This window comes from Camellia sinensis, chromosome 1 (assembly GCF_055761805.1).
Source record: "Camellia sinensis isolate YWXY chromosome 1, ASM5576180v1, whole genome shotgun sequence".
In the NCBI taxonomy this organism is placed as follows: domain Eukaryota; kingdom Viridiplantae; phylum Streptophyta; class Magnoliopsida; order Ericales; family Theaceae; genus Camellia; species Camellia sinensis.
Window position 1 is genome coordinate 85,183,366 of NC_138961.1, and position 144,179 is coordinate 85,327,544.

At 44.1% G+C, this 144,179-nt stretch overlaps 1 protein-coding gene across 1 annotated transcript; it reads right to left on the reverse strand.

Moving 5' to 3' along the window:
* Positions 1–14,642: 14,642 nt before the first annotated feature.
* On the reverse strand, positions 14,643–103,034 carry LOC145805599 (protein MAINTENANCE OF MERISTEMS-like). Its single transcript, XM_082900773.1, has 6 exons — positions 102,801–103,034; positions 35,524–35,889; positions 35,233–35,343; positions 34,944–35,105; positions 34,292–34,850; positions 14,643–14,791 (listed from the first exon to the last, which is right to left on the reverse strand). The coding sequence occupies exons 1-6, from the start codon at positions 103,026–103,028 to the stop codon at positions 14,643–14,645; spliced, it is 1,575 nt and encodes a 524-aa protein (XP_082756899.1). The 5' UTR covers positions 103,029–103,034.
* Between the last annotated feature and the right edge of the window lie 41,145 nt (positions 103,035–144,179).

The following is a 144,179-nucleotide window of genomic DNA, read 5'->3' on the forward strand; positions in this document are numbered from 1 at the left end:
TCAGACCCTCCGTCGAGAGGGCGGATTTTGTAATAAGTGTGCGTGAGTGTGTGAATGTCTTCCAACCCCACATCTTTCTCCTTTTTACTTAACCGCTTACGATGGTTAGTTTTAGGTCATGTTTTGATTAACATACGTATGATAGCATGTTTGCATTCATTCATCTGTATTGCATGCACCGGGCTCGGCGCATCATACAAACTGCATTGTATTTCAATTTCTACTTGAATACATGGTTATCCAGTTGCATTTCATATGCCATCTTAGAATAGCCGAGCCTATTTCTAGTCGCATTTTGCATGTGTTGCATTAGCCATCTTAACACATAACTAGGATCATGCATTGATTACTAACTAGCTATTGTTTTGGCTCGGAGTACTAGGTAAGCTTTTACGCTTTAGCATCTTGCATAAGTGTGAGTGTTGCCATGATAGCATGCTTGCCATGAGGCTAACTGCTTATTTGATATAATTGGCTGAATGCCTGTGGTGAAGGTTGGATTGCTTGAATTGGAACAATTCATTGAAATGCGAGTTTTAAGCCCACTTTGAGGGTGGCAAAATCATGTTTTCTAAGCCACTTGAGGGTGGCAAATCCATGTGTTAGCCTACTTGGGAGTAGCACCTTCAAACCATTTTCAAACAAACATGAGATGTTTTATTCCAATTTAGGCGATCTAGTCTATACTTGTAAGCTGTGCGCATCACATAGTAATTCTAGCTAATAAATCAGAATAAGAGCACATGTGTTTTCAAAAACAAAAAATTGGGGAGGCCATCAAGGCCCAACCGTGCATCAGTGATGGCCGGCCGTGGCTATGAATGGCCAGCCGGTCTTGAATGGCAATAAACACCATTCTAGGCGAAAGGCCACCAGTTGTCCTTTTTTTGAAGATATTTATCACCTTTTGAGCTCGAATTCTATAAAACCAAAGCCCTAGGATTGTTTTGAGGGTTGAACAAAATTCTAGAAGAGAGATATACACCTTGAGAGCCCAACACTCCTACTACTTCCATTGCAAGTTATCTTTCATCTAACCTATCTTGCTTACACCACCTATATACATCATATACAACCTTGTACATTGCATGACCTTCCTCCCTCATACCCAAATTTTCGAGCCAAGGCAACTTTGGTGATGACAGACACGTGGCCTTAGGCACGAGTCAGGGTTTCCTAAATCCCCCAAAACAAAATATTGAGGTGGCGATTCTGTATCTGGCAAAGCAGTCCATGTTTGGCACTTCTTTAAAAATCAATTTTCCAAAATGATTTGCCGGATTTGGACTCTTTGGTGATTTATCGATTTTTCATTGCACTTTGCGAGATCAGATTCAGAACCGTGACATTGAGTCCGAACTGTAGTAGCTAAAGAACAAAACGAATTTCGCGCCATTCACGCACGGAGCTCGGAGAGTTCTCGGGCACATCTACAGTGTGTAGTAGATTTACAACTAACATCGGTTGACGATGCCCTTGGCCAGTTTGGATGTGATCAGACCTCTGCAGATGAGGGAGTGGAATACCCTGCTCTATTTTCAATTCATGCTTTGCACTTGGCTTGATACCTCGCTGCTTGGAGGATGAGAGAGCTTTTGGCCCTTTGCTTGTTAGCTCCAGTTGTGCCCTTTCTGGCAAGTATGGTGCCTTTTCTGGCAAGTATGAGTGCCCTTTCTAGCAAGTATGTTGACAACGGGGAAAGGACAGAAAACCTGACTCAACTGTGCGCCTAGTTCATCATTTTGACCATTTTTTGTTTTTGGCTTCTGCTAAAACAATTTTGACCAACATAAGAGTTAGATTAACATACTTGTTCGATTTTTTGATTTGCAATTGTGGAAGTTAGGTTATGGGCACTGAAAATTTTCCTTTTTTGGGTCCAAGAAATGGTCCAGTTTTGGAAAAATGGAATAATTTTCAAGAGAATTAGTTAACTTCGTTAAAAATCCTCAAAACTACTTTTGCAAATGGCTATTGGTCGACCAACATAGAATTTACTCTTGAGATGAACAACCTCAGATCCAAAATAATGGAAAATTGTCCCTTGTCTAAATGGCACTACACGGCAATGGAAAGTTGCCCCTTGTCTGAATTGCACCACAGCGCACTGTAACCAGTCCTTAAAGTGACGATCACAACCGAACTCTTAAGAGCGATTCCACACGGCAATGGAAAGTTGTCCCTTGCTTTCCTTTTCATTTCTTTTTTTTTCTTTTTCTTTTCATTTTTGTTCTTTTCTTTTTGTTCTCTTCATTTTTTCATTTCTTTTATTCTTTTCTCATTTGCCCTAACTTTTTCCTGAGTCGCCCTTCAGGGTTTTCGGCCCAGCGAGCCTCTCAAGAATAGAAAAGTTCAACTTGTCCATGTTGATTGGTTTTGAGATCTCGAAGCCATCTAAATCCAGGAGAATGGATGTTGTTCGTTGATGATGTAGGAGTCCACCCAACCGGGTTTGAATTGCCCCTAGTGTTGTGGATAGGAACTCGATTGTCCTTCAGCGAAAATTTTCTTCTTTCAGATTCTGGAATTTGATTTTCTTGCTAGTCTTCATTGGCTTGCGGAATGATCCGTCTTTTGAGTTTTTGAGCACATCTAACATTTTTGCCCCTAGTTCAAGGGCTACTTTTGATCTAGCTTTGCAAGCTTCTTTCGATCACATCTAACCTTCTTGATTTGATCTTCTTGCCCCTAGTTCAAGGGTTGCTTCCAAATCTGGCCTGGCAGGCCTCCTTTGATGTCATACAACCAAATTGTCCCTAGTTCAAGGGCTGCTTCAAATTTGGCCATACAAGCTTCATATTGTGGTTGATCGGTGAACATTCTGAATCCAAGTTCAAGGTTTGAAAGCAAAGGGGTCGAGTCTCGAGGCCAAGAGTGATCCTATGCTGCACAATCTTAAGAGCGATTCCACACAGGTCTTCGCAGGACTACGCAAAACATTTTTTTGAAATCTTTTAAGGAAGTGACTAGTCGCTCGCGCTGAAGACAATGTAGAACTAATCTGGATCAAGCTAGGATCCTTCTCAGTACTCACATTAACAAACATGATTTCATTCATTAAGGGTTTAGCATGCCTCTCTTTCTCTCAGTTGATCAAATTTTTGCAAATCTCGAGGAATTTTTTCTTCTTTGTTTTCATCACAGCGTTCAAAAAGTTTTGAAAAACTTTGGTCAATGCGATGATTTCAGGGCACAGAAAAGTAGGTGAAAAGCACTGCCATTTCATTCAAATCTTCTGGCACAACTGGCTTCAGGGTAGAAACAAACACAAAAGCGTGAAAATCATTGCTGTTTCATTCGGATCTTCTGGCGCAATTGGCTCGATGGAAGAAACAGACGCAAAAGAAAAAGAGTAAAAGACAAACACAAAATAAGCAAGTGATGTCCGAGGTAACACCCCTGAAATCACCCGACTCTGACACAACAAAACTGACTCGATACAACAAGACAGACTCAACTGACTCAGTATAAAAGATTGACTCAATACAACACAACAAGACTGACTCAATACCCTAGTAAGAAAATAAAGTAAACAGCATTCGCAAATGCTCAAAACAATGCGTGCCATCCCCTATATCTGGAGTAAATTGAGTGCCATCCGCATGTGGTTTATCCCCTGATCACATAATCACTTTATCCCCCAAGTTCTCTGATCCAATGCCGATAGACTTTGCAGGACCTAGTGTGATGATAACCTCGTTGTCAACCAGATCTTGAATTTCATGGCGAAGACGAAAACAACTATCAGAGTCGTGGCCGGTTTGTTGATGAAAGGCACAGTACTTGGCTGGATCATGGAGGGAAGAAGTTTATTCGATAATGGCCGCGGCTCTAGGGGCTTCAAATGCCCCATTCTGATTAGGATCTTCAGGGCTACTGACAGAGACATGTGCAGTGGGGTGAACACCCATTGGCCCCGAGTTGGGTATTTGGCGGGTTGCGAGCTGGTTGTGTTAGATGTACCGGCGAAAGGGTCGGCAGGTGTTGACTGGGTTTGCCGATCTCTTTCGAGTGTGGGATTGGATCTAAAAGGGGTGTTTCTGGCACGACATCCCTTGTCCCGGCTTGCCCCTTGATTCACACTGCCCCCAACTTGAGTGACAAAAGTGTCATCCACAGTCTTTGCAACAACTGCGAGAACTTGCTGTTTGTTCAGCCCTTTCACTTTCAAAGCCTCAACAACCTACTGAAGATGTTCATGGGGACCAATGCCTGCCCCTACCTTGTTCTTGCCACTTGCCTCTACTTTGTCAAAGGATCGGGTCGCTATATCAGAGCGGAGCCCAGTTGTTGTCGACATGCCACCACCTAGACTTGGGATGACTTCAGGTTGGCCCTTTTCAATTGCCGCTTGCCCCAAGATCGAGGAGCCTTTTGGATTGAAACTTCTGGCCTATGATGTGGTCGATGATGGAGCCAAAATCCCAGAGGCTAAATCTGCCACAGTTTTTTGCAAATCTTCAATCATGTTCACTAGCTCAGAAGTAGTGGGCTCTTGGGTTTGAGATGATTGAGGTTCAGGTGCACCCATCATGCATAAGTCCATGCTGACTGGAATGAACACCTCAGGGTTGTGTAAATGGGCTGGGGTGATATATATACTGGGGTCAAACGGGTTGGCCGTTGTTTGGATGAAGTTTACTTGCCTAGGTGGAGGGTTTTCATTGACATTTGGTTTTTCTGGAGGTGCTATTACCTTGTTGTCAATGAGATTTTGAATCTCATGACGTAGTCTGAAGCAAAAGTCGGTATCATGACCGTGCTGTTGATGGAAAGCACAATATTTAGCCAGGTCATGCGTTTGAGGGAGAGGATCAGGTAGAGGCCGCTATTCTAATAGTTTCAGATGTCCTTTCCTGAGTAGGACCCCTAGAGCTTTAGACAAAGGCATATAAAGTGGGGTGAAAACCCTCTTGCCTCGGGGTAGATAGTTCGAAGTTTAGGGGTTTGGATTGGACGTACCAACAAAGGGGGTGGCTGTTTTCAGAGTGGTGGTGACCATTCCAATTTCAGAAGATCTTGCAGCTGCATCACCACTGGTGGTCGCATTCGAACTGCGTGTATAACCCTTCTTGGGTGACTCCCTTTCGTGGTCAATCAGACCTTGTTTCATAGCATCTTCTATTTGTACTCCAATCTCATGGAGGTCAGCAAAGGTGGGGAGGGGTAAGACAATCATCCTCTGCATCAACTTCGGTTGCAGATTTCGTACGACCATCCTTATTTGGTCTTTCTCAGCTGGCCTAGTGGTCATCTTAAAGGCATTGGCTCTCCAACGGGTTACAAAGTCAGAGAGGCCCTCCTTCAGCTCTTGTCTAGTTGCCTCGAGATCACAAGTTGTGACCTCGATTTGCGTGTTGTATGAATATTGGGCGACGAAAGCCTCGGCCATCTCTTCCCAACTCCTCTTTACTGAATCTTCCAACTTAGTGTACCAGATGGCCGCAACATCTGACAGGGTCTGACCAAAGAGAGATTGCTTTCACAATTTGGAGAGGCCTATTGGCCGTAAGATATCCGAGAACAACTGCAGATGTACCATAGGATCTCCAGAACCGTCAAAACGGTCTATATGTGGCATCTTGAACTGGTTCGGCAATGTCACTGTCGAATCCGTGTAACCATCATCTATGTCTGGAATGGAGTTAACGCCTTGAGCCCTCTTGAACAGCTTTTCTAGTTTGCTTACTTTTATTGCAGTTGGATCAACTTCGAACTCGAAAGGGGCCTCGGTTGGGAAGGCCTATGCTTTGGAAGTCTAAGGTGGTGTGGGATCCATTGGGACATCTGTATTCTCCTAGGCATTGGTTATAGGAGCAGGAGCCCTTGGTGCATGAATTTCTACTGGAGGTGGGTGGGACGCAGAAGCTGTTGCTGTTGAAGCCCGGCAATGAGTTCGGCCTGCTGGGCCACGACCTCGGTTTGGCAGGCAGCATCTCGCTGCATGGCCTCAAGGGTTAGTTGAAATTGACACATCATGTCCTCCATACTCATACTGACTAAGGGGTGCTGATCTATCGGTTCCGGTATATTCTCTCTTTCTAAGATGGGAGCGGGAATCTGAGCCCAACTATGCACAGGTGAGGTAGATAATGACCGCTGGACTGGAAACTGTTGAACTGGTGATCTGTGCCTGACTGACCTTTTTGCCTTGCCTAGGTGAAGGAAACACTGATTGCCCTTGAACTGAATCTCTGACCTGACGAAGTCTATCAACACAAGTCCAATGTACCCGGGGGATAATGCAGCCTTCTGAAGCTATGGTTCCAAGACTACCCTGCAAAAGAGAAAAAAAGACAACATCTAAGCCTGATTTTGCCAGAACAGATATGAGCATAGCTGAATAACTGTGCTCTCTATTGAATTCTGCCCAAAAATTCTGCCTCAAACTGATACCCTCAAACACTGATGTCCTCAGACCGATACCCAGACTTGCACCAGATACGTACATTCCTATAGTTATACACTCTGATAGCACATATCAAGCAAGTAAGAGCCAAAACGCCCCTATGGTGGGATAAGGTTTCCCTATCCTATTTTGTCAGGAGCCAAGGTTTCACTACGCACGCAGCGATTTCAAACAACCAATATTCGGGTAAGCAACCTGTCATAGTTTGGAATAGTCTCTAAGGTTTCCGATATGTAACTAGGTCGAATGGTCGAAAATGGTGCCTCGGTAAAAACTGAGGTTTGTGTTTCCATCGTGGCAGAGCCCGTAACTGGTCAGCCTTATGGCACATTTTTCCAAGCAAGCCTCCGGCAAATCGTTCAGGAATAGCAGATGACAAACACGGTGTCCTAGGTGCACCAATGCAAATGCAATGCAAAGAAACACATAAGTGTAAACAAAACAACATATCATGATGTTCGAGTCAAGTTCTCTAAGTCCCCAGCAGAGTCGCCAGAAACTGTAGACCGCCCGAACTCCGTCTGCGCGCCCCCTTTCGGAGAGGGCGCGAACTTGTTTCTAGCTACTACAATTTGGACTCCTGTCACGGTTCTGAATCTAATCTCACAGAGTGCAATGTAAGACTGATAAATCACCAAAGAGTCCAAATCCGGCAAATCGTTTTGGAAAATCGATTTTAATAAAAAAGCACCAAACACGGACTGCTCTGCCAGATTTCAGAGTCGCCACCTAAATATTTTGTTTTGGAAAATTTAGGAAACCCTGACTCGTGCCTAAGGCCACGTGTCCGTCATCACCAAAGTTGTCTTGGCTCGGGAACTTGGGTACGAGAGGGGAAGGTCCTAAAATGAGCACCCCTGCTCGTTCGATCAATGACCGGCCTCTACTAAACCTGATATGTTATTTTTGAAAACACATGTGTTCTTGTTTGATTATTAGCTAACTTACTATGTGATGCACACGACACACAAGTATAGACTAAATCGCTCGATTTGGAACAAAACATCTCATGTTTGTTTTTCGAAAATGGTTTGAAGATGCTACTCGCAAGTAGGATAAAACGCGGATTTGCCACCAAACAAGGGGGGCTTGAAACAACATGATTTCCCACCCTCAAGTGGGCTTAAAACTCAAATTTTGATGAATTGTTTCAATTCAAGTAATGAAGCCTTCATCTACGGGCATTCATGCAGTTAATCATTTAAGCACATAGCCTCATGCATGCTAAACATGGCAACCACTTACACTCATGCAAGGATGCTAAAGTGTAAACACTTACAGTGTACTCCGAGCCAAAATAAAAAAATAGTTAGAAATCATGCATGATCTTAACTATACAAGATGCCTAATGCAACACATGCAAAAATGCAACTAAAATAGGCTTGGCTTGCTAAGATGGCATATGAATGCAACTTGATAACATGCTTTGAAACACGTATTCAAGTAAGTGTATTGAAATACGATGCAATTTGAATGACGTGCCGAGCTCGGTGCATGCAATACAAATGAATGAATGCAAACATGCAAAGCATAAGGTATGCTAATTGAAATATGCCCTAAAACTAACCATCAAAAGCTAATAAGTAAAAGGGAGAAAGAAATGGGGGTTGGAAGACATGCAGACACACATGCACCCTTATTACAACATTTGCCCTCTCGACGGAGGGTTTTAATGAATAAGCTAAGCTAATCTAAGCTAAGCTAATCAACTAATCTAATTAAGCTAATTAGACTAATTATTACAAACCAATAAAGAAATAACTAAACTAAGCTACTTAATTATTACAACATTTAACTAATTAACAAATTAATCAAATTACAAATTGAAGCTAATTAACAAATAAAGCTTTAAACTAAGCTGCTCCAGCTCTGTTTGAAGATGCATGCATGCATTCGGTTTCTCGCCCTAAAAAGCTCTCCGGTTTACTCTTTAGAGGCTCTGTTTGCAGGGTGTCTTCAAGATCTCTCTGCTGAAACTTATCAAAACAAAGCTGGAGAGTGCACCAGTGGCCTGCCGGCCATAAGGAGCTGCTGCCGGCAATCTGCCGGCCAACAATGAAATGGTGCCGGCCATCAGTAAAGAATTGCCAGCCATTGGTGTGCTGTGACACCAAACTGCAACAGAGCACAAAACAGAGAAAATGGAGGGTCTCCCTAGGGCATGTGTGTACTATGCCACTCTATATCATTTCAAAACACCAAGGGAGAGGCACCATTGGATCCAAAACCATCAATCAAACATCTCAATGCATGATGGCCAAGGGTGCAATTCACATAAATTCAATAAATGCAATGCAAACAAGACTCTAAATCCACTACCTCATCATGGATGATCAAAGGCAACGGAGACAAAGGGGATTGGCTCACTTTCATCACTTCGAGTATGAAGTGGACCAATCCACCTTATGTTCAACATAACGTCCGGTTGAACAACATGCAATGCACACATGCAGTACACTTATCTTTCAATGCTAAGGTGGCATGCACAAGACTCTATCATGTATGCAATGCATGCAAGACATGTTAAGGGGCCAGGAGCACTAAACCAAGTGGAAAACATTACACATGAGGCATGCACTACCTATCTCAAATGGTCAAACTAGCTATGGACAGACCTAAGATACTCCAAAACAGTGGCCAAAACACACTAAATTTAGGCACAAAAAGCAAGAAATGCATGCTCATATGATGGCTTGCAAGCAAGGCACAAAGCTTAACTTTCAAACACATTCAAAGAGTGATATATATGAGAGCATGACAGAGGTACAAGCACTGAAATCATGTGCCGAATGATGACATATCATGCAAATAACACAAATAAGGCATGCTAGAAGGCCTGAAGCACAAGACTAGTAAAGAGCACTACACAAGAAGCATGCAATGCATAGCCTAAACAACCAAACTAGCTTTGGACAGAGCTCAATTATGCCAAATCAAAGGCTAAAACATGCTGAAATGATAGCCCAAAAGCTTGGACAAGGATGCATACGTATTGGCTCACAAACAAGGCATAAGGCACATCTCTGAAAAGCATTGAAAGAGTGGAACATGTGAGAGTGTGACCATGCTATATACACTGAAATCATGTGAGAAATGAGGTTAAGGCATGCAATCATCACATTCAAAGCATGTTAGGGACCTCAAACACAAAGCTAGTGAAGCCCAACTACACTATAGCTATACAAAGCTAAGGATTTATGACCAAGACCACTTGAAATAGACCTCAAGCATGTTAAACCAGTGGCAAAAATGTGCTGGAGCAAAGCTAACACATGCTAGAACAATGAACTAAAGCATGAAGCATGTTAGGCCAACAAACATGATTGCACTACAAGTACCAAAAGCAAGCAAGAGGTGACCCAAACACCCAAAAATAGAGTTAAAGCATGTCAAAACAACACCAAAAAAATTCTCGAACTAAGTCACAAAAGAGTAGAAGTACATACTCGTTTGATAGGCCAACAACACAAGCAAGCAAGACAAGAGGAGAGGGGACAACCCCCTCCCATTTTGGACCTCAAAACCACCTTTCCACCACTGAAATTCCTCTGAGTTTCAGTGGTAGAAAGGCCATGCAAAGGCTATTACAAAAGCTTCAAAGGATGGCTTAAAAGCTTAACAAATAAGTAAAGAAAGAGGGTAGACCACCCCTAACTCCAACAAGGACTCAAACCAACATTTTTAACACTTAAAATTAGAGCTTTTTGTAGTTAACAACCAAGCCTAAAATAGCATGCAAAGGTGGCTAACATGGTATACAAAAATAAGCTTAAAAGGGGAACATGCTCACCCTTGAAGCACAACAACAAGGCAGGTCTTCCTCTGAGCCAAAACTAGCCTTTTGAGTTCAAAACAAACCTTCAAAAACCTCAGCTCCAAGGTAGTGGTGTTTGACTAGGTGTTCCTTTGCAAAATTGTGAAGAAAACACACTTTAAGGCACTATTGAGCACAATATATAGAGATAGAGTGAGAATTCTAGAGAGAGAGAGAGATTTTGTCTCTAAATTTTCTGAACCTCTAGATAAGGAGAGGGGCCTCCCCTTATATAAGAAATGCAAGAAAAAGTTTCCTTGACAAGCTTAAACTTGCCTCCATCCCTTTATACACGTGTATGGAGGATGGCTTAGTGAGCCACAACTGGCTCAAAAGATCTAAAATAATATCTGTTGAAACATAGTGGCTGGCAATGCCAAAAAAAGGCCGGCAGTGCACCACAAGAATCATACTGAAAGGACTAACACATGGTCCAAAAATGGAGCAGAAAGGACATAGGGTTTGGAAAGCTCAAACCTGTGACGTTTCGCTACGAAATTCGAGTACTCGACGAGCAATCAAACTTGTCATTGGATGTACCTGTAAGCATATCCAAGTCTTGAGGACGGTAAAAAATGGGGTGTCTACACCTGCTCAACCCCATCGAAGAGAGGGACTGCAGACTTGTGTTTGCCCTTGGCATCGAGCAGATACATTTTCTTTTTATGGTAGTTCATGCTGCACTTTAGCTTATTCTCAGCCATTACTATTTACTGTTCAATTACATCTATTTGCTTTTCTCACTTTCTGTTGTTTTGCAGATCCCCTGATCATACGGTGACGAGCTCCTTCGAACGATCAGCAGACTACTTATCATGGTATAAAGGAGGCAGACTGCCTTAGTCACCCACGGGATTAAGGTACATTATGTGTGTAGCTTAGTATCATTGCCATACTGTACACTCCTGATCACTTTATTTGATATCTGATATCCTTTTTAACTTGAGCCGGCGCTAGCAATGCCTGCAGGACCTTCCACAGCCAGTAGGCAGAGACGGGGTCCAGTGAGAGGCCGAGGAGGTGCTAATCGAGGAAGAGGTCGATTGAGGCAGCGTTTACTTTCCGAGGAGTCTTTTGATGGGTCTACGACCCCAGAGGATGAAGGAGAGGAGATGGACCTGCAGTCGAGCAGCCCTAATGATGACATCGATGCACCTCCTCCACAGCCGAGGAGGAAGAAAGTGAGGATGGGCTACTGATGGCGATGATGATTTTGCTTTACTTTTCTTTTGTTTTAATTTTGTTATGTAGTTATAAAACTAGCGTCAGATTGTCCTTTTGTTTTTCAAAAACTTTCTTTTATTTTGGTTGTATAAAACAATGATCGAAGTTGGGCCCACCAGTAATAAAAAACAAGTTTTGTTGAATGATTTCTTTGCACAATATGATAAGCTGCATTACCTTTGCTTTTGCAATCTTCGGAACAATAAATGCCGTGCTCTTGGATTGATTCATGAATCGAATAATTACTTACAACCGATCAAAACACAAAATACAACTCGATAACGGAAAAACAAAATGAAAACAACTTGAAAAAACTAATAAACACTTGGTCTAAACAAAACAAAACTAGAAAGTACAATTGAAGTTCATTCAAACAAAGGCCAGGTTTCACTGCAACAGACCTGCACTAGGCTAGCACCAAGACCTGGCCGGGCTTCACTGTTGCATGGCTGACCATCAGTGTGATGTCAGTCAGTGCTATCTAGGTGTCATGCTCAGCTTCTTCCCAAACTCTATAAATAATGCTTCCATGCTGCTTTTCTGGCAAACTTAGAAGTTCTTGATATTTTGCTCTCAAAATGGAGATGTTACTTGTCAACAGGCTTCAAGACTGGATAGCTGCTTTGGATGGCTCAGAAAAGGCAAATTTCTGGGGTACCATTTTTCCTTTGAGCCGTACTTCTCTTTGTTTTCCGTTCCTTCATGCTACGGCTAGATGTTGGAATCCGATCACACATGTATTTAGCTTCAAGAGGCAAGAGATATGCCCAATAATCGAAGAATTTCAAGCGCTATTGGAAACCTGGCGTGATGAGGAAATCATACCTCAGCCTCGTTTTGGCCATGTCCAAGCTTTGGGACGGATGTGTGGGCTCAGTCTACATGAGGCTCAATCCTTGGTTCATAATGGAGAATTGGATATCCCTAGTTTGATTCATCGATTTTCTGAAACCGGGGACCGAGGCAATCTTCTTTGGTGGGGTTTTGGTAACACGCCCCTTGTTTGTGTATGCTAGCACATTTCCTTCTTGCTCATAATTTTGGCGGATCTAGCATTCGGCTAATTGAAGTGGCACAAGGCATGAAAGAGGGCAAGAGTTGCGTTGGCTTGACATTGGCCGAGACTTTGATGGGCTTAGACGCCTTCCATCGGCGAGAGACTACCAAATTCACAGGAAGTACACTACTTCTTCAGGTAATGTTTCCCACCCTTTCTTATATGTGTTTCTCACACCACTCGGCATTTAGGCTCTGTTTTTCTTTCCAAGCCCTTTTCTTACTTTTCTCTCAACATACATATCTCTATTTTCTAATCTCTTTTTTCTTTTATCCCTTCCTAGATATAGCTAATGGACAAGCTGAAGGTAGTGGACTCTTGCCTGCATACTCAGCCTAAGCATACTTTTTCTGCCAACAGTTAGTGGATTTCCCGAATGAGGGGTGGTGGTGCCACTGGATGTGTAATAGGTCTGCCGTTGACATTGCTTGGCGTTGCCCCAGGGTTAATCTGACTGAAATGAGCTACAGCATGACTCGGCAACCTGCTATTTAGCTGATTGGTCTAATACACTGTGTATTCAACTTTCCGTTCTGATTCAAACGTCAGTTTGGAGATGATCATACTTGCCTAGAGGAGGGGGTAGAGTACCCGATTTCTTTCCCCGTCCGAAGTTCACATTTGCATAGATACCTCACTACTGGGAGAACGAGAGAACTTCTGGCTCCTGCCCCTAGTTTCAGCTGCGCACTTTCTGGCGAGTGCCTGACTTGGCTCGAAGATGAGCTACAAACTGGGCCCATTTTCGCATCAGAAGCTTCCGCAAGCATAAGCGGGGGACACAGGAGCACCTGACTCATCTATGCCCCTAATTTATTGCTTTGATCTTACTTTCCAAGTTTTATGAATGTAATAAAAGCAACTTTGATTTGTATCGAGAGTGGGAGAACTTTGTATTGAAATCAATGAAATTGAAGTTGTGAGCACTGAAAATTTTCCTTTTGGTCCAAAAATGGTCTAAGTTGTAAAAGGGAAAATTTGAGCAAAATCAACTTTTATCAAGACTTTTCAAAACCATTTTCGATAAGGATCACAGCTCGACACACATGGAATCAATCCTCGAGATGTACAATCCCGAATCTGAAGAACACAAATTGTCCCTTGTTTTAATAACACTGCGCAACACTGCAACCAGCTCTCGAATAACGATCACAACCATACTTTTAGATAAAGAAGAGACAAGGATAACCTGATCAACACATGGACAGGACAATTGAATTGGAGGTGTTTACGACCAAACTTCAGAATGAAGTTGCCTACGTATCCCGAAAATGGGAATCAGGCCTTACATAGTTCGGTTCGGGTTCACTCGAGTATTGACACTCTTCTTTTGCGCTCTAACTTTTGCTAAGGCCGCCCTTTAGGGTTTTCAACCTTGCGAGCTCAGTTTTTCTTTATTTCCAATTTTTGTGCTCTAAGTTTTGCCTAGGTTGCCCTTCTGCGTTTTCGGCCTAGCGAGCCTCTCAGGGATATTATTTCTTCAAATTGTCCACGTTGATCGGTTGGAAAAATTCGAGGCCATCCTGGTCCATGAGAATAACAGCTCTACTCGACCAGATAGTTTTGATGGTGTAAGGACCAGTCCAATTGGGTCCGAACTTGCCCCTAGGGTCATGGATGAGAGCTCGATTGTCTTTCAGCACCAGATCCCTTTCTTTGAGATTCCGGGACTTAACTTTTTTGTTAAAAGCCTTGGCAATCTTGCGTTGATAACCCTGAACATGGTACAGTGCTTTCAGCCTTCTCTCATCGAATAACATCAGTTCTTCAAACTTGCTCTACTACTAGTCCGCCTTTGCTACTTGACACTCAGCCATAACCCGCAGTGACAACACTTCTATTTCGATTGGCAAAATAGCTTCCATACCATAGACAAGAGAATAAGGAGTTGACCCTGTAGACGTCCGGATTGAAGTCCTATACCCAGAGTGCAAATGGCAATTTGTCTGGCCAATCCCTGTAGGTCTTAACCATTTTTTGCAAGATATGATTGATGTTCTTGTTGGTGGCCTCAACAGCTCCGTTGGTTTGCAGCCGATAAGTAGATGTTCCAACAAGTCGATTACTTCTTTCTTGAAATGGGAACCATTGTCTGAAATGATCTCGTTTGGGACTCCATATCAGCAAATGATGTTATTTCAGATGAACGTAGCCACGTGCGCTGCTTTCAACACTGCATAAGACTGAGCTTCCATCCACATTGTGAAGTAATCACTTGCCACCAGAATGTATTCATGCCCATTTGACCCTTTTAGTGTGACTGCTCCGATGATGTTGATTTCCCGGACTGAGAAAGGCCATGGTGAAGTCATGTTGTACAATTTTGATGGCGGGATGTTCATGTGATTGGCATGAATTTGACATTTGTGGCATCGCCGAACAAAACCTATACAATCCTCCTCCATAGTAGACCAATAGTAACCTTGCTTGAGAATCTTCTGGGCTAACATTGCTCTGTTCATGTGCGCTCCGCACTCCCTTCTACGGATGGCCTCCATTTGGCGCTTTGATTCCTCTGCATCAACACACAACTTGTGTATTCCCAGATGACCCCTCTTGTACAGTTTACCTCCGTAGATGATAAATTGAACGGCCATCTGTCGTATTGCCCTTTTATCTTTGGCATTTTTCCTTGGTGGATAAACCTTCTTTTCCAAGAAGTTCCAGATATCATAGAACCAAGGGTTTCGATCTTGCCCTTTATTGATTGCGGTGATAGTTTCGTAGGCCGACGTGTACCTCTGCTTAATGATGATCGGACGCATTCGGACTCCAAGCGAGATGTCAATCATAGATGATAGAGTTGATAAGGCATCAGCAAACCTGTTGTTCTCTCATAGTATATATGTGAAGGTCAACTTCTCAAACCTAGGAATCAGGACGTCCAGGGTTTGGTGATAGATCTTCATCTTTTCTTCTTTAACCTTCCAGTTTCCTTTGGCTTGAGACACAACTAGGTTCGAGTCCCCAATGACGTCCAACCTTTTTGCCCCTAGTTCCAGTGCGGCTTCCAAACCAGCAATACACGCCTCGTATTCTGCTTCATTATTAGATACTTTGAACCGGAGTTTGAAAGCTAAGGGTATATGGGAATTGTCGGGTGCTATCAACAACACCCCTATCCCATAACCGTATTGGTTAGACGCTCCGTCAAAGTACATTGTCTAAATCTCTTCCTTGACTTCCAGAATGGCTTCATCTGGGAACAGGTATTCTACCGCTTCATCCACTTCTACTGGGTGATCTGCCAGGAACTCTGATATTGCTCTCCCCTTGACCGACTTACAAGTAACATACTTTAGATCAAATTTAGAAAGAAGAAGCAACCAACGAGCTAGCTTACTTGTAAGCATAGGTTTCTCAAAGAGATATTTGATGGGATCTAATCTCAAAACCAGAATTATGAAGTGAGCTAACAAGTAGTGTCTTAACTTCCTGGTGGCCCATACCAAGGCTAGGCAAGCTTTCTCCAGCGGGGTGTAACGGGTCTCATAATCCAGCATTTTCTTGCTTGGCTTTCTCTACCCTATCCGCAGTTTCCTGAGCAAGCAGGCATCCCATTTTTGTGTCTGTTACTGATAGATACAAAATCAAAGCCTTCCCCGGCTCTAGTGGAGACAACATGGGCAAGTTCTAAATGTACTACTTGATTTGCTCAAAAGCAAATTGACATCGATCATCCCATCAGAATTTCTTTCCTTTCTTCAGAAGGCCAAATAGTGGTTCACAAGTCAAGGTTAATTTGGAGATAAACTATCTTATGAATTACACTTTACCCAGAAAGCCTCGCACCTTCTTTTCAGTCCTTGGTGGTGGCATTTCTAGGATGGCCTTGATTTTGGAAGGATCTACCTCGATGCCCCTCTATGATCAAGAGACCCAGCATTTTCCTTGCTGTTACACCGAAAGTACACTTCTGTGGATTTAACCTTAGCCTGTATTCCCTGATCCATTAAAAGAATTTTTTCAAGGTAGTGTAGTGGCCCTCTCTTTCTTCGGACTTGACAATCATGTCGTCCACGTACACCTCGACCTCTTCATGGATCATATCAGGTAGAATTGTGGTTGTAGCCCTTTGTTAGGTAGCCCCAGCATGCTTCAGCCTAAATGACATCACTCTGTAGCAGTAGGTTCCCTACGGCGTAGTGAAAGCAATTTTCTCTCTGTTCTCGGGCACCATTAGAATCTGGTTATACCCGGAAAATCCATCCATAAAGGAGAGCAATGCATGACCTGCGGTGAAGTCCACCAATTCATCAATGTGTGGTAGAGGAAAGTCGTCCTTCAGACTGGCCTTATTCAGGTCTCTGAAAGCCACACACACCTAAATTCTGCCATCTTTCTTTGGCACTAGAACGATGTTCGCTAGCCAAGTCGGATACTTAGATACTAGCAAGAACCCTACGTCTATCTTCTTGGTGACCTCTTCCTTAATCTTCAAAGCCCAATCTGTGTGTATTCTCTGCAACTTTTGTTTGATAGGTCGGGCCTCGGGGTCAAGAGGGATCTGATGCTGTACAATCTCAAGATCGATTCTAGGCATGTCTTTGTAGGTGTAGACACCCCATTTTTGACCGACCTTAAGACTCAGACATCACCGATTGAGCGCTTGGTGATGTTGCATAATGTGCTCGTTCAGAAGTTTCAGAGTCGCGGCCGTAAGCCCTACCTCCGGACTTCCGAACCCTTTTCTGTGCCTTGTCTCGGTTTGCGAACCAGACTCGGTTTTCTCTGTTTCTTTTCCTGAAGGGAGGGAGAGGTCTCGTAGACCATTTCTCAATGTCCGTAGGCTACATTTGGTGGCCGTAGGCCATTTTGCCCATTTCGGAGTCCGGTTCCCGGTTTTCGGAGCCGTCAGGCCGTGTGCCTCGGTTCGGGACCGCTTAACCATCTCCTATTGCTCTGATTTTTGGCATACATCTTATTTTCTCCCTTTTGAGGGACACTGGGGGCTGAGAAACCCACTTCGAGGTCGAATACCATTTTCGGTGCTTAACAGCCCATTTTCGGGACCCCGAACTGCGTGTTTTGGCCCCGGAACGTTCGTTTTGCAACGGTTTTCGTTCATTTTTGGCAGGTACCTCTGTTTTATCACAAGGAAGGTCACTGAAGGGTGAGAGGCCAGCAATTGTTGCAGCAACCAGTTATCTCTCCTCCGGGGCCTCCCGGCGCCCGTTTTTGCAACTTCCGGGCTAATGTTGAATACCTTAGGGGTAGTGTTGCCAACTTTCAACCACATATCTGTGATCTACACATCTGGGAGGCCACTAAAAGTTGGTGGCCGGCCATTAAGGTCACCTGACCCTTTTGACCCCTTTCTTCCGGGCTAATGTTGAACCCCTTGGACCTTTTTTCTTGAACTTTGAACCACATATCTGTGATGTACACACCTGAGAGGCCCCTAAAAGTTCATGGCCGGCCAGTAAGTCAACTTGACCCTTTTGACCCCCTCTTTCCGAGCCATTGTTGAACCCCTTGGGCCCACTTTCTTGGAATTTCAATTACATGGTTGTGTTGTACACACATAGGGCTACCTCCCCAATATCTGGCCGGCCAGAAAAGCTCGTTGACCCTTTTGACCCCTAGCCGGCCGGCTAGGGTGTGTGGCCGGCCGGCCACCTCCAGCAAAAGTATGAGGCCGGCCGTATTCTCCTCGCTGTACCCTTTCCAGCTGTTGGGCAATATCCCCCAGATATTTTCTATATCCGGGGGATATTTTGGGAGAGAGTTATGCTCTCCAATTCACCCCCCTTTTACACCCCTTTCTTGACCATATAGCCAGCTGAGGGTCTTCTTCTTGAGGGTTAGAAAAATTCCTCTCCAAGCACAAACCCTAAACTCCATTGTCATCCTTCTCAATTCTCCAAAAAACCCTAACTTCTTAACCTTCATTCCTTCTACACCACCAAGCTCTACCACCACCATCTCATTTCCAGCAGCAAGGGAAGATTCTTGAAGGCTAAAGAAGCTGCAAATCAACCCAAGAAGCAACAAAATCTCGAATCTTCAAGGGTAAGTTACACTTTTACCCTTTTGACCCTTTATCTTGTTCCATTTCTAAGCCCCTCTTGCTTTTTGTTTCAAGCTCCGGCCCTAACTGAAAAGGGCCATATTTTGAGCTCATCTTCACTTCTCATTAAGGGCTCAACCCTGTTTGAGCCCTCCATAATACACTTGCTTCATTGACCATCTTGTATGTCATAGATTTGCATGCTATTTTTGACCCATGAGCAATTTATTTTCGAGCATGCTGTAAACTGATATAGGGCTTATTTTGAGCCTCTCTTCAACATTGGAGAAGGGCTCAACATTGTTTGGTGTCTCCATGTATCACTTGTAGTTCAATCCCTTATTTGGCCCCATTTTTGCATAAGTTGATAGCCCTCTTGGCTTCTGTTTTTGGACCTTGGTCCGAACTGAAAGTGGCCTTGTTTTGGCCTATACTTCATGTTTCATTCACACTTTTTTCCTGTTTGGTGATTATTTTATATACTTCATGTTATAGCACCTTTTGGGCCTTGTTTTGTATCCCATTTTTAGCATATTTGTATACTGATTTTGAGGCTGCCATATACTGTAAATGTTCATATTTTTGGTCCATCTTCAGTGTTGTAGAAGGAAATTTTTCAGTTTTGGTTTAGCTTATACCACTTGCTTCATTACCCCTATCTTGGCCCCTATTCTTGTATGCTATTTTTTCCATACCTATATTTGCTGTTTGGCCATGTCTATAACTGGAAAAGTGGTTATCTTGGGGCTGTCTAGCTTCTGTCTTTGCATTGCATGTCCATGTTGTGCATATTTAGCATGGCTATAGGCCATTTCGGGTGCCTAATGTTGCATTTCGGGACATTTCCTTACATTTCATATCATTTCGCTTCATTTCGGGACTGTTTTCCCCATATTTTGTTGCTGAAATTCCATTAGCATGCTTGCATATCATTTTTGCCATGTTTCATCGCATTCCATCATCGCCTCGGTTTGCGTGCCCGTGTGCACGCATTTCGAGGCACTCCATTTTTATCCGACGGCATCCGATGTGAGTGTGGCTGAGGCTCACTCATGTTGGTATAAGCCCATTTGTCATTTTCATGTCATTTTAGCATCGCCTCGGTTTGCGTGCCCGTGTGCACGCATTTTGAGGCACTCCATTTTTTATCCGACGGCATCCGATGTGAGTGTGGCTGAGGCTCACTCATGTTGGTATAAGCCCATTTGTCATGTCATTTTAGCATCACCTCAGTTTGCGTGCCCGTGTGCACGCATTTCGAGGCACTCCATTTTTATCCGACGGCATCCGATGTGAGTGTGGCTGAGGCTCACTCATGTTGGTATAAGCCCATTTGTCATTTTCATGTCATTTTAGCATCGTCTCAGTTTGCGTGCCCGTGTGCACGCATTTCGAGGCACTCCATTTTTATCCGACGGCATCCGATGTGAGTGTGGCTGAGGCTCACTCATGTTGGTATAAGCCCATTTGTCATTTCCATGTCATTGTCATTGTATCTGTCATCGCCTCGGTTTGCGTGCCCGTGTGCACGTACTTCGAGGCATCTCATTTTCATTGTATCTGTCATCGCCTCGGTTTACGTGCCCGTGTGCACGTACTTCGAGGCATCTCATTTTCATTGTATCTGTCATCGCCTCGATTTGCGTGCCCGTGTGCACGTACTTCGAGGCATCTCATTTTCATCATTCTGTCATCGCCTCAGTTTGCGTGCCCGTGTGCACGTACTTCGAGGCATCTCATTTTCATTGCATTCCGTCATTTTCTCGGTTTGCGTGCCCGAGTGCACGTATTTCGAGGCCTATCATTCCATAGCATTATGTATGTTAGGATTGTATATTAGTTGCATTTCATGCATATCATGCATATTGCATCATGTCCGGAATAGGAATTAGCCCGGGCACGGGAAACGAGGTACATTTCGTACTCCGAGTGACGGAATGTGTCTCAATTCCCCAGTCACCGACACTCCGGATTACCCATGATGGAGTTAGGTTTTAGCTGTAGTTTCATGTGCATTCATCCTATATTGAGTTGTGCATTTCGATTCCTCGGCCATCATGCCTCGGTATGCGTGATTGGTGGCACGAGGATCGAGACATGCATATATCTGTGCAGATACATTGCTATGCCCCTTTCCTGCTCTCTGTTGCAGCAAAACGAAGGATCAGCAATTTTTCTGGGCTCAGCACGCATTTCAAGAACAGGTGTAAACAGAGGCTAATTGGGGCATTCCGGTGGATTTCCGCGCAAGACAACACGGACATGCATCATCCATCAGAAGCAAGACAGTCCCTGGCTCGCACGCCAGTTTTATCTGCTTTCTTAGTTAATTCATTAATTAATTAGAAATCTGTAATATTCTTTTATTCGGGACTGTAATATTTAGACTGTATTATTTATTCGGACCCTCCGAGTGAGGGCGCAACTGTAATAAGTGTGCGTGAGTGTGATGTATGTCTTCCAACCCGATGTCTTTCTCCCTTTTATTTATCCGCTTATGATGGTTAGATTAGGGCATGTTTAAATTAGCATACAGTATGATAGCATGTTTGCATTCATCCATCTGTTTTGCATGCATCGGGCTCGGCGCATCATACTAACTGCATTGTATTTTCAATTCCAAGTTGAATACATGATAGTTGTAGCATTCCATACGCCATGTTTAGAATAGCCGAGCCTGCTATAGTTGCATTTTGCATGTGTTGCATTAGGCATTTCTGTATACTTAGGATTCATGCATGATTTCTAATAAGTATCTATTTTGGCTTGGAGTACCCGGTGAGTTTTATGCTTTAGCATCCTTGCATGTGTGTGAGTGAATGCCATGATAGCATACTTACCATGAGGCTATGTGCTTATCTGATATAACTGCCTGAATGCCTGTGGGTGAAGGTTGGGTTACTTAAATTGGAATAAGTCACCAAATGTTTTCAAGCCTACCTGCGGGTAGCAAACCATTTTCAAAAACAAACAAGAAGTGTTTTGTTCCAATCCAGGCGACCTGGTCTATACTTATGTACTGTGTACATCACATAGTAACCTAGGCTAATAAACCGGTTTAAGAACTCACAATGTTTTCAAAAATCGATATCATGGTTAGTAGAGGCCGGTCTTTGACCGGGCGAGCGGGGGTGCTCACGAAGTGACCTTCCCCAATCGTACCCAAGTTCCCGAGCCGAAGCAGCTTTGGTGATGACGGACACGTGGCCTTTTGGCACCGAGTCAGGGTTTCCTAAATTTCCCAAAATAAAATATTTAGGTGGCGACTCTGTATCTGGCAAAGCAGTCCATGTTTGGCACTACTTTTTCAAAAATCAGTTTTCTCAAAACGACTTGCCAGATTTGGACTCTTTGGTTCAGATTAAGAACCGTGACAAACATTGAGAGTCCGAGCTGTAGCGAGGCCCCCCCGCGGGCTTGTTACAGTTTCTGGCGACTCCGCTGGGGATTTAGAGAACTTGACTCGAACTCATGATATCTATTTTTGACTACACTTGTGTGTTTCTTTGCATTGCATTTGCATTGGTGCGCCTAGGACACCGTGTTTGCCATCTGCTATTCCTGAACGGTTTGCCGGAGGCTTGTCTTGTCAAGGCATGACCATAAGGCTGACCGGTTGTGGGCTCTGCCAGTATGGGAACACAAACCCCGGTTTTACCGGGGCACCCTTTTTGACCATTCGACCTAGTGCATATTCGGATCCATAGTGACCATTCTAAATTAGGACAGGTTGCTTACCCGTTTATAGGTTGTTTGAAACCGCTGTGTGCATAGTGAAACCCTAGCTCCTGACAAAATAGGACAGGGAAACCCTACCCCAACATAGGGGTGTTTTGGCTCTCACTTATCTGTTATGTGCTTTAGAGTGCGTCTCTACAGGAATGCATGTATCAGTATATGAGTTTGGGCATCAGGCCTGCGGGCATCAGTTTAGAATTGTCAGCATCAGGCCTACGGGCATCAGATCAGTATACGAATTTGAGTATCAAGCCTGCGGGCATCAGTTCAGAATTGTCAGTATCAAGCCTGTGGGCATCAGTTCAGTACATAAGTTTGGGTATCAGGCCTGCGGGCATCAGCCAGTATTTGAGGATTAGTTATCTGCGGATATCAGATTCTGTTTCAGGGAACAGTGATACAGGGATAATAATCAGTGTTCGAGGACAGTGTTTATTCAGCTTCTTGACTGTGTGTTGATTATGCCCGACTGTGTGTCTTGCATTTTATTTTAAAGCTGTTATGCTGTCCGTTTATCTGTTTATTTATTTCCTTTTCGCTTTATTTATCTTTTGCTAGGTCAGTTTTAGCACGATTGCTTCCAACCCAACAGGCATTCCCCAAGCACCTTGGACACGAGGTCGTCGACTCCATCGATCTGAGGATCTAATCGACGGACAGCCAGTGTTCCATTCTCTACCCCCTACTACAAGAAGGAAGCAGAGAAAACGCAGTACATCTGAACAGAGAGCACCTGAACAGTGGTATCCTTCATCAGTGGACAATTGGATTGAGGTCCCCATTGAGACAGATCTACCGGTAGTTCAGACAAATCGAAACAATATGACGGCACCGACAGGGGTTGAGGATATGATACGGCAGATGCAGGAAACCATGCGGGCTATGCAACAAGATGCCGTCCGCCGAGATGAACTCGCTAAGCAGCAAGCTGAAATTATGACTCAGCAGGCTGAACTGATTACTAGACTGCAACAACAGAGTACAACATCTGCTTCACACCAGATTCCTCCTCCAGCAGGAGCCCCATTACCAGAGAAGGCTCCTGTTATTCAGGACGTCCCTCCTAACACCCAGAATACTGTACCGGCTGTCCAAATTCTGCAAGAGGACACGAGTCTTCCAACGGGGCCTGTCCCGCCCCCGATTCCACCACAACTGTCCAAGGTCCACACATCCAATCACCCGGACTCTCCATCCGAGGTCGAGGTTGATCAAACAGCTCTGAAATTGAGCAAACTGGAGAAGCTTTTCAAAAAATCCCAAGGGGCTAAGGCTATGCCGGATATCGGAGATGGATATACCGAGGAGGCCGTAACACTCCCCGATAGGTTCAAAATGCCACAAATCGACCGTTTTGACGGAACCGGCGACCCCATGGTCCATATCCGACTGTTTGCGGATGTCTTGCGGCCAATGGGCCTTACGCGACCACAGAAGCTCTCATTATTCGGCCGAACCCTGTCGGGTGTGGCCTCCCATTGGTACGCAAGATTGCAAGATGAGGTGAAGAAGAATTGGGATGAGATGGCTGAAGCCTTTGTCACGCAATATTCATACAACACTCAAATCGAGATCACAACCCGTGATCTTGAAACGACAAGGCAAGAGCCTAAGGAATCTTTCTCGGACTTTGTGATCCGATGGAGGGCAAAGGCGTCAACGATGACTCTAAGGCCCACTGACAAAGATCAGATTCGGATGATTGTACGCAATCTCCACCCCAAGTTGATGCAAAGAATGATCGTAGTCCCCTTCCCCACTTTTGCGGACTTACATGATATGGGGGTCCAAATAGAAGATGCTATGAAACAAGGGCTGTTTGACCAGGACAGAGAACAATCGAGGAGGACCTTCAACCGCAACAACAACGCGGGCCCGAGTGGCGCTGCAAACACGAGAGCCTCGGAAGTTGGTATGGTCACCACCACTCCCCCTCCCCCTCCAAGGCCCATGACTGCCACACCATTCTCCGGCGCGTCCGGAAGTAACTCACAAAACAACCGATTCCAACCTCGGGGCCAAAGAACTTTCACCCAACTATACATGCCCCTGTCCAAGGTTCTGGGGATATTGATCAGGAAAAATCATTTGAAACCCCTGGAACCAAAGCCATTACCAAATCCACTCCCCCCCTCTTATGACCCGTCAAAGTACTGCGCATACCACCAACAACACGGTCATGATACCGACCGTTGTTACAGATTACGTCATGAGGTCCAAGATCTTATTGACAAACAGGTGATCGCGCCTCCTGATAAACCTAATGTCACAACCAACCCTCTCCCACCACATAACCAACCTCCCCCTCCTAACAGAATTAACTTCATCCAGACTGGGGTCGTGTCTTACGATCCTAGCATCTATATTACGCCCACCCACCTACCCAAGCCGGAGGTGCTCCTCCCCGATTGCACTGACCTTTTGTGCATGGTGGACATCTCCAAAACCCAACCGGAACCGGTGGTGGTGACTGTCGAAGACAGGGCAGGGCAGATTTTAGGAGAGAATGAGTCTGTTGAATCTGGGACTGGACAGAATTTTGCTGAGGGAGCTTATGATCCAAGCAAGTACATCCTATCAACGAGCCGAATTGGGCTAAGTGTGGAATTTCCCAAGACAGAAGAACTATGCATGATCCGAGGGGATGGATCTGGGCTATGGGCAGATGAGCCGACAACCGTAGAGGAGGACTTTGCTAACTTGCAATTTCTCGATGATCAGGAGCTGGAGGATGCGTCCATTAACTGGAATGATTATGAGGGATCAGAGGAGGCCACTGGATGGCTTGAAGATCAACCAAATGCAGTGGGGGAAGCCCAACCAGAACAGAGCCCGGCAGGGGCAGAAATATCAGTTGTGGCCGGAACGGCCGAAAATCAAGTTGTATCGCCGGAGAGCGCCGGTGTTAAGAATTCCGCTCAGGACATGGGCATTACGGATGTGGGAACTATTGAACAAACAGCTGTACTGACGCAGTTGGAACAAGGAAAGTTCGAGGAAACTGAGAGAGCCAGAAAGGCGAAGGGCCCTGAGGGGACCGAAAGTGCTATGTGCACAAAGACAGACAATGCTGCGAGCATTTGGACAGAGAGCACTGAGAGTGCGAATAGACTGGAGCCGGACAGATGTTTGTTGGCTACCAGCGGAATGTGGTGGGAAGATGACGACTTGTGTCTTGCCCACACCGATGAAGACTGGGGAAATGGCCAGCCGGATGATACTTGGTATCTAGATGAAGTGGACCACATGACAAGAAGTGGGCGGTACTTCAAACCCCCACACCTGGACCAACCCGAGGCATCCAGGAAAGACAGAGAAGCGGAGAGACAGAAGGAGAAGCAGATCGAAGACGAGGCTGTGTTGAAACAGTTAAAGAAGATACAAGCAGACATCTCCATCTGGGGGCTGCTAATGGCATCACGAGTGCACAGAGAAGCTGTCCTATCTGCCATGGACAAGTCGAAACTTTCCATAGACACCACGCCTGAACAGCTGGTTGGGCTGGTTTTTCCGGGAGGAGGTTCCCCGGCATTAACCTTTTCGGACAAGGAGCTACCGCCTGAGGGCACAAACCATAACAAACCGCTCTATATTTCTGTGGAATGTAGGGATAAGTGGATACCGGTGGTGCTTGTTGATACCGGGTCTGCGATTAATGTCTGCCCGACCAGAACGGCATATGCAATCGGGTTAAAACCCGCGGACTTCATCCCAACCACCCAAGTGATCAGGGCATATGACAATACCAGCAGAGAAGTGATGGGGACTGTTAAAATTCAAACTAAGGTTGGTCCAGGACAACACAACATCGAATTTCATATCCTGGACGTTCCTGGAACCTTTAACTTACTATTGGGGCGACCGTGGTTGCACCAGGTCAAAGCAGTCTCTTCCACCCTACATCAAATGCTGAAATACCCTCACGGGAAAGGGGTAGCGATCGTTTTTGGGAATTCATCAATCCATCCGCCGCCGGAAGTGTCTACACCTGTCTTGGAGATCGAGCACGGCACGGAGGATGTGTTTTTGTCGGGGTTCACTTTGGCCGAGGCTCAAGTGGTGCAGAATGTCATGGCTGCGAATGAGGGCATGTATGTCAGCGCACAATCTATCTTCCTCATGAACAAGCTAAAACATACCCCTGGAATGGGATTAGGGAGAAGTGGCCGGAAAGGCGTCTAAATGTTGGCCGAAGTGCCACACAACCCTCACACCTTTGGACTGGGTTATCTGCCCACCAAAGAGGACTGGTTGAGGAAAGGAAAAGAAATGGCCGGAAGAGCCAAGGCAAAGAGGGTTGGGAAGCCATTTGACTTAATACACAGGCCCATCTGGGGTACCCTAAACGGACGTTTCGTCCGGGAGGGGGAAGATTTTCCATTCTGTGGCTTCCCGGAGCCATGGCAAAACGCGGAGGGGAAGCGCGTGCCTGGTTTTGAAATCTTCTTCGACATACAATTATCTGGGGATGATGTTGCCGAAGCGCAGACAGACCCACCAACTGAGGTTGAGCAATGTGAAACAGTGGATCCTGAGAGTACAGAGCTGGAAATGGGGGTAGCACTGGCAAGTCTACTATCAGATCCTCCGATCGACCAAGAGTGCTTGGGGGATAACTCTTCGGTTTCTGTGATTGGAGATGAAATAGCTGCGGGCTTTCCAGCGCCGATCTTAGATGCATCTATCGCACCTTCTCTCATCTGGCAGTATGAAGAAGGCTTTTTATCTAGTAGTTCCGGGTCAGGTAGCGAGCCGGAATCTGATTCTACCGAATCTTCTGCGTCGGAATCAGATTCCAGCTCGGCTGAGTCTGAGTCCGGTATTCTTGGGGTTGATAACCCAGATGCCACAGTCCTGTCTAGGTCGTCTTTTTCATTTTCGTTTGAGTCTGTTGTAACAGAGGAATCTGACGGCTTGGAAGTATTTAATGAGAATGATACGGATGTGGTTTCTGAGTTTTTTTCTGTGCCTTTGATTTATTGCTTAAATCAGGATTTTCAAAATTTTGATGAAAATAGCGAGGAAGAAATTCCCCCAGTTTTGCAACGATTAATCAATCAAGAGCAGGAAAGATTTGTTAAACCTTTAATGGATGAAATCACTACTGTGAATGTTGGTACTGAGAAGGACCCGCGGCTGGTCCAGATCGGGTCCACGTTGTCTTCAGAGGAGCGCGAGCGCTTAGTCGCTTTATTAAAAGATTTCAAAGATGTTTTCGCGTGGTCCTATGAAGACATGCCTGGAATCGATCCTGAGATTGTACAGCACCGGATCCCTCTTGATCCAGAGGCCCGTCCTGTCAAACAGAAGCTCAGAAGGATTCGCCCGGACTGGGCCCTCAAGATTAAGGAAGAGGTCACCAAGCAAATTGACGCAGGATTCCTGCTAGTATCTGAATATCCAACTTGGTTGGCCAACATAGTTCCGGTGCCAAAGAAGGACGGCAGGATTCGGGTCTGTGTAGACTTCAGAGATTTGAACAGGGCCAGTCCGAAGGACGACTTCCCCTTGCCGCACATCGACGAATTGGTGGATTTCACGGCAGGACACGCCTTGCTTTCGTTTATGGATGGTTTCTCAGGCTATAATCAGATAGTGATGGCACCCGAAGACCGGGAGAAGACTGCGTTCACTACCCCGTGGGGGACATATTGTTATAGAGTGATGCCATTCGGGTTGAAAAATGCTGGAGCTACGTATCAACGGGCAGCGACTACAATATTGCATGATATGATCCATAAGGAGGTCGAGGTGTATGTGGACGACATGATTGTCAAGTCCAAAGATAGAGAGGGCCACTACACCGCCTTACAAAAATTCTTTCAACGGATCAAAGAGTTTCGGCTGCGACTGAATCCCCAGAAATGCACGTTTGGTGTTACAGCAGGGAAGATGCTAGGGTTTCTGATCACACAAAGGGGCATTGAGGTCGACCCTTCCAAAATCAAGGCCATCTTAGAAATGCCACCACCAAGGACTGAAAAGGAGGTGCGAGGCTTTCTGGGTAAAGTGCAATTCATAAGACGGTTTATTTCTAAATTAACCTTGACTTGTGAACCACTTTTTGGTCTCCTGAAGAAAGGAAAGAAATTCCAGTGGGACGACCGATGTCAAGTAGCTTTTGAGTAGATCAAGGAGTATCTACAGAACCCACCCGTGTTGTCACCGCCAGAGCCGGGGAGACCGTTGATACTGTACCTTTCGGTAACTGAGACTACCATGGGCTGCATGCTCGCGCAGGAGTCAGAAGACAAAGTGGAAAGAGCCATCTACTATCTGAGCAAAAAGATGCTAGATTACGAGACCCGCTATACGCCGCTGGAGAAGGCTTGTTTGGCCTTGGTATGGGCAACCAGGAAGCTGCGGCACTACCTGTTAGCCCACTCAGTAATGTTGGTTTCGCGTTTGGATCCTATCAAATATCTCTTCGAGAAACCAGCACTTACGGGTAGGCTGGCTCGCTGGCTGCTGTTGCTCTCCGAATTTGATTTGAAGTATGTAACGCGCAAGTCAGTAAAAGGCAGAGCGGTAGCGGAGTTCCTTGCCGACCACCCGGTTGAGGGGGATGAAGCGTTTGAGTATCTATTCCCAGATGAAGCCATTCTGCACGTCGAAGATGAAACTTGGACAATGTACTTTGACGGAGCGTCAAACCAGTATGGGTATGGGATAGGGGTGTTGCTGATAGCGCCTGATGATTCCCGTATCCCTTTAGCATTCAAGCTCCGGTTCAAAGTTTCCAACAATGAAGCAGAGTATGAGGCATGTATTGCTGGCCTGGAAGCAGCCCTGGAACTAGGGGCAAGACGAGTGGACGTCATTGGGGACTCGAACCTTGTTGTGTCTCAAGCAAAAGGAGATTGGAAGGTCAAGGAGGAAAGGATGATAACCTACCACCAAACCTTGGATCTGTTAATTCCTCGGTTTGAGAAGCTAAATTTCACCCACCTCGTAAGAGAGAACAACAGGTTTGCAGATTCATTAGCAACTCTATCTTCTATGATAGACATCCCGTCCGGAGTCCGGATGCGTCCAGTCATTATTGATCAGAAGTTTGCGCCAGCATACGAGTCGATTTCCGCCATAGATGAGGTTCAAGACGGCAACCCCTGGTACTACGACATCTGGAACTTCTTGGAAAAGGAGACATATCCACTAGGGGCAAATGCTAAGGATAAGAGGGCTGTCAGAAGAATGGCTGCTCAATTCGTTATCTGCGGGGGAAATTTGTACAAAAGGGGTCATCTGGGAATGCATAAGCTCTGTGTAGAAGCTGAAGAGTCAAAATGCCTGATGGAAGCCATCCATGGGGGGGAGTGCGGTGCACACATGAATGGAGTAATGCTGGCCAGAAAGATCCTCAGACAGGGCTACTACTGGTCAACCATGGAGGAGGATTGCATTGGTTTTGTTCGGCGATGCCACAAATGTCAAATCCATGCAAATCGCATGAACATCCCGCCGTCAAAGCTGTACAACATGACTTCGCCATGGCCTTTTTCAGTCTGGGGAATTGATGTGATCGGAGCTGTTACCCCGAAGGGGTCAAACGGGCATGAGTTTATCCTAGTAGCGATAGATTATTTTACAAAGTGGGTCGAGGCCCAATCATACGCAGTGTTGAAGGCGTCGCATGTCGCAAAGTTCATCAGGAACAACATCATCTGTCGCTACGGGGTGCCAAACGAAATAATTTCAGATAATGGTTCCCACTTCAAGAAAGAAGTGATAGACTTGTTGGAGAAATACAATGTGGCTTTTCATAAGTCATCTACATACAGGCCACAGACCAACGGAGCGGTTGAGGCCGCCAACAAGAATATCAAGCATATACTACAGAAGATGGTGGAAACCTATCGAGATTGGCCAGACAAGCTGCCATTTGCTTTGTGGGGCTACAGGACTTCAATCAGAACTTTTACTGGAGCAACTCCATATTCATTGGTCTATGGAATGGAGGCTGTTCTACCCATTGAGATTGAGGTCCCATCATTACGAGTATTGGCTGAATGCCAGATAGCCGAAACAGATTGGCAGCAAAGCAGATTCGAAGAACTCATGCTCTTTGATGAAAGAAGACTGAAAGCACTGTACCACATCCAAGGCTATCAACGCAGAATTGCCCGGGCTTTCAACAAGAAGGTTAAGTCTAGGAATCTGAAAGAAGGAGATTTGGTGCTCAAAGACAACCGAGCTCCCATCCACGACCCAAGGGGCAAGTTCAGACCCAATTGGACTGGTCCTTACATCATCAAAGCTATCTGGTCAGGTGGAGCTGTGGTTCTGATGGACCTAGATGGCTTGGAGTTCTCACAACCGATCAATATGGACAAGTTGAAGAAATACTATCCTTGAGAGGCTCGCTAGGCCGAAAACCCGAAAGGGCGACCTAGGCAAAATTCAGAGCACAAAAAAATTAGAAAATATAAAAACTGAGCTCGCAAGGTTGAAAACCCGCAAAGGGCGGCCTTGGCAAAAGTTAGAGCGCAAAAGGAGAGTGAAAATACTCGAGTGAACCCGAGCCTGAACTACGTAAGGCTTGATTCCCATCTTCGGGATACGTAGGCAACTTCGCCTCGAAGTTCAGCCATAAACTCTTCCCCGATCAACTCTGTCCATGGTAATCATCTCAGTCATCTTTATCCATCAGCATTTATCATGATCTCCGGTACAGTGCTGTTCAAACTAGGGGCAACTTTCCGTTGCCGCGACGGTGCAAAGTTACTCAGACAAGGAGCAACTTTCCGTTGCTTTGAAGTGCCGCTTTGTTCTTCAGACTAGGGGCAACTTTCCAGTTGCAGGGATCTGGGGTTGTGCATCTCAGTGACAGATTTTCGGCATGTCCAGTTCTGATCCACATCGAAAATAGTTTTGAAAAGTTTTAATAAAAGTTGACTTTGTTCAAATCAATCTTTTTACGACTTAGGCCATTTTTGGACCAAAAGCAGAAAATTTTCAGTACCATAACTTTCAATTTCATTGATTTCAAAATAGAGTTCTCCTGCTCTTGCATTACAATCGAGGTTGCTTATTTTAGTACATTCATAAAGAAAACTTGAAAATGCTAAATAAGCAATAAATTTGGGGCATAGTTGAATCAAGTATCTCTGTGTCCCCTCCCAGAGCTGGACGGAGCATCTGATGCCAAGCTGGGCCCAACCTGCGCCTCCTCATTAAGCCAATCCAAGCACTCATCGGACAAAGTGCAACTGAAAGTCGAAGCAGGGGCCAGAAGCTCTCTAGTCCTCCATGCCGTGGCATATCGGGCAAGCTGTGCACCCCGGATCGGGAAAGCGGCTGGGTACTCAATCCCCTCCGGTGGGCAGGTCTGATCATGGCCAAACTGACGCAGGAACCGGAACGGAAAATAGAATACGCAGTGGGTTAGACCAACCAATTGGATCCCAATCAGCCGGGACATACTATAGCTCATTGCCGGGAGGTTGAGCCAAGGACAACGCCAAGCAATGCCGTCTGCGGACAAATTGCACATCCAATCGAACCACCACCTTTCGTTAGGAGCATTGACAAGGCGCTGCCGAAAGAAGTAGCCTCGAGCTGAATAAGCTGGGCAAGAGTCCACAACCTGCAACTTATCCATTAACCATACCTGGGGGGAGGGATGAAAAAATGAGAGATTAAAGAATAGAAAGATGTACGATGAGAGAAAAGTGAGACAAGGGTTTTGTGAGAAAAACCGAGCCTGAAGGTCGAGTGATGTGAGCAAATATATATGTGAGGTCGGGTGGGAAACATTACCTGCAACAGTAGTGGACTCCCAGCAAATCTGGTTGTTTCCCGGCAATGGAAAGCATCTAAACCCATCAACGTCTCGGCCAAGGTCATGGCAATACAGCTCTTTCCTTCTCTCAAACCTTGAGCGACTTCAATCAGGCGAATGCTAGCCCCGCCGAAGCCCGAGGAAAGCAGAAAGTGAGACAACAAACATAAGCAGAGGGCGTATTGCCGGAAGCCCTGCCAATAATGATTGCTGCGGTCACCAGCGTCGGAAAAACGATGGATCAAGCCGAGGATGTCCAGTTCCCCACTGCAAATCAGAGATCGAGCGTCATGCGCCGTGAGCCCACACATCCGCCCTAAAGCCTGGGCGTGACCAAAACGGAGCTGAGGCAAGATCAATTCAAAGCACTCAGACTCCATCAAAACCTGAAAATCTTCGAAAGTGGGACACATTTCTTGGCCGCCAAAGCTAAAAACATGCGTCACTGGATTCCAGAACCTTGCCGCGGCACGGAGAAAAGGAAGCTGTAGCGGAGTACGGCTCAGCGTGAATAGTGCATTCAAGCCGAAACCCCGGAAATTCAATTTTTCCGAGCCATCTAAAGAAGAAATCCAAGATGTGACATTTTCTGCAAGAAACGCCTCCATCTTTGTCTAAAACTAAGATGAAATGAATGTTCCCGGAGTTGAGGCTTTTATAGAAGGAAAAACACTATTCACGCGGACACGTGTCGAAAATCTGGCGGCTGCAGGACTGAATGGCCGGCCAGCTACTTTTTCTGGTTGGCCAGCCATTTACTTTTTGCAGAAATGGCTGGCCAGCTACCTCTCTCCACAGAAATGGCCGGCCGGCTCCCAGGGATGGTTGGCAATGCTACAGTGTATCTTCTTGGCCCAGTTTTACCCTTTCAGGGAGAGTTCCAAACATTTCCATGCAACGGGGAAACCAAAGGCCTTTATCTCCCTCCGTTTCGGACGCGTTCCGATGCCCAGATCGTCAGAAGTACACTTTGTGGTTGTTGAGTTTTGCTTATCGAGTTGTTGCATTTTGCTTATTGAGTTGTCCGTCGAGCGGACGTGTTTTGTATTCGAGTCATTGCTCTCTGTTTAAGCAATTTTTGTTAAAGTCTTGTTTATTTCCGTTATTGCTTTTTGCTTATCGAGTTGTAAACTTGCTAAAGATTCTGTTATATCTTAGGAAGTTGAGTTGTTTAGTTTGTTGCGTCGGTTCACTACCTGACTTGGTGATTACACAATGCGCATTACCATTCAATTTCTTTTTTGTGCAAAGTAAATGATGCGATACGATGCTAAAAGTTCAAAATACAAACACCTTTCCAAAAGCTATTTCATTTCATCATGCTTTACAACAAATAAAGGTACAAGTTTTACAAAAATAAAACTGCCTAACAATGTGCAAAGTGCTACAAACTACTAGCAAAAAGAAAAATAAAGTAGGAAATAGCAGCATCAAAATCCTCGGGAACGGGAACGAGAAGCACGCCTGGTCGTCTTTTGTGGGACAACCTCCACACCACCATCAGAGTCGGAGCTGTCATCCTCAGGATTCTCCTCAGCCTCGCCTCTGTTCCCCGAGCCAAAACCGGAGCCCCCCTCCTCGACAGATGTCTCGAACTGACGATCGGTGGCCTCCTCCTCATCCTCAGCATCCTCCTCCTCCTCATCAGGCTCCACCTCCACAACGTGGGCGCTGCGTCTGTGGACAGGCCCTCCTCGAGCTCCTCGATAAGGCCTAGATGGCCCGGCTCCACGGGTAGGCCCGGATGGCCCAGCTCCCTGATAAGGCCCAGATGGCCCAGCTCCCCAATGAGGCCCAGGTGGCCTAGTCTGCGGCTGACCGGACCATGAAGGCATCTGAAAACAAAGAGTTCAATTCAAATGCATCAGTCCAAATATGTACATCAGACGCAGATACAAGCAAAAGCTACATGAAGTGGGTGCATGTAAATACAGTGTACAAATGGGGTGTGTGTCAGATGTGCTCTACACAAATAGTCAATCGATGCAGTGGAAATCAGCATGTCATCAAAAGTATGATAAATGCCAGAAAACTGAAGGGTACCTGAATGCCTGCGACGGACAACTGTGCCTCCCTGCGCAGGACCATGCCCTCGAGTGTGGCCACCAGCCCAACCACCTCCTCTATGTACCCTCGCGATGGCTGCAAAAATGAGCTCATAATCATCAGTAAACAGAAGAGTGTCTAAACATCTGAATGATGAATGACAAAAGTGGAGCATACCGGCGGTGAGTCCGGATCAATGGCATATCGATCACTGGGCATCGGAGGCTCTAGTGGAATCGGAATCGGAGAGCTAGTTCCATACTGCCACGCCATCAACTCAGTAGGCATATCTGGCCATCCGAGATGAGGATGAATCGACGGAGTCGGAGGAAACGGTCTACTCCCACCTCTAGATGTGCCAGCCCTGCTAGAAGAAGGGATGTCTGTAGCTCGAGCCTGAGCCTGGTCCGAGGATGACATACCGGCAGGTCTCATCATCGGGATACGAGCTTCTGTCAAAGGAGGCATCAAATATATGTGACGATAGGTGGCGTAGTCCCCCTCCGCAACATATAGCAAAGCATCGCTGCCCAGCATGGCGCCGACTACCTCTGAGAAAGAGAGCCTGTCGGCAGTCCGCATACTAGCTGGAGGTACCGCGGGAACATCCTGAGAAAGATACCCCCGTACCTGGCGCAGAAAGCGCTCCCCCAGGAACCAGACTCTGCCAACTGGCCCTTCGAGCAGGACCCTATACCGGGAGATGCCTGACGCTCCGGTATACTGAAGTAGGAGATCATCACCCAAGGGTGCCCAAGGCTGCCAAGTAATCTGCGGATGATAAATGCATAAACCAATCAGAAATCAAGAATATACAGAGCAAGTCAAAGATGAAAATGAAAAGAACTGAAAGTTCTGAAGTACCTCTGAGTGTCGCACAGTGTCGAAGTACTGTCGCAGGCGAACCAGGGTCTCTCGAGGCCTCGCCCGGTGCGGGCCCTCAAATATCAATGAATATGGGGTCACGGGAATCCCCACCACCTCCAGCTCTGGGGCTAACGATGGGAAGTATACATAAGCCCATAGCTGAGAAAAACAGTGCAGAATATAAGTACGAAATGCTGAGAGCAAAATGCAGACTGTAAAAGTGCGCTGTGTGTGCAATGTACAAGTAATGAAGAGCAGAAATGTAAATCGAGGGGACAGAAAATACCTCCCAAGCTCTCCAGTAGCCACCAAGCAAATCGCCCCGCCCGCGGGAGGTCGCGCTCATGTAAAAGTAGAGGGTAGCCAGGCCAACGCCACCCCAATCATATCTACTGACCTGTGATAGGTCAACCAGAGCGCTCAACAGGTATAGCCCAATGGTGTTCCCTCTGTCGGCGAACAAGGTAGTCCCGAAGAGGAACATCAGGAAACCACGGGCATACTGCTCTGTCTCCTCGGGAGTCTCGGGCACCATCTCAGCCCGCCGAAAATGGGAAGAGAACCAAGTGTATCTGACTCTCCCTGAAACCCTATCAACAGGTGGGCGAGCCCCCAACAAATACATCCAGGCGGCCTCCCACTCGCCCATATCCTCATCATAGGGGATGGGCCAACCTCCGACATCAAGGCCGGTCAATACAGCAAAGTCAAAAGGGGTCATGGTCATGTCCCCGGTAGCAGAGAAATGAAAGGAATTGGTGGTGTCCCACCATCTCTCTACCAGAGCTGCCATCAAGGTCCTCCTGGCAGGACAGCGTGACAACCCGACACAGAAGGGGCCAAACCCCGCCAAGTCTACTAAGTCTCTGACGCCCTCCGGGAGCTCAGCATACCAATCCCGCGCCATGGTGGAACCATATCCTCGCACACTGCGGGAACCACCCTGCATTCAGAATGAATATATGTGTCAATAATGAAATAAATGGGCTGTGTGCCAATAAGATGAAATGGGCTGTGTGCCGATGAAGTAAAATAAGCTACATGCAAATTCTATCTACCTAGGCTGCGTGTTCAGGAAAATTTTGAATTTTGGGCTGCGTGTTCAACTTTCAGTTAATTTGTGGGCTGCGTGTTCACTATCTACCTGGGCTGCGTGTTCAGAAAATTTTGAATTTTGGGCTGCGTGTTCAATTTTCAGTTATTTGTGGGCTGCGTGTTCACTATCTACCTGGGCTGCGTGTTCAGAAAAATTTGAAATTTGGGCTGCGTGTTCAACTTTCAGTTAATTTGTGGGCTGCATGTTCACTATCTACCTGGGCTGCGTGTTCAGAAAAATTTGAAATTTGGGCTGCGTGTTCAACTTTCAGTTAACTTGTGGGCTGCGTGTTCACTATCTACCTGGGCTGCGTGTTCAGAAAATTTGAAATTTGGGCTGCGTGTTCAACTTTCAGTTAATTTGTGGGCTGCGTGTTCACTATCTACCTGGGCTGCGTGTTCAGAAAATTTTGAATTTTGGGCTGCGTGTTCAATTTTCAGTTATTTGTGGGCTGCGTGTTCACTATCTACCTGGGCTGCGTGTTCAGAAAAATTTGAAATTTGGGCTGCGTGTTCAACTTTCAGTTAACTTGTGGGCTGCGTGTTCACTATCTACCTGGGCTGCGTGTTCAGAAAATTTGAATTTTGGGCTGCGTGTTCAACTTTCAGTTAACTTGTGGGCTGCGTGTTCACTATCTACCTGGGCTGCGTGTTCAGAAAATTTGAAATTTGGGCTGCGTGTTCAACTTTCAGTTAAACTGTGGGCTGCGTGTTCACTATCTATCTGGGCTGCGTGTTCAGAAAATTTAAAATGTGGGCTGTGTGTTCACTTTCGAATTTGGGCTGCGTGTTCAATTTTTATTTATTTGTGGGCTGCGTGTTCACTATCTACCTGGGCTGCGTGTTCAGAAAATTTAAAATGTGGGCTGTGTGTTCACTTTCGAAATTCGGGCTGTGTGTTCGACAAATCAGTGTTTGAGCTGTGTGTTCTAATGTGGGCTGTGTGTTCGCAATTAATTAATGAACCGAGTGTTCAGAAATTTGAATGTTGAAACTACATGTTCAAAGATGTAAGGAAAGTACTATGTCACAAGCTAAATGTTTAAGCATGGCGGGGGTGCGAAATGTAAAATACAGAAGATGAGGTAAATACCTCTCGGGCCTCGTGAGAGAGATGCTGCTCCGGTTCTCTGAGAAGCAGATCCGTGGGTGCTCTCTCGTCAAAACTGGTAAAATGACGGAAAACGGCACGAGGGAGGACGTGCGCTGCCGGACGGTACCTCCCGGGAATGAAAGGGCGAGTCCTCGGGGGTAAGGTCATGGGATCGAAGTCATCACCGGCACCTGAAAAGCCTCCACCGTGGGAAGAATTGCCCGCCATGTTCAAGAATCTGCAAAAGGGAAGCAAAAATGAGCAAAATGAGCAAAATTAGAAAAAGTCAACAAAAGTCAACTCTCGGGAAATAAAAAAGTCAACAAAAGTCAACTCCCGAGAAAATATTCTAAATATTAAGATGAACTTACCTCAAGTGGTGAAAATGCAAAGAGAAGCTCCGAAGCCGGAATTTAATCGCTCCAAAGTGTTTAAAACTAAGTGTTTTTACGAAAACAATTTGCGCGAGGCGTTGGAAAACGCGCGTAAAACTCAAAACTGGAGAGAAAAGTGTTGAAAGAGGCAAGAAATGAAGTGAGGTTCGGCTGCCATTTATAGGCCTCAAGCCTTGGTTTGAAAGAGCATCAAAAAGGAGGCAAAAAGACCAAAATGCCCCCGGGAAAAGGGCATGGCCGGCCGGCCCCTATTTCTAGCTGGCCAGCCATCTGCTTTTTGCAGAAATGGCCGGCCAGCCATTAGCTTTTGTGGAAACCGGTTGGACACCCCCCCTTGGGAAGATAAGTGGCCGGCCATGCTCCCCACATTCTCACCTAGCTCTCTGCAAATGTTGAGGAAGATCGGAGTTCCCGGGACCTGAAAAAGTTCAAGAAAAGTACACTTCCGGTCGCGAAATTGCTCCGTCGGGACTTCGGTTTCAAGTTCTGACATGTGTCTTATCATCATTCATCAAAATCAAAGTGTATCCTTTTTGAATGAGTTGTAACCTTTCAAAGAAGCAGATCGGAGGCCGTGATCGAGTTACCTTCGCCGAAACACGCGTTTCCGTACTCGTTGTTTCACGACGAATGAACACCCTGATTCATACTCGTTTTGTACTTTCATGCACATATCTTGCATTCTCATGGGCATACTCACATTGTCATGTACATTTCTTGTTATTTGTATACCTCTGTGTTTGAGCATGCGTTGTCGCGCATGTTCCACTCTTGCATTGCGATGCATACACTCACCGACGCCGCGTGTGTCGAAACTTTCGGAATCGCGTTAAATATTTGTTGTTAGCATATTGTACTTGTTGCAATTTCTCTCTTTTGTAGGCACGATATTGTATGTACGGTTCAATTGAGGCTGGCGTGACCAGACGAATCGCGCAGGTATCGTATCTTCTCCGTGTGAGACAAGGCGGAGATTGAATAATCCTCCGCATTCTTAACTGCATGAAATGTAGTTGTTGCTTTGCATTCTTGCTTAAAACTGTTGCATCTATTTGCGAATACTTGCTTCATTACAGCTTGCTGCATTTGCATAATCATTGGGTTACCTTCGGCTTCTTGCATATCATTTGCATTTTGCCCCCTGCCTGCGGGCATGCCTGCGGGCACATCTCTGTCTATCTTGTATGTTTGTCTGAGTCTTCGGCCTTGTCAAAAATAGGTCGTCTCGGGGCTTTGACATTCACTCCCGTCACTTGTGACTTCCGAGTTCTGTCAAAGAGGGGCAACCGTAGACACCCCATTTTTGACCAACCTTAAGACTCAGACGTCACCGATTGAGCGCTTGGTGATGTTGCATAATGTGCTCGTTCAGAAGTTTCAGAGTCGCGGCCGTAAGCCCTACCTCCGGACTTCCGAACCCTTTTCTGTGCCTTGTCTCGGTTTGCGAACCAGACTCGATTTTCTCTGTTTCTTTTCCTGAAGGGAGGGAGAGGTCTCGTAGACCATTTCTCAATGTCCGTAGGCTACATTTGGTGGCCGTAGGCCATTTTGCCCATTTCGGAGTCCGGTTCCCGGTTTTCGGAGCCGTCAGGCCGTGTGCCTCGGTTCGGGACCGCTTAACCATCTCCTATTGCTCTGATTTTTGGCATACATCTTATTTTCTCCCTTTTGAGGGACACTGGGGGCTGAGAAACCCACTTCGAGGTTGAATACCATTTTCGGTGCTTAACAGCCCATTTTCGGGACCCCGAACTGCGTGTTTTGGCCCCGGAACGTTCGTTTTGCAACGGTTTTCGTTCATTTTTGGCAGGTACCTCTGTTTTATCACAAGGAAGGTCACTGAAGGGTGGGAGGCCAGCAATTGTTGCAGCAACCAGTCATCTCTCCTCCGGGGCCTCCCGGCGCCCGTTTTTGCAACTTCCGGGCTAATGTTGAATACCTTAGGGGTAGTGTTGCCAACTTTCAACCACATATCTGTGATCTACACATCTGGGAGGCCACTAAAAGTTGGTGGCCGGCCATTAAGGTCACCTGACCCTTTTGACCCCTTTCTTCCGGGCTAATGTTGAACCCCTTGGACATTTTTTCTTGAACTTTGAACCACATATCTGTGATGTACACACCTGAGAGGCCCCTAAAAGTTCATGGCCGGCCAGTAAGTCAACTTGACCCTTTTGACCCCCTCTTTCCGAGCCATTGTTGAACCCCTTGGGCCCACTTTCTTGGAATTTCAATTACATGGTTGTGTTGTACACACATAGGGCTACCTCCCCAATATCTGGCCGGCCAGAAAAGCTCGTTGACCCTTTTGACCCCTAGCCGGCCGGCTAGGGTGTGTGGCCGGCCGGCCACCTCCAGCAAAAGTATGAGGCCGGCCGTATTCTCCTCACTGTACCCTTTCCAGCTGTTGGGCAATATCCCCCAGATATTTTCTGTATCCGGGGGATATTTTGGGAGAGAGTTATGCTCTCCAATTCACCCCCCTTTTACACCCCTTTCTTGACCATATAGCCAGCTGAGGGTCTTCTTCTTGAGGGTTAGAAAAATTCCTCTCCAAGCACAAACCCTAAACTCCATTGTCATCCTTCTCAATTCTCCAAAAAACCCTAACTTCTTAACCTTCATTCCTTTTACACCACCAAGCTCTACCACCACCATCTCATTTCCAGCAGCAAGGGAAGATTCTTGAAGGCTAAAGAAGCTGCAAATCAACCCAAGAAGCAACAAAATCTCGAATCTTCAAGGGTAAGTTACACTTTTACCCTTTTGACCCTTTATCTTGTTCCATTTCTAAGCCCCTCTTGCTTTTTGTTTCAAGCTCCGGCCCTAACTGAAAAGGGCCATATTTTGAGCTCATCTTCACTTCTCATTAAGGGCTCAACCCTGTTTGAGCCCTGCATAATACACTTGCTTCATTGACCATCTTGTATGTCATAGATTTGCATGCTATTTTTGGCCCATGAGCAATTTATTTTCGAGCATGTTGTAAACTGATATAGGGCTTATTTTGAGCCCGTCTTCAACATTGGAGAAGGGCTCAACATTGTTTGGTGTCTCCATGTATCACTTGTAGTTCAATCCCTTATTTGGCCCCATTTTTGTATAAGTTGATAGCCCTCTTGGCTTCTGTTTTTGGACCTTGGTCCGAACTAAAAGTGGCCTTGTTTTGGCCTATAATTCATGTTTCATTCACACTTTTTTCCTGTTTGGTGATTATTTTATATACTTCATGTTATAGCACCTTTTGGGCCTTGTTTTGCATCCCATTTTTAGCATATTTGTATACTGATTTTGAGGCTGCCATATACTGTAAATGTTCATATTTTTGGTCCATCTTCAGTGTTGTAGAAGGAAATTTTTCAGTTTGGGTTTAGCTTATACCACTTGCTTCATTACCCCTATCTTGGCCCCTATTCTTGTATGCTATTTTTGCCATACCTATATTTGCTGTTTGGCCATGTCTATAACTGGAAAAGTGGTTATCTTGGGGCTGTCTAGCTTCTGTCTTTGCATTGCATGTCCATGTTGTGCATATTTAGCATGGCTATAGGCCATTTCGGGTGCCTAATGTTGCATTTCGGGACATTTCCTTACATTTCATATCATTTCGCTTCATTTCGGGACTGTTTTCCCATATTTTGTTGCTGAAATTCCATTAGCATGCTTGCATATCATTTTCGCCATGTTTCATCGCATTCCATCATCGCCTCGGTTTGCGTGCCTGTGTGCACGCATTTCGAGGCACTCCATTTTTATCCGACGGCATCCGATGTGAGTGTGGCTGAGGCTCACTCATGTTGGTATAAGCCCATTTGTCATTTTCATGTCATTTTAGCATCGCCTCGGTTTGCGTGCCCGTGTGCACGCATTTCGAGGCACTCCATTTTTTATCCGACGGCATCCGATGTGAGTGTGGCTGAGGCTCACTCATGTTGGTATAAGCCCATTTGTCATTTTCATGCCATTTTAGCATCGCCTCGGTTTGCGTGCCCGTGTGCACGCATTTCGAGGCACTCCATTTTTATCCGACGGCATCCGATGTGAGTGTGGCTGAGGCTCACTCATGTTGGTATAAGCCCATTTGTCATTTTCATGTCATTTTAGCATCGCCTCGGTTTGCGTGCCCGTGTGCACGCATTTCGAGGCACTCCATTTTTATCCGACGGCATCCGATGTGAGTGTGGCTGAGGCTCACTCATGTTGGTATAAGCCCATTTGTCATTTCCATGTCATTGTCATTGTATCTGTCATCGCCTCGGTTTGCGTGCCCGTGTGCACGTACTTCGAGGCATCTCATTTTCATTGTATCTGTCATCGCCTCGGTTTGCGTGCCCGTGTGCACGTACTTCGAGGCATCTCATTTTCATTGTATCTGTCATCGCCTCAGTTTGCGTGCCCGTGTGCACGTACTTCGAGGCATCTCATTTTCATCATTCTGTCATCGCCTCAGTTTGCGTGCCCGTGTGCACGTACTTCGAGGCATCTCATTTTCATTGCATTCTGTCATTTTCTCGGTTTGCGTGCCCGAGTGCACGTATTTCGAGGCCTATCATTCCATAGCATTATGTATGTTAGGATTGTATATTAGTTGCATTTCATGCATATCATGCATATTGCATCATGTCCGGAATAGGAATTAGCCCGGGCACGGGAAACGAGGTACATTTCGTACACCGAGTGACGGAATGTGTCTCAATTCCCCAGTCACCGACACTCCGGATTACCCATGATGGAGTTAGGTTTTAGCTGTAGTTTCATGTGCATTCATCCTATATTGAGTTGTGCATTTCGATTCCTCGGCCATCATGCCTCGGTATGCGTGATTGGTGGCACGAGGATCGAGACATGCATATATCTGTGCAGATACATTGCTATGCCCCTTTCCTGCTCTCTGTTGCAGCAAAACGAAGGATCAGCAATTTTTCTGGGCTCAGCACGCATTTCAAGAACAGGTGTAAACAGAGGCTAATTGGGGCATTCCGGTGGATTTCCGCGCAAGACAACACGGACATGCATCATCCATCAGAAGCAAGACAGTCCCTGGCTCGCACGCCAGTTTTATATGCTTTCTTAGTTAATTCATTAATTAATTAGAAATCTGTAATATTCTTTTATTCGGGACTGTAATATTTAGACTGTATTATTTATTCGGACCCTCCGAGTGAGGGCGCAACTGTAATAAGTGTGCGTGAGTGTGATGTATGTCTTCCAACCCCATGTCTTTCTCCCTTTTATTTATCCGCTTATGATGGTTAGATTAGGGCATGTTTAAATTAGCATACAGTATGATAGCATGTTTGCATTCATCCATCTGTTTTGCATGCATCGGGCTCGGCGCATCATACTAACTGCATTGTATTTTCAATTCCAAGTTGAATACATGATAGTTGTAGCATTCCATACGCCATGTTTAGAATAGCCGAGCCTGCTATAGTTGCATTTTGCATGTGTTGCATTAGGCATTTCTGTATACTTAGGATTCATGCATGATTTCTAATAAGTATCTATTTTGGCTTGGAGTACCCGGTGAGTTTTATGCTTTAGCATCCTTGCATGTGTGTGAGTGAATGCCATGATAGCATACTTACCATGAGGCTATGTGCTTATCTGATATAACTGCCTGAATGCCTGTGGGTGAAGGTTGGGTTACTTAAATTGGAATAAGTCACCAAATGTTTTCAAGCCTACCTGCGGGTAGCAAACCATTTTCAAAAACAAACAAGAAGTGTTTTGTTCCAATCCAGGCGACCTGGTCTATACTTATGTACTGTGTACATCACATAGTAACCTAGGCTAATAAACCGGTTTAAGAACTCACAATGTTTTCAAAAATCGATATCATGGTTAGTAGAGGCCGGTCTTTGACCGGGCGAGCGGGGGTGCTCACGAAGTGACCTTCCCCAATCGTACCCAAGTTCCCGAGCCGAAGCAGCTTTGGTGATGACGGACACGTGGCCTTTTGGCACCGAGTCAGGGTTTCCTAAATTTCCCAAAATAAAATATTTAGGTGGCGACTCTGTATCTGGCAAAGCAGTCCATGTTTGGCACTACTTTTTCAAAAATCAGTTTTCTCAAAACGACTTGCCAGATTTGGACTCTTTGGTTCAGATTAAGAACCGTGACAAACATTGAGAGTCCGAGCTGTAGCGAGGCCCCCCCGCGGGCTTGTTACAGTAGGACTACGCGAAAACATCTTTGAAATTTTTAATAAAGCGACTAAGCGCTCACGCTCCTCCGAAGACAACGTGGACCCGATTTGGACCAGACGTGGATCCTTCTCAGTACCCACATTAACAACGATGATTTTATTAGCGAGGGGTTTTGTAAACCTCTCCTCCTCTCGATTAATCAAAATTTCCAAAACCAGAGGAATTCCTTCTCATCGTTTTTATCAAAGTTTTAAAAATCATGATCAATGTAATAAATAATAGGCACAGAGAAATACTCAGAATCTGCAGTGGTCGAGCTCATCCAATTCCTCGGTTACAACCGACTCAAAAGAAAAAGAAAGGGATGACCTGGACAAAACCTCGACATCCAGGTTATTAACCCCAGGAATACTGGACCCAAACTTAAAAGAATCGGAATCTGATTCCGACTCCACAGGCTTTATGGAATCAGATTTTGGTTCACTACCTGACTCAGAATTACTAGACAAGTAGCCCTCCTCCAATTGCCAAACGAGAGATGGTGCGTCAGATGCATCCAAGATGCTGCTAGAAGGGTTCACACCTGGTTGGTCCCCGATCATGGAAATGGTCAGGCTATCCCCCAAGCTCTCTGAGTCAATCAGAGGATCCAAAAGGAGACGTGTAAGTGTTGCTCCTACTTGAAGCTCGTTATTGTCGGAATCACTATCGGTGCTCTTCGCAGCTTCATTGGTTTGTTCAGTCTATTCCTCTGTATCACTGTCTTGCAACTGCAAGTCAAAGAAAATCTCAAAATCGGGAACCCGCTGCTTCTTCGAGTTGAACCAGGGTTCGGGGAAACCACAAAATGGTAAGTTTTCTCCTTCCTGAACAAAATAGCCATTCAGGGTCCCCAGATTGGTCTATGAACAAATTCATAGCGCTTCCCAGTCTTCTTAGCTCTGGCTCTGCCAGGCATCTCTTTGCCTTTCCTAACCCAGTCCTCTTTGGTGGGCGTATAGCCAAGACCAAAGGCATGCGGGTTATGTGGCACATCGGCCAATGCGGTAACACCCTTCCGACCACTCTTTCCCAGCCCTATTCCTGGCATGTGTTGGAGTTTGTTCATGAAGTATACAAAGTAGACGTTGACATACAAGCCCTCATTAATAGCCAAAATATTATGCACTACCCGGGCCTCAGCCAAGGTAAACCTCGAAAGGAAAACATCCTCTTTGCCATGCACAATCTCCAGTATAGGTGTAGTGATCTCTGGCGGAGGATGTATAGATAAATTCCCGAAGACTATGGCCACCCCTTTCCTATGGGGGTACTTCTGGATTTGATGAAGGGTGGAAGAGATAGCTTTCATTTGGTGCAGCCAGGGTCGCTCAAGTAGTAAGTTGAAAGTGGCCAGAATGTCCAGGACATGGAACTCCATGTCCTGTTGAGCTGGGCCAACCTGTACTCTAATCTGCATTGTTCTTATCACCTCTCTGCTTGTATAGTCATACACCCGGATCACCTGGGCTGTAGGTACGAAGTGCGCATGTTTCAGGCTAATATCAAAAGCCATACGAGATGGGTTGACATTGATTGCTGACCCGGAGGTATCCATTTTTCTCGATACTCCATTGATATGTATAGAGGCTTGTTGTGTGTAGAGCCTTCTGGCAGCAGTTCCTTGTCTGAGAAGGTCAAAGTTGGCACAGCACCTCATGGGAAGACCAATCCCACCAGTTGTTTCGGGGTAGTGTTGATGGACAACTTAGCTTTATCCATCGCTGACAGCATAGCCTGTCTGTGCACTCGCAAAGCCATAAGAAGACCTCAGGTAGATATGTCAGCTTGAATCTTCTTCAACTGTTTCAACACAGCTTCTTCTTCCGATAGTTTTTCTTTCTGTTTCTCTACTTCTTTATCCTTCCCGAATGCCTCAGGTTGGTCCAGATGTGGTGGTTTAAAACATCGGCCACTTCTTGTTATATGGTCACCTCTTCCACATACCAAGTGTTGTCAGGAAGGTCTTCACCCTAATCCTCATTAGTATGAGCTAGGTGCAGGTCATCGTCATCCCACCAGATTCCTTCGGCAGCCAATAAGCATTTGTCTGCCTCCGTTCAGATCATCTTCTCATCACAAATCTCCCCCGCAAGGGGTTGGGCTTTTCCAGCTTTCCATTTGTCTCCATCTATTTCTTGCTCAAACTGCTTCATCGTAGCTTCTTGTTCAGTATGTACAGTACTAACAACGCCCAGTTCCTGAGCCAATTGTTCTACACCGGTGTTTTCCGATAGTTTACCCTTCCCATTGGCCATCGCAACGGTTCCCCCTTTTTGTTCTTCTAACTTCAATTCAGTTCTTTCATCTATATTGGGTTCATCACTTAGCCACCCAGAATTGTCTGTCGACCCGTTTAGATCAAACCAATCAATATGCACGTCCCCTTGATCTTGCTCCTCAAAGAACTACAAATTGTTTATGTCCTCCTCTAGTTCGGCCAAATCATCTAGTCCCTGACTTGGGCCATCCTCTCGAACTACACTGACCTCTATCCCTGCTAGCAACACCATTTCCAGCTTAGCTTGATCCACTAGCACCATATAACAGCACGGGTTGTACGCCCCTTTAGATAAGTCCTCTGAGCCCTCAGGCAATGAACTGATATTCTCCACCAAGGCTGACCTCCCTTTATCTACCACTGTCACCACCACATGTTCAGTTTGGGGTGCATACGCGTTCATCATGCACAAGTCCGTGCTTTCAGGGATGAACAACACTGATTTGGGTAGGTGGGAAGGGGTGATATATTTACTGGGGTCATAGGGGACGACCAGTGTGTGGATGAGGTTTATATGTCGGGGTGGAGGGACTTGGTTATGTGGTGGAAGGGGATTTGTAGTGACGTTGGGTTTTTGGGGAGGTGCTATCACCTTCTTATCAATGAGATCTTAAATCTCATGACGCAGCCTATAGCATTGATCAGTGTCATGACCATGCTGCTGGTAAAGGACAAGGCTCTAGTGGTTAAAGATGCCCCTTTTTGATCAGGACACCTAGGGCTTTGGATAAAGGCACGTAGAGCGGGGTAAAGACTCTTTGAGATCAGGCCTGGCTGGTCGAGGTTTGTGGAGTTGCGTTAGATGTGTTGGCGAAAGGGTTGGCAATTTTGGGTGTGGTGGTGACCATACTTACATCCGAAGGCCGTGTAGAGGTGTTACCACTCGTGGTTGCATTGGAGCTGCGTGTAAAGGGCCTTTTGGGCTGTTCCTTCTCATTGTCTATCAGCCCCTATTTCATCGCATCCTCAATTTGAACCCCTCTTTCATGGAGCTCAGCAAATGTAAACAGTGGATAGACTATCCTTCTTTGTAGTAATTTTTCTTGCAGATTATGGGTCACCATTCTGATTTGGTCTTTTTTAGACGGCCTGATAGTCATCATAGAGGCCTAGCCCTCTATCGGGTCACAAAGTTCGAGAAGCCCTCCTTTGGCCCCTGGCAGGCCGCTTCAAGATCATGGGGTGTGACCTGAATCTGGGTATTGTAGGAGTTCTATGCGATGAAGGCCTTAACCATTTCCTCCCAGCTTCTTTCCACAGAGTCCTCAAGTTTTGCATACCAGATGGCCGCTATACCTGACAGGGTCTGGCCAAAAAGCGACAGCTTCTGAAGTCTACTGAGACCCATTGGTCGTAGGATATCAAAAAATAATAGTAGATGGACCATAGGATCCCCGAAGTCCTCGAACTAGTCTATGTGCATCATCTTGAATCTGTCTAGTAGAGTTACTGTGGAGTCTGTGTATCCATCATCAGTGTTAGGGATTGAATTTACGCCCTGTGCTCGCCGGAAGAGCTTTTCTAGCTTGTCGACCTTTAATGCAGTGGGGTTAACCTCGAATTCAAATGGCGCCTCCGTTTGGCACACTGGTGCCTTGGAGGTTTGAGGTGGGATCGGATCTATTGGAATGCCCAGATTCTCTTGGACATTGACAGTGACTCCGAGTGCTGGAATATCTGCTGGAGGTGCATGAGATGTAGAGGCTACTGCCGATTGTGGTTGCTGTTGCTGAAGCCTATTTATCACTTCTGCTTGGCGGGCTGTGACCTCAGCTTGGCAGGCAGCATCTAGCTGCATGGACTCAATGGTCTGCTGGAGCTGACGAAACATATCTTCCATGTTAACCAGAGGATGTTGAGCTACTGGAACTGGCGAATACTCTCTCTCTGGGGTAGAAGTAAAAGACTGAGCCTGGCTGGTCACAGGCGAGGTAAGAGATGACAGTTGGACTGGCGAATTGTGCCTAACCCTCCTCCGTCTGGTAACTGGTGGGAGTGAAGCAAACACTAGTTGTCTCTTGATAAGATCCCCAGATTTGTAAAGTCTTCTCACTCGGGTCTAGAGTGCTTGGGGGGTAACAGGACTATCCGAAGCAATTGTGATTAACTACCTTGCAAAAAGAAATAAAGCAAAAAGAAAGCAAAAATCAAAAACCACACAGCACCTCAGCTCAGATACTAACAACACACAGTTGCAAATAGAAGTTGTAGAACTGTACTCAACACTGATTTCTGTCCCAAAAACTGATGCCCAAACTTGCAACTGATATATACATTCTTGTAGAGTTTCACTCTAAAAGCACATACCAGTTAAGTTAGAGCCAAAACATCCCTATGATGGGGTAGGGTTACCCTGTTCTAGTTTCGTCAGGAACTAGGGTTCACTATTCAAGCAAAGTGTTTCACACAATCCTGAATTCAGGTAAGTAACTTGTCCTAGTTTGGAAGAGTCTCTACGGCTTTCGATATGCAACTAGGCCGATTGGTCAAAAGGGTAACTCAGCAAGACTACCTAATATACCTCTCACACCTAACAGCGAGAAGTGAAAGGAGGATCAAATGGTACAGCGGTAGTCCAGATTGAAGGGTTGTGTTCCCATCATGGCAGAGCCTGCAACCGGTTAGCCTTTTGGCAAGCTTTTCCAAGCAAGCCTCCAGTAAACCGTTCAGGAATAGCAGTTGGCAAACACTGTGACTTAGGCGCACCAATGGAAATGCAAATGCAAAGAAACACATACGTGTAGATAAAATGTCATATCATGAGTTCGGGTCAAGTTTTCTAAGTCCCCAGCAGAGTAGCCAGAAACTGGAGCTCAGTTTTTCGCGCCCCCTTTCGGAAACTCAAAAAGAAGCCCTACAGTTCGGACTCCCGTGGTTCTAAATCTAATCTCACAAGTGCAATGTGAAACTGATAAACACCAAAGAGTCCAAACCTGACAAATCATTTTGAAAAATTGATTTTGAATCAAAAAGTGCCAAAAGTGGACTGCTTTTCCAAATACAGAGTCACCACCTAAATATTTTATTTTGGGGAAATTTGGGAAACCCATGACTCGTGCCAAAGGCCACGTTTCCGTCATCACCAAAGTTGCCTCGGCTCAGGAACTTAGGTATGAGAGGGGAAGGTCATGAATTGAGCACCCCCGCTCGCTCGATCAAAGATCGGCCTCTACTAATCATGATATGATTTTTTTATAAATATTATCTGCTCTTGTTCTGGTTATTAAGCTATCTTTACTATGTGATGCGCACGTACAAGTATAGACTAGTTTGCCTGAATTGGAACAACTCAACTCATGCTTGTTTGTGAAAATGGTTTGAATTTGCCACCTCAAGTGGGCTTGTTCACGGATTTGCCACCAAATATAGTGGGCTTAAAACATGATTTGCCACTCAACAAAGTAGGCTTAAAACATATATTCGTTGAATCGCTCCAATTCAAACAATAAGCCTTTATCCACAGGCATTCAAGCAGCTTAGCAATTAAGCATTTAGTCTCATGGCAAGCATGCTAAACATGGTAACATTCAGATTTGTGCAAGTATGCTAAAGCATAAAAAGTTGCCCGTACTCCAAGCCAAGATAAGACAAACTTAGAAAAAATGCATGATTCCTAACTATACAAGATGCCTAATGCAACACATGCAATATGCAATTAATAGGCTCGGCTACTAAAATGGCATATGATTCAATGGAAATAACATGCATTTAAACACGTATTCAATGAAGTATTGAAATGACAATGTAGTTAGAATGATACGTTGAGCCTCGGTGCATGCAATACGAATGAATGAATGCAAGCACAAGATATGTAATTGAAACATGTCCCTAATCTAACCATCAAAAGCTATTAAATAAAAAGGAGAAAGACATGGGGTTGGAAAACATACACATTATTACAACACGCACTCACGAAGGAGAGTCCGAATGAATAGAAGCTAACTAACTAAGCTAAGCTAATCTAATTAAGTTAATTATTACAAAACTTGAATAAATAGCTAAAATAATGAACTAATTATTATAACACTTGAAATGAGTAATTAACTAACTATCTAAGCTAATTAATCAAGAAATTAACTAGGCTAAGCTAATTAATTATTACAACATCAACTAATTAGCTACAAATAATTAGACTAATTAAATATTACAACAAAATTAATTAAACTAATGGAACAATTTAAACGATCAAACTTATTCGATACGAGCACCAAGGAAGATGGATGGAGGTTGTATGCGCATCGCCTGAAAGCTACTCTGTCTACCCAAACTGCCTCTATTTCACCTTCAGCTACTGCCTCTGTTTCTGCAAAATTGCACTACTAGCCACACACCAAGGGCGGGTCGTGCATTACCGATGGTCGGTCGGGCCTACAGAGGGCCGGCCGTGCGTTGATTTGGTGCAAACTCTGTTTTTGTGCTTTAAGGTGAAATTAGTGCAGATAGAGCATTTTCATGCACTGTTTGTCCTTCATTTCTTTTCTGTCACGAGAAAACCTCAAGAGAAGGTTGGGATTGACTCCAAAACCATCAAAGAGCGATATGATCGCTTGATGATGTTGGATATCATCTTGGACCAAAAATCAATAAATGTAATGCAAATGGACCACCCTCCCTGTTTGTCATGGAATGAACTCAAAAAAAGGAAGTTGAGACACTTCAAGGACATCAAAACACCATGAATTGATGCTTGATGACCCTTGACGCAAGGAACTTGGCATAACATCCGACCAAGTTCAAGCTATTTAAGCCATTTTCTTTAATTGTGTTGATCCAAATTTTAAACCAATTGTTTTAGGCCTTGCCATTCTTTAGTCCATTTTTCCAAATGTGATGTCAAAAAAGAGGTCGTTCTAAAACATGAAAAGGAGACTACATCATTGATGATGAATCTCCGAAGAGATTAAGCCATTAAGTGTAGCTCTCCTTTACATGCATTGAGCAACCTCAATTGGTTGAAACCATTCTCATGAATGAAAGATATGGAATGATTGATTGATTAGCAAACTTAGACTCCAAACATGGAAAATAAACAAAGAAAGCATATCAAACAACAGGCATGCCCACTTATGAGACTCCAAGTGTATTAAACAAGGCATGAACCAATTGAAAAAGCCTAGACAACCTCAAAATAGCCCTAAATACATGAAAATTAGAGGTGAAACATGCATGAGAAAGAGGTGAAAAGCTAGGCAATAAAGATGAGAATTAAGGCTAGTAAACAAAGGTAAGGAGGGGTGGCTAACCCTCCATTTTTGAAGCTTCAAAACATGGTTTTTAGCCTTTTCCAACCTCTGAAAATCAGTGTAAATACCAAAGGAAAAGAGTGAAAAGGAGAAGGTTTGAGTTATGAATAAAGGTGTAGAAAGAGCAAGCTCTCTCTACCCTTTTGGTAACTCTTCAAACCCAACTCCAACACTTCAAAAAAACTCAAAACCAACCAAAACAGCAAGAATAATGAAGTAAAGGATAGAAATGATGGCAAGAGAAGAGAAAACAAGCTTATACCTTTCAAGAAGTAAGCTTGTTCTTGGAGTTTCAAACTTAGTTTCAATGCAGTCTCAAGCTTGAATTACACTTCCTCAAGATCAACCAAGGCTTTAGGATGGGCAGACATGGTGTCCGCTCGAGCGGGGAAGTTTACGCTTGAGCGGCGAGCTATGTAGGATGACCTTCTGCTCGAGCGCCCGAGTTCACGCTCGAGCGTGAAATTGATGTAACCAGTACTTTTATAGACCTTATGGGTCCGCTCGAGTGGGGAAGTCCACGCGCCAGTGGGGGACCGTTATTTCTGAAATTTTGTAAATGTATTCTGTGTTTCGTTTTCTGTTCTCTTTCACTTTTAAGCACTCTTAGGCATACATTGAGCATTGTTAATGAGTTGAAAGGATGAGAATGAAGCCCAAAGAGGAATATGTGAATTAAGAACGGATTGAACGGTTTGTGACCCTTTGTGTTCATGGAATGTGTAGGGTCGAGCTCTAGGGCAAATCATCCAACTGATCACTGTGAGTAATATTTGAACAAAGATATCTGAAATATGTTGTTTGTCCAATTGCTTACTTCTATGTAAGTCGTATAAGTTTGATAATTTGAATAGTGGACAATGTTTGCTATGCCAAACGAATGGGCCAGAGGCCAGTCTGACATGAATGAAAGTATGAATGGGCCAAATGCCAGTTTGACATGAAAGTATGAATGGGCCAAAGGCCAGTTTGACATGAAAGTATGAATGGGCCATAGGCCATTTTGACATGAAAGTATGAGTGGGCCAAAGGCCAGTTTGACATGAAAGTATGAATGGGCCAAAGGCCAGTTTGACTTGAAAAGTATGAATGGGCCAAAGGCCAGTTTGACATGAATGAAAGATAAGTGGGCCAATGGCCAGTTTGACATGAACAGATTGGGCCTGAGGCCATCCGATGTGTTTGGAACCGCAGTTATTTGACCTACATATGAATATATATATATATATATATATATATGTATTAGATAGAAAAACGAATTGGGCCTAAGGCCTTTGATGTATATTATTCCAATGTATCTTCTTTATTTGATATTATTCACTGGGCTTTCGCTCATGCTCATTCATGTGTCTGTAGGTGAGCCAAGGGAGGTCCAAACCCAGCCTCAGTGAAGTTTGTGTGGAACAACCAAGGTTTTGAAGAGTCAGCCCTTACGTCTCATGCACGAGACTCGTCTTCGCCCTTTTGCTATCTCATTTTATTTTGTCATGTTGGCGAGGACTTTGGTTTATGTTGTATATATATAGTTTTGATTGGCTGACCTAGACTTGATAGATCCTGTATGTACAGAGCTTTGTATTAGTACATATTTTGATGTGAGTTATTAATACGTATATGTATGGTTTGTTATGATGTGCCATGTAAGCACAGCTCTATGGACAAAGTTTTAAATTTTGCTTCCGTTTGGCCCCTTTACTCTGATGAGTTATGTCTGGTTTGATTTGAGGCCATAGGTAATCTCAAGATTACTGCCGGTTATGTCCTTAACCCATGGGGGCGGGTTCGGGTCGTGATAGAGTGGTGTCAGAGCACGAGTTAATAACTCACACACTTGTCAAAAAGAGCAATAAGCGTCTAGAAAAGATCTAGGATGCATTCATGTGACAAGTATGAATTTGGATGCATCTAGAATGTGCTTAAATGTTTTAACGTGAACCACTATGTGTTATGAGTCTGTGATTTGCTTGCATTGAAAATTATTTGAATATGTATGCTCTTTAGTATATGCTACCTGTGAATCTTTTGTATAAAGTATAATGCAAGTTTAATTAGATGGTGAGAACAAGAGGTGATGAAATAGAGGAGTCCTTTACTGCCAGAATGGATTGAATGGAAAGGTTGATTCAGGAAATGGCAAAAACATTTAGGCAACAACAAGAGTGGCAACAACAGTGGCAGCAACCACATCCCCCACCTCCACCTCCGGCACCACCCGTGCCAGATAATCAGAATGATGACGGGATAATAGCTCTTACTAAAGAGTTTAAGAAAATGAAACCACCACAGTTCCATGAGGGATTAGATCTGTTGAAAGCCGAAGCGTGGGTCCTTGGCATCGAAAAGCTATTTGAAGTGTTCCTTTGTTCGGAGACACAGAAAGTACTTCTAGCCACCTTTATGCTAGAAGACGAAGCAAGAAGATGGTGGATGTTAATGCGTGAAAATCATAAGGATGTTGACTGGGAAAAATTCCTGGAAGTTTTCTATGATATGTACTTCCCATAATGTGTTTGGGACAGAAAAGTATCAGAGTTCATGAAACTTAGGCAAGACAGTATGATTGTAGCCGAGTATGAGGGCAAATTCACTGAATTGGCCAGGTTTGCACCACATGTGATTGATACTGATTATAAGAAAGCGAGGCATTTTGAAGGTGGGCTTCGAAGCGACATTTTAGAAAGAGTGAATGTCTTGAAGCTGGAAACCTACATTGGGGTATTAGACTGGGCCATAATATTAGAAGCCCATGCTCGAGCGGGGGACCCCTATTTCTGAAATTTTGTAAATGTATTCTGTGTTTCGTTTTCTGTTCTCTTTCGTTTTTAGGCACTCTTAGGCATACATTGAGCATTGTAAATGAGTTAAAAGGATGAGAATGAACCCTAAAGAGGAATATGTGAATTAAGAACGGATTGAACTGTTTGTGACCCTTTGTGTTCATGGAATGTGTAGGGTCGAGCTCCAACGCAAATCATCCAGCCGATCACTGTGAGTAACATCTGAACAAAGATATCTGAAATATGTTGTTTGTCCAATTGCTTACTTCTATGTAAGTCTTATAAGTTTGATAATTTGAATAGTGGATAATATTTGCTATGCCAAACGAATGGGCCAGAGACCAGTTTGACATGAATGAAAGTATGAATGGGTCAAAGGCCAGTTTGACATGAAAGTATGAATGGGCCAAAGGTCAGTTTGACCTGAAAAGTATGAATGGGCCGAAGGCCAGTTTGACATGAACAAAAGATAAGTGGGCCATTGGCCAGTTTGACATGAACAGATTGGGCTCGAGACCGTCCGATGTGTTTGGAACAACAATTATTTGACTTACGTATGAATATATGTATGTATTAGATAGAAATATGAATTGGGCCTAAGGCCGTTTGATGTATATTGTTCTAATGTATCTTCTTTATTTGATATTATTCACTGGGCTTTCGCTCACGCTCATTCATTTATGTGTAGGTGAGCTAAGGGAGGTCCAAACCCAGCCTCAGTGAAGTTTGTGTGGAACAACCAAGGTTTTGAAGAGTCAGCCCTTACGTCTCACGCACGAGACTCGTCTTTGCCCTTTTGCTATCTCATTTTATTTTGTCATGTTGGCGAGGACTTTGGTTTATGTTGTATATATATAGTTTTGATTGGCTGACCTAGACTTGATAGATCCTGTATGTACAGAGCTTTGTATTAGTACATATTTTGATGTGAGTTATTAATACGTGTATGTATGGTTTGTTATGATGTGCCATGTAAGCACAGCTCTATGGACAAAGTTTTAAATTTTGCTTCCGTTTGGCCCTTTTACTCTGATGAGTTATGTTTGGTTTGATTTGAGGCCGTAGGTAATCTCAAGATTACTGGCCGGTTATGTCCTTAACCCATGGGGGCAGGTTCGGGTCATGACATATAGGCCACAGACCAACGGAGCTATTGAGGCCGCAAACAAGAATGTCAAAAACATCATGTGAAAGATGGTGGAAACCTATAAAGACTGGTCGGACAGACTTCCTTTTGCACTTTGGGGGTATAGAACGTCAATTCAAGCATCTACAGGGGCAACCCCCTACTCTGTAGTATATGGGATGGAAGTTGTTTTGTCGATCGAGATCAAAGTACCGTCGCTGAGATTATGACCGAGTGCCAGATAACATAGGTGGATTGGCAGTAGAACAGATTCGAAGAATTGATGTTGTTTGACGAGAGGAGGTTCAAGGCATTGTATCACATCTAAGGATATCAACGCAAAATTTCTAAGGCCTTTAACAAGAAAGTCAAATCCAAAAACCTTAAGGAATGAGATAGGGTGCTCAAAGACAACCGAGCTTCCATCCATGACCATAGGGGCAAGTTTCGATCCAACTGGACTGGTCTTTACATCATTAAATCTATCTGAACAGGAGAAGCAATCATTCTTATAGATTTAGATGGCTTGGAGTTCTCGTAGCTAATCAACATGGACAAATTGAACAAATACTATCCCTGAGAGGCTCGCTAGGCTAAAAACCCGAAAGGGCGACCTAGGCAAAAGTTAGAGCATGGAAAATTGGAAATAAAGACAAATAGAGCTCGCAAGGTTGAAAACCCGAGAGGGCGACCTTGGCAAAAGTTAGAGCGCAAAAAGAGAGAGTTAATACTGGAGTGAAACCTAACCGAACTACGTAAGGCCTGATTCCCTTCCCTCGGATACATAGGCAACTTCACCTCAAAGTTCGACCATAACAATTTTCAGCTCAACTGTCCTGTCCATTTATTTAATTGGTCTATCTTTTTCAGTCATCTATTAGCTCGGTTGTTTTACCACTATTTGGTCGAAGGACTAGTTGCCAGATAGAGCAGTGATGGGGAATGTAGTTGTGGGCCATTATGATCTTTTGATTCAGGGCTTTACATTTTAAGGATTGATTCCATGTGTGTCAGGTAATGACCGTTTTCAACAAATTTCACTTTTTGTAACATAGACCATTCTTTGGACCAAAAACAAAAAACTTCAGTGCTCACAACTTTACTTACATGATTTCACCACAAGTACATCCTCCTACTCTCAGGTTAAATCAAAGTTCCTTTTACATCATAAAAACTTGAAAAGAAAAGTCAAAGGAATAAACTAGGGGCACAGATAAGTCAGGTGATAGTCCTCTGTCTCCTACTCGCAATCTCGGAAGTATCTGCAGGCAAGGATGGCCCAACCCATGTCTCGTCCTCAAGTCAAGCCCAACACTCGCCAGAAAGGGCGTAATTGAAGCTAGCAGCAAGGGCTAGAAACTCTCTCGTCCTCCAAACAGCGAGGTATCGAGCCAAGTGCGAAGCACAAACTAGAAATAGAGCAGGGTATTCAACCCCCTCACCTAGACGAGTCTGATCATGTCCTGTAATGACCCCAAAATGCGTATAAGAAGTCATCTTTATTTAACTATGAGATGATGTGTTTTCCTTTAATTATATCTATTCGAATTGAAGCATCATCTATTGAGTTACGGATTTAAAATTGAATTATCGACCTTTATGGTTTCAGAAATTAAAATTGAGTACCTGGGTATGTTAATGGAAATTTTTAGAACTATTTGGAAAAATTAATTGGAATTCTAATTTGTCTGATTCGTTAATGCACGTTTGGGTGGTTAATTTTATACTGCAAATTAAAGGCCTTAGAGGCTTCAGAAACCGGAATAAAGGACATGTTCATGATCAGCGTAATTTTTAGAGTCATCTGAAAAGTTTAATTGAAATTTAATTTCGCACGATTCATAAGGCCACGTTGGCTCTCCCTTGTGTTAATCTTGTGTGTGTGTGTGTATATTTATATACATAGAAGCTTTATGAGCTGGGGAACTTAACTCTTTGAACCAAAAATATCTAGAGAAAGGGAAAGCAACGCGAGAGAGAGAGAATTCTTGAGAGAACTCAAAGAGAAAAGGAAGGAAAGCTTGGAGATTGAAGAGCTTTAAAGGGGAAATTCAAGGATTTGGGTTAAGGTATGTGGTTTTAACTATTATCTTTGTAAATAATTCAATTACTACATGAAATCAAGGATTAACTTGGAAGTTTAAAATGTAAATGAACTAGTGTTTTAGGGGTTTGAATGAAATGGATTGAATTCAAGGAATTGAACTTTGCTTTCCTTAAATTTGTTTGATTTGGGTCCAATCTTAAGAATGATTCGTGGAATAACAAGCTTTGGTGTGAAATCAACCATATGTAAGATGTATTTTTATGATTTTGGAGTATATATTTTGGAAGTTTGATTATATAGAAAGATGGGACTTGAATGTTTAATTTGAGGCAAAGATTGATTTGTTTGAGATGGGGTTACACTTGAATGTTGATAGTTTATCACCTTGTGGGTCAATTCTACATGTTTTTGAGTAATAAGACTTGAAATCAAGCTTAAAAAATAGAAAGATCAAGTGTTGGAGCAAAAACCATTTTCGGATTGTTTGATTTTGCCCAGACCGCACGAGCGGCCACGGACACCGCACGAGCAGAGCATGAAGAAAAAACAAGGGTTTCATTATGCTCTTTGGGCGCTCGAGCGGCCGGTTTCTCCGCTTGAGCGGATTTGGGCCGCACAAGCAGCCAAAGTAGGCGCACGAGCGGCCACCCCTGTTTCAGCATGTACTAGGTAACTTTGAATAAGCATATCTTTTGCAACCGGACTCTGTTTTGAATGATTCTTGAGCCTAAAATCAAGCCCCGGAAGTCTAGTTTCCAATGGAAGTGGTTTCGCTCCCAAATTCTAAATACAAAAATAGTTATGCCCAAATTAGTGACGACTGTTCACTTTCTGTCAACCCGTTTTGTACCATCTCTTCACCTAAACCATTTCCCATCGATTTGTCCTGTTTTTTTGAGACATGGATTATAACTTATTAAGGAATAATGAGCTTGGTACCACCATGGCTAATTGATTGAACGATCAAAGAGAATAAGTAAAGGATTGAATATAATCTCATATTATGTGTTGTGCACTGTACTTGTAGGTAGAGACGAGGACATCGTCCCATTACTACCGGGAGCTGATCACTGTGAGTAGTAGTACAGTAGTCGTACGTTCAATTATTGTTAATGATTTTTATCGTTAATATGCTGTTCCTTGCAAGTAATTAAGTTAACAATGTGTTGATTGGAAAATCTAGAGGCATTATTAAGCGGTATTACTGTTGACAAAGAAGACTAACATTCTGTTATTTGCAAGATAGCTATAGTGATTCATGATGAACAAAGGGAACGTATAAGCACTATGGAACCATGGTATTCTCGTATCTTTGAAATCATTCAATCTGTAAATGTGCTTATCTCTCATTAATAATTATCAGGAATGTCCTGTAATGACATGATGTAACAAGAAATGCTCTTTGTTCTGATATGTTTTTTTGACTTAATGAACAGTTGTCTATATATGTAAAGTACTCATGACATCCGTAGCACACGGCCCTTACCCGGGGATAATAATACCGTGGTTCTAGGATGTTACAAGTTACGTATGTTACAAGCTTACATATGTTACAAGTTCAGGTATGCACAAGTTTAGGTATGTTACAAGTTCATGTATGTTATAAGTTCTTAGTAACGGGGGATTCCTTTATGGAACTAACAAGAATGTGTTATATTGATTTGTTAGCGCTAGCGAAGTGCCAAGTATAATCAAGTATGAATTCTGATTTCTGTTTATGATTCAAGTATAATGCATATGTATGAATTTGTTTCCGTTTATGGTTTGACATGATATGTATGGTTTGGTCTGTAAGACCTATTAATTACTGGTATGGAACAAAGTGCTACTTGGAACTAAGTGCTACATTGTGAGCCACCTCTAGAGTCCATGTGAGACACCTCTCGAATCCATACATATATGAACTAGGCTTAAAGCCAATCTGGGCCTATGGCCATTCTATATGATCTATTAGGCCAGAGGCCATTCTGTATTTTTGGTATGGAGCAACGTGCTATACGGAACTAAGTGTTGCAGTGCGAGTTACCTCTAGAATCCGTACGAGCCACCTCTTGAGTCCATACATATGTGAAAGTTATGAGGCTGAAAGTTGTTCTATGAAAGTTATGAGGCCTATGGCCATTTTATATGATCTGCAAGATCTGTTAGTATGAAACAAAGTGCTGTATGGAACTAAGTGATGTAATGCGAGTCACCTTTAGAATCCGTGCGAGCCACCTCTTGAGTTCATACATACAAGTTCAAGGGCTCAATGCCAACAAGTTCAAGGGCTTAATAGCAAATGATTCAAGGGCTTAATGCCAACTTATTCAAGGGCCTCGTGCCACCATGTTCAAGGGCTTAACGCCACCATGTTTAAGGGCTTTGTGCCACTACGTTTAAGGGCTTCATGCCTTTCTGATAAGGGCTTCATGCCATTCTGTTAAGGGCTTCATGCCATTCTGTTTAAGATTGGGCCCAAGGCCATTCCGAAATTGGTACAGAAATGAATTAATTATATGATCTCTTTATTTATAAATGCATGAATATGTATCATAATTCAAGCAGAGCATTGAAATGGTTATGTACTATTATTCACTGAGCTTGACTCACTTTATATTATGTCTGTTTCTATAGGCACGCAACCTGGGGGTCAATCTTAACCCATGGCATCCATTCCTCTTGTGTCAACCTTAGAGTGTCAAGGAACCTAAATGAAGACAACTCATTATGGAGTATGCTAAGCTTGGGTTTTGTACCCTGATTGTTTGTCTTAGATTCAAGTGTATATGATCCTTATTCCCTTCAATATTTTTATTATGAGCCCAATCTTAAGGGCTGGGTTTGTATATGTATATGTACATAGCTAGATTCTCAGATGCATGTCACCATATGTTTATTTGCTTTATGTTTTGTTTGTGATCTTGGCATAGTAGGGATAGCTCAATGGATGTTTTGTATCTTCTTACTTGATATTTTATATATACATATATATATAATGCTTCCGTTCAGGCCCCATATCTTATGCACATCGAGTTAAGTGTCCGTTTCTAAAGGAGTCATGCCCAAACTTTTAGGGGCGGGTTTTGGGTGTGACATGTCCAAACTGGTGTCTGAACCGGAATGGGAAGTAGAACACACAGTGTGTAAGGCCAATCAACTGTATACCCAGCTGGCGGGACATAATGTAGCTCATCTTAATCAAATTCAGCCAGGGGCAAAGCTAACCAATGTCAGCCGCATATCTACTGCACATCCAGTCACACCGCAATCCCTCTGTGGGAAAGTCCACTAGCCGCGGGCGAAGGAAGTAGGATCTGGCCGAATACTTAGGGCAAGGATCCACGACCTTTGGCTTATCCATCGACCACACATAGGAAGGGATAAAAAGAAGTGAGATTAAAGAATAGAGGGATGTACATTGAAAGAAAAAGTAAGGAAAGGGTTTTTGAGAGGAAGATAGGGAGCGAGTACCAAGTGATATGAGCAATGGGAAACAATACCTGGAGAAGTAATGGACTCCCCGCAAACCGAGAAGTTTCTCACCGATGGAAAGCGTCTAAACCCATCAAAGTTTCGGCCAATGCCAAACCTATGCAACTCTGACATTGGGCCACTAACTAGGGGCAAGTAGGAATTGTGAAAGTAAACATAAGCAGAGGGCATGTTGACAATAACCTCGCTAGAGAAGGACACCTCCGTCTCCAATGCCGGAAAATCGATGAAACAAGCTGGGTATATCCAACTTCCCGTCATTAGCGAAGGACAGAGCCTCGTGTAAACTAAGCCCACACATTCATTCAAGAGCCTATGCATAGCCAAAACGGGGTTGAGGCATAATCTCCACATCGCGCCAAAACTCCATTAATGCTTGAAAATCTTCGAGAGTAGAACACATCTCTTGTGCTCCGAAGCAAAACACATGAGTAACCGGGGTCCAACATCGGACAGCGGCATGGAGGAATGGAAAACAAAGAGGCGTGTGACTCAACGAAAAAAGAATGTTTATGCGAAAACTACATGAATTTACCTTTTTTGTGCCATCCAAAGTGGTTGTCCAATCCTTGAGCCTCTCAACGAGAAATATCTCCATTTTTAAAGAAACCAACAGAAAATATGACATTCTATTGACGAAGGATCAAGAGAAGACCTTTAAAGAGAATAAGGTGGTGTTGGTGGGAGACAAATGGTGCCAGCTGTCCAGCCATAGGTTTTGGCCGGTCGGCCATCTTTCCCAGCCAGCCATCCATTATGTTGGCCGGCATACCAATGAAGCTGGCCAGGCAGCTAGCAACAGTGTTATGTTGGTCCCTCGTTGTTTCTGAGTCTTATTTTGAGCCTTTTGTTTCTGACAAGTGCGAATAGATGTGTTTAGGTTGTTGTTACTTTGTTTTTCCTTTATTGAGTTATATTTTGTATTTTTTGTCAGTTGAAGGCTCAATATCCGGTTACAAACATCATTCAAATACAAGCTTTTTCAGTCTCAAATTCAGTTCCAATTTTATGCCAGTGTGGTGCCATTCTCAAGATGTTGTACCAAAATAAAGCTCCTTTTATAAAACTATAGGGTTTGACCCCGATCATAGTTTTTACAAAAGAGAAAATATAACTTTTCAAAGCAAAAGGTAATAGACCTATCTGAAGCTATACAAAGTTCTTAACTACCAAAACAACAGAAAAGAGTAAACATAGAGTGCAAAAATCGGTATCAGTCGCATCAGGCCCTCTTCATCCTCTTCTGAGGAGGGGACACAGAAGCACGGTCACCATCGGCACCGCTGTCATCAGAGGATGTGGAAGTCTTCTGTGCCTGGGACTCTCCACTCTGACACCAGGCACCGCTACCTCTGCCCTGACCTCTACCCTTGCCCCTGCCACATACAGGAGCCTGTCTATCTCTCCTTCTCGCAACCGGAGGAGGTGCCGCTGGTGTCACCGGTGTCGTAGGTGCAAGCAGAGGCTGAAAGTAAGAAACAGAGTATCTGAACAGTATCAGTGCAGGATCAATTTGAGTATGGTCAATCATAATAGTACAATGCAGAATCAGTATGAGTATGAATATGTGCATGTCAGATACATGGGAAAAGTAGAATACATGATAACCATAGAGAGCGAATAATGCCTCCCCCCTTCCCACCATGTGGATAAAACGCCGACCAACTGAAGAAGGCCATCTACGTAATCCACTAGCACCTGCAAATGAGTTTTAACATCAGTATATAAAAAAGGGAATATGAAATGCAAAGTGCATACCTGCTGCACATCAGGGTCCTGACGTACTCGTGCTTCTCCTTTGGGTACTTAATTGGAATCTGGTAGGTCGTCCCACTCGGCCACCAATGTGTAATCATGGTCAGAATCGCAGGATGACTTATAATATGTGCAGAGGGGACAGCCCCTCCAGCATCAAGCGTAGCCGCGTAAGACTCCTCTGGTAGCGGTGCATCTGCACCTCCTCCCGCATGAGCTCCAGTCAAGGGTGGAATGAGGTGGATCAGGGCAAGCTCAATGTAATCCCCGACCCCAGGAAAGAGATCGGTGTCCTGCACCGCCATGAACTGAATGATGGCCTTGATAGGTAGACCATCGACTGTCGTCATCGATGTAAGAGGAGGAGCAAGAACAATGGGGGCAGGTAGGCCCAGGGTCTGGCGTACGAACCTCTTCCCCAGATACCAAGTCCTGCAAAAGAACCCTTTAGCAAGATTCGTAGCTTGGAGGTGTCTGAAGACCCGGCGTAATCATCTCTCGTCCCAGTTGGCATCATCACCGATGGCTGCCAACTCACTTGTAAATAGCGAATTCACAGTTGTTAGTTGTTATCAGCTGTCCTAGTTGTCAGAGTATGGATCGAAGCAATAGAATTGAAAATAGCAATGCAGCAGAAGTAAGCATTGGTTTTAGTCTACCTCTCGCGCTGTCACAATATCAAAGAAATGATAATAATAGGTAAAGACGTAACACTGAGGCACTGAGGATGGCACCTGCCGTCGTACTGCCTGGAGTAGGGCACAACAACCTCTACCTCGTCTCTCAGTATAGGGGCAAGGGTGGGAAAATATGCATAGACCCAGAGCTGTAAGAAAAGATTAGTTTGTGAGTCAACATGAAGAAACAAAAATAAAGACAGAAAGTGCAAAGCAGAAAGCATAATGTACAAACAAAAATGGAAACATAAAGTGTAGTAAGTACCTCCCAGGCTCTCTAGCAGCCTCCGACCTTGTTCCCCTTCTTGTGGGAACCGGAGCTCATATATCCGTATAAGGTGGCAAGGCCAGCACCACCCCAATCATAAAACCGGACATGTGGCAGGACTACTAAGGCACTCAACAGATAAACACCCATGGTATTCCACCTGTTAGCGAACAAGGTGGTACTGAGGAGGTAGATCAGAAATCCACGAGGGAGGGTGTGCTCCGAGCAGATGTATCCAGGTTGCCTCTCACTGGCACATGTCGATGTCAAAGGGAATTGGATCACCCCCAAGTCTCAGTCCCGTGATCATGGAGAAGTCATACAAGGTCATCGTCGTCTCCTCTATGGAGGAGAAGTGGAAGGAGTTAGTGGTGTCCCACCACCTCTCCTCCAAAGAACAGAGTAAGGCTCGACAAGCCTGTAGTCGCGTGAGCCCTGAGCAGAGTAGTGTAGACACCCCATTTTTGACTGCCCGCAAGACTTGGGCGCTTTATTCTGAGCACTCGATGATGAAAGTTACGTTGTCAATGGTTCGAATTCTCAACGAACGAATCTGATTGTTAGCTCGAAAAAAATCTCAACCTTCCATACCCAGGGTGTTTCTATACCTTTGTACCACAAAATCCATTGTTTAGCACCATGCCAACCTACACTGAGCCTGAAATAGAGGAACAGGGAAACTACATTTTGGCCCGACCGTGCCTCATTTGGGACCGGCGGTGGCCATTTGGGTCCGATCGTGCCTTTTGGGTGAGAAACACTGTTCTAGGAGGGAAACAACCAACTGTCTATTTTTTAAGATATTTGTGACCTATTGGGCTCAAATTCTATAAATACGAGCATATATCTCGGTTTTGAGGGTTAGAAAAATTTCAAAGAACCAAAAACACCTTTGAGAGCCCCTTCTTCCTTCGCAAGCTAGTTTTATGATATTATATAATCCTTGAACTATATCTATACATCATATACACCCTTAGAGATGAACCTTGGAGCTTTGGTTGAGCCTTGAGAATCATAATTCAACCTTGAGAGTGCTCTAGGATCAAGTTTGGTTTACAATCAAAGCTTGCTCTCTTCAAGAGGTATAAGTTTGTCACCTTTTTCCTTGCTTTCATTACAATCTCTCTCTATCTATTTCTTGTGTTTTTGTGCTATTTTGGATCCATTTCAAGTGTTGGAACTTGGGGTTGAATAGCTACCAAAGGTAGAGAGGCTTAACACCTTTTCTTGCACCTTATTTCATAGCTCATTCCCTTTCTTTTACCACTATTTTCTTTGGCTTTCACACTGATTTTCAGAGTTTAAAAGGGTTGAAAAACATGCTTTACAAGTCTCAAAAGTGGAGGGGTTAGCCACCTCTCCTTGCTCTTGTTTATTAGTTTTGTATCACCTTGTCCTTACCTACCTTTTTGTGCTCTTTTAGCCACTGCTTTTTTTTTTTTGTTTTTTGTTTTTTTTACGGGCTGTTTAGGGCTGTTTTAATTCATTTAATTAGTTTATACTTTGAATACTTTATTTATTGTGTTGTATGTCCTCATGGCTTCGGTTGTTTAGGCCTTAGACACTGAGTCATTCAATTCGATAGCTTTCTTTACTTAGTTTCTATGTAAAGAGATCCATTTTTGGCAATAACCAACTTTGCATAATCATTTCTACGCCGTCACTCCTTTCTTAGTTTTCTTTGCTTGAGAGTTGTTTCAAGCGATTGATTGTTATTCGAGGCATGAGAAAGAGACCTCCTATGCTTAATGGCTTAATCTCTTTGAAGGTTCATCGTCAAGACGTAGTGTCTCTCTCATGCTAAAGATCACTTCTCGTTTGACATTTCTCTTCATTTAGTGGACTTAAATATCACTTTGGGACAAAATGATTAAAGAATGGAAATGTAAGTTAAAAAGAACTAATAAAATTGGCTTAAAATCAATGAAACCAACATAAAGAAGATGAATAAAATTGGTTGGATTCGGTCGGATATTATGCCGAGTCCATCACGTCAAGAGTCATCATATATTAATTCATGATATTTTGATGAATTTTGAGGCGTGTCTACCTCCCTCTTTGCGCTAACTTCATGATAGAAGGGATGGGTGGTTGTCTTTCATTGCATCTATCAATTTTTTGTCCAAACGTGCTCAAAATCTTCAAGGAATCAACTTGTTACCATTGATGGTTTCAAAACCGAATTCGTTCTTCTCTTGAGTTTCCCCATGACAGAGAAGAGCAGGAGGGACAAACAGGACTTGGAAAGGCTCTGTTTGCACTGTTTTCACCTCAGAGCACAAAAATATTTTTTTGCATGAAAATAGGGCACGACCGGCCTTGTTTGGACTTAGTCGGGCCTCATTAGGGGCCGGCCGGGCTCCAATGTTTGGTAAACAGAATCCTTTTGACAGAAAGAGAGAGCAGTGGCTGAGGGTGTAACAGAGCAAATGCCCAAAAGGCAAACAGAGCAGCTTTTGAAAACTATCTTCATTGGCGCTCATATGATCCTTGTGCATCTTCTTTTGTTTTATTATTATTGTTATAATTGTTGTTCATATTAATCTTGTAATTACTTTTCATGTTATTGTTGTAATTATTATTATTGTAATTATTGATGTTTCTTATATTATTGTAATTATTATTGTCATAATGTCCGGTTCTAATAAATTAGATAGTTATTTTATTTATTATTCATTTGGATTTGTAATAGCTAGTTTTAATTCGGACACTTGGACATTCGAACCCTCTGGCACGAGGGAAAAATATATAATAATTGTATATGTCTTCCAATCCCTATTTCTTTCTCCCTTTTATTTACCCGCTTATAATGGTAGCATCATGTTTACTTAACATTTTCCATAACTTGCATCCATTCATCTTACACGCATGAGGGTTCGACTCATCATTCTAACCAATGTCATTTTCAAATTCTTTGCTCGAATATGTGCTTCACCGCTTGAATTGGTTCATATGCCATGATAGTAGCCGAACTCATTATTTGCATAATGTGTGCGTAATATTTGTCATATTGCATTGTTTAGGAGCATGCATTTTTTTTTAATTATTTTGCTTTATTTGGCTTACCTTGGAGTACTAGGTGATCATTTCTTACTTTAACAAATTGCATTGTGTGTTCATGTTGCCATATCAAACATATTCCACGAGGCTAAATGCTTATGTGATATACCTATTTGAATGCCAGTGGATGAAGGCCTTTTTACTTAAGTTGGAATAATTTGATTAAATGTAAATACGAGCTCACTTTTTCAAGTGACGTGTATTCAAAACACTTCTTCAAAACAAACATAAAATCAATGCATTCCAAATTTTGTAAATTAGTCTATACTTATGTACATCACATAGTAAATTAGCCTAATAATCGGAACAAGAGCATATAATGTAAATAAAAATCACATCATGATTAGTAGAGGCCGATCTTTAATCGGGCGAATGGAGTGCTCAATTCATGACCTTCCCTTCTCATACCTAAGTTCCTAAGCCGAGACACTTTGGTGACGACAGACACGCGGCCTTTGGCACGAGTCATGGGTTTCCTAAATTTCTCAAAAATATTTAGGTGGAGACTCTGAAATCTGACAGTGCAGTCCATTTTTGGCATTTTTGATTAAAAATTAATTTTCTAAAAAGGTTTGTTGCATTTGGACTCTTTTATGTTTCTCCGTTTCACATTGCATTTATGAAACCAGATTCAAAACCACGGGAGTCCGAACTGTAGGGCTAATCGTATCCGAAAGGAGCACGAAAAGCAAGCTACAATTTCTGGCGACTCTGCTGGGGAATTATAGAACTTGACTTGAAATTCATGATGTGAAATTTTATCTACACTTATACATTTTTTGCATTACATTTGCATTGTTACTCTAAGTGACTATGTTTTCCATTTACTATTCCTTGGCTGTTTGCTAGAGGCTTTCCCAAAAAGCTTGCAAAAAAGAAGATCGGTCACGGGCTCTGCCATGTTGGAAACAAAACCCTTGGATCTGGATTACCGTTGTACCATTTGATCCTCCTTTCACTTCTCAGTGTCAGGTGCGAGATGTATATTAGGTAGTCTTGCTGAGATACCCTTTTTGACCATTTGGCCTAGCTACATATAGTAGAGCCATATCGACTATTCCAATTAGGGCAGGATGCCACCTATGTACAGGATGTTGTGAAACTCTTTGCTTGAAATAGTGCATCCTAGATCATGTCAAAATCTAGGATAGGGTAACCCTATTCCCTCATAGGGGTGTTTTTGTTCTCTTTTACCTGGTATGTGCTTTTACAGTGAAACTGTACAAGAATGTTCATATCAGTGGTACAAGTACTAGTTTTAGGGGTAGAGTTCAGTGAATGTTCTTCAATTGTGATCATGACTGTTGTCGATTGGGCCGAAGTGCTGTCCGATTTTGATTGTTATTTTTCTTTTGTTTCTTTTGCTATGTAGTTTACCATCATATCTTCAGAAAGACCTAGTATCCCCCAAGTTGTGTTGACTCATTTTGGCAGGCTTTGCAAAACTCAAGACCTTGTTAGTGGTCAGCCAGTGTTAGTCTCTCTCCATCAATTACACGACGAAGAAAGAACAAGCAGTCAATAGCAACAGTGCAAAGCACTCAGCAAACACCTGTTCATTCCCACCCATTCAGTTCACCAATACCTAACTCACCCGGAGCAGCAATGGCACAGAATGTGAAAGAAGTTGCTTCCATGATGGCAGCATTCCAGAGAACCATGTATACCGTAAATCAAAGGATGGCCGCACAAGATGAAATTATCGCTGATTTGCGATACCCATCTGGGGTATCCGCGTACACTGTCCATCCAATCCTAGCTGCTCAGCCAAATCTTGATCCACCTCCACCAGTTGAACAGCCCCCGGTCTCAGATCCTCAAGAGATGTTTGCTCTAGCTCTAGCTTATAGACCTATGGCATAGTCCCCTACGGGACTTCTTCTCTTTGATATCAATGATATAAATCCAGCCATGAGCAAGATTACTGGAGAAGTTTACGATGCCCTAGATCGATAGATTTGATGGGAGTGGGGATCCGATTGTACATGTCCACCTGTTTTCAGATGTACTAAAACCGATGGGCCTGTCTCGGGCTCAGAAGCTGTCGTTGTTCGGGAGAACTCTGTCTGATGTAGTAGCCATCTAGTATGCAAAACTAGAGGATTCTATGAAGCGAAATTGGGAGGCGCTATCTGAGGGGTTTGTCAACCAATATTCATATAACACTCAGATAAAGGTAACCATCAGTGAGCTAGAAGCTACTACCTAGAACCCCAAAGAACCTTTTATTGACTTTGTCGCCAGATGGAGAGCAAAGGCGGCCCGGAAGACAAATAGGCCATCAAAAAGAGAGGAAGTCCAGCTGGTGGTCCAGAATCTTGAGCTAGATATGCTGCAGAGAATGATAGTGGTGCCGTTGTCTACGTTTACTTCTCTACACGAGTTGGGGGTCTAAATCGAAAACGCGTTCAAGAAGGGCATTATCTAGAGAACTAGCGAACCTGCAAGAAGGCCATTCACCAGGAATACCAATGCTAGCAATAGCACTATTCCACGGTCTGCAGATGTCAGTACTATCGTCACAGTGGCCAAAATGGCCGACCCCTTTGCTGCAACAACCTCACAACCCTCACAACCCTCACAACCCACCAGTCCGAACCAAAACCAAAGAAACTTTACCCCCCTCCATATAAGCCCAGTCTGCGCCTTCAAACTGTTAATGGAAAAAGAACATCTCAAGCCCCTCAATCCTGGCCCTCTCCCTAACCCATTGCCAAATAGACATGACCCTACCCAGTGCTACATCTTTCACCAACAGCACGGTCACCCCACAAACCGTTGTTACCACATGCATCATGAGATCTAGGATCTCATTGACAATAAAATCATCGCTCCACCCGCCAAACCAAACGTAACCACCAACCCACTTCTTGCTCATAACCAAGTCCCCCCACCCAGAAACATTAGCCTAATCCATACACTACCATCCTCCTTTAACCCAAGCGCATATATTTCTTCATCTCACCTGCCAAAGCCTGAAGTAATTATTCTGGAAAGCACAGATACGTGCATGATGGACATAGCACCACAAACCCAACCAGGGCCTGTAGTGGCAGAGGTGGAGAAGAAGCAGAATGCACTAGAAAAGGGGTTGTCAGATACCCAAGTCATAGAGAAGAGGGACTCACTTGTAGAGGAGTATGACCCCAGCTTGTACATTGTGGCCATTGATCAGCCAAAACAAGTAGTTATACTGTCGGACTTGTGGCCGTTGATCATGCATGGATGTGATTTCCATCCAAAAAAGTCGCCATTTCTGCTGCTGAATGCCTCTGTTGCAAAGTATAACACATGCACTGATTTCCAATTCCAAACCAACTCTGTTCTACTTCAGGAGAACAATGCTTGATTTTGCACTGGTGGCCGGCAGAGGGCCTGCCGTCCACTGATGGTGGCCTACTGTACACGCGCCCGAACGTCCCGAGAGAAAAATCCCATTTTGTTCATTGGGGTTTACTACAGTTTGGACTCAATGTCACGGTCCTGTATCTAAGCTCGCAGAGTGCAATGCAAGACCGATGAATCATCAAAGAGTCCAAATCCGACAAATCGTTTTGAAAAACTAATTTTTAGAAAGAAGTGCCAAACATGGACTGCTTTGCCAGATACAGAGTCGCCACCTAAATATTTTATTTTGGGAGAATTTAGGAAACCCTGACTCGTGCCTAAGGCCACGTGTCCGTCATCACCAAAGTTGCCGGTTCGGGAACTTGGGTACGATTGGGGAAGGTCACTTCGTGAGCACCCCCGCTCGCCCGATCAAAGATCGGCCTCTGCTAACCATGATATCGAGTTTTGAAAGCATTATGTGCTCTTATTCCGGTTATTAGCCTAGAATTACTATGTGATGCACACAACATACAAGTATAGACTGGATCATTTGAGTTGGAACAAAATATTTCATGTTTGTTTATTTGAAAGATGGTTTGATGGTACTACTCACAAGTAGGCTAAGACGTGGATTTGCCACCCTCAAGTGGGCTTAAGAAAACATGATTTTGCCACTCTCAAGTGGGCTTAAAACTCTCAATTGGTGAATTGTTCTAATTCAAATAACCCAACCTTCACCCACAGGCATTCAGGCAGTTATATCACTTAAGCAAATAGCCTCATGGTAAGCATGCTATCATGGCAGTCACTCACACGCATGCAAGGATGCTAAAGCATAAATACTTACCGAGCACTCCAAGCCAAAGAAAGAAGCTAATTAGAAATCATGCATGAATCCTAACTATGCTGAAATGCCTAATGCAACACATGCAAAAATGCAACTAAGATAGGCTCGGGTATTCTAAAATGGCATATGAAATGCAACAACTGATACACGTATTCAACTCGGAATTGAAATACAATGCAGTTAGTATGATGCGCCGAGCCCGGTGCATGCAAGACAGATAAATGGACGCAAACATGCGAGCATAAGTATGCTAATTGAAACATGCCCTAAACTAACCATCATAAGCTGGTAAATAAAAGGGAGAAAGATGTGGGGTTGGAAGACATGCATCACACACACACGCACAATTATTACAACATTGCCCTCCTTGGAGGGTCCGAATGAATAGTACAGAATCAAATAGCTAATCTAAGCTAATTTAACTAATTATTATACAACCGAAATGAATAACGAATTATGGCTAATTATTACACAACATTAATTACTTAACAAATTAACTAAGTAAGCAATAAAAATAGCATGCAAATCTATATGCAATGGACTACCTCAGCTCTGCCTTGAGATAAGGGAAGCATGCATGCTCGAGTCACCTTGTCGGGAAATCCATTGCGATGCCCTGATTTGCCTCTGTTTGCAACCGATCCCAGAACACTGTACAAAACTCCAAAAGGCTGAAACTCCACCATGGGAACCTGTAGGGGTACTACCGACCAGTTTTTGCTGCTGGTTTCTGGTTTGCTGCAACAGAGAGCAAGAAAGGGGCATGGCAAAGTATTTTCAACATATGTGTGCACGACCACTCTCCCCGTCACTGCATAAGCTCTAGGGAGTGTAGTCCTCGATCATCGTGCCACCAATCACGCATCTCGATGCATGATGGCTGAGGGGTCAAATTGCACAACTTGATGTGAAATGAATGCAAACATAAGCAAGTAAAGCCAACAACTCAATCATGGACGGTCAAGAGTGTCGGCGATCAAGAATCGAGGCACGTTTCGTTACTTGGAGTACGAAACGTCCCTCGTTTCCCGTGTTTGGACTAAACCCTACTCCAAACACAATGCAATACACATGGCATGCATGAATGCAACTCTAACATGCAACCTAAACATAATGCAACTAAATGATGCAAACATGCAAATGATGATATGTAAACATGCTACTAGCATACACAATGCTATGAAATAATTAATGGCATACTGAATGCACATGAAAACTATATGGCATACGCAATGCACACATGGAGACTAACAATGAAATGATCAAGGCGTACATAATGCAATGGTCAATCATGCAACAACATGGACTAAATGGCATATACAATGCAAGATGGACTTAAACCAAGATAGGTGAGCCTTAGCCACACCAAAATCAGTGGCCAAACATGATGAAAATAGGGCAACAACACTTATGCAAACATGCACAATGCGAGGGACCAAACCTAAGGCACAAAGTGTAACTCTACTAAGGCATGGCAAGGGATTAAATATGGTATACGATCACACATTTTCCAGCTCTGAAATGTCATACAGAGTGGCTCCAAATCATGCAAACACCTCACACAATGCATACTAGATGGCTCGTATACAGAAACGAGTGAAGTGCATTACACTAGAGGTATGCAAAGCAATGCACAAATGACCAAACCAGCCCCAAACTGGCCCTATGCAGGCCCAAAACAGTAGGAAAATGGACTAAAACAATGACTCAAAAGGCATGGAAATGAAGCTCATGCAATGGCCCATAAATGAGGTATTTAAGCACGACTCTCAAACACATTTAAAGAGTGGAAAACATGGGAATATAGCACAAGTATAGGCTCTGAAATGTCATGCTCAATGACCCCAAAACATGAAAGCACCACCATTCAAGCATGCAAGAAGCTTCAAAACTCAAAGCTAGGCATGGGCATTACACTACAAGCATGCATAGCAAGCATCGTTCGACCAAGAGGTCTAAAAAAAGAGCTAAGGCAGTCCAAAACATGCACAAAATCAGTTTGGAGTATGGCCAAAATATGCTAGAATCAAAGGCCAAAATAGCATGCAATGTAAGCTAGTAAAGAGGATTTACACTACAAGCATATGGGGCATTTAAGAGGTCACTAAACAAAAAAAACGCAGAGGTATGACATGCCAAATAAAGCCCCAAAACTCACTGAAACATAGTCAATGCATGCGTGAATGACATGCTCCTTTGATAAGCTATGAAGAGGGTTGTTCTACACATGTAAGATGGACACCCAATATGGCAAAACAATCTCTAGAAAGAGCCTATGCAGGTCCTAAAACTCACCAAAAATGGCCTAAAACATGGCTCGGAAGCGTGCAAATAAGGGCTCCTTTGTTAGGCCAAATATGCTAGGAAACAAAACAAGGGGAGAGAGGGTCACCCCTCTCTCATTTGGCACTCAAAATATCATGCTAGCCACTAAAAATCTACTAGATTTTAGTGGCTACAGGGCCAAACAAAGGTCAATGCAAAGGCCCTAGTGCATGGCTCAGGATAAGGAAAAATGAAGCATGCAAGGAGGTAGATGACCCCTAACAGAAAAATGATCTTAAACAAACATGTTAAGGACCTCAAAATAAGACTTTTTTCAGTTGATGACAAAGCTCAAATATTCTTGAAAGTATGGCTAAAAGATGATGCAAAATAAAGCCTTAAAAGGGAGAAAGTGTGTTACCCTTGTAGCTCAGCAACTCCAGCAGCTTCTGGAGCAAAAATGTAGCTCCTCAACCTCTAAAAAAGGCCTCCAAGAAGCTTAGGTTGATGGTGGAAGTGTTAGGCTAGGAGGAGTAGTGTAAAAGGGCCAAGAACTATGCACTTTTGGAGCTAAAAAGGAGATATAGAGAGGGAGGTATATGTGTATGCCTTAGGGAAATTCTGAACCCTCTACAAGGGAGGGAAGACCTTCCTTTATAGACAAGGGAGGCTAAAGCTTCTCCAAGAAGCTTAAAACCTAGGGCAAATATCCTCCATACACGTGTATGGAGCATGCAGTCTGTGCCTCCCAGCTGGCACAGCTGGAACCAACTTACTGAGACAGAAAAGGTGGGAGCTGGCCGACCAGTTCAGGTGGTCAGCTGACCAAGTTCAAAAGGTTCAGGTCTCTAAAGCTGGTCGGCAACCTCCTAGGGTGGTCTCCTCACTCAATGCAAGTAAGTGGTATGGTGGAAGACTAGTAAATGTGGCTCAAAGACGAGGGAGACTAGCTTCCTGTCCAGGAAACCAGTTGGCAGGAGAAAAGTGGTCTCCAAGGAGAAAAGGTGGTCTCCCATCCTTGTACCACCTCCCAAACAATGAAAATAGGGTCCATGCCAAAAATGAACCAAGACGGATGCAAAACGAGGGTTCGGGGGCCAAAACGCGCAGCCGGGTACCCTGAAAATTGACTGTTAAGCATTGAAAGTGGCGTGCGACCATGAAGGTGGTCTCCCGGGCCACAGTGTCCCCCTAGAGAGAGGAAACAATGTGTGTGCCAAAAACCGGAGCAAACGGAGAAAGTTAAGCGGTCCCGAACTGAGGCGTACAACCGACGGCTCTGAAAATTGAAAACTGGTCTCCAAATGGGAACAGTGGTCTACGACCACGAAAAGTAGCCTATGGCCACTGGGAGATGGTCTACGAGACCTCTCCCTCCATTCAGGAAGAGAAAACAAAACCTGGTTTGCAAACCGAGGCAAAGCACAAAAGAGTCCCGAAGTCCGGAGGCAAGGCTCTCAGCCGAGACTCCGTAACCTCAGAACGAGCACAACATGCGCAATCACCGAGCGCTCAATTGATGACGTCTGAGTCTTAAGGTCGGTCAAAAATGGGGTGTCTACACTTGCTGGCTACTGAAGATGGCCTGTCAACCACCAATAGTAGCCTGACGGCCACTGATGATAGAACTTCCCTGCTGCAACAGAGAAAAAATAAAGTAGAGACAGTGTATTCTCTGTTTGCACAGTTCACCCCTCCTTATCATCAAACAGCTCAAAGGAGTAGTAAACTTGGTTCACAAACCATCAATGTATGCAATTTCATTGCATGATGGCCCATGAAACAAAGTGTGCAAGTTTAATAAATGCAATAAAACAGGACTCTCAAAACCACCTCCCTATCATGAAAGATCAAGGGATGTAGTCGACAATGAATCTTGAACCGTTTTCATCACTAATGAGTATGAAATGACTCAAGACTCAAGGGTTCAATTAACGTCCGATTGAAACCAAACAAGTTATTATTTTGCATCATTTTTAGCCTCAATTTTATTACTTCATTTTAGATTACCATCCATTCATTAGTCAATTGAGTCCAACGGTGAATTTAAGCCCTCTAGTGGAAAGAGAGCTCACACCAAGAGTTACTTTAGGCATGAAAGAGACATGATGCAATTGGTAATGAACCCCCCCATGGGATTAAACCATTAAGCATGACATCTCAATCTCATGCTTTAAACACAAAAGTAGTTTGAATCCACTTTCAAAGCAAAACAAAAGCCAAGAAAGGAGGGAGGTTGCACAGGTGATTAAGAGTGATCACAAATATGGAAAGCCATAAATAAATACAATCAACTCAAAGAAGATGGTGTCTAAGGCCTAAAACACCAATCTCATGAGGACGATTACACTATAAGCATGCAAAGCAAAGCTCAAATGCAACAAACACTTAGAGATTGTCCTAAAATAGTCTTAAATAAGTCCTAAAACATGTTGGAATTAAGACAAAAATAACTAGATTAATATGCTAAAATATAGAGCATGCTAGGCTAGTAAACATGATACAACGAGGAGAGGCTAACCTCTCTAATTTTGGACTTCAAAAAGTGTTTTTATCCACTGAAATTACTTTGAAATTCAGTATTTAAAAGCTAAAAAAAAAAGGTGACAACAAGGTGGGAAACACAAGGGTAAGGGCCTTGGAAGCTAGGTAGAAGGAATGGTGAGCCACCCCTCCACCCTTATTGACCTTAAACTGTAAGTTTCAGCCCAAAATTTCAGAGTTTAGACAGTCCAAAAACAGCCCAAAAATAGTACAAAAATGTGCCAGAATGAAGACAAAAGTAGCTAAAACAATAAGCTAAAATATGGAGCAATTTAAGCTAGTAAACAAGCCAAACGAGGGGTGGCTAACCCCTCCATTTTTGGGATATCAAAACCACTTTTTTAACCTCTAGAAACCTCTGAAAATCAGAGGTAAAAAGCTCAAAAAAATTTGATGAAGAGATGGGAAACACAAGTGTAAAGGTTTAGAGAACAAGGTTCAAAGAACAGTGATTAATCCCTCTACCTTTAATAGCCTTAAACCACAAGCTTCAGCCAATAAAAATAGTTCAAAAATAGTTCAAAATCAGCAAGAAAAGATAGAAAAGAAGTACTGCAAAGATGCTCAAAATTATACCTCTTGAAGAGGAATAACACTTTTGTTCACAAACCAACAAGTTCTCACTCTCAAGGGCTGAAATTTAGACTCAATAATCTCAACAAGGAGAGCTCTAATATTGATTTAGGAAGTGTAGAGATAGGGTGTATAGGTTGCATGACAGAGCTAGAGAGGGAATTTCAAGTTTTGGAACTTTTGGAATTTTTTGTAAGCTTAAACCACAAGGGAATGCCTGGTATATATAGAAAAACAGCCCCTTAGGTTGAAAATATCAAGCTTGGAAAAGCTGGAGCTTTTGGGGGACAGCTGGCCAAAAATATCTAGGTTTTTCACAAGTGGCTGGTAGGCTAGAAGTGTGAATTGCCGGCCACAAAAGGTGGCCTGCCATCCACCTACCGTCCACCAATAGTGGCCTGCCGGCTACAAAAATCTACTTCCAGGCCTGACTTCAAATGGGCACTTCTCCTTCATCCGGACTCGTTATTAGGTCATTCTTGAATCTAAATTGAAACCCTGGAAGTCTACTTTCCAATGGTGCAACCTTACATCTAAATTCCAAGTGTGTCAAGACATATTCCTATTTTAGTGAAGGTTGCTCATTTCTATCTTAACAGGATGGATGCCTAACTTCAAACGGCCATATCTCCCTCATCTGGACTCGAGTTTAGGAGATTCTTGAGTCTAAATTGAAGCGCCGAAAGTCCACTTTCCAATGGTGGTGGCCTTACCAGTTATCTTTTAACGGTTTGATGCCCAACTTCTTCCCCAACTAGTTTTCTTCTCTCTACTCCAATTTTCTTCATCTCCAAACCTATTCATAAGAGGTTTTAAAGATTTTTCAAAGAGTTCACCTCTCTTCCATTTATTTCCACTTTGTCCTTACTCGATTTACCGAAAAGCGTAACTTTTTAAATGAAATGCATGTCTCAGAACATCGTAGAAACATTTGGAAAAATATTTTGAAATAGAGGGTTTTGAGGTCTAAAATAGTTTTGGTCAGAATGGAGTGCATGGTTGGGATTTTGAAGCTCTTCTTACTGAAGAAATCAAACATTTGTACAACGTAAATTTCATCATCGAGTGATCAACCTGAGGCACCCAAGTCTTAAGGGCGGTCAAAAATGGGGTGTCTACAGTTACCCCTTTTTGACAGAGCTCAAAGTCATGAAATGACATGAGTGAATGTCAAAGCCCAAAGATGACCCATTTTGACAAGGCCGTAAGACTTGAGCAAACAAACAAAATGCAGATGTAGTTGGTTGAACCTGAGGGTTGCCTACGTATCCCTTTGCAAGGAATCAAACCAACGTAGTTTAGAGGGCAGGATGTAAAATGATACACAATGTAATGCAATAATATAATCAAACCACAAGTAGTGCAAAACACACGAATACCATAAAGAAATGGAGATGCAAAACAAACTATATTTTATATAGAAAAGAAGTGGGCATAGCGAAACGATGTCTAACATAGGCTAAGTGCCTACATCCTCAATACTGGCCTTAACGCAGCATGGATGCTTACCTATAACAAAACCATGTTTCAATGTGAAAAGGGTGCGAGCACATGCAAAACTATGTTTTTCGTAAAAGAGAAAGAATACAAGCAATTGGGTGGTATGATATAAGTGAGGAATGATTTGCTAGGGAAAGATAATACTGAATGCTGAATGCAACAAGGAAAAGTACGATGCAATGGATGCGATGGATGCAGTGAATAAAAGGCGTATGTTGAACCACGTCTTACCTAGAAAATGCATGGACACAAAGCAAACCACGTCTAACACAGAAAAGGTGTTGACACCCTCAATACTAGGCTCAGTGCAGCATAGGTACTTACACATGATAGAACTATGTATTAACGAGGGAAATGTATGGACACATGCCGAACTAAGCTTATCATGGAAAGGATGCAGGCGATAAAACAGTATAATGTAATGACTGCGATGGGAAATGTAGTAGATGAATAGGATGACATACTCCAACCATGTTGGAATCGTGAGAGGAGGAAGAACAAATCCCAAACACGCTGAAATCATGTGAGGAAATGAACACTCTAACCATGTTGAAATTGTGAGAAGAGGTCCCAAGAAAAGCGCCCAGGATCGCGTTCCACGCATCCTGAGATAAATTTCAAACACGCTGAAATCATGTGAGGAAGAGAGCACTCAAACCACATAGAAATCGTGAGAAGAGGTACTGAGAAAACCACTCAGGGTCGCGTTCCACATGTCCTGAGATAAATCCCAAACACGCTAAAATCGTGTGAGGAAAGAGAACACTCGAACCATGCTGAAATCGTGAGAAGAAGTCTTGAGAAAACTACTCAGGGTTGCATTCCACGCGTTTTGAGATAAATTCCAAACATGCTGAAATCGTGTGAGGAAAGGAGCACTCAAACAATGCTGTAATCGTGAGAAGGGGTCCTAAGAAAACTACTCAGGGGCACATTCCATATGTCCTAAGATAAATTCCAAATACGCTGAAATCGTGTGAGGAAAAGGAACACTCAAACCACGCTAAAATCTTGAGAAGAGGTCCTAAGAAAATTGCTCAAGGTTACGTTCCACGCGTCTTAAGATGAATTCCAAGCACGCTGAAATCGTGTGAGGAAAGAGAACACTCTAACGATGCTGAAATCGTGAGAAGAGGTCCTGAAAACCACTCAGGGTCGTGTTCTACGCATCTTGAGATAAATTCCAAACACGCTGAAATCGTGTAAGGAAAGGAACACTTAAACCACGTTGAAATCGTGAGATGAGGTTCAAACAAAACCACTCAGGGGTGCGTTCCACGCGTCCTGAGATAAATTCCCAACACGCTGAAATTGTGTAAGGAAAGGAACACTCCAACTACGCTGAAATCATAAGAAGAGGTCCTGAGACAAGCCCCGGGGGACAACGATCCTAAACGCTACTCAGTGTAATAGGATAAATGATACAAGATAACACAAGATACAAATAAATGCAACAACTGCGATGATATGATACATGTTACAAGTAATGTAGTGCATGATGTTTAGGGAATGCAATAAATAAGCAAAGCAGTGCTTTAGAAAGCACCTCATGGGGGGAGTGGCGATGAACCGCTCTACTCTGACAAGGATCTCCCTCTTGTGTTCTTCGAACTCTTACCTTCAACTCACAGTTCAAAGGCCCTCAAATGCTAACAAGGAGTAACCTCTGCATGTAGAAGCCACAGATGCCACTTTTCTTCCTGATCATATTTATAACTTTCTCTATTCTCTAACGAGGTGACAGACTAGGTTGGTTCAATATCCAGAATTGAGGCGCATACAGGCTACCTCAACCTATGGGGCTGCCATACAGATTTCAAGCTGAGGATACACCCCTAGGTATTAAGCCAGACTTTAGTCTAAAAAATTCCAAACCTTTGTGTTCTAGGCATCGCTGTTCAAACTCTAGTTTCCACTGTCACAGTTGGTCTTCTAGGAACTTATTGCAAACACAACTAAGATACCTCTGATGGGGAATGGTGTTCGGGGATGGCCCTTTGATCGCCATTCTGTCTTAAAGCAGGCTTGGGCTTGAGCTTGAGGTAGAAGTACATTTATACTTTGGAGAAATGATAAGGCCTGAGAAGGTGCATCTGGACTGCAATTTTTGAAATTTTTCTAAAGTTTAAATACATTAAGATACTCCAAATTTTCCCTTTTTTCTTTTTCGTTGCAGTCCGAAACCTATGTAGCTTCAGATAGGTCCTTGTTCTATTGCTCTTTTTTTTGATCGGGGTTGACCCTGATATTTATGAAAGGAAGAACCCTGTTTTGCACATCATACTGGGAATGGTACAGCACTCTGAGCACAAAACAGTTTATTTTTGAAATTGAAACCAAGAATGAGTTATCAACCGAGTATTGAGCCTATGAATGACCATAGTACACCACGACTCAACAAAGGAAAAACAAAGTAAAACAACCTAAACACATCTATTTACACTCACAATGACTCAAAACAAGAAACGAGACAAACAAAAACAACAAACACAACACTCGGATGTTTTCCACTTGTGGGAGACCTCTCAGTTCACGAGGAGCCCATTGCTTCTCCATGTATTGTTTCCCACCCTTTCTCATTTGTGATTCTCACATCACTTTGGCACTCCATCTCTATTTTCTCTGAAAAGCCCTTTCCTTACTTTTTCTCTTAACGCACATCTCTATATTCTTTAATCTCTCTAAGTTGAAAGTTGTGGACCCTATGAGGGGGGATCGGATATCCTGCCCTATTTCTAGTTCATGCTTCGTGCATAGCTCGATACCTCGTTGCTTGAAGGATGAGAGTTTTTGGCCTATACTGCTAGCCTTAGCTCTGCCCTTTTTCGGCGAATGCATTGATAATGGGAAAAAGACAGAAAACCTGACTCGACTGTGGCCCGTGTTCATCATTTTGACCATTTTTTGTTTTTGGCTTTCTGCTAAAACAATTTTGACCAACATGAGAGTTAGATTAACATGCTTTTTTGACTTTCTACTTTGAAATCATGCAAGTCAGGTTGTGAGTACTGAAAATTTTCCTTTTTGGGTCCAAGAAAAGGTCTAGTTTTGAAAAAAAAAATGAAATAATTTTTTAGAAAATTAGTCAACCTCATTAAAAATCCTCAAAACTGTTTGCAAATGGCCACTACCTGACCAATGAGGAATTAACACTTGAGATGCACAACCTCAGATCTGAACTTGAATTGTCAGCTGAATCTTCTAACGAAATAGACAATCGATTTTGAACGAAGATGAGCATGAAAATGAGCCAATTTGCACATGGATAGGATAGCCGAGTTGAACAAGGGCAAGCTAGTCAACATAGATGAGACAAGCAGGTTGAAAATGGTTGGGGCCGAACTTCAGGATGAAGCTGCCTACGCATCCCAAAGATGGGAATTAGGCCTTATGTAGTTCCGGGGTTAAGGTACACTCGGGTATTAACACTCTCCTTTTATACTCTAACTTTTGCCAAGGCCGCCCTTTCAAGTTTTTAACCTTGCGAGCTCTATTTTTATCTTTTCATTTTTCTTCTTTTTCTTTTTTTTCTTTGCTTTTTGTTTTGTTTCCATTTTTTTTTTCGTTTTTGTTCTTTTCTCTTTTTTTCTTTTCTTTTTCTTGCTCTAACTTTTGCCTGGGTCGCCTTTCCGGGTTTTCGGCCCAGCGAGCTTCTCAAGGATAGAAAAGTTTAACTTGTCCATGTTGATTGGCCATAGGATCTTTAAGCCATTTGAATCCACGAGAATGGCTGTTGCTCTTCACTAAATAGTCTTGATGATGGAAAATCCCATCCAATTGGGTTTGAATTTTCCCCTAGTGTGGCAGATAAGAACTTGATTGTCCTTCAGCAATAAATTTTTTTCTCTCAGATTCTGGGATTTGGCTTTCTTGCTGATCTCCATTAGCTTGTGTAGACACCCCATTTTTGACCGACCTTAAGACTCAGACGTCACCAGTTGAGCACTTGGTGATATTGCATAATGTGCTTGTTCAGAAGTTTCAGAGTCGCGGCCGTGAGCCCTGCCTCCGGGCTTCCGAACCCTTTTCTGTGCCTTGTCTCGGTTTGCGAACCAGACTCGGTTTTCTCTGTTTCTTTTCCTAAGGGGAGGGAGAGGTCCCGTAGACCATCTCTCAATGTCCGTAGGCTACATTTGGTGGCCGCAGGCCATTTTTCCCATTTCGGAGCCCGGTTTCCGGTTTTCGGAGCCGTCAGGCCGTGTGCCTCGGTTCGGGACCGCTTAACCATCTCCTATTGCTCTGACTTTTGGCATACATCTTATTTCATCCCTTTTGAGGGACACTGGGGGCTAAGAAACCCACTTCGAGGTCGAATACCATTTTCGGTGCTTAACAGCCCATTTTCGGGACCCCGAACTGCGTGTTTTGGCCCCGGAACATTCGTTTTGCAACGGTTTTCGTTCATTTTTGGCAGGTACCTCTGTTTTATCACTAGGAAGGTCACTGAAGGGTGGGAGGCCAGCAATTGTTGCAACAACCAGTTATCTCTCTTCCGGAGCCTCCCGGCGCCCGTTTTTCGCACTTCCGGGCTAATGTTGAATACCTTGGAGCTAGTGTTGCCAACTTTCAACCACATATCTGTGATCTACACATCTGAGAGGCCCCTAAAAGTTGGTGGCCGGCCATTAAGGTCACCTGACCCTTTTGACCCCTTTCTTCCGGGCTAATGTTGAACCCCTTGGACCCTTTTTCTTGAACTTTGAACCACATATCTGTGATGTACACACATGAGAGGCCCCTAAAAGTTCATGGCCGGCCAGTAAGTCAACTTGACCCTTTTGACCCCCTCTTTCCGAGCCATTATTGAACCCCTTGGGCCCACTTTCTTGGAATTTCAACTACATGGTTGTGTTGTACACACATAGGACTACCTCCCCAATAGCTGGCCGGCCAGAAAATCACCTTGACCCTTTTGACCCCTAGCCGGCCGGCTAGGGGGTGTGGCCGGCTGGCCACCTCCAGCAAAAGTAAGAGGCCGGCCTGCTTCCTTGCACTGTGTACTTTACAGCTGTGGGGCAATATCCCCCAGATATTTCCTGTATCCGGGGGATATTTTGTGGGGGAGTTTTGCTCTCCTTCTCCCCCACCTTTACACCCCCTTTTTGATCCTTTTAACCAGCTGGTGGCCTTCTCATTAAGGGTTAAAAAATTTACTCTTCAAGCTTCCATAGCCAACTCCATCTTCTTCCTTCTCAACTCTTCAAAAAACCCTAACTCCCTAATCATCATTCCTTCTACACCATCAAGCTCTACCACCACCATCTCATTTCCAGCAACAAGGAAGGATTCTTGAAGGCTAAAGAAGCTGCAAATCCATCCAAAAAGCAACAAAAGTTTGAATCTTCAAGGGTAAGTAACACTTCTACCCTTTTGACCCTTTTTCTTGATCTATTTCTAAACCCCACTTCTTTTTGGTTTCAAGCTCCGGCCCTAACTGAAAAGGGCCATATTTTGAGCTCATCTTCACTTCTCATTAAGGGCTCAACCCTGTTTCGAGCATGTTGTAAACTGATATTAGGCTTATTTTGAGCCCCTCTTCAACATTGAAGAAGGGCTCAACACCATTTGGGGTTTCCATATTATACCTACCTTTATACTCCTCTTTTCTTCCCCATTCTTGCATACAATGGCAGCCTACCATGCTTTTGTTTTTGGCCATTTTATAGTTCTGGAAAAGTGCTTATTTTGGTCCATTCTACATGTTTTATTAAGGGTCTTTGGCTGTTTGGTGATTATTTTGTATACCTCATGTTATAGCCACTTTTGAGCCTTATTTTCCATCACATTTCTATCATGCTTGTATACTGATTTGAGGTCTGCCATATACTGTAAATGTTCATATTTTTGGTCCATCTTCAGTGTTGTAGAAGGAAATTTTTCAGTTTGAGTTTTGCTTATACCACTTGCTTCATTACCCCTCTTTTGGCCCCTATTCTTGCATGCTATTTTTCCCCTACCTATACTTGCTGTTTGGCCATGTTTATAACTGTGAAAGTGCATCTTTTGGGACTGTCTAGCTTCTGTCTTTGCATTGCATGTCCATATTGTGCATGTTTGGCATAGCTATAGGCCATTTCAGGTGCCTAATGTTGCATTTCGGGACATTTCCTTGCATTTCATGTCATTTCGCTTCATTTCGGGACTGTTTTCCCCCATATTTTAGTGCTGAAATTCCATTAGTATGCTTGCATATCATTTTTGCCATATTTCATCACATTTTAGCGTCGCCTCGGTTAGCGTGCCCGTGTGCACGCATTTCGAGGCATCTCATTTTCTGCCATCGGCATCTTATGTGAGTGCGGCTGAGGCTCACTCGTGTTAGTATAAGTCCATTTGTCATTTTCCATGTCATTTGCATTGCGTATGCATTGCCTCGGTTTGCGTGCTAGTGTGCACGCATTTCGAGGCACTTCATTTTCTGCCATCGGCATCTTATGTGAGTGCGGCTGAGGCTCACTCATGTTAGTATAAGTCCATTTGTCATTTTCCATGTCATTTGCATTGCGTATGCATTGCCTCGGTTTGCGTGCCAGTGTGCACGCATTTCGAGACACTTCATTTTCTGCCATCGGCATCTTATGTGAGTGCGGCTGAGGCTCTCTCATGTTAGTATAAGTCCATTTGTCATTTTTCATGTCATTTGCATTGCGTTAGCATTGCCTCGGTTTGCGGGCCAGTGTGCACGCATTTCGAGGCACTTCATGTTCTGCCATCGGCATCTTATGTGAGTGCGGCTGAGGCTCACTCATGTTAGTATAAGTCCATTTGTCATTTTCCATGTCATTTGCATTGCGTATGCATTGCCTCGGTTTGCGTGCCAGTGTGCACGCATTTCGAGGCACTTCATTTTCTGCCATCGGCATCTTATGTGAGTGCGGCTGAGGCTCACTCATGTTAGTATAAGTCCATTTGTCATTTTCCATGTCATTTGCATTGCGTATGCATTGCCTCGATTTGCGTGCCAGTGTGCACGCATTTCGAGGCACTTCATTTTCTGCCATCGGCATCTTATGTGAGTGCGGCTGAGGCTCACTCATGTTAGTATAAGTCCATTTGTCATTTTCCATGTCATTTGCATTGCGTATGCATTGCCTCGGTTTGCGTGCCAGTGTGCACGCATTTTGAGGCACTTCATTTTCTTCCATCGGCATCTTATGTGAGTGCGGCTGAGGCTCACTCATGTTAGTATAAGTCCATATCATGTTTTCATGTCATTTGCATTGCGTATGCATTGCCTCGGTTTGCGTGCCAGTGTGCACGCATTTCGAGGCACTTCATTTTCTGCCATCGGCATCTTATGTGAGTGTGGCTGAGGCCCTCTCATGTTAGTATAAGTCCATGTTGCATTTTCCATGTCATCCGCATCATTTTAGCATCGCCTCGGTTTGCGTGCCCGCGTGCACGTATTCCGAGACACATATCATCGCCTCGGTTTGCGTGCCCGTGTGCACATATTCTGAGACACATATCATCGCCTCAGTTTGCGTGCCCGCGTGCACGTATTTCGAGACATATATCATCGCCTCGGTTTGCGTGCCCGTGTGCACGCATTTCGAGGTACCTCATTTTCATAGCATTCTGTCATTTTCTCGGTTTGCGTGCCTGCATGCACGTATTTCGAGGCATGTCATTCCATAGCATTGTGTATGTTAGGATTGCATCTTAGTTGCATTTCATGCATATCATGCATATTGCATCGTGTCCGGAATAAGAGTTAGCCCGGGCACGGGAAACGAGGTACATTTCGTACTCCGAGTGACGGAATGTGTCTCAATTCCCCAGTCGCTGACACTCCGGATTATCCATGATGGAGTTAGGTTTTAGCTGTAGTTTCATGTGCATTCATCCTAAATTGAGTTGTGCATTTCGACTCCTCGGCCATCATGCCTCGGTATGCGTGATTGGTGGCACGAGGATCGAGACATGCATATATTTGTGCAAATACATTGCTATGCCCCTTTCCTGCTCTCTGTTGCAGCAAAACGAAGAATCAGCAACCTTTTGGGGCTTGGCACGCATTTCAAGAACAGGTGTAAACAGAGGCTAATTGGGGCATTCCGGTGGATTTCCGCGCAAGACGACCCGGACATGCATCATCCATCAGAAGTAAGGCAGTCCCTGGCTTGCATGCCAGTTTTATTTGCTTTCTTAGGTAATTCATTAATTAATTAGAATTTTGTAATATTTTGGACTGTAATATTCTTTCATTTGGACTGTAATATTGGGACTGTATATTTATTCGGACCCTCTGAGCGAGGGCAATGCTGTAATAAGTGTGGGTGAGTGTGATGTATGTTTTCCAACCCCACGTCTTTCTCCCCTTTTATTTATCCGCTTACGATGGTTAGATTAGGGCATGTTTAAATTAGCATACAGTATGACAGCATGTTTGCATCATTCATCTGTATTGCATACACCGGGCTCGGCGCATCATACTAACTGCATTGTATTTTTAATTCCAAGTTGAATACATGATAGTTGTAGCATTCCATATGCCATGTTTAGAATAGCCGAGCCTACTATAGTTTGCATTCTTGCATGTGTTGCATTAGGCATTTCTGTATACTTAGGATTCATGCATGATTTCTAATAAGTGTCTATTTTGGCTTGGAGTACTCGGTAAGCTTTATGCTTTAGCATCCTTGCATGCGTGTGAGTGACTGCCATGAATAGTATGCTTACCATGAGGCTATGTGCTTATGTGAAATATCTGCCTGAATGCCTGTGGGTGAAGGTTAGGTTATCTGAATTGGAATATATCATCAAATGTTTCAAGCCTACCTGCGGGTAGCAAAACCTCTTTCAAAAATAAACATGCAATGTTTTGTTCCAATTCAGGCGATCCGGTCTATATTTGTATGCTGTGCGCATCACATAGTAACCTAGGCTAATAACCGGAATAAGAACTCACAATGTTTTCAAAAATAGATATCATGGTTAGTAGAGGCCGGTCTATGACCGGGCGAGCGGGGGTGCTCACGAAGTGACCTTCCCCAATCGTACCCAAGTTCCCGAGCCGAGGCAACTTTGGTGATGACGGACACGTGGCCTTTTGGCACCGAGTCAGGGTTTCCTAAATTTCCCAAAAATAAAATATTTAGGTGGCGACTCTGTATCTGGCAAAGCAGTCCATGTTTGGCACTTCTCTCAAAAATCTGTTTTCTCAAAACGATTTGCCGGATTTGGACTCTTTGGTTCAGACTTAGAACCGTGACTGAAAAAGTCGAGTCCGAGCTGTAGCGAGGTCCCCCCGCGGGCTTGTTACAGTTTCTGGCGACTCCGCTGGGGATTTAGAGAGCTTGACTCGAACTCATGATATCTGTTTTTGACTACACTTGTGTGTTTCTTTGCATTGCATTTGCATTGGTGCGCCTAGGACACCGTGTTTGCCATCTGCTATTCCTGAACGGTTTGCCGGAGGCTTGTCCTGTCAAGGCATGACCATAAGGCTGACCGGTTGTGGGCTCTGCCAGTATGGGAACACAAACCCCGGTTTTTACCGGGGCACCCTCTTTGACCATTCAACCTAGTGCATATTCGGATCCATAGTGACCATTCCAAATTAGGACAGGTTGCTTACCCGTTTATAGGTTGTTTGAAACTGCTGTGTGCGTAATGAAACCCTAGCTCCTGACACAATAGGACAGGGAAACCCTACCCCAACATAGGGGTGTTTTGGCTCTCACTTATCTGTTATGTGCTTTAGAGTGCGTCTCTACAGGAATGCATGTATCAGTATATGAGTTTGGGTATCAAGCCTGCGGGCATCAGTTCAGTATTGTCAGTATCAGGCCTGCGGGCATCAGATCAGTATATGAGTACAAGTATCAGGCCTGCGGGCATCAGTTTAGTACATGAGTTTCAACATTAGGCCTGCGGGCATCAGTTCTGTATTATGGGTATCAGGCCTGCGGGCATTAGCCAGTATTTGCGAACGAGTTATCTGCGGATATCAGATTCTGTTTCAGGGAACAGTGATACAGGGATAATAATCAGTGTTTGAGGCCAATGTGTATTTCAGCTTATTGACTGTGTGTTGATTATGCCCGACTGTGTGTCTTGCATTTTATTTTAAGCTGTTATGCTGTCCGTTTATCTGTTTATTTATTTCCTTTTCGCTTTATTTATCTTTTGCTAGGTCAGTTTTAGCACGATTGCTTCCAACCCAACAGGCATTCCCCAAGCACCTTGGACACGAGGTCGTCGACTCCACCGATCTGAGGATCTAATCGACGGACAGCCAGTGTTCCGTTCTCTACCCCCTGTTACCAGAAGGAAGCCGAAAAGGCGCAGTACGTCAGAACAGAGATTGTCAGAACAGTGGGTTACTTTATCAGAGGACTACAGGACTGAGGTCTCAAATACTGCTGTAGAAATAGACATACCGGTTAGACAGATGGATCAACCGAATACATCAGGGATGGAGGCTTTGATGCGCCACATGCAGGAGAGTATGAAGCAAATGCACGATGATGCCGCCCGTCAAGCGGAATTCTCCAAACAGCAGGCCACAGTCATGGCCCAGCAGGCTGAGCTGATCGCCAGACTGCAACAACAGAATACAGCGTCTCCTTCACAAACAATCCCTCCTCCGGCAGGAGCCCCAATACCTGAGCAGGCACCTGTTGTTCAGAATATTCCTCCGAATACCCAGAATACTGTACCAACTGTCCAAATTTTACAAGAGGACACGAGTCTTCCAACGGGGCCAGCTCCGCCCCCGCTTCCACCACAACTGTCCAAGGTCCATACATCCAATCACCCGGACTCTCCATCCGAGGTCGAGGTTGATCATACGGCTCTGAAATTGAGCAAACTGGAGAAGCTCTTCAAAAAATCCCAAGGGGCCAAGGCTATGCCGGATATCGGAGATGGGTATACCGAGGAGGCCGTAACACTCCCCGATAGGTTTAAAATGCCACAAATCGACCGTTTTGACGGGACTGGCGACCCCATGGTCCATATCCGACTGTTTGCGGACGTCTTGCGGCCAATGGGCCTAACACGACCACAGAAACTCTCACTATTCGGCCGAACCCTGTCAGGTGTGGCCTCCCATTGGTACGCAAGATTACCAGATGAAGTGAAGAAGAATTGGGATGAGATGGCTGAGGCCTTTGTCACACAATATTCATACAACACTCAGATCGAGATCACAACCCGTGATCTTGAGACGACGAGACAAGAGCCCAAGGAATCTTTCTCGGACTTTGTGATCCGATGGAGGGCAAAGGCGTCAACGATGACTTTAAGGCCTACTGACAAAGATCAAATTCGGATGATTGTGTGCAATCTCCACCCGAAATTAATGCAGAGAATGATTGTAGTCCCCTTCCCTACTTTCGCAGATTTACATGATATGGGGGTGCAAATAGAAGATGCTATGAGGCAAGGTCTGTTTGACCAGGACAGAGAACAACCGAGAAGGACCTTCAATCGCAATAACAATGCAGGCCCGAGCGGCGCTGCGAATACGAGAGCCTCGGAAGTTGGTATGGTCACCACCACTCCCCCTCCCCCTCCAAGACCTATGACTGCCACACCTTTCTCCGGCGCGTCCGGAAGCAACACACAAGCCAACAACCGATTCCAACCACGAGGCCAAAGAACCTTTACCCCACTATATATGCCTCTGACCAAAGTTCTAGGAATACTGATCAGAAAGAATCATTTGAAACCCCTAGAACCAAAGCCATTACCGAATCCACTCCCCCCCTCTTACGACCCATCAAAATACTGTGCATACCACCAACAACACGGTCATGACACCGACCGCTGTTACAGATTGCGTCATGAGATCCAAGATCTTATTGACAAACAAGTGATCGCGCCTCCTGATCAACCCAATGCCACAACCAACCCTCTCCCATCACATAACCAAGCTCCTCCTCCCAAAAGAATCAACTTTATCCAGACTGGGGTCGCATCTTACGATCCTAGCATCTGCATTACGCCCACCCACCTACCCAAGCCGGAGGTGCTCCTCCCCGATTGCACTGATTTCTTGTGCATGGTAGACATCTCCAAAACCCAACCAGAACCGATGGTGGTGACCGTCGAAGACGGGGCAGGGCAGATTTTAGGAGGAAGTGAGATTGTTGAATCTGAAACTGGACAGAATTTTGTCGGGGGAGCCTATGATCCAAGCAAGCACATCCTATCGACGAGCCGAATTGGGCTAAGTGTAGAATTGCCAGAGACAGGAGAGCTATGCATGATCCGGGGGGATAGATCTGGGCTATGGGCAGATGAGCTGACAGCTGCAGGGGAGGACTTTGCCAACCTGCAACTTCTTGATGACCAGGAACTGGGGGAGGCGTCAATTAATTGGTATGATTATGAGGAATCAGAGGAGGCCACGGGATGGCTCAAAGATCAACCGGATGTAGTGGGGGAAGCCCAATCAGAACAGAGCCCGGCAGGGGCAGAAATATCAGTTGTGGCCGGAACGGCCGAAAATCAAGTTGTATCGCCGGAGAGCGCCGGTGTAGAGAATTCCGCTCAGGACATGGGCATTACGGATGTAGGAACTGTTGAACAAACAGCTGTACTGACGCAGCTGGAGCAAGAAAAGTTTGAGGAGGCTGAGAGAATCAGAAAAGCTAAAGGCCCTGAGGGGACCGAAAGTGCTGTGTGCACGAAGACAGACAATGCTGCGAGCATATGGACAGAGAGCACTGAGAGTGCGAGTGGACCGGAGCCAGACAGGTGTCTGTTGGCTGCCGGTGGAATGTGGTGGGAAGATGACGACTTGTGTCTTGCCCACACGGATGAAGACTGGGGGAATAACCAGCCGGATGATACTTGGTATCTTGATGAAGTGGACCATATGACAAGAAGTGGGCGGTACTTCAAGCCCCCACACCTGGACCAACCCGAGGCATCCGGGAAGGATAGAGAAGTGGAGAGACAGAAGGAGAAGCAGATTGAAGATGAGGCTGTGTTGAAACAGTTAAAGAAAATACAAGCAGACATCTCCATATGGGGATTGCTAATGGCATCACGAGTACACAGAGAAGCTGTCCTATCTGCTATGGACAAGTCCAAACTCTCCATAGACACCACGCCTGAACAGCTGGTTGGGCTGGTTTTTCCGGGAGGAGATTCCCCGGCATTAACCTTTTCGGACAAGGAGCTACCGCCTGAGGGCACAAACCATAACAAACCTCTCTATATTTCTGTGGAATGTAGAGATAAGTGGATACCGGTGGTACTTGTTGATACCGGGTCTGCGATTAATGTCTGCCCGACCAGAACGGCATATGCGATCGGGTTGAAGCCCGTGGATTTCGTCCCAACCACCCAAGTGATCAGAGCATACGATAATACCAGCAGAGAGGTGATGGGGACTGTTAAAATTCAAACCAAGGTTGGTCCCGGACAACACAGCATTGAATTTCATATCTTGGACGTTCCCGCAACCTTTAACCTACTTTTGGGGCGACCGTGGTTGCACCAGGTCAAAGCAGTCTCTTCCACTCTACATCAAATGCTAAAGTACCCTCACGGGACAGGGGTAGCGATCGTTTTTGGGAATTCATCAATCCATCCGCCGCCGGAGGTGTCTACACCTGTCTTGGAGATTGAGCACGGCACGGAGGATGTGTTTTTGTCGGGATTCACTTTGGCCGAGGCTCAAGTAGTGCAGAATGTCATGGCTGCAAATGAGGGCATGTACGTTAGTGCACAATCCATATACCTCATGAACAAGCTAAAGCATACCCCTGGGATGGGATTAGGGAGAAGTGGCCAGAAAGGCGTCTCAGTGTTGGCCGAAGTGCCACACAACCCTCATGCCTTTGGACTGGGTTATCTACCCACCAAAGAAGACTGGGTAAGGAAAGGGAAAGAGATGGCCGGAAGGGCCATAGCAAAGAAGGCCGGGAAGCCATTTGATTTAATGCACAGGCCCATCTGGGGTACCCTAAACGGACGCTTCGTCCGGGAGGGGGAAGATTTTCCATTCTGCGGCTTCCCGGAGCCATGGCTAAACGCGAAGGGGGAGCGCGTGCCTGGTTTTGAAATCTTCTTCGACATACAATTATCTGGGGATGACGTTGCCGAAGCGCAGACAGACCCACCAACTGAGACTGAGCACTGTGAAGCAGTGGATTCTGAGAGCACAGAGCTTGAAATGGGGGTAGCACTGGCGAGTCTACTATCAGATCCTCCGATCGGCCAAGAGTGCTTGGGGGATAACTCTTCGATTTCTGTGATTGGAGATGAAATAGCTGCGGGCTTTCCAGCGCCGATCTTGGATGCATCTATTGCACCTTCTCTCATCTGGCAATATGAAGAAGGCTTTTTATCTAGCAGTTCCGGGTCAGGTAGTGAGCCGGAATCTGATTCTACCGAATCTTCTGCGTCGGAATCAGATTCCTGCTCGACTGAGTCTGAGTCCGGTATTCCTGGGGGTGATAACCCGGATACCACAGTCCTGTCTAGGTCGTCTTTTTCATTTTCTTTTGACTCTGTTGTAACAGAGGAATCTGACGGCTTGGAAGTATTTAATGAGAATGATGTGGATGTGGTTTCCGAGTATTTTTCTGTGCCTTTGATTTATTGCTTAAATCAGGATTTTCAAAATTTTGATGAAAACAGCGAGGAAGAAATTCCCCCAGTTTTGCAACGATTAATTGATCAAGAGCAGGAGAGATTTGTTAAACCTTTAATGGATCAAATCACTACTGTGAATGTTGGTACTGAGAAGGACCCGCGGCTGGTCCAGATCGGGTCCACGTTGTCTTCAGAGGAGCGCGAGCGCTTAGTCGCTTTATTAAAAGATTTCAAAGATGTTTTCACGTGGTCCTATGAAGACATGCCTGGAATCGATCCTGAGATTGTACAGCACCGGATCCCTCTTGATCCAAAGGCCCGCCCTGTCAAACAGAAACTCAGAAGGATTCGCCCGGACTGGGCCCTCAAAATTAAGGAAGAGGTCACCAAGCAAATTGACGCAGGGTTCCTGCTGGTATCTGAGTATCCAACTTGGTTGGCCAACATAGTTCCGGTGCCAAAGAAGGACGGCAGAATTCGGGTCTGTGTAGACTGCAGAGATTTGAACAGGGCCAGTCCGAAGGACGACTTCCCCTTGCCACACATTGATGAATTGGTGGATTTCACGGCAGGACACGCCTTGCTTTCGTTTATGGATGGTTTCTCAGGCTATAATCAGATAGTGATGGCACCCGAAGACCGAGAGAAGACTGCGTTCACTACCCCGTGGGGGACATATTGTTATCGAGTGATGCCATTCGGGTTGAAAAATGCTGGAGCTACGTATCAACGGGCAGCGACTACAATATTGCATGATATGATCCATAAGGAGGTCGAGGTGTACGTGGACGACATGATTGTCAAGTCCAAAGATAGAGAGGGCCACTACACCGCCTTACAAAAATTCTTTCAAAGGATCAAAGAGTTTCGACTGCGACTGAATCCCCAGAAATGCACGTTTGGTGTTACAGCAGGGAAGATGTTAGGGTTTCTGATTACACAAAGGGGCATCGAAGTCGACCCTTCCAAAATCAAGGCCATCTTAGAAATGCCACCACCAAGGACTGAAAAGGAGGTGCGAGGCTTTCTGGGTAAAGTGCAATTCATAAGACGGTTTATTTCTAAATTAACCTTGACTTGTGAACCACTTTTTGGTCTCCTGAAGAAAGGAAAGAAATTCCAGTGGGACGGCCGATGTCAAGCAGCTTTTGAGCAGATCAAAGAGTATCTACAGAACCCACCCGTGTTATCACCGCCAGAGTAGGGGAGACCGTTGATACTGTACCTTTCGGTAACTGAGACTACCATGGGCTGCATGCTCGCGCAAGAGTCAAAAGACAAAGTGGAAAAGGCCATATACTATCTGAGCAAAAAGATGCTGGATTACGAGACCCGCTATACGCCGCTGGAGAAGGCTTGTTTGGCCTTGGTATGGGCAACCAGGAAGCTGCGGCACTACCTGTTAGCCCATTCTGTAATGTTGGTTTCGCGTTTGGATCCCATCAAATATCTCTTCGAGAAACCAGCACTTACGGGTAGGCTGGCTCGCTGGCTGCTGTTGCTCTCCGAATTCGATTTGAAGTATGTAACGCGCAAGTCAGTAAAAGGCAGAGCGGTAGCGGAGTTCCTTGCCGACCACCCGGTTGAGGGGGATGAAGCGGTTGAGTATCTATTCCCAAATGAAGCCATTCTGCACGTCGAAGGTGAAACTTGGACGATGTACTTTGATGGAGCGTCAAACTAGTATGGGTATGGGATAGGGGTGTTGCTGATAGCGCCTGACGATTCCCGTATTCCTTTAGCATTCAAGCTCCGGTTCAAGGTTTCCAACAATGAAGCAGAGTATGAAGCATGTATTGCTGGCCTGGAAGCAGCCCTGGAACTAGGGGCAAGACGAGTGGACGTCATTGGGGACTCGAACCTCGTTGTGTCTCAAGCAGAAGGAGATTGGAAAGTTAAGGAGGAAAGGATGATAATCTACCACCAAACCTTGGATCTGCTAATTCCTCGGTTTGAGAAGCTAAATTTCACCCACCTCGTAAGAGAGAACAACAGGTTTGCAGATTCATTAGCAACTCTATCTTCTATGATAGACATCCCGTCCGGAGTCCGGATGCGTCCAGTCATTATTGATCAGAAGTTCGTACCAGCATACGAGTCAATTTCCACCATAGATGAGGTTCAAGACGGCAACCCCTGGTATTACGACATCTGGAACTTCTTGGAAAAGGAGACATATCCACTAGGGGCAAATTCCAAAGATAAGAGGGCTGTCAGAAGAATGGCTGCTCAGTTCGTTATCTGCGGGGGAAATTTGTACAAAAGGGGTCATCTGGGAATGCATAAGCTCTGTGTAGAAGCTGAAGAGTCAAAACGCCTGATGGAAGCCATCCATGGGGGAGAGTGCGGTGCACACATGAATGGAGTAATGCTGGCCAGAAAGATCCTCAGACAGGGCTACTACTGGTCAACCATGGAGGAGGATTGTATTAGTTTTGTTCGGCGATGCCACAAGTGTCAAATTCATGCAAACCGCATGAACATCCCGCCGTCAAAACTGTACAACATGACTTCACCATGGCCTTTTTCAGTCTGGGGAATTGATGTGATCGGAGCTGTTACCCCGAAGGGGTCAAACGGGCATGAGTTTATCCTGGTAGCGATAGATTATTTCACAAAGTGGGTCGAGGCCCAATCATACGCGGTGTTGAAGGCATCGCATGTCGCAAAGTTCATCAGGAACAACATCATCTGTCGCTACGGGGTGCCAAACGAGATAATTTCAGATAATGATTCCCACTTCAAGAAAGAAGTGATAGACTTGTTGGAGAAATACAATGTGGCTTTTCATAAGTCATCTACATACAGGCCGCAGACCAATGGAGCGGTTGAAGCCGCCAACAAGAATATCAAGCATATACTACAGAAGATGGTGGAAACTTATCGGGATTGGCCAGACAAGCTGCCATTTGCTCTGTGGGGCTACAGGACTTCAATCAGAACTTCTACTGGAGCAACTCCATATTCACTAGTCTATGGAATGGAGGCTGTTCTACCCATTGAGATTGAGGTTCCGTCGTTACGAGTGTTGGCTGAATGCCAGATAGCCGAAGCAGATTGGCAGCAAAGCAGATTCGAAGAACTCATGCTCTTTGATGAAAGAAGACTGAAAGCACTGTACCACATCCAAGGCTATCAACGAAGAATTGCCCGGGCTTTCAACAAGAAAGTTAAGTCCAGGAATCTGAAAGAAGGAGATTTGGTGCTCAAAGACAACCGAGCTCCCATCCACGACCCAAGGGGCAAGTTCAAACCCAATTGGACTGGTCCTTACATCATCAAAGCTATCTGGTCAGGTGGGGCTGTGGTTCTGATGGATCTAGATGGCTTGGAGTTCTCACAACCGATCAATATGGACAAGTTGAAGAAATACTATCCTTGAGAGGCTCGCTAGGCCGAAAACCCGAAAGGGCGACCTAGGCAAAATTCAGGGCACAAAAAAATAGAAAATATAAAAACTGAGCTTGCAAGGTTGAAAACCCGCAAAGGGCGGCCTTGGCAAAAGTTAGAGCGCAAAAGGAGAGTGAAAATACTCGAGTGAACCTTAGCCTGAACTACGTAAGGCTTGATTCCCATCTTTGGGATACGTAGGCAACTTCACCTCGAAGTTCAGCCATAAACTTTTCCCCGATCAACTCTGTCCATCTTGATCATCTCAGTCATCTTTATCCATCAGCATTTATCACGATCTCCGGTACAGTGCTGTTCAGACTAGGGGCAACTTTCCGTTGCCGCGACGATGCAAAGTTACTCAGACAAGGGGCAACTTTCCGTTGCCATGAAGTGCCGCATTGTTCTTCAGACTAGGGGCAACTTTCCAGTTGCAGGGATCTGGGGTTGTGCATTTCAGTGACAGATCTCCGGCGTGTCCAATTCTGATCCACATCGAAAATAGTTTTGAAAAGTTTTAATAAGAGTTGACTTTGTTCAAATCAATCTTTTTACGACTAAGACCATTCTTGGACCAAAAAACGGAAAATTTTCAGTACCACAACTTTCAATTTCATTAATTTCAAAACTGAGTTCTCCTGCTCTTGCATTACAATCGGGGTTGCTTTTTAGTACATTCATAAAGAAAACTTGAAAATGCTAAATAAGCAATAAATTTGAGGCATAGTTGAATCAAGTATCTCCGCGTCCCCTCCCAGAGCTGGATGGAGCATCTGATGCCAAGCTGGGCCCAACCTGTGCCTCCTCATTGAGCCAATCCACGCACTCATCGGACAAAGTGCAACTGAAAGAAGAAGCAGGGGCCAGGAGCTCTCTCGTCCTCCATGCCGTGGCATATCGGGCAAGCTGTGCACCCCGGATCGGGAAAGCGGCTGGGTACTCAATCCCCTCCGGTGGGCAGATCTGATCATGACCAAACTGACGCAAGAACCGGAACGGAAAATAGAATACGCAGTGGGTCAGACCAACCAATTGGATCCCAATCATGCGAGACATACTATAGCTCATTGCCGGGAGGTTGAGCCAAGGACAACGCCAAGCAATGCCGTCTGCGGAAAAATTGCACATCCAATCGAACCACCACCTTTCGTCAAGAGCATTGACTAGACGCTGCCGAAAGAAGTAGCCTCGAGCTGAATAAGCTGGGCAAGAGTCCACAACCTGCAACTTGTCCATTAACCATACCTAGGGGAGGGATGGAAAATGAGAGAATAAAGAATAGAGAGATGTACGATGAGAGAAAAGTAAGACAAGGGTTTTGTGAGAAAAACCGAGCCTGAGGGCCGAGTGATGTGAGCAAATATATATATGTGAGGTCGGGTGGGAAACATTACCTGCAGCAGCAGTGGACTCCCGACGAACCTAGTCGCCTCCCGGCGATAGACAGAATCTAAGCCCATCAGTGTCTCGGCCAAGGTCATGGCAATACAGCTCTTCCCTTCTCTCAAACCTTGGGCGACTTCAATCAGGCGAATGCTAGCCCCGCCGAAGCCCGAGGAAAGCAGAAAGTGAGACAACATACACAAGCAGAGGGCGTGTTGCCGGAAACCCTGCCAATAATGGTTGCTGCGGTCACCAGCGTCGGAAAAACGATGGATCAAGCCGAGGATGTCCAGCTCTCCACTGCAGATCAGAGATCGAGCGTCATGCGTTGTGAGCCCACACATCCGCCCTAAAGCCTGGGCGTGACCAAAACGGAACTGGGGCAAGATCACTTCAGAACACTCAGACTCCATCAAAACTTGAAAATCTTCGAAAGTGGGGCACATCTCTTGACCACCAAAGCTAAAAACATGCGTCACTGGATTCCAGAACCTTGCCACGGCATGTAGAAAAGGGAGATGTAACGGAGTACGGCTCAGCGTGAATAGTGCATTCAAGCCGAAACCCCGGAAATTCAGCTTTTCCGAGCCATCTAGAGAAGAGATCCAAGACGTGATATTTTCTGCGAGAAACGCCTCCATCTTTGCCTAAAACTAAGATGAAATGAATGTTCCTGAAGTTGAGGCTTTTATAGAAGGAAAAACACTATTCACGGGGACACATGTCAAAAATCTGGAGGCTGCGGGGCTAAATGGCCGGCCAGCCACTTTTTCTGGCTGGCCAGCCATTTACTTTTTCAGAAATGGCCGGCCAGCTATCTCTCTCCACCAAAAATGGCCGGCCGGCTCCCAGGGGTGGTTGGCAATGCTGCAGTGTATCTCCCTGGCCCTGTTTTATTCTTTGAGGGAAAATTCCAAGCATTTCCATGCAATGGGAGAGTCAAAGGCCTCCGTTTCAGTTGTGTTTCGATGCCCGGATCGTCAGAAGTACACTTTGTTGTTTTTGAGTTTTGATTATCGAGTTGTCGTTTTCCTTATCGAGTTGTTTGTCGAGCGGACGTGTTTTGTGTTTTTGAGTCATTGCTCTCTGTTTAAGCAATTTTTGTTAAAGTCTTGTTTATTTGCGTTGTTGCATTTTGCTTATCGAGTTGTAAACTTGCTAAAGATTCTGTTATATCTTAGTAGGTTGAGTTGCTTAGTTTGTTGCGTCGGTTCACTACCTGACTTGGTGATTACACAATGCGCATTACCTTTCAATTTCATTTTTGTGCGAAATAAATTGATGCGATACGATGCTAAAAGTTTAAAATACAAACACCTTTTCAAAAGCTATTTCATTTCATCATGCTTTACAACAAACAAAGGTACAAGTTTTACAAAAAATAAAACTGCCTAACAATGTGCAAAGTGCTATAAACTACTAGCAAAAAGAAAAAGAAAACAGGAAATAATAACATCAAAGTCCTCGGGAGCGGGAACGAGAAGCACGCCTCATCCTCTTCTGCGGGATAATCTCCGCACCGTCATCATCATCTGAGTCGGAGCCTCCCTCCTCAGCAAATGCCTCTGACTGACGGTCGGTAGCCTCCTGCTCCTCCTCCTCCTCCTCCTCAGCATCCTCCTCCTCCTCATCAGGCTCCACCTCCACAACGTGAGCCCTGCGTCTGCGGACGGGCCCTCCTCGAGCTCCTCGAAAAGGCCTAGATGGCCCAGCTCCTCGGGAAGGCCGAGATGACCCCGCCCCCTGAAAAGGCCCAGGTGGCCCAGCTCCCCAATGAGGCCCGGATGGCCTAGCCTGCGGCTGACCCGACCATGAAGGCATCTGAAAACAAAGAGTTCAATTCAAATACATCAGTCCAAATATATACATCAGATGCAGATACAAGCAAAGGATATGTAAAGTGGGTGCATGTTAATACAGTGTACAAGTGGGGTGTGTGTCAGATGTGCTCTACACAAGTAGTCTGTCGATGCAGTAGAAATCAGCATGTCATCAGAAGTATGATAAATACCAGAAAACTGAAGGGTACCTGGATGCCCGCGACAGACAACTGTGCCTCCCTGCGTAGGACCATGCCCTCGAGTGTGGCCACCAGTCCAACCACCTCCTCTATGTATCCTCGCGATGGCTGCAAAAATGAGCTCATAACCATCAGTGAACAGAAGAGTGTCTAAACATCTGAATGATGAATGAAAAGAAGTGGAGCATACCGGCGGTGAGTCCGGATCAATGGCGTATCGATCGCTGGGCATCGGAGGCTCTAGTGGAATCAGAGTCGGAGAGCTAGCCCCGTACTGCCACGCCATCAACTCAGTAGGCATATCTGGCCATCCGACATGAGGATGAATCGACGGAGCCGGAGGAACCGGTCTACTCCCACCCCTAGATGTACCGGCCCTGCTATAAGAAGGGACGTCTGTAGCTCGAGCCCGAGCCTGATCCGAGGATGACGTACCGGCAGGCCTCATCATCGGGATACGAGCTTCCGTCAATGGAGGCATCAAGTATAGGTGACGGTAAGTGGCGTAGTCCCCCTCCTCAACATGCAGTAAAGCATCAGTGCCCAGCATGGCGCCGACTACCTCTGAGTAAGAGAGTCTGTCAGCGGTCCGCATACTGGCTGGAGGTGCTGCAGGAATATCCTGAGAAAGATACCCCCATACCTGGCGCAGAAAGCGCTCCCCCAGGAACCATACCCTACCAACCAGCCCTTCAAGCAGGACCCTGTACTGGGAGATGTCCGATGCCCCGGTGTACTGAAGACGGAGGCCGTCACCTAGGGACACCCAGGGCTGCCATGTAATCTGCGGATGATGAGTGCATAAACCAATCAGAAATCAAGAATATACAGAGCAAATCAAAGATGAAAATGAAAAGAACTGAAAGTTCCGATGTACCTCTGAATGTCGCACCGTGTCGAAATACTGTCGCAGGCGAAGGAGGGTCTCTCGAGGCCTCGGCCGGTGTGGGCCCTCAAATATCAATGAATATGGGGTCACGGGAATCCCTACCACCTCCAACTCTGGGGCTAATGATGGGAAATATACATAAACCCATAGCTGAGAAAAGCAATGCAGAATGTAAGTACGAAATGCTGAGAGCAAAATACAGACTGTAAAAGTGCGCTGTGGGTGCAATGTACAAGTAATGAGAAGCGGAAATGTAAATCAAGGGGACAGAAAGTACCTCCCAGGCTCTCCAGTAGCCGCCAAGTAAGTCGCCCCGCCCGCGGGAGGTCGCGCTCATGTAAAAGTAAAGGGTAGCCAGGCCGGCGCCACCCCAATCATATCTACTGACCTGTGATAGGTCAACCAGAGCGCTCAGCAGGTATAGCCCAATGGTGTTCCCTCTGTCGGCGAACAGGGTAGTCCCGAAGAGGAACATCAGGAAGCCACGAGCATACTGCTCTGTCTCCTCGGGAGTCTCAGGCACCATCTCCGCCCGTCGAAAATGGGAAGAGAACCAAGTGTATCGGACTCTCCCAGAGACCCTGTCAACAGGTGGGTGAGCCCCCAATAAATACATCCAGGCGGCCTCCCACTCGCCCATGTCCTCGTCGTAAGGGATGGACCAACCTCCGAGTCAAGGCCGGTCAGTACAGCAAAGTCAAAAGGGGTCACGGTCATGTCCCCGGTAGCAGAGAAATGAAAGGAATTGGTGGTGTCCCACCATCTCTCTACCAAGGCTGCCATCAGCGTCCTCCTGGCAGGACAACGTGACAACCCGACACAGAAGGGGCCGAACCCCGCCAAATCTACTAAGTCTCTGACGCCCTCCGGGAGCTCAGCGTACCAATCCCTCGCGGCAGTGGAACCATACCCCCGCACACTGCGGGAACTACCCTGCATTCAGAATGAATACATGTGTCAATAATGAAATGAAATGGACTGTGTGCCAATGAAATGGAAAAGGGCTGTGTGCCAATGGAATGAAATGGGCTGTATGCCGATTGAAGTGAAATAAGCTACTCACTATCTGCCTGGGCTGCGTGTTCAGAAAATTTGAAATTTGGGCTGCGTGTTCAACTTTCAGTTAAATTGTGGGCTGCGTGTTCACTATCTACCTGGGCTGCGTGTTCAGAAAATTTGAAATTTGGGCTGCGTGTTCAACTTTCAGTTAAAATTGTGGGCTGCGCGTTCACTATCTACCTGGGCTGCGTGTTCAGAAAATTTGAAATTTGGGCTGCGTGTTCAACTTTCAGTTAAAATTGTGGGCTGCGTGTTCAGAAAATTTGAAATTTGGGCTGCGTGTTCAACTTTCAGTTAAATTGTGGGCTGCGTGTTCACTATCTACCTGGGCTGCGTGTTCAGAAAATTTGAAATTTGGGCTGCGTGTTCAACTTTCAGTTAAAATTGTGGGCTGCGTGTTCACTATCTACCTGGGCTGCGTGTTCAGAAAATTTGAAATTTGGGCAGCGTGTTCAACTTTCAATTAATTTGTGGGCTGCGTGTTCACTATCTACCTGGGCTGCGTGTTCAGAAAATTTGAAATTTGGGCTGCGTGTTCAACTTTCAGTTAAAATTGTGGGCTGCGTGTTCACTATCTACCTGGGCTGCGTGTTCAGAAAATTTGAAATTTGGGCTGCGTGTTCAACTTTCAGTTAATTTGTGGGCTGCGTGTTCACTATCTACCTGGGCTGCGTGTTCAGAAAATTTGAAATTTGGGCTGCGTGTTCAACTTTCAGTTAAATTGTGGGCTGCGTGTTCACTATCTATCTGGGCTGCGTGTTCAGAAAATTTGAAGTTTGGGCTGCGTGTTCAACTTTCAGTTAAATTGTGGGCTGCGTGTTCACTATCTACCTGGGCTGCGTGTTCAGAAAATTTGAGATTTGGGCTGCGTGTTCAACTTTCAGTTAAATTGTGGGCTGCGTGTTCACTATCTACCTGGGCTGCGTGTTCAGAAAATTTGAAATTTGGGCTGCGTGTTCAACTTTCAGTTAAATTGTGGGCTGCGTGTTCACTATCTACCTGGGCTCGTGTTCAGAAAATTTGAAATTTGGGCTGCGTGTTCAACTTTCAGTTAATTTGTGGGCTGCGTGTTCACTATCTACCTGGGCTGCGTGTTCAGAAAATTTGAAATTTGGGCTGCGTGTTCAACTTTCAGTTAAATTGTGGGCTGCGTGTTCACTATCTACCTGGGCTGCGTGTTCAGAAAATTTGAAATTTGGGCTGCGTGTTCAACTTTCAGTTAATTTGTGTGCTGCGTGTTCACTATCTACCTGGGCTGCGTGTTCAGAAAATTTGAAATTTGGGCTGCGTGTTCAACTTTCAGTTAATTTGTGGGCTGCGTGTTCACTATCTACCTGGGCTGCGTGTTCAGAAAATTTGAAATTTGGGCTGCGTGTTCAACTTTCAGTTAATTTGTGGGCTGCGTGTTCACTATCTACCTGGGCTGCGTGTTCAGAAAATTTGAAATTTGGGCTGCGTGTTCAACTTTCAGTTAATTTGTGGGCTGCGTGTTCACTATCTACCTGGGCTGCGTGTTCAGAAAATTTGAAATTTGGGCTGCGTGTTCAACTTTCAGTTAATTTGTGGGCTGCGTGTTCACTATCTACCTGGGCTGCGTGTTCAGAAAATTTGAGATTTGGGCTGCGTGTTCAACTTTCAGTTAAATTGTGGGCTGCGTGTTCACTATCTACCTGGGCTGCGTATTCAGAAAATTTGAAATTTTGGGCTGCGTGTTCAACTTTCAGTAAATTGTGGGCTGCGTGTTCACTATCTAATCTGGGCTGCGTGTTCAGAAAATTTAAAGTGTGGGCTGTGTGTTCACTTTCGAATTCGGGCTGTGTGTTCGACAAATCAGTGTTTGAGCCGTGTGTTCTAATGTGGGCTGTGTGTTCGCAATTAATTAATGAGCCGAGTGTTCAGAAATTCAAGTGTTGAAACTACATGTTCAAGATGCAAGCAAAGTACTATGTCATAAGCTAAACTACATGTTCAAGCATGGCAAAGGTGCGAAATGTAAAATACAGAAGATAAAGTAAATACCTCTCGGGCCTCGTGAGAGAGATGCTGCTCCGGCTCTCTGAGAAGCAGATCCACGGGTGCTCGCTCGTCAAAGCTGGTAAAATGACGGAAGACGGCACGCGGGAGGACGTGAGCTGGCGGACGGTACCTCCCGGGAATGAAAGGTCGGGTCCTCGGAGGTAGAGTCATGGGATCGAAATCATCTCCGGCACCTGGAAAACCTCCGCCATGGGAAGAAGTACCCGCCATTTTCAAGAATCTGCAAAAGGGGAGCAAAAATGAGCAAAATGGGCCAAAATTGGAAAAAGTCAACAAAAAGTCAACTCTCGGGAAATGAAAAGTCAACAAAAGTCAACCCCCGAGAAAATATTCCAAATATTGAGACAAATTTACCTCAAGTGGTGAAAATGCAAAAAGAAGCTTCGAAGTCGGAATTTAATCGCTCCAAAATGCTTAAAACTGAGTGTTTTTGCGAAAACAATTTGCGCGGGGCGTTGGAAAATGCGCGTGAAACTTAGATCTGGAGAGAAAAGTGTTGAAAGAGGTAGGAAATGAAGTGAGGTTCGGCTGCCTTTTATAAGCCTCAAGCCTTGGTTGAAAAGGCATGCAAAAAGGAGAGGAAAAGACCAAAATGCCCCCGGGAAAAGGGCATGGCCGGCCGGCCTCTATTTCTAGCTGGCCAGCCATCTGCTTTTTGCAGAAATGGCCGGCCAGCCATTAGCTTTTGTGGAAACCGGTTGGCCACCTCCCCTTGGGAAGATAAACGGCCGGCCATCATCCTCACATGCTCACCTAGCTCTCTGCAAATTTTGAGGAAGATCGGAGTTCCCGGGACCTGAAAAAGTTCAAGAAAAGTACACTTCCGGTCGCGAAATTGCTCCGTCGGGACTTCGATTTCAAGTTCTGACATGTGTCACATCATCATCCATCGAAATCAAGGTGTATCCCTTTTGAATGAGTTGTAACCTTTCAAAGAAGCAGGTCGGAGGCCGTGATTGAGTTACCTTCGCCGAAACACGCTTTTCCGCACTCGTTGTTTCATGACAAATGAACACCCTGATTCATGCTCGTTTTGTACTATCATGCACATAACTTGCATTCTCATGAGCGTACTCACATTGTCATGTACATTTCTTGGCATACCTCCGAGTTTGAGCATGCGTTGTCACGCATGTTCCATTCTTGCATTGCGATGCATTCACTCACCGGCACTGCGTGTGTCGAACTTTCGGAATCACATTAAATACATGTTGTTAGCATGTTGTACTTGTTGCAATTTCTCTCTTTTGCAGGCACGATATTGTATGTACGGTTCAATTGAGGCCGGTGCGACCAGACGAATCGCGCAGGTATTGTATCTTCTCCGTGTGAGACGTGGCGGGGATCGAATAATCCTCCGCATTCTTAACTACATGAAATGTAGTTATTGCTTTGCATTCTTGCTTAAAACTGTTGCATCTATTTGCGAATATTTGCTTCATTACAGCATGCTGCATTTGCACGATCATTGGGTTACCTTCGGCTTCTTGCATATCATTTGCATTTCGCCCCCTGCCTGCGGGCATGCCTGCGGGCACATCTCTGTTTATCTTGTATATTTGTCTAAGTCTTCGACCTTGTCAAAAATGGGTCGTCTCTGGGCTTTGACATTCACTCCCGTCACTTGTGACTTCCGAGTTCTGTCAAAGAGGGGCAACTGTAGACACCCCATTTTTGACCGACCTTAAGACTCAGACGTCACCAGTTGAGCACTTGGTGATATTGCATAATGTGCTTGTTCAGAAGTTTCAGAGTCGCGGCCGTGAGCCCTGCCTCCGGGCTTCCGAACCCTTTTCTGTGCCTTGTCTCGGTTTGCGAACCAGACTCGATTTTCTCTGTTTCTTTTCCTAAGGGGAGGGAGAGGTCCCGTAGACCATCTCTCAATGTCCGTAGGCTACATTTGGTGGCCGCAGGCCATTTTTCCCATTTTGGAGCCCGGTTTCCAGTTTTCGGAGCCGTCAGGCCGTGTGCCTCGGTTTGGGACCGCTTAACCATCTCCTATTGCTCTGACTTTTGGCATACATCTTATTTCATCCCTTTTGAGGGACACTGGGGGCTAAGAAACCCACTTCGAGGTCGAATACCATTTTCGGTGCTTAACAGCCCATTTTCGGGACCCCGAACTGCGTGTTTTGGCCCCGGAACATTCGTTTTGCAACGGTTTTCGTTCATTTTTGGCAGGTACCTCTGTTTTATCACTAGGAAGGTCACTGAAGGGTGGGAGGCCAGCAATTGTTGCAACAACCAATTATCTCTCTTCCGGAGCCTCCCAGCGCCCGTTTTTCGCACTTCCGGGCTAATGTTGAATACCTTGGAGCTAGTGTTGCCAACTTTCAACCACATATCTGTGATCTACACATCTGAGAGGCCCCTAAAAGTTGGTGGCCGGCCATTAAGGTCACCTGACCCTTTTGACCCCTTTCTTCCGGGCTAATGTTGAACCCCTTGGACCATTTTTCTTGAACTTTGAACCACATATCTGTGATGTACACACATGAGAGGCCCCTAAAAGTTCATGGCCGGCCAGTAAGTCAACTTGACCCTTTTGACCCCCTCTTTCCGAGCCATTATTGAACCCCTTGGGCCCACTTTATTGGAATTTCAACTACATGGTTGTGTTGTACACACATAGGACTACCTCCCCAATACCTGGCCGGTCAGAAAATCACCTTGACCCTTTTGACCCCTAGCCGGCCGGCTAGGGGGTGTGGCCGGCCGGCCACCTCCAGCAAAAGTAAGAGGCCGGCCTGCTTCCTTGCACTGTGTACTTTACAGTTGTGGGGCAATATCCCCCAGATATTTCCTGTATCCGGGGGATATTTTGTGGGGGAGTTTTGCTCTCCTTCTCCCCCACCTTTACACCCCCTTTTTGATCCTTTTAACCAGCTGGTGGCCTTCTCATTAAGGGTTAGAAAATTTACTCTTCAAGCTTCCATAGCCAACTCCATCTTCTTCCTTCTCAACTCTTCAAAAACCCTAACTCCCTAATCATCATTCCTTCTACACCATCAAGCTCTACCACCACCATCTCATTTCCAGCAACAAGGAAGGATTCTTGAAGGCTAAAGAAGCTGCAAATCCATCCAAAAAGCAACAAAAGTTTGAATCTTCAAGGGTAAGTAACACTTCTACCCTTTTGACCCTTTTTCTTGATCTATTTCTAAACCCCACTTTTTTTTGGTTTCAAGCTCCGGCCCTAACTGAAAAGGGCCATCTTTTGAGCTCATCTTCACTTCTCATTAAGGGCTCAACCCTGTTTGAGCCCTCCATAATACACTTGCTTCATTGATCCTCTTATATGTCATGATTTTGCATACTATTTTTGGCCCATGAGAAATTTATTTTCGAGCATGTTGTAAACTGATATTAGGCTTATTTTGAGACCCTCTTCAACATTGAAGAAGGGCTCAACACCATTTGGGGTTTCCATATTATACCTACCTTTATACTCCTCTTTTCTTCCCCATTCTTGCATACAATGGCAGCCTACAATGCTTTTGTTTTTGGCCATTTTACAGTTCTGGAAAAGTGCTATTTTGGTCCATTCTACATGTTTTATTAAGGGTCTTTGGCTGTTTGGTGATTATTTTGTATACCTCATGTTATAGCCACTTTTGAGCCTTATTTTGCATCACATTTCTATCATGCTTGTATACTGATTTGAGGTCTGCCATATACTGTAAATGTTCATATTTTTGGTCCATATTCAGTGTTGTAGAAGGAAATTTTTCAGTTTGAGTTTTGCTTATACCACTTGCTTCATTACCCCTCTTTTGGCCCCTATTCTTGCATGCTATTTTTCCCCTACCTATACTTGCTGTTTGGCCATGTTTATAACTGTGAAAGTGCATCTTTTGGGACTGTCTAGCTTCTGTCTTTGCATTGCATGTCCATATTGTGCATGTTTGGCATAGCTATAGGCCATTTCGGGTGCCTAATGTTGCATTTCGGGACATTTCCTTGCATTTCATGTCATTTCGCTTCATTTCGGGACTGTTTTCCCCCATATTTTAGTGCTGAAATTCCATTAGTATGCTTGCATATCATTTTTGCCATATTTCATCACATTTTAGCATCGCCTCGGTTTGCGTGCCCGTGTGCACGCATTTCGAGGCATCTCATTTTCTGCCATCGGCATCTTATGTGAGTGCGGCTGAGTCTCACTCATGTTAGTATAAGTCCATTTGTCATTTTTCATGTCATTTGCATTGCGTATGCATTGCCTCGGTTTGCGTGCCAGTGTGCACGCATTTCGAGGCACTTCATTTTCTGCCATCGGCATCTTATGTGAGTGCGGCTGAGGCTCACTCATGTTAGTATAAGTCCATTTGTCATTTTCCATGTCATTTGCATTGCGTATGCATTGCCTCGGTTTGCGTGCCAGTGTGCACGCATTTCGAGGCACTTCATTTTCTGCCATCGACATCTTATGTGAGTGCGGCTGAGGCTCTCTCATGTTAGTATAAGTCCATTTGTCATTTTCCATGTCATTTGCATTGCGTTAGCATTGCCTCGGTTTGCGTGCCAGTGTGCACGCATTTCGAGGCACTTCATTTTCTGCCATCGGCATCTTATGTGAGTGCGGCTGAGGCTCACTCATGTTAGTATAAGTCCATTTGTCATTTTCCATGTCATTTGCATTGCGTATGTATTGCCTCGGTTTGCGTGCCAGTGTGCACGCATTTCGAGACACTTCATTTTCTGCCATCGGCATCTTATGTGAGTGCGGCTGAGGCTCACTCATGTTAGTATAAGTCCATATCATGTTTTCATGTCATTTGCATTGCGTATGCATTGTCTCGGTTTGCGTGCCAGTGTGCACGCATTTCGAGGCACTTCATTTTCTGCCATCGGCATCTTATGTGAGTGTGGCTGAGGCCCTCTCATGTTAGTATAAGTCCATGGTGCATTTTCCATGTCATCTGCATCATTTTAGCATCGCCTCGGTTTGCGTGCCCACGTGCACGTATTTCGAGACACATATCATCGCCTCGGTTTGCGTGCCCGCGTGCACGTATTCTGCGACACATATCATTGCCTCGGTTTGCGTGCCCGCGTGCACGTATTTCGAGACACATATCATCGCCTCGGTTTGCGTACCCGTGTGCACGCATTTCGAGACACATATCATCGCCTCGGTTTGCGTGCCCGTGTGCACGCATTTCGAGACACATATCATTGCCTCGGTTTGCGTGCCCGCGTGCACGTACTTCGAGACACATATCATCGTCTCGGTTTGTGTGCCCGTGTGCACGCATTTCGAGGTACATCATTTTCATAGCATTCTGTCATTTTCTCGGTTTGCGTGCCTGCATGCACGTATTTCGAGGCATGTCATTCCATAGCATTGTGTATGTTAGTATTGCATCTTAGTTGCATTTCATGCATATCATGCATGTTGCATCGTGTCCGGAATAGGAGTTAGCCCGGGCACGGGAAACGAGGTACATTTCGTACTCCGAGTGACGGAATGTGTCTCAATTCCCCAGTCGCTGACACTCCGGATTATCCATGATGGAGTTAGGTTTTAGCTGTAGTTTCATGTGCATTCATCCTAAATTGAGTTGTGCATTTCGACTCCTCGGCCATCATGCCTCGGTATGCGTGATTGGTGGCACGAGGATCGAGACATGCATATATTTGTGCAAATACATTGCTATGCCCCTTTCCTGCTCTCTGTTGTAGCAAAACGAAGAATCAGCAACCTTTTGGGGCTTGGCACGCATTTCAAGAACAGGTGTAAACAGAGGCTAATTGGGGCATTCCGGTGGATTTCCGCGCAAGACGACCCGGACATGCATCATCCATCAGAAGCAAGGCAGTCCCTGGCTTGCTTGCCAGTTTTATTTGCTTTCTTAGTTAATTCATTAATTAATTAGAATTTTGTAATATTTTGGACTGTAATATTCTTTCATTTGGACTGTAATATTGGGACTGTATATTTATTCGGACCCTCTGAGCGAGGGCAATGCTGTAATAAGTGTGGGTGAGTGTGATGTATGTTTTCCAACCCCACGTCTTTCTCCCCTTTTATTTATCCGCTTACGATGGTTAGATTAGGGCATGTTTAAATTAGCATATAGTATGACAGCATGTTTGCATCATTCATCTGTATTGCATACACTGGGCTCGACGCATCATACTAACTGCATTGTATTTTTAATTCCAAGTTGAATACATGATAGTTGTAGCATTCCATATGCCATGTTTAGAATAGCCGAGCCTACTATAGTTTGCATTCTTGCATGTGTTGCATTAGGCATTTCTGTATACTTAGGATTCATGCATGATTTCTAATAAGTGTCTATTTTGGCTTGGAGTACTCGGTAAGCTTTATGCTTTAGCATCCTTGCATGCGTGTGAGTGACTGCCATGAATAGTATGCTTACCATGAGGCTATGTGCTTATGTGAAATATCTGCCTGAATGCCTGTGGGTGAAGGTTAGGTTATCTGAATTGGAATAGATCATCAAATGTTTCAAGCCTTCCTGCGGGTAGCAAAACCTCTTTCAAAAATAAACATGAAATGTTTTGTTCCAATTCAGGCGATCTGGTCTATATTTGTATGCTGTGCGCATCACATAGTAACCTAGGCTAATAACCGGAATAAGAACTCACAATGTTTTCAAAAATAGATATCATGGTTAGTAGAGGCCGGTCTATGACCGGGCGAGCGGGGGTGCTCACGAAGTGACCTTCCCCAATCGTACCCAAGTTCCCGAGCCGAGGCAACTTTGGTGATGACGGACACGTGGCCTTTTGGCACCGAGTCAGGGTTTCCTAAATTTCCCAAAAATAAAATATTTAGGTGGCGACTCTGTATCTGGCAAAGTAGTCCATGTTTGGCACTTCTCTCAAAAATCTGTTTTCTGAAAACGATTTGCCGGATTTGGACTCTTTGGTTCAGACTTGGAACCGTGACTGAAAAAGTCGAGTCCGAGCTGTAGCGAGGTCCCCCCGCGGGCTTGTTACAGCTTGGGAAAAGACCCAATTTTGACTCTTCGAGCATTTCTGACCTTTTTGCCCCTAGTTCAAGGGCTACTTCTCATCCAGCTTTGCAAGCTTTCTTTGATAATATCTGACCTTCTTACGCTTAGTTCAAGAGTTGCTTCCAATCCGACCATGCAAACCTCATATTTTGGTTGATCGTTGAACATTCTGAATCAGAGGGTTGAGTCTCGAGGCCGAGAGTGATCCTATGTTATACAATCTCAAGTTCAATTCCAAGCATATCTTCGTAAGACCACGCAAAACATTTTTTGAAATCTTTTAATAAAGCTACTAGTCTCATGTGCTCTTCTAAAGACAATGTAGAACCAATCTAGATCGAGCCAAGATCCTTCTCAGTACTCACATTAACATACATGATCTCATTCATTAAGGGTTTAGCAGGTCTTTCTTCCTCTCAGTTGATCAAATTTTTCAAATCCTGAGGAATTCCTTCCTCTTCGTTTTCATCATAGTGTTGGAAACAGTTTTGAAAAACTTTGGTCAATGCAATGATTTAGAGGCATAGAGAAGTAAGTGGAAATTACTGTCGTTTCATTTAGATTTGCTGGCTCAACTAGCTCAAAGGTAGAAATGGACGCAAAAGAAAGAGTAAAAGACAAGCACAAAACAAGAAAATGATGTCCGAGTTAACACCCCCGAAATCACCAAAACAAGACTGACTTAATACAACACAACGAGACTGATTCAATACCCAAGTCTAAAAGTAAAGTAAACAACATTTTCAAAGTGCTCAAACAGTGCGTGCCATCCACCACATTTGGAGTAAAATGAGCGCCATCAACAAGTGGTTCATTCCTAATCACATAGTCACATTATCCCTCAAGTTCATCGATCTAGCGTCGATAGACTTTGTAGGACCTAGTGGAGTGATGACCTTATTGTTAATTAGGTCTCGAACTTCATGGCGAAGACGAAAACAACTGTCCGTGTCATGGCCGATTTGTTGATAGAAGGCACAGTACTTGTCAGCATTATACCTGGATGGAAGGAGATCAGGGAGAGGCCGAGTGTCAAGGGGCTTGACATGACCTTGTCCTATGAGGCTTTGGAGAGCTTTGGACAAGGTCATGTAAAGGGGATTGAAGGTGCGGTTACCAGTCCTGCCAGGGTTAACGAAGGGCTTGGCAGGTGTTGCCTGGGTTTGGAGATCTTTGACGGGTGTATGATTGGAGTTGAAATGGGTGTTTTTGGTACGACATCCCTTTTCTTCGCTTGCCCATTGATTCAAAATGCACCAAACCTGAGCAACAAAAGGGTCATCCACAGTCTTTGCAACAACTGCAAGCACTTGCTGCTTGTTCAGCCCTTTGACCTTCAAAGTCTCAATAGCCCACTGAAGATGTTCAGAGGGATCGATACTTGCCATGGCCTTGTTCTTGATACTTGCTTTACCTTTGCCAAGAGATTGGGTGGCTATGTTGAGGCGAGTCCCAGTTGTTGTTGCCATGTTGTCACCCAGACTGAAGATTACTTTAAGTTGGCCATTTTCAATTGCAGCTCACCCTAAGATTAGGGAGCCTTTCGGTGTGAAATTTCTGGCATGTGATGTGGTCGATGATGGGGCCAAAATCCCAAAGGCTAAATCTGCCATAGTTCTCTGAAGATCTTCAATCATGCTCATTAGCTCAGAAGTAGTGGGTTCATGGGTTTGAGATGATTGGGGTTCAAGTGCATCCATCATGCACAAGTCTGTGTTATCTGGAATGAGCACGTCAGGCTTGGGTAAATGGGTTGGGGTGATGCATATACTGGGGTTGTAGGTGGATGGTAGTGTATGGATTAAGTTAAGGTGTGCAGGTAATGGGTTAGCGGTGGCCTGAGGTCGTTTTGGTGGAGCTATGATCTCTTCATCAATAAGATCTTGAATCTTATGATGGAGGCGGATGTGGCGGCTTGTATCATGACCGTGCTATTGATAATAGGCACAGTATTTAGTGGGGTCATGTCTTGGTGGAAGAGGATTTGGGAGGGGTTGGGGTTCTAGGAGCTCTAGGTATCCTTTTTCTAGCAGTGTTTTCAAGGCTTGAGAGAGACTTATGTAAAGAGGATGGAAATTCAGGCTTGGGGCCGATTTAAAGTGGCTGGTTTTTGGCCATTGATAGGAGTGGTGACAATGTTTACTTCTGAGCATTGTACAGCTGCACTACTATTGGAGCTGTGAACAACATTTCTCTTCATAGGTTCATTACCCTCCACAATGATCCCTTGCCTGATGGCATCCACGATTTGAACCCCAATTTCATAGAGGTCCTTAAAGTTGAATAATGAGAGGACTATCATTTTCTGCAATAGCCTTTCATGCAAATTTCTAACAATTATATGAATGTGCTCTTTCTCTGGAGGCCTACTTGCCATCATAGCTACCTTTGCCCTCCATCGAATAGCAAACTCTGAAAAGCCCTCCTTCAGTTCCTAACGTGTTGCCTTAAGATCACGAGTTGTGACCTCGATCTGTGTGTTGTAGGAATATTGGCCAACAAAGGATTCGGCCAACTCCTGCCAGCTCTCTTTCACAGAGTCCTCCAATTTAGCATACCAGATGGTAGCTACTCCATACATAGTTCGGATGAATAGTGACAACTTCTATACTCAGATCAAACCCATTGGTCGTGGGATATCAAAAAACAGACACAAATGCACTATTGGATCTCCAGAGCCATTCGAAGCAGTCAATATGCGACATCTTGAACCGCTCCGGTAAGGTAACTGCCGATTCAGTGTGTCCATCCTCTATGTCTGGAATAGAGTTAGCCCCCTGTGCCTTTTTAAATAGCTTTTCCAGCTTGTTGACTTTGAGCGCTGTTGGATCAACCTCGAACTTGAACGGAGCCTCGGTTTGATACACCGAGGCTTTGGAAGTTTGTACTGGGATGGGTTCTGCTTGGACTGGGAAAACTGGAACACCCTCGATTTGTGGATCTTGAGGAATGACAACATTAGCTATGGTATTGGGCATAGGGATAGCCGCGGTGGATACATGTGATGCAGAGGCCGTTGTTGGCTGCGGTTGCTGTTGTTGTAGGCTAGTTATAACCTCGGCTTGACGGGTCACGTCATGCTGGATGGAGTCAACTGTTTGCTACAAATGATGTATTAGTTCGTGCATACTAGCTGGGGGATACTGTGCCATTGGAATAGGTGACTGGTCTTGTGCTGGACTGGAAGTAGATGATTTTTCTTGAACCAGACTGGACACAAGTAGGAACTAGACTGGTGAATTCTGTCTAATCCTCCTTCACCTTGTAACTGGTGGCAATAAAGCAAACACTGGTTGCCCGTAAACTAGGTCCCCAACCTTACAAAGTCTATCGACACGAGTCCAAAGTACCCGAAGGATATTAGAGTCTTTTAAAGCTATGGTTCTAGGATTACCTAGTAAAAGAGAAAACAGACAGCACCTCAACCCAATTTCACTAGAATAGATATGATCATAGCTGAGTGACGGTACTCCACATTGAATTCTGCCCCAAAATAGATACCAACTGTGTCACTGATATGAAGCACCCCCGTACAGTTTCCCTACAAAGCACATACCAGGTAAAGAGAGCCAAAACACCCCTATGAGGGGGTAGGGTTACCATGTCCAAGTTTCGTCAGGAACTAGGGTTCACTATTCAGATAAACCGGTTTCATGCAATCTTGTATTTGGGTAAGCATCCTGTCCTAGTTTGGAACAGTCTCTATGGCTTTTTGATATGCAACTAGGCCAAATGGTTAGAAGGATACCTCAACAAGACTACCTAATATACCTCTCACACCTAACACCGAGAAGTGAAAGAAGGATCAAACGGTACAGCGGTAGTCCAGATCTAAGGGTTGTGTTCCCATCATGGCAGAGCCCATGACCGATCAGCATTTTAGCAAGCTTTTCAAGCAAGCCTTCGACAAACTATCCAAGAATAACGAATGGCAATCACAGTGATTTAAACACACCAATGCAAATGCAATGCAAAGAAACATGTAAGTGTTGATAAAAATTTTTATTATGAAATTCAAGTTAAGATCTCTAATTTCCCTAGGAGAGTCACCAGAAACTGTAGCTCGACTTTTTCGTGCCCCCCTTTTGGGAGTCGAATAAGCCCTACAGTATCGGACTCCCGCAGTTCTAAATCTGATCTCACAAGTGCAATGTGAAATAGATAATCACCAAAGAGTCCCAATCTGGCAAATCTTTTTGGAAAATTGATTTTGAATCAAAAATTCCAAAAATTGACTACTTTTCCAGATACAGAGTCGCCACCTAAATATTTTTTAGAAAAATTTAGGAAACCCATGACATGTGCCAAAGGCCACGTGTCCGTCATCACCAATATTGACTCAGCTCGAGAACTTAGGTACGAGAGGGAAAGGTCATGAATTGAGCACTCCCGCTCGCCTGATCAAAGATCGGCCTCTACTAATCATGATATGAATCTTATGTACATTATATGCTCTTGTTCCGGTTTATTAGGCTAGCATTACTATGTTATACGCATGCACACAAGTATAGACTAAATTTGCAAGAATTGGAATATTTGATTCATGTTTGTTTGTAAGATTGTTTCAAATATGTACCACTTGAAAAAGTGATCGCATATGAACACTTACTCAAATTATTCCAATTCAAGCAATTAGCATTCATCCATAGGTATTCAAGCAGTTATAGCACTTAAGCATTTAGCCTCATGGCAAGCATGGTAAAGGTGGCAACAATCACACTCATGCAATATGCTAAAGCGAGTAAAGGCTCACCTAGTACTCCAAGCCAAAACAGAAATTAGTTAGAAAAATGCATGATTTCTAACTATGCAATTTGACTAATGCAACACATGCGATATGCAACTAATTGGCCCTGTTACAAATATGGCATATGAATCAATTTGTTAGCATGCGGTCTAAGAACGTATTCAAAGAAAATATTTAACTAATCAACGCAAGTTAGAATGATGAACCGGGCCTCGGTGCATGCAAAACAAATGGTTGCAAACATGAAGTATGCTAAACAAAACTTGATGCGTTAATCTAACCATCATAAGCAGTTAAATAAAAGGGAGAAAGACGTGGGTAGAGTCTGAGTGAACTAACTGGCTAAGCTAATTACTACGAATTAAAGCTAAGCTAATTAACTAGCTATTACAACGACAAATGAATAAATAGCTAAACTACTTAACTAATTATTACAAACCGAATTAATTAACTATTCTAGCTAACTAAAATAATTACATCATGAGACAAATTAGCTATTCTAACTAATTACTTACAAAACCCCTATTTTAAGCACAATGCTAATATTGTTACAACATGGATCCCGAGGCTCGATGGAAGGCTCATGCATGGATTCGATTTCCACCCAAAAAAGTCACCGTTTCTACTGTTGAATGCCTCTGTTGCACAGTATAACACATGCACTGATTTCTAACTCTAGACCAACTCTGTTCTACTTCAGGAGAACACTGTTTGATTTTACACTGGTGGTCGGCAGAGGGCTTGCCGTCCACAGATGGTGGCCTGCCGTCCACTGATGGTGGCCTGCCAGCTACTGAAGATGGTCTGCCAGCCACCAATAGTAGCCAGCCAGCCACTGATGATAGAACTTCCCTGTTGCAACAGAGAGCAAATAGAGTAGAGATAGTGTATTCTAAAGGGTTTCGTTACACAATTTAGATCATGTCAAAATCTAGGACAAGGTAACTCTATCCCCTCATAGGGGTGTTTTGATTCTCTTTTACCTAGTATCTGCTTTTACAGTGAAACTGTACAAGAATGTTCATATCAGTGGTACAAGTATTAGTTTTAGGGGCAGAGTTCAGTAAATGTTCTTAAATTGTGATCATGACTGTTGTGGATTGGGCCGAACTGCTATCCGATTTTGATTGTTGTTTTTCTTTTCTTTCATTTGCTAGGTAGTTTACCAACATAACTTCAGAAATGCCTAGTATCCCCCAAGTTGTGTGGACATGTTTTGGCAGGCTTTGCAAAACTCAAGACCATGTTAGTGGTCAGCCAGTGTTTGTCTCTCTTCTATCAATTACTCGATGAAAAAAGAACAAGTAGTCAATAACACCAGTACAAAGCACTCAGCAAACACCTGTTCGTTCCCACCCATTCAGTTCACCAGTACCTAACTCACCCGGATCAACAATGGCACAGAATGCAGAAGAAGTTGCTGCTATGATGGCAGCATTCTAGAGAACCATGGATACCATAAATCAAAGGATGGCCGCACAAGATGAAATTATCGCTGATTTGCGACACCCATCTAGGGCATCCGCATCCACTATCCATCCAATTCCAGCTGCTCAGCCAAATCTCGATCAACCTCCACCGGTTGAAAACCCCCCGGTCCTAGATCCTTAGGAGATGTTCACACTGGCTTCAGCTTACAGACCTATGGCACAGCCCCCTGTGGGACTTCTTCTCCTTGATATCAATGACATAAATCCAACCATGATCAAGATTACTGGACAAGTTTAAGATGCCCTACATTGATAGATTTGATGGGAGTGGAGATCTGATTGTCCATGTCTGCTTGTTTTCAGATGTACTAAGACCGATGGGCCTGTCTCGGGCTCAGAAGCTGTCGTTGTTCGGGAGAACTCTGTTAAATATAGCGGCCATCTAGTACGCAAAAATGGAGGATTCTATGAAGTGAAATTGGGAGGTGTTATTTGAGGAGTTTGTCAACCAGTATTCATATAACACTCAGATAGAGGTAGCCATTAGTGAGCTAGAAGCTACTACCCAGAACCCCAAACAACCTTTTATTGACTTTGTCACTAGATGGAGAGCAAAGGCAGTTCGAATGAGAAATAGGCCATCTGAAAGAGAGCAAGTCCAGTTGGTGGTCCAAAATCTTGAGCCAGATATGTTGCGGAGAATGATAGCGGTGTCATTGTCTATGTTTGCTTCTCTATATGAGTTGGGGTTCTAAATCGAGAGTGCGTTCAAGAAGGGCATCATCCAGAGAATTAGTGAACCTGCAAGAAGGCCATTCACCAGGAATACCAATGCTAGCAATAGCACTATTCCACGGCCTGCAGATGTCAGTACTGTCATCACAGCGGCCAAAATGGCCGACCCCTTTGCCGCAATAACATCACAACCCTCACAACCCACCAGTCCGAACTGAAACCAAAGAACCTTTACCCCCTCCATATAAGCCCAACCCGTGCCCTCAAACTCTTAATGGAAAAAGAGCATCTCAAGCCCCTCAATCCTCGCCCTCTCCCTGATCCACTGCCACATAGACATGACGCTACCCAATACTGCATCCTTCACCAACAACACGGTCACCCCACAAACCATTGTTGCCACTTGCATCATGAGATCTAGGATCTCATTGACAATAAAATCATCGCTCCACCCACCAAACCAAACGTAACCACCAACCCACTTCCTGCTCATAACCAAGTCCCCCCACCCAAAAACATTAGCCTAATCCATACACTACCAACCTCCTTTAACCCCAATGCATATATGTAGACCGCCTGAACTCCGCTCCGCGCGCGAGGGCGCGAATTGTAGTTCTAGCTACTACAGTTCGGACTCCTGTCACGGTTCTGAATCTAATCTCACAAAGTGCAATGTAAGACTGATAAACCACCAAAGAGTCCAAATCCGACAATTGGTTTTGAAAAATCAATTTTAATCAAAAAGCGCCAAACATGGACTGCTTTGCTAGATTTCAGAGTCGCCACCTAAACATTTTATTTTTGTGAAATTTAGGAAACCCTGACTCGTGCCTAAGGCCACGTGTCCGTCATCACTGAAGTTGCCTCGGCTCGGGAACTTGGGTACGAGAGGGGAAGGTCCTGAAATGAGCACCCCCACTCGTCCGATCAAAGATCGTCCTCTACTAACATGATATGTTGTTTTTGAAAACACATGTGTTCTTATTCTGATTTATTAGCTAGCTTACTATGTGATGCGCACAACATACAAGTATAGACTGGATCGCCTGAATTGGAACAAAACAATTCAATGTTTGTTTTTGAAAATGGTTTGAAGTTGCTACTTGCAAGTAGGCTAAGTCATGGATTTGCCACCCTCAAGTGGGTTTAAAACATGATGATTTGCCACTTCAAGTGGGCTTAAAACTCGCATTTTGATGAATTGTTCCAATTCAAGCAATAAAGCCTTCATCCACAGGCATTCATGCATTTAAAGCAGTTAGCCTCATGGCAAGCATGCTATCATGGCAATCACTTACACACATGCAAGGATGCTAAAGCATAAACACTCACAGTGTACTCCGTGCCAAAACAAAAGCTGGTTAGAAATCATGCATGATCTTAGCTATGTTAAGATTCCTAATGCAACACATGTAGAAATGCAACTAAAATAGGCTTGGCTATCTAGAATGGCATATGAATGCAACCCCTGATAACATGCTTTGAAACACGTATTCAAGAAAGTGTATTGAAATACAATGCAGTTTGAATGATGCGCCAAGCCCGGTGCATGCAAGACAGATGAATGGATGCACGCATGCAAAGCATAAGTATGCTAATTGAAATATGCCCTAAAACTAACCATCAAAAGCTGGTAAATAAAAGGGAGAAAAACGTGGGGTTGGAAGACATTCACACACACACGCACAGTTATTACAGCATTTGCCCTCTCGACGGAGGGTCTGAAGGAATAAGCTAAGCTAGCTACACTAAGCTAAGTTACTTAACTAATCTAATAATCTAATTAGACTAATTATTACACAACACAAATTGAATAACTAGCTACAACTAATTATTACTTTAATTAATTAACAAATTAACTAAGTTGCAAAACCAACTAAGTAAGAAAAAGAAGCTAAATTAGACTGCCACAGCTCTGCCTCGGAATAAGGAATGATGCATGCTTAGTCGGCTTCGCTCGGAAATCCATTACCATGCCCCCAATTGCGTCTGTTTGCATTTGGTTTGATCTCAGAACACTGCACAAACTTCTAGATTGCTTCTACTCCAACATGGGGACCTCCTGGTGGGCTGCTGACCAGAAAAGGTGGCTGTAGACCACTTGTAGACCAAAAAAACTGGCTGTAGACGAGTTGTAAACCAGAAAAATGGGCTGTAGACCAGAAAAACGGGCTGTAGGCTAGAAAATTTGCCAAACTCCAATTTTGCTGCAGCAGAGAACAACAAGGGGCATAGCAGTGTATTTGCAAGATATGTGTGCACAGCCACCCTCCCTATCATTTCTCAAGCTCAAGAGAGTGCGGTACTTGACTCTCGGGCCACCAACCAAGCATTGGAATGCACGATGGCCGAGAAGCGAAGTTTGCACAATTCAATGTTAATGAATGCACAAATAACACATAAGGGCCTCCACCTCTATCATGCTTATTCAAGAAGGTCGGCGACCGAGAAATGAGGCGCGCTTCATCACTTCAAGTATGAAACGTCCCTTGTTTCTCGTGTTTGGATAAACGTCTGATCCAAACACAATGCAATGCAACACACATGCAAACAATCATGCTTATCTATCAATGCTAGCAATGCATGCACAAGGTTCTAACATATGAACAATGCATGTATGGCATGTTCGAAGGCCAAGAACATCAAAGCAAGTAAAGAGCATCATATAAGAGGCATGCAATACAATGCTCAATGGACTTAAACCAACCCCAAATAGACCTCATGCATGCCCAAACAATGGCCAAAATGCACTAAAATGATGGCATGAAAGGCAAGATAATGGTGCTCATGTAATGGCTCATCAACAAGGCATAAGGGCACAATTCTCAAACACATTGAAGGAGTGGAAAATGTGAGAGTGTGGCAATGAAATATACTCTGAAATCATGTAAGAAATGATGCCAAATCATCCAAACAACACAAGCATAGCATCCTAAGGACCTTGAATCATTAGGCTAGTCAAAGCTATTGCACTACAACCATGCATAACAAATCCACTATGACCCAAACTACTCAAAACAAAGCTGAGGCATGCTAAATCAAGGCCAAAGGCATGCTAAAACATAAGCTCAAAAGGCAAGGAGAGGGTAATCATTCATTGGGTCACAAATAAGGAATAATGCATAACCCTCAAGAGCAATGAAAGAGTGATAAACACAGGAGTATAACAAAGACATAAGCTCTGAAATTACATTCCAAATGATACCAAATCATGCATATATCACAAATAAGGCACGCTAAGAAGCTCAAAGCTTAAGGCTAGCAAAGGCACTTGTACCATGGCCATATCAAGCAAGCCCCAAAGGGCCAAGGTGACTCAAAATAGTCCCAAGGCAGGTCAAAACAATGCCAAAACATGCATGGAGTAGAGTTAACACATACTAGAATGGGAGGCATAAAGCATGATGCATGCACGGCCAAAGAGTGGGATTACACTACACATACCAAAACCAAGCATGAGGTGACTTCACCAACAAAAATCAGAGTTGTAATATGGCAAAATAACACCAAAAAAATGCTGAGATGGTAGCCCACAAGCTTAGGTAAACATGCATATGTATTGGCTCATAAACGAGGCATGAGGCTCAACTTCCCAAAAGTAATGAAAGAGCGATACATATGAGAGTATGACAGTGAAACATGCTCTGAAATCACATACAAAATGATGCCAAGCCATGAAAACAACTCGAGCAAAGCATGCTAGAAGCCTTAGACCATAAGCTAGTGAAGGCATTCGCACTATAGCTATATCAAACATGAGCCATATGACCAAGACAGCCTAAAATAGTTCTAAAACATCCTAAATGAAGTTTTAAAACATGCTTGAAATAAGCTAAGAATGGCTAGACTTAGAGGCCAAAACAATAGCACATGTTAGGTAATTTAGCACAATTGCACTACACGCATACAAAGCAAAGCTCGAATGATCAAACTGGCTCAAAATGGAGTTCAAGCATGCTAAAATATGAGCAAAAACATGCTGGAGTGGTGCATACATATGCTAGATTAATAGGCTAAACCATCAAGTAAGCTAGGCTAGCATGCAAGTTTACACTACAAGTGTATAAAGCATGCAAGAGGTGACCAAACTAGCCCAAAACAGAGTTATGGCAGGTCCTAAAAGTCACAAAAAAAGTGCTTGAACTAAGCTTAAAAGAAGGAGAAATACAAGCTCTTTTGATGGGCCATCAACACAAGTAAACAAGAGAAGTGGAGAGGGGACATCCTCCTCCTACTTGGGGCCTCAAAACCACCTTTTCACCACTGAAATTCCTCTGGAATTTAGTGGTTTAAAGGCCAAAAAAATTTGGTTTGAAAGGTGGTGAAAGATGGCTCAAAAGGCTTTACAAGCCAAGGAGCAAAAGGGAGGAAAACCCCCTAGCCAAACAAGGCACAAACCAACACTATTAGGACTGAAAAATAGAGGAAAAATAGAGGTTTTTATAGTTCAACACTACCCCAAAAACAGCCCCGAAGTAGTGTGCAAAGATGGCCAAGCAAGCATGCAAACTAAGCGAAAAGGGAGAGAGTTCTTACCCTTGATGCACAACTGCAAAACAGGCACAAATTCTGAGCTAAAACCACCTTAAGAGCTCCAAATGATCCTCAAAGAACCTCAGCCCAATGGTGGTTAAGTTTGCTCAATGGTCTCCTTGCAAAGTGTAGAGGATTCTAAGCTTAAGGCTCAAAATAAGAAGAGAGAGAGGCTTCAAGAGGGAGGGGCTGGAATTTTTGCTCTTCAAAATTCGAGAGAGAGAGACTTTAGAGAGAGAGGCTCCCCAAACTTTCCAACCCTTTAACATGATGAGATATAGCTCAATATAGAGCAATACATGAGCATTGGTCAAAATATCTCAATTTAGAAATATCTAGGACAGCCTAGAACAGCTGGAGCAAAATATCTACTGATTCTGGGCTTTCTGGAAATTTCTAGTCAACCGACCACTTTTTCTGGTCTGCAAGGATCATTTCTAGTTGGCATATGGTCGGCATGCTTCATTTGTGGTCGACACACTCCCTTAGTGGTGTGTAGCAAAAATCAGTCCTGGTCCCCGACTTGAAGCAAGCATAACTCCCTCATCTGGATGCCTTTTCAGGTCATTCTTGTGTGCAAATTGAAACACCGGAAGTAAGCTTTCCCATGGTGGCAGCCTTGCATCAAAATTCGAAGTGTGCTAAGAGATATCCCTCTTTTAGTGAAGACTGCTCGGTTTCGGTCCAACCGGATTGATGCATAAATTCAACCAGCTATATCTCCCTCATCCGGACACGACTTTAGGAGATTCTTAAGTGAAAAATGAAACCCTAGAATTAAGCTTTCCAACGGTGGTGGCCTCATAGCTGAAATCCAAGTATTCAAAAGGATAGGCTTGATTTAACGAGGGATGCTCGACTCTCTCTTAACTGTTCATGCCTATATTCTTGCCCAACTTGGTTTCTTCCCTCTTCTCCTCTTTTCTTCAACTCCAAACCCCTAAACAAGGTGTTTTGAAAGATTTTTCAAAGATTTTATCTCTTTCATTCATTTCCACTTTGTCTTTGCTTGCTTTGTTGAAAAGCGCAACATTTAATGAAATGCGAGCGTCGAAACATCGTAGGAACTTTTTCAAAAACATTTTGAAAGAGAGGGCCTTAAGGTCTAAAAACCATTCAACATAGTTTTGGTCCAAAAAAGGGGTGTGAGGTTTGGATTTGACGCTCTCCTTGCCAAAGAAATCGACCCTTTGCATAGCATAGCCTGTATCACTAAGTAAGCAATCAGTAGTGCCCATGTCTTAAGGGTGGTCAAAAATGGGGTGTCTACAATATATTACTTCATTCCACCTACCAAAGCCTAAGGTGATTATCCTGAAAAGTACAAATACATACATGATGGACATAGCACCACAAACCCAACCAGGGCCTATGGTGGCAAAGGTGGAGAAGAAGTAGAATGCACTAGGAAAGGGGTTGTCGGACACCAAATTCATAGAGAAGAGGGCCTCACTTGCAGAGGAGTATGACCCCAGCTTGTATATTGTGGCCGTTGATCAGCCAAAACAAGTAGTTATACTGCCGGACTTGTGGTCGTTGATCATGCATGGATGCGATTTCCACCTAAAAAAGTCGCCATTTCTGCTGCTGAATGCCTTTGTTGCAAAGTATAACACATGCACCGATTTCCAACTCCAGACTAACTCTGTTCTGCTTTAGGAGAACACTGCTTGATTTTGCACTGGTGGCCAGCAGAGGGCCTACCGCCCACTGATGGTAGCCTACCGGCCACTGAAAATGGCCTGCCAACCACCAATAGTAGCCCGCCGGCCACTGATGACAGAACTTCCCTACTGCAATAGAGAGCAAATAGAGTAGAGACAATGTATTCTCAAGGGTTTGTTTGCATAGTTTACCCCTTCTTATCATCAAACAGCTCAAAGGAGTAGTAAACTTGGTTGACAAACCATCAATGTATGCAATTTCATTGCATGATGGCCCATGAACTAAGGTGTGCAAGTTTAACAAATGCAATAAAACAAGACTCTCAAAACCACCTCCCTATCATGAAAGATCAAGGGAAGTAGTCGACAATGAATCTTGAATCGTTTTCATCACTAATGAGTATGAAACGACTCAAGACTCAAGGGTTTAATTATCATCCGATTGAACCCAAACAAGTTATTATCTTGCATCTTTTTTAGCCTCAATTTTATTACTTCATTTTAGATTACCATCCATTCTTTAGTCTATTGAGTCCATAGGTGAATTTAAGTCCTCTAATGGAAAGAGGGCTCACACCAAGAGTTACTTTAGGCATGAAAGATACATCATACCATTGGCAATGAACTCCCAAAGGGATTAAACCATTAAGCATGACATCTCAATCTCATGCTTTAAACACACAAGTAGTTCGAAACCACTTTCAAAGAGAAACAAAAGCCAGGAAAGGAGGGAGGTTGCAGAGATGATTAAGAGTGATCACATGTATGGAAAGCCATAAATAAATATAACTTAAATAAGATGGTGTCTAAGGCCTAAAACACCAATCTCATGAGGACAATTGCACTACAAGCATGCAAAGCAAAGCTCAAATGCAACAAACACTTAGAGACAGTCCTAAAAAAGCCTTAAATAAGTCCTAAAACATGCTAGAATTAAAACAAAAATAGCTATATTAATATGCTAAAATATAGAGCATGCTAGGCTAGTAAGCAAGATATAAGGAGGGGAGGCTAACCCCTCTAATTTTGGACTTCAAAAAGTATTTTTAGCCACTAAAATTACACTGAAATTCAATATTTAAAAGCTCAAAAAAAGGTGACAACAAGGTCGGAAACACAAGGGTAAAGGCCTTGGAAGCTAGGTAGAAGGAATGGTGAGCCACCCCTCCACCCTTATTGGCCATAAACCGCAAGTTTCAGCCCAAAATTTCAGATTTTAGACAGTCCAAAAAAAGCCCAAAATAGTACAAAAATGTGCTGGAATGAAGACAAAAGTAGCTAAAACAATAAGCTAAAACATGGAGCAATTTAAGCCAGTAAACAAGCCAAAGGAGGGGTGGCTAACCCCTCCATTTTTGGGACATCAAAACCACTTTTATAGCCTCTAAAAACCTCTGAAAATTAGTGGTAAAAAGCTCAAAAAATTTGATGAAGAGATGGGAAACACAAGTGTAAAGGCTTAAAGAACAAGGTTCAAAGAAGGGTGATTAACCCCTCTACCTATAATAGCCTTAAATCACAAACTTCAGCCCATAAAAATAGTTGAAAATTAGTTCAAAATTAGTAAGAAAAGATAGAAAAGAAGTAGTGCAAAGATATTCAAAATTATAGCTCTTGAAGAGGAATAACACTTTTGTTCACAAATCAACAAGTTCTCACTCTCAAGGGCTGAAATTTAGACTCAATAATCTCAACAAGGAGAGCTCCAATATTGGTTTAGGAAGTGTAGAAAGATGGTGTATAGGTTGCAAGATAGAGATAGAGAGAGAATTTCAAGTTTTGAAACTTTTGAAATTTTTTGTAGCCTTAAACCACAAAGGAAGACCTAGTATATATAAAAAAACAGCCCCTCAGGTCAAAAATATCAAGCCTGGAATAGTTGGAGCTTTTGGAGGACAACTGGTGTAGACACTCATTTTTGACCGACCTTATGACTCAGATGTCATCGTTTGTGCACTCGATGATTGCGCATGTTTGTGCTCGTTTTGGGTCTCCGAAGATCTAGGTCGTGTTGTCTTTGAACCTCTAAACCCCTGTGTTTTGTCCTGGTTTTTGGACCAGACCTTGGTGCCTTTGCCTGGAGGGGGAGAGAGGCATGTAGGCTACTTTTTGTAGCTGTAGGCTATATTTCCCTCTTGTAGGCCACTTGCAGTAGCCGGTAGGCATGTTTCAGGAGCTTTCAGCTGAGTGCCTTGTCTTGGGGCCTCTTAGCTCTCTTCTTTTTGGTTTGTTTTTGGACCATACCTTGTTACCCCTTGCTTGGAAGGAGGGGAGGGCCTGTCGGCCACTTTTGGCAGCTGTAGGCCACTTTTCCCTCTTGTAAGCCACTTGAAGTGGCCTGTAGGCTAGTGGAAGTGGCCGGTCGGCCACTTGAAGTGGCCTACGGCCATTTTTCTATTTTTGCAGATATTTTTGGTGCTAGCTGTGCCAACTGTTGGTCACTGAATACATCCTCCCTACACGTGTAGGGAGGGATTCAAGCAAGTTGTAACCTTGTCAAGCAAGCTTCTTCTTGCTTTGCTTATATAAGGGGAGGTGCCTCCCCCTTCTAAGGGGTTCAGAATTTTGAGAAGCAAAATTTTGGCTCTCTCTCTAGATTTCTCTCGCTCTCTCTCTATATTATGCTCTATAGTGCTTGGAAGTGAGTTTTCTTTACATTTTTGCACACAACCTCCTATCCAAATTGGACTACCTTGTTGCTAAGGTACTTGGAAGCCTTATTTGAGTTCTCAGAGTTTGTTTTGGCTCAAAGAAGTTGCTGTTACTGCTGTGCTTCAAGGGTGAGTTCGACATCCTCTTTCAAGCTTTACTTTCATTGATTATTTGGCCATCCTTGCATGATGTTTTAGGCCTAACTTGTAACTGCAAAAAGTTTTGTTTTTAAGTGTTAAAGTGGTTGTCTAAGGCCTTGTTTGAGTTAGGGGTGGTCTGCCCCTTTTGTGGCTTATTTTCCTTTGCTTTGAGCTATCTTTTGAAGCCTTTGAGATCACCTTGTTTTGGCCTTTTAACCACTGAATTCTAGAGGAATTTCAGTGGTAGAAAACTTGTTTTGAGGTCCCAAATAGGAGGGGGTAGTCCCCGCTGCTCTTGTCTTGATAGCATGTGTTGTTGGCCTATCAAATGAACATGTTTTTCTACTCTTTTGGGGCTCCATCTTAACATGTTTTTGGTGTTATTTTGGCATGATTTAACTCTGATTTTAGTTGGTGGGGTCACCTCTTGCTTGGTTTATGCACTTGTAGTGCAATCTCACTCATTAGCCTTGCATGCTTTGTATTTTGGCCTATTGTTCTAGCTTGTTTTAGCTCAATTTCAGCATGCTTTTGACCTTGATTTAGCATGCTTAAACTCTGTTCTAGATGGTCTTGGGCATGTATGGCTTGCCTTGTAGGGCTATAGTGTAATTAGCGTTGCTAGTCTTGTGTTTTGAGGCCCCTAGCATGCCTTATTTGTGATGTTTGCATGGTATAGCACCATTTGGCGTGTAATTTTACTGTAGTCACACTCTCATACACTTCACTTCTTCACAGCTTTTGAAGGTTGTGTATCATTCCTTGCTCATAGGCCAACATGTGTGCATGTTCTTCTAGCATTTTGAGCTCCCATTTCAACATGTTTAGGCCACTGTTTTGGCATGTTTAACCTCTATTCGGGGTTGGTTTGATCATTTGAGCTTGGTATTGCATGCCTCATGTGAAATGCTTTTTACTAGCTTGATGTTTTGGCCTTCAACATGTTATGCTTGCATTGTTTGCATGCCTTAAGGTCTTTAGCATCCCATTTCAGTGTTGAAATGTATACCATTGCATGCCATCTTTCATTTGTTATATCATTTTGAAAGAGGCTTAAGCCCTTTGTTGGTTTGAGCACGAAATTGAGGCGTTCATGCCTAATGATTTTTGCCTTCTCTTGAGGGTTTCTACTAACCAATGGCATGATGCTTCTTTCATGCTCAAGAAGCTTGTGGCTTGGACCCTCTTTCCAATTAGAGGACTTCTCACTTTTGGACTTAACCGGTTAAAGGACTTATCGGTAATCTAAAATGAGTAAACAAAATGAATCAAAGTAAAAGCATGCCAAGATAACATGTTTGAGTTGCATTGCATGTGTTTGGATTGGACGTTAATCCAAACACAAGAAATGAGAGACGTTTCATACTTGAAGTGACGAAACGTGCCTTATTTCTTGGTCGTCGTCCCCCTTGATTATGCATGATAGGATGGAGGCCTCTTGAGTCTCGTGTGTTATTTGTGCATTCATTGACTTGTACAAGCTTGGCTTCTTGGCCATCGAGCATTGCCATGCTCGGTTGGTGGCCCGAGAGTAGAGTACCACACTCCTTTGAGCTTGAGAAATGATAAGGAGGGTGGTTGTACACACATACCCTGCAAATACCTTGTTTTGCCCCTTTTGTACTCTATTTGCAGCAAAATTGGAGTGTGCAGAAGCAAGAGGCCAACCGGCCAGAGCAAGTAGCCGACCGGCCATAGGAAGTGGCCTACAGTCCATTTAGGTGGCCTATAGTTCTCAGGCTCAGAGGTGGTCAAGAGTTGTTCTGGTTCTGGAGCAGAAACAACTTGGAAATTGGTTCGGTGTTCAGGAATCAAGGCAAATGCAAACAGAGGCAACCGGTGGCAAGGCGACGGATTTTCGGGAGGAAGTCGATCGCGCATGCATGCATCCCCCCGCCCCGAGGCCTTTTAACTGTTTTTTCTTAATTGGTTAATTCCTTGGTTCTGTACTTAAATAATGTGCTTAGCTAATCGGTTTGTGTTGTAATAATTAGTTAACTAGAATAGTTAGTTAATTAGTTTATCTGTAATAGTTAGCTTAATTAGCGTAGCTAGTTAGCTTATGCATTCGGACTCTGCGTCGAGAGGGCAAATGTTGTAACAAGTGTGCGTGTGTGTGTGAATGTCTTCCAATCCCACGTCTTTCTCTCTTTTACTTAACCGCTTTCGATGGTTAGTTTAGGGTCATTTTCGATTAGCATACCTTATGCTTGCATGTTTGCATCATTCATTTGTCTTGCATGCACCGGGCTCGACGCATCATTTAAACTGCATCGTATTTCAATACCTACTTGAATACGTGTTCAAAGCATGTTATCAAATCGAATCATATGTCATGATTAGATAGCCGAGCCTACTTAGTTGCATTTTTGCATGTGTTGCATTAGGCATTGTTAACGTAGCTAGGATCATGCATTGATTCCTAACTAGTTTCCTGTTTGGCTTGGAGTACACTGTAAGTGTTTACGCTTTAGCATATTGCATGAGTGTAAGTGATTTCCATGATAGCTTTCTTGCCATGAGGCTATTTGCTTAATTGCTATAACTGCATGAATGCCTGTGGATGAAGGCTTCATTACGTGAATTGGAACAATTCATCAAAATGTGAGTTTTAAGCCCACTTGAAGTGGCAAAATCATCATGTTTTAAGCCTACCTTGTTTGGTGGCAAATCTGCATTTTAGCCTACTTGTGGGTAGCATCTTCAAACCATTTTCGGAAAACAAACATGAGATGTTTTGTTCCAAATCGAACGATTTAGTCTATACTTGTGTGTTGTGCGCATCACCTAGTATTTTAGCTAATAATCAAATAAGAACACATGTGTTTATAAAAACAACATATTATGTTAATAGAGGCCGATCCTTTGATCGGGCGAGCAGGGGTGCTCATTTCATGACCTTCCCCCTTCGTACCCAAGTTCCCGAGCCGAAGCAACTTTGGTGATGACGAACATGTGGCCTTAGGCATGAGTCAGGGTTTCCTAAATTTTCCAAAACAAAATATTTAGGTGGTGACTCTGAAATCTGGCAAAGTAGTCCATGCTTGGCGCTTTTTGATCAAAATCGATTTTCCAGAACGATTTGCCGGATTTTGACTCTTTGGTGATTTATCAGTCTTGCATTGAACTTTGTGAGATTAGATTCAGAACCGTGATAGGAGTCCGAACTATAGTAGCTAGAACCCAATTCGTGCCCTCTCCGAAACGGGGGGCGTGCGGAGGAAGTTCGGGCCATCTACAGCTAGCCAAAAATATCTAGGTTTTTCATTAGTGGCCGGTAGGCCAGAAGTGTGAATTGCCAGCCACAAATGGTGGCCTGCCGTTGTAGACGCGCCCGAGGACTTTGCTACTACAGTTCGGACTCAAATGTCACGGTTCTGAATCTAATCCCGCAAAGTACAATGCGAGACCGATAAATCACCAAAGAGTCCAAATTTGGCAAATCATTTTGGAAAACTGATTTTTAAGAAAGAAGTGCCAAACATGGACTGCTTTCCCAGATACAGAGTCGCCACCTAAATATTTTATTTTTTGGGGAATTTAGGAAACCCTGACTCGTTGCCTAAGGCCATCCGTCATCACAAAAGTTGCCTCGGCTCGGGAACTTGGGTACGATTGGGGAAGGTCATCTATGAGCACCCCCGCTCGCCGGCCTGTACTAGGCCTGATATCTAGTTTTTGAAAACACATGCGTTCTTATTCTGGTTAATTAGCTAGAATTACTATGTGATGTGCACAATACACAAGTATAGACTAGATCGCCTAATTCGGAAGAAAGCATCGCTTATCCGTTTGCTTGCAAATGGTTTGAAGTTTGCTACTCACGAGTAGGCTAAAACACAGATTTAGATGAATTGTCCCAATTCAAGTAACCCAACCTTCACCCACAGGCATTCAGGCATTTATATCACATAAGCACTTAGCTTCATGGCAAGCATGCTGTCATGTTAACACTCACATACATGCGAGATGCTAAAGCATAAACACTCACAGTGTACTCCGAGCCAAAACAAGAAACTAGTTAGTAATCAATGCATGATCCTAATTCATGTCAAAATGGCTAATGCATCGCTTGCAAAGTGCAACTAGAAATAGGCTCGGCTATTCTAAAATGGCATGTGAGATGCGACAACTGGATACATGTATTCAAATTGGAATGGAAGTACAATGCAGTTAGTATGATGCGCCGAGCCCGGTGCATGCAACACAAATGGATGAATGCAAACATGCGAGCATAAGGTATGCTAATTGAAATATGCCCTAGAACTAACCACTGAAAGTAGGTAAGTAAAAGGGAGAAAGAAGTGGAGGTTGGAAGACATGCATCACACATACGCACGCTCATTACACAATTGCGCCCTCTCGACGGAGGGACCGAAAAAATAATACAAATGAACGAATTAACTAACTAACAAGCTAATTAATTAATTACAAAACCAAATGAATAATTAGCTACAACTTATTATTACAACACTTAAATAATTAACAAATTAATTAAGCTACGAAAGCAGGTAAAGCAGCCTCGGGAAAAGGGACAAATGCATGCTCGGATGACTTCACTCGGAAATCCATCACCAGGCTTCCTGTTGCCTCTATTTGCACTGCTCTATTCCTCCGAAAACTGCACAAGTCTCAAGGATGCTTCTGAACCACCTTGGGGACATCCTGAGAGTCCATCGACCAAGAGATAGGGCCGTCGGCCAACGAAAACTGGTCATCGACCAAAAATAAGGCTCTCGGCCAGATATTTGTTGCCGGTTGGTACTGAAAATGGTCGGTTGACCATCTCTTCCTACAGAATGTTGTGTTGCTGCAGTAGAGGACAAACAGAGCATGACAATACATTTGCAAGACAATGTCTGTACAACTACACCCCTTATCATTTTTGAGACTCAAAGGAGTGTAGCTCTCGACCCTCGGGCCACCAATCATGCATTCCAATGCATTATGGCCAAAGGAGCCAAATGTGCAATTTAATGTCAAAATGAAATGCACAAAAACACATAAGGAGTCCCAACCTCTATCATGGTTGATCAAGAGGCAAGGGATGCATGCTTAATACTATGCAACCTAGGCATGCAAGCAAGCTAACGCAATATGAGCATGCAAACAAGCAATGTGCAGTAGGCATACAACCTAAACAAGTAAGCATGCAAGGCATGTAACAACAATGCCAATGACAAACATGCAACAACATGTGAGGCAAACATGAGACGACATGTAAAGGGACAAGTGTGCAACAAGCATGCAACATACTAGCATGCAACAACATATCAGGTACTAAATACGCAATAAGCATACAACAACATGCAAAGGATGGACTTAAACCAAAATGGACAACTCTCAAATAGGCCCAAATTAGTGGCCAAAGTGATGAAACAAAGGCATGAAATACACATACAAACATGCATGCTAATTAGCCTAAAGACTAAGGCATAAAAGGGCAACTTTTAAGCACACTTAAAAGAGACAAGTATGGACATGTGACAAACATGTTAAGCTCTGAAATTATGTAAAGGATGATGCCAAATCAACCAAACTACACAAGTAAAGCATGTAAGAAAGTCCAAAGCTTGAGGCTAGCCAAGGGACTCAAACCATGGCCACACAAAGCAAGCCCCAAAGGGCCAAGGGGACCTAAAACAGTCCTAAGGCAGGTGTAAACAAGACCAAAAACAAGCTCGAAACTAGCCAACACAAGCTAGAACACAACGCCAAAAACATGAGGCATGCAAGGCTACCAAAGAGGGTGCTACACTATACCTAATACAACCAAACATGGTATGATTTAAGCCAATAAAATATGAGTTATGGCATGCTAGAATGAGCCCAAAAATCCACTTAGATGGCAACCCCAAAGACCTAAACATGGAAGCATACACAATGATCCATTCAAGAGGCGTAAAACACAAACTCTTTAAAACATTAAATGAGTGATAAGTGCAAGTGTACAAGCATACTATATGGACTGAAATAACATAACAACTGATGCCAAATCACTGAAATGAGCCAAGTAAAACATGCTAGTGACTTGAACACTCAAAGCTAACAAGCTAGATTACATGGTGGCTATACAAAGCAATGCAAGCATGACCAAGACAAGGAAAAACAGAACTCTAGCATGGTAAAACAAGGCTAAAGGCTCCATTGAGTTGAGCTAAAATCATGCTAAGATGACATGTTACAACACGACGCATGTTGAGGCAAACAAGAGGATTGCTAGACAAGTATATGAAGCATGTAATAGGCCATCAAACCAACTTGAAACAGAGGTATATTATGGAAAAACAAAGCCGAATGCACACTAAAATAAAGCTAAAACAAGCTAAGCATACAAGCCATCAACATAAGCCATTTATACGAGCAGTCAAGACAACAAGGAGAGGGGATGACCCTCTCCTATTTGAGACCTTAAAACACCATCCCCACCACTGAAATCCCTCTGGATTTTAGTGGTGAGAAGGCCAAAACAAGGTGATCTCAAAGCTTAATAATAAAGCACAAGAACAATGCCAAACAAAGCCTAAGAGGGGATAAACAACCCCAAACCTCAAAATGACCTTAAACAAAGTTCTAAAGCTAGTAAAACCAGAACTTTTATCAGTTAATAGCTAAGCTTAAAACAATAAGCAAGAAGGGCTAAAACCTTAAGCAAGAAAGGGGTATCTAAAGCAAGAATGCTCACCCTTGAAGAACACCTTCAAGAACACAACACCAGCACCTTTCTCTGATAAAAAATAGCTCAAGAACCCTAACACCAGCTCCTTAATTCCTCAGCAAGCAAAGATGGTGTAGTGCTAGGTGTTTGTGTGCAATAGTGTGAACAAAACACCCTTTTGAGCACAAATACACACACAAATGTAGAGAGAGATGAAATATAAAGATAGATAGATATAGATCTCCTATATCAATTTTTCAAAACCTCTGAGAAGGGAGGAGGAGCTCCCTTCTTATAGAAATCCAATTTGCAAAGCTTCTAAGAGAAGCTAAGCAAGGGGCAAATCCCTCCATACACATGTATGGAGGGGGTGAATTGTGGATGCCAACTGTGCCAACTGGCATAAAATATCTGCATAAAGTAGATGAACAGGGTTCAGGCAGAAAATATGGCCGATCAACCAAAGAAAGGGACGGCCAAGCAAAAATAGTGCCAATCGGCCAACACTTTTGGCCGATGGAAAGAAAACAAGGCCGATGGCTTCAAGCCTTGGCTGGTGGGTTGAGGGGATGCCAAACAAGTCACCCTCTTCCCTTAAAAGCAAAAAACACAAGTGTTTAGCCCACAACCAATAACAAAACAAATAAGTTGAGAGATCCTAAGGCAAGGCGCGCGACCGAGACCTTCGAGAACTCAAAACGAACACGAGCATGGATGATCATCGAGTGTTGAAACGATGACGTTCAAGTCTTGAGGATGGTCAAAAATGGGGTGTCTACAGCCGTCCACCTACCATCCACCAATTGTGGCCTGCAAAATCAGCTTTCAGCCCCGATTTCAAACGAGCATATCTCCTTCATCCGGACTTGGTTTTAGGTCATTCTTGAGTCTAAATTGAAGCCCTGAAAGTTTACTTTCCAATGGTGGCATCATCATATCTAAATTGTAAGTGTGAAAATAGATATGCCTATTTTAGTGAAGGTTTCTCATTTCTATTCTAATCGGATGGATTCCTAACTTCAAACGGCCATATCTCCCTTATTTGGACTTAGCTTTAGGAGATTCTTAAATCTAAATTGAAGCCCCGGAAGTCCACTTTCCAATGGTGGTGGCCTCACAAATAAAGTATAAGTGTACAAAGAGATAGGCCTGATTTAGTGAAGGCTACTCAGTTCTCTCTTAACGGTTTGATGCCCAACTTCTTTCCCAACTAGTTTTCTTCCATCTCCTCCAATTTTCTTCAACTCCAAACCTATACATAAGAGGTTTTAAAGATTGTTCAAGGAGTTCACATTTTTTCCATTTATTTCCACTTTGTCCTTACTTAGTTTACCGAAAAAGCGTTAACTTTTTGACCAAAATGGGAGTCTCGGAACATCATAAAAACATTTGGAAAAATATTTTGAATGAGAGGGTTCCGAGGTCTAAAATAGTTTTGGTCAAAATGGGGTGTAAGGTTAGGATTTAGAAGCTTTTCTTGCTGAAGAAATCAAAAATTTGTATTGCGTAACTTTCATCATTGAGTGATCAACCTGAGGCGCCCAAGTCTTAAAGGCGGTAAAAAATGAGGTGTCTACAAGAACCTTTACTTCTTTGAAGAAGAAGACGTAGGCAATGTACAAATTGGGTGGTGGGATCCAAGTCAACCCAAAACCAATAATGGGTGGTTGAGTGAAGAGGAATCAGATATGGAGAAATAGGCGAGAGAAAGTATGAAAGAAGAGGAAGTTGGTAATAGAAGCAAGGCTGAGGCTGCATCTTTGACTAAAAAAGAACAAGCGTTGAAGCAATTCCAACGGGACAGGATAGAAGAAATCCAAAGAAAGATAGTCCTAGAGCAGGGAAAAAGGAAAGGAAAAGCAGAGACCGAGCCAACAACGGTAGATGCCTAAAGCATGGGAAAGCCCAAGTGGGAGCCTAATGACTAGAAGAGAATGCCAAGAAAGTCCAGGAAGTATTGGAACCCACAAACCAAAACTGTTGTGGAGGAGGAGTGGTATGATGACAGGAGGCATGATCTGAACATGCTCCAGGTGGAACCTGATAATGGCCTGACCATGACTGCAAGGAAGTGCTGGGAAGACAGTGATCTAAGTCATGCCTACACTGACAAATAGTGGAAAGCTGATACCCCTGATGATATGTGTAGACACCCCATTTTTTATGGCCTTTCAAGACTTGGATATTCTTGCAGGTACATCCGGTGATGCGTCTGTTTGCTTACCGAGCACTCGAAGTCCTCGGTGGAACGCCATAGGTTTGAACCTTTGAAACCCCGCATCCATTTTGTTTCCTTTTTGGACCATGTCTTGGTCTTTCCCTCCTTTATTCTCTGGTGGCCTGCCGACCATCTATGAAGGCTGTCAGCTAGAGCTTCTGGTCTGTCAGCCATTGATGTGCCTTGCTGGCCATCAGTGATGGCCGGCAGGCCACCAGTGTTTTCTGCAAATATTTTTGTGCCAATTGTTTGCACAGATGCTTGCATCTATCCACACATGGAGGGCTGGATCTCTTTGTATAGAATTCATGTTTTCTATATATAGGGAGGCCCTCTCTCATGTTTTGAGGTTGGAAGATTTCAAACTAAAAAATTATCTCTCTCTCTCTCCCTCTCTCTCTCTCTCTCTACATTTCTCTCTCTCTTGAAATTTTGTGCTTAATTGCTAGATACACTACACTTTTGCATATCAACCCTTAACCTAGAGTGATCACCTTTGAGCTGAGGTCCCTTAAGGTCCTGTTGGAGCTCTTGAGGTGGTTTTGGCTTCAAGAGGTACAATACTTGTCTTGTAATTTGTTTTAGTATACTTGTTTCTCCATCTTTTCCCACTGTTTACGGCCACTTTTGAGCTGTAAAAAACTCTATTTTCATGGGCTAAAATTGGTGTTTTAAACCATTTTAGGTTAGGAGGGTGTCTCACCTTTCTTTATTCCTTGCTCTTAAGGCTTTTGCACCTTTGTTTCCCATTTTCAAAGCAACATTTTTTGGCCTTTTAATCACTAAATTTCAGAGTATTTTTAGTGGCAAAAATCTTGTTTTGGAGTCCAAAATTGGAGGGGTTGGCCTCCCTTCCTTATTCGTTATTTACTAGCCTAGTTTACTCCATGTGTTAGCATGTTTTTCTAGTATTTTGCAGCTATATTCCAGCATGTTTTTGCCTCTGTTTTAAACTGCTTTAGCTTTGTTTTGGGTTGTTTGGGTCAGTTGAGTCTTGTTTTGCATGGTTGTAGTGTAATAGTCCTCACAAGAATGGTGTTTTAGGCCCTTAAGCACCTCTTGTTTGTGTTAATTGCATGTTTTGTTGTTGTTTTGCAGTTCATTTCAGCACTTATCACCTCTGCAACCTCCTTGCTTTCTTGGCTTTTTATTTTTCTTTGAAAGTTGTTCAAGTCATTTGTTTGCTTAAGTGTGGAATTGAGGTTACATACTTAGTGGTTAAATCCCTTTAGGGGTTCATTACCAATGGTATGAGACTTCTTTCATACCCAGAGCAACTTGTGTCTTGAGCCTTCTTTCCATTAGAAGACTCTAACTCACCTTTTGGACTTAATTGACTAAGTAATGGTTAGTAAGCTAAAATGAGTAACTAACAACTTGGGACTACAATTGAGTAAGATAATAACTTGTGTGTTGTGTGTTCAATCGAATGTTAATTGAACACAAGGAAAATTAGGACATTTCATACTCAAAGTGATGAAATGTCTCAAGTTTCCTAGGTCTCCATTGCCCTTGATTGAACACGATAGGGTGATGGATCTTGAATGTCTTGTTTTGCATTCATTGAGCTTGCATACCTTGAAGCACAAGCCATTATGCAATGAAATTGCTTAGATTGGTGGTTTGTGGTTTAAGTTCACAACTCCTTGGATTTGTCCATGAAAATGAGGGGTGAATTGTGCAGACAATCCTTGGAAAAACCCTCGTTTTGCTCTGTATGTACTTTGTTGTAGCATGGTTATCCAGCGCATCAGTGGCCGGCAGGCCACCATCCACGGTCGGCAATGCACCATATATGGTCGGCAGACCACCTTTTTGGCCGGCAGATGGCCGGCAGCATTCATCCATGGCCGGCTGGCCACTAATGTAAATCTTAGCAGAATTTTGGTAAGGTGGAGCAGAAAGGTTCTGGAAGTGTTCAACTCTACAAACAGAGGCTTTCGAGAGCAAAACGGAGGTCTTTTCGGGCAAAAATCGAGCATGTGCTTCTACTTCCCGAGGCAAAGTGGTGGCAACGTAGTTAAATACTTTAATTACTTAGCTTGCTTGCATTTGTGTTGTAACTTAATTAGTTAATTAAAAGTGTTGTAATAATTAGTTAATTAGTTTAACTATTTAATCATTTGGTTTGTAATAATTAACTTAATTAGCTTAGCCCTAATTAGTTGCTAGTTAGTTAGCTTTTATTCATTCGGACTCTCCTTCGTGAGAGCATAATGTAATAATGTGCTTGTCTTCCAACCCCACGTCTTTCTTCCTTTTATTTAATGGCTTTTGATGGTTAGATTAGGGTCATGTTTCAATTAGCACACCTTATGCTTGCATCTATTCATTTTGTCTTGCATGCACTGAGGCTCGGCGCATCATTCAAACTGCATTGTTATATCAATACCTTCTTTGAGTACGTGCTTTAATCGCATGTTATCAAGTCGATCCATATGTTGTATTAGTAGCCGAGCCTATTAATTGCATTCTTTGCATGTGTTGCATTAGTCATTTCGTATAGTTAGAAGCATGCATTTTTCTAACTAATTTCTTTTTTGGCTAGGAGTACTAGGTGAGTTTTTAATGCTTTAGCATATTTGCATGAGTGTGAGTGATTTCCATGTCTAGCATGCTTGCCCTGAGGCTAAATGCTTACTTGATAAGTTGTTTGAATGCCTGTGGATGAAGGTTTGTTGCTTGAATGGGAGCGATGCAACAAATGTATGTGTTTAAGCACACTTTGTTGAGTGGCAAATCAGTTTTAAGCCCACTATATTTGGTGGCAAATCCACAAACTTTAAACCCACTTGAGGTGGCAAATTCAAACCCCTTTTCGCAAAACAAGCATGAGTTGATCATTCCAAATTGAGCAAACCAGTCTATACTTGCTTGTGCGCATCACACAGTAAAGCTAGCCTAATAACCGGAACAAGAGCACATAATGTTTATAAAAATCATATCATGATTAGCAGAGGCCAATCCTTGATCGGGCGAGTGGGGGTGCTCAATTCATGACCTTCTCCTCTCGTACCAAAGTTTCCGAGCCGAGGAAACTTTTGTGATGATGGACACGTGGCCTTTGGCACGAGTCATAGGTTTCCTAAATTTCCCCAAAAAAATAAAATATTTAGGTGGCGACTCTGTATTTGGCAAAGCAATCCAATTTCGGTACTTTTTTGATTCAAAATCAATTTTCCAAAACAATTTTCCGAATTTGGACTCTTTGCTGTTTGTCAGTTTCACATTGCACTTGCGAGATTAGATTTAGAACCATGGGAGTCCAAACTGTGGGGCTTATTTTTGAGTTTCTGAAAGGGGGTGTGAAAAAGCAAGCTACAGTTTCTGGTGACTCTATTGCAGACTTAGAGAACTTTACTCGAACTCATGATATGACTTTTATCTACACCTATGTGTATCTTTGCATTTGCATCGGTGTGCCTAAGTCGTAGTGTTTTCCATCTGCTATTCCTGAATGGTTTGCCGGAGGCTTGCTTGGAAAAGCTTGCCAAAAGGCTGACCGGCTGCAGGCTTTGCCACGATGGGAACAAAACCCTGTGATCTGGACTACTACTGCACCATTTGATCCACCTTTCACTTCTCGGCCTTAGGTGTGAGAGGTATATTAGGTAGTCTTGCTAAGGTATCATTTTCGACCATTTGGCCTAGTTGCATATCGAGAGCGGTAAAGACTGCTCCAAATTAGGACAGGATGCTTACCCATGTGCAAGATTGTGTGAAACACTTTGCTTGAGTAGTGAAACCCTACTTCCTGATGAAACTAGGACAGGGTAACCCCACCCCCCTCATAGGGGTGTTTTGGCTCTCACTTAACTGGTACGTGTTTTTAGAGTGAAACTCTACAGGAATGTATGTATCAATTAGAAGTTTGAATATCAGTTTTGGGGCAGAAATTAGTGTTGAGTAGGGTTCTACAACTTATGATTGCAACTGCGTGTTATTAGTGTCTGAGTTGAGGTGCTGTGCGGTTTCTGATTTTTGTTTTCTTTTGCTTTATTTCTTTTTGCAAGGTAGTTTTTCACCATTGCTTCGGACGATTCTGTTAGCCCCCAAGCACTCTGGACCCATGTAAGGTGACTTTACAGATCCGGGGATCTCGCTAGGGGACAGCTAGTGTTTGCTTCACTCCTACCGGTTACCAAACGGAGGAGGATTAGGCATAATTCACCAGTCCAGCAGTCACCTTTTACTTCACCTGCACCCAGTCAGGCTCAGTCTTCTACTTCTACTCTAAAAAGAGAGTATTCCCCAGTTCTGATAGCTCAACATCCCCTAGTTAGCATGAAAGGTATGCTTCGTCAGCTCGAGCAGACCATCAAGACCATGCAGCCAGATGCTGCCCGCCAAGCTGAGGTCACAGCCCACCAAGCAGAAGTGATAAATAGGCTTCAGCAACAGCCACCACAACTGGCAGTAGCCTCCGCATCCCATGCACCTCCAGCGAGCATTCCAGCAACCGGAGTCACTGTCAATGTCTAAGAGAATTTGGGCATTCCGGTAGATCCGATTACACCTCAGACCTCTAGGGGACCAGTGTACCAAACGGAGGCACCATTTGAATTCAAGGTTGACCCCACTCCATTAAAGGTCAACCAGCTAGAAAAGCTCTTCAAGCGGGCACAGGGCGTGAATTCAATCCCTGACATTGAGGATGGATACACAGACTCTGCAGTAAATCTACCGGACAGATTCAAGATGCTACACAGAGACCGGTTCGATGGCTCTGGGGATCCTATGGTCCATCTGCGATTATTCTCGGATATCCTGCGACCAATGGGTCTAATTAGACTTCAAAAGCTGTCACTTTTTGGCCGGACCTTGTGAGGTATAACGGCCATCTAGTATGCAAAACTGGAAGACCCTGTGAAACGGAGTTGGGAGGAAATAGCTGAGGCCTTCATCATGCAGTATTCTTACAACACCCAGATCAAGGACACAACCTGTGATCTTGAAGCGACCCACCAAGAGCCAAAGGAGGGCTTCTCGGACTTTGTAAGGAGACGGAGGGCCAAGGCCTCTATGATGACTATCAAGCTGTTTGAAAAGGACCAAATCAAAATGGTGGTCCGCAATTTACATGGTAGATTATTACAGAAGATGATAGTATTGCCTTTGTTTACATTTGCTGAGCTCTATGAGATACGGGTTCAAATTGAGGATGCGATGAAATAAGGGCTAATAGACAATGAGAAGGAACAGCCCAAGAGGCCCTTTACAAGCAGCTCCAATGCAACACGGCCTTCGGATGTGAGTGCGGTCACCACCACACCCAAAACTGCCAACCCTTTCACCAACACATCCAACACAACTCCACAAATCTTAACCAGCCAGGTCCGATCTCAACGGGTCTTTACCCCACTCTACATGCCTTTATCTAAAGCCCTAGGGGTCCTGATCAAAAAGGGACGTCTTAAGTCGTTAGAACAATGCCCACTACCCGATCTTCTCCCTCCGAAACACAACTCGGCCAAATACTGCACCTTTCACCAGCAACACGGTCATGACACAGATCAATGCTATAGGTTGCGTCATGTGATTCAAGATCTCATTGACAATAAGGTTATAACACCTCCCCAAAAACCCAACGTCACTACAAATCCTCTCCCACCACATAGCCAAGTTCTTCCACCTCGGCATATAAACCTCATCTACATACTGGTCGTCCTTTACGACCCCAGTATATATATCACCCCTTCCCACCTATCTAAACAGGCGTTGTTCATCCCTGAGAGCACGGACTTGTGCATGACGAACAGGTCTACACTCCAACCAGAACCCGTGAAAATGATAAAGGTAGAAGAAGAGGGGTTAGTCGAGGACAGTACAAGTTCGTTACTTGAGGGCTCTGAGGACTTATCTGAAGAGATATGCAACCCATACTGCCATATTGTGCCGATCAATCAAACTAAGCCGGAAGTGGTATTTCCGACCGAGATGGAGGTCAGTGTAGTTTGAGAAGATGGGCCAAATAAGGGATTAGATGATCTAGTTGACCTAGAGGAGGACATAGACAATTTGCAGTTCTTTGATGAGCAAGATCAAAGGGATATGCATATTGATTGGTTTGATCTGAACGGGTCGACAGACAATTCTGGGTGGTTAAGTGATGAACCCGATAGAGATGAGGGAACTAAATTGAAGCGGGAAGAACATAAAACGGGAACCGCTGCAACAACCAAAATTGCGGATGGAAAAGGTAAACTGCCAGAAAACACCGGTGTAGAACAATTGGCTCAGGAACTGGGCATTGTTAGTATTGTACATACGGAGCAAGAAGCCGCATTGAAGCTTTTTGAGAAAGAAATGGATGAAAATAACCAGAAAGTTGGAAAAGCCAAACACCCTGCGGGGGAGATTTCTGACGAGAAGATAATCCCAACGGAGCCGGACAAATGTTTATCGACTGTTGAAGGAATCTAGTGGGATGACGATGACCTATGCCAGGTCCATACTGATGAGGATTGGGTAGAAGACCTTCCTGACAACACTTGGTATGTGGAAGAGATCGACCATATGACAAAAAGTGGCTGATATTTCAAACCACCGCATCTGGACTAACCCGAGGCATCTAGGAGGATAAGGAAGTAGAGAAACAGAAAGAAAAACTATTAGAAGAAGAGGCCGTGTTGAAACAGTTGAAGAAGATTCAAGCTGACATATCTATCTGGGTCTGCTTATGGCTTCGCGAGTGCACAGACAGGCTGTATTGTCGGCGATGGATAAAACTAAGTTGTCCATCGACACTACCCCGGAACAACTGGTGGGATTTGTCTTCTCGGGAGGCACTGCGCCAACTCTAACCTTCTCAGAAAAGGAACTCCCACCGGACGGCTCTGCATACAACAAACCTCTGTACATATTAGTGGAGTGCCAAGAAAAGTGGATACCAGTGGTATTGGTCGACATCGGGTCTGCAATCAATGTCTGCCCCTCACGCACGACTTATGCCATTGGTTTGAAACCGATGGATTTTGTGCCTATAGCCCAGGCGATCCAGGCTTATGACAATACAAGCAGAGAGGTAATGGAAACAGTACAGATCAAAGTACAGGTCGGCCCAGCTCAACAAGATATTAAATTCCATGTCCTGGACGTTCCGGCCACTTTCGACTTACAACTTGGGCGACCCTGGCTGCACCAAGTGAAAGCTGTCTCTTCCACCCTCCACCAAATGCTACATTACCCCCATGGGAAAGGGGTGGCCATAGTCTTTGGGAATTCATCTATACATCCTCCACCGAAGGTCACTACACTTGTACTGAAGATTGTGCATGGTGAAGAGGATGTTTTCCTTTTGTGGTTTACCTTGGCGAAGGCCCTGGTAGTACAGAACATCTTGGTTGTTGATCAGGGCTTCTATGTCAGCGCCTAATCTATATACTTCATGAACAAGTTCCAACACATGCCAGAAATGGGACTGGGAAGGAGTGGTCGAAAGGGCGTTACTGCATTGGCCGATGTGCCATATAATCCACATGCCTTGGTCTTGGCTATACGCCCACCAAAGAGGTCTGGGTGAGGAAAGGGAAAGAGATGGCTGGTAGAGCCAGAGCTAAGCAGACCAGGAAGCACTATGAACTTGTGCATAGACCAATCCAGGGGACCTTGAATGGTTATTTTGTTTGGGAGGGAGAAGACTTTCCATTCTGTGGTTTCCCCGAGCCTTGGTTCAACTCTGAGAAGCAACAGGTTCCCGGCTTTGAGATTTTCTTTGACTTGCAGTTACAAGGCAGTGATACGGAGGAAATGGCTGAATCGATTGTTGAAGCTGCGAAAAGCACAAAAAGTGATTCCGACAGCAACGAGCTTTAAATAGGGACAGCACTGGCATGTCTCATTTCGGATCCTCCGATCAACTCAGAGATCTTGGGGGCTAACCTGACCGTTTCCATGATCGGAGACCAACTGGGTGTGAACCCTTATAGCAATATCTTAGATACATCTGACGCACCATCCCTTATTTGGCAACTGGAAGAAGGCTACCTGTCTTGCAGTTCTGAGTCAAGTAGTGAACCAGAATCTGATTCCACAGAGTTTGTGGAGTCAAAATCAGATTTCGGTTATTCTGAGTCTGGGTCCGGTATTCCTGGGGTTGATAACCCGGATGCTGAGGTTTTGTCTAGGTTGTCCTTTTCTTTTTCCTTTGAGTCAGTTGTAACCAAGGAACTAGATGAGCTTGACCTTGTGAATGAGAATGCCATTGCAGATTCTGAGTATTTCTCTGTGCCGCTTATTTACTGCATTGATCATGATTTTGAAAGCTTTAATGAAAACGAAGAGGAAGGAATTCCTTTAGTTTTGAAATTTTGATTAACTGAGAGGAGGAGAGGTTTGCAAAACCCCTCGCTGATGAAATCATTACAATTAATGTGGGTACTGAGAAGGATACACGTCTGGTCCAGATTGGGTCCACGTTGTCTTCGGAGGAACGCGTGCACTTAGTCACTTTATTAAAAGATTTCAATGATGTTTTTGCGTGGTCCTACGAAGACATGCTTGGAATCGATCCTGAGATTGTACAGCATCAGATCCCTCTTGACCCCGAGGCCCGACCTATCAAATAGAAGTTGTGGAGAATACGCCCGGATTGGGCTTTGGAGATTACAGAAGTGGTCACCAAGCAGATAGATGCAGGATTCTTGTTAGTGTCTGAGTATCCAACTTGGTTGGCCAACATTGTTCTAGTGCCGAAGAAAGACGACAGAATTCGGGTGTGTGTAGACTTCAGGGATCTGAACAGAGCCAGTCTGAAGGACAACTTTCTTCTACCACACATCGATGAATTGGTGGACTTCACCGCAGGCCATGCGTTATTTTTCGAGTATAACCAAATTCTGATGGCGCCTAAGAATAGAGAGAAAATTGTTTTCACTACGCCGTGGGGAACCTATTGGTACAGGGTGATGCCGTTTGGGCTGAAGAATGCAGGGGTGTAACACGTCCGCGAGGGACCCCGCTACAGTTCGGACTCAATTTGATGTCACGGTTCTTAATCTGAACCAAAGAGTCCAAATCCGGCAAATCGTTTTGAGAAACAGATTTTGAAAAGAAGTGCCAAACATGGACTGCTTTGCCAGATACAGAGTCGCCACCTAAATGTTTATTTTTTGGGAGAATTTAGGAAACCCTGACTCGGTGCCAAAGGCCATGTGTCCGTCATCACCAAAGTTGCCTCGGCTCGGGAGCTTGGGTACGATTGGGGAAGGTCAGCTATGAGCACCCCCTCTCGCCCGATCCGAAGATCGGCCTCTACCAACCATGATATCCGGTTTTGAAAACGTTATGTGTTCTTATTCCGGTTATTAGCCTAGAATTACTATGTTATGCGCACAGCAAACAAGTATAGACCAAATCGCCTAAATTGGAACAAAACATAGCATGTTTGTTTTGAAAATGGTTTGCTACTAGCAAGTAGGCTAAAATGCAGGTTTTGCCACCCTCGAGTGGGCTTTTAGAAAAGATGGTTTTGCCACTATCTAGTGGGCTTAAAACTCACAGTTTTAGTGCATTATTCCAATTTTGGTAATTCAACCTTCACCCACAGGCATTCAAGCAGTTATATCACATAAGCATATAGCCTCATGGTAAGCAT

What these genes read in the sequence shown, in the direction of transcription:
- LOC145805599 (XM_082900773.1), bottom strand. Translation starts at nt 103,028, where the DNA reads ATGGCGGGTACTTCTTCCCATGGCGGAGGTTTTCCAGGTGCCGGAGAT. An exon ending in GCTACTGGAGAGCTTGGGAG is followed by an intron (nt 35,106 to 35,232) that starts GTATTTTCTGTC and finishes TGTTTTTCTCAG; the next exon opens with CTATGGGCTTATGTATACTT. An exon ending in ACACTGTGCGACACTCAGAG is followed by an intron (nt 34,851 to 34,943) that starts GTACTTCAGAAC and finishes TATCATCCGCAG; the next exon opens with ATTACTTGGCAGCCTTGGGC.